Below are 144,179 nucleotides of genomic sequence, written 5' to 3'. Positions count from 1 at the left end.
GACTCGATTGCTGAGTGCTCAGGCAAACTGAGTATTAGGCGCTCATAACTGTGTGGGAGGTGAGGGAAACTTCCTGTGGCATTACAAATGCATTCATTGGTCTTTGATCATTGGTCTTTTATTTGAAATATTTACTGCATTCCACTTTAAATATGATGCTGTATGAAAAATAATATCTGTGTAATTCGCATTTTTTTGTATCAAATACTAGTTTTCTCTCACCAGTCAATTATATCTGTGCTTACGTGCTTGATTTTTCATGAAAATATTTTTTTTTAAAGTGCCGCAATTATTGTTGAAAACTTACGGGTAAATAAGTTACGAGATAATACAGTAACATACGTAGTCAAAAGTGTTCAGGTTATTTATTCCCCGCAATTTTTTTTGCGTGAAAACCTTTTAGTTATATTTATTAACAATCAGATAAAATCATTATTTTACTTGATAACAAGCTCTATTTGTATCATAAATATCTTCTAAATCCAAATAAACATATCTAATATCACCAAATTTTCTAATGAAGGCAACTATTTTGTTTACTGCATGAATTAGTTTCATAAAAATTGGAAATCTACTCTGTGGTTGATCATTATATTTAGGAAAAGAGCTTAACATGTTTTGGAAATGTATTAGCTCAAATAATAAACTTTGTATTAATGTTTATGAAATATTTTGTAAAAGTTATCAGTTATCAAATTTATTTTGTGTATGATTTCACGACAGTAAAAATTATTTAAATTAAAGCGCTAATTATTTAAATGCATGATTACTTTTTTAAGTTTTCTCTGTTTACTCTACTGTTAGGAACATTTAACAAATTCCCTTAAGATTTGAAACTACAAATTCAGAAGTATTACACAACACTCAGAACTTAACAATTGATAAGCTGCTGTATTGAAAATGAAAATTATGTTTGTGACATCGATACTTTCCAACTGAACAAAACTGAACCATTAAAATATCAAGTCATAGTTACAAAAAGAAAAAAAAATTGTTTGCATGTTTTAACTTTTAATGAAATATATGTTTATTTTAATGATTGGCGTCTTTTTGTGGTAGATGTATGTGTGTTTTTTTTTTTTGGTTGCCTTGTTGAGACATAGACCCCAAAACAATAGCCCAGCTTTTCTCAACCGACTCAAAACCTCTGCTACATGCCGAACGTGTTCTTCCCATGTGGAGCTAAAGACTATTACGTCATCAATATAATTAAACACAAAATTGTATTTAATGTCCCCCAACAAATGATCTAACACTCGTGACAATGCTTGTGACCCAAATGAGCACCCTAACGGAACCCTATTATACTCATAATGACCCCAAGGTGTTGAAAAGGCCAAATATTTTCTACAATCCGGGTGAATCAAAACCTGATGAAAACTAGAACTCAAATCAAAAACGGTAAAAAAATTTGCCCCCCCCCCCCCCCCCCCTAAATGTTCTAACGCACTTTCTATGGTCGGCATAGGAAATGGGTCGAAAATAATCATATCATTAATTTGTTTAAAAGAATGAACGAGTCTAAACTCGCCGGGCTTTTTTTTTTTTGCTACCAAAAATGCAGGCGTACAAAATTCAGATTTTGAAGGAGAGATTACCCCAATACGCAATAACTTATGAACCAAAGAGCGCATGATCTGCAGCTTAGGGGGCGAGAGCTGATGTGGACGAGAACCTACTACCTCCTCGCTATTCACTCGAAAGCGATATGGCATAATATCGCATCTACCTAATCTCGTCACTACGTCAGGATAAGAGTTTACTAAATCATCCAGCGCATTCTTTGGCTTATCCTGATAACAGATAAGTTTTCCAAGAACTGCTCGATTACTTTCACGAATAAACGGAATTTTCACATCAGCCGCAAATGCAAACTTCACGCACCTTTTTCCAGCATCCACAATTCCCTGAGCGTGACCCAGAAAATCTAAACCCAAAATTATGTTAAACGACCACCTCGGTATAATCCTAAATTGATATGTCCACGAAAAACGATCAATTTTAAAATGTTAGAGAACAGATTTGTTTGATGATAGGACATCTCCGTTTGCCACGCACAACCGTAAATTTTCATTATCCCTAACTTTTTTACGTAATTGCGGAAAGTTTCTCAACAACGACTCAAAAAATTCTTGACTAACTACGGAGTGCGTGGCACCCGTATCAACCAAAGTAGGTTCTTGCCTGTCATATAAGCAGAGTGAAATTTTACATGACTGAGGCGATTTCTGAAATTTAAATTTCTTTCCTCCGCTCAATACACCTCACGTGAGCGGAACCTGCTCGTTTCCCGGGCATTGATTACGTATGTGTCCGGGTTTACTACACCGGAAACACAACCTATTCTCTGACGTCAGAACCGGAAACGTACAATCTACAGTACTATGACCATAATTACAACAATTAGCGCATCGCATACTAGAAGCACTTGCTACTGCCGCAGCAGGTATACGGGACTTTGAGGTTTCCAGACCCGCACCGTGTAGCTTCGGCCCCGCGAACCCAGAGAACGTGCGCAACCTATTTGACAAGCGCGTAGTTGGCCCACCCACTGCCGATATTAGCTACAGGGAGCAAACTTCGACTGGTACTCTTTCGTGGCTATCAGTCTGTTTTCTATTTTACTCGCTAAGGCCCGCAACTGCACATATGAAGAAGGGGCTTTAACAAAACTGCAGTGTTGCAATGTTAAAGGCGACAAGTTCCCCACAATGATGTCCACTAAAGTTTTCTCTGAAAAGCCGGTGGCTAAAACTGCAGAATAATCAATAACAGAGTGGACAAAAGTTAGCATGGGTTCGTCCGGCCTCTGAAAACATAAAACCAAATCATTCTTACATTTCTCTCTAATACGTGGCGGACACGCATAATCTATCACAGCGTTCATGAAATCCTCAAATTTTCCCCGCTGTTTGATTACTTCACATATGAGATGTAGGAACTGATCCGTACATTTTGTTAGTAATGAGTGAACAAATTCTGCTTCGCTCACCAGCTGCAATTCATGCAATTTACCGGCAGCTATAAAAAAATCTAACACCACCTGAGGGTCTACCGATTCCAGTGTGGGAAGAAATTGCAATTATTTCATAAAAAGCTTCATACTTAAGGAAGGTTGGACGGCGTGACTCACGGATGATGCTTCCGAATGAGTAACCGAGGCCAGCTCTGTGCGCAGAAACTGCACAGCTCGCCGCCTTACAACCTGGACAGTCTCGCCTTCCTCAGCTGATAAACCCGCGTCCACCAGAAACTCCATAAGCTCAGCCTTGCTCATAGCGTACACCCAGGAGACAGACATCTTGTATACATCTGTATATACTAGCCGCCTTTACAAATTCAAGATTACGGTTATGGAGCGTGTCGTAGCCCGAAACGTATACTACACATAATTAGTTACATTCTTAAGCAACAACATTACAATTGCTTTCACATATATGTCATTCATGTAACGTGCTCGAGCTTCTTGTATACTAAATAGCTTTCATAAAAAAAAAGTAACCAGAAGGTAACTCAACATTAAACAAGCATCAGGAGTTTGCCGAATATAAACAGTACCCTAGAGTGCTAATTTATTACGCGACCGAATTGATTGCAAGTAAACTCCATTTAAATTATGATAGAAAAGACTCTATGTATATTAGTCTAAAATGACATAGCAGACTAAATCAATGCATCATAAAAAGCCTGATCGAAATGTCGCTCGGGCAACATGTTCATTAACTAGTATATAAAAGATACAGGTTACATTCAAATCAATTTCTAAGGGCGTGCCGAAACGTATTGACTAGATAAACGTTCCTACGATCCGTACTCACGCTAAGTGCTGCCCAGACACCCAACTGCCATCACGACCTAACCAGACTATGTCATGTCAGTTACAAAGTTACGCCGGAGAAGGAGGAGCCAACCAAATTTACGAGCTTATATAAACTTGATGTGACGTCGGCGCATGCGCAGAGTGGAAAGATCCAATTCAGGAGGGGTAAGGGAGACCTATCGGAGGGGATATCAATCTCTCATCCCGCGGCGGGCACTTCAAAATATCCGCCACGGTCTGCCGGCTCATAATCATACCAAATACACATTTTTCAGGCATTACATTACTCAACACACCAGCTATGCCTCTGCCATGACTGGCAGCAAGGATAACTAGTAAGGTAGGTTACCCTAAGTTCGCCACCTTAAGAAACTTTTAATTTTAAAATGTGGAAATATTTTTTTGTCAAACTATGTAGGTATTTTATTGTAAAAGAAATATATCAAGGCACCATAAAATGGATGTGAAGCCAAAGAATACTGTATGCGCACTTGTATACACATAAAAAATTGTGTGTATACAAATGGCGAACTTAGGGTACATATGTACCATAAGTTCGCCACATGATAATCAAATATAAAACATACAAACTGAACAACTACTTCCAGTACCTATGTAAACATTCTACATGCGGTTACTTAAACATCCCACTATACTTCACATGTAGGACACACAAATACTTGTTTGTCATGTTTGGTAAGTCCAACACACTCTTCATGCACAAACCGTTTACACAAACTGCAACCCCTCATGTCTATCACTCTATCTTCTTTGCACAAAAAGCAGTACCAACTCTCTTGATGCAGTGATTTCTTAGTTACAGAAGATCTTCGAGGTGAAGTGTAAAGTTTTGTTGGATTTTCTTTGGAACCAACAGCTTTGGACTTCTTGGGAGGATTCTTCTGGTTGTGTGCTGATGGTGATGCGGAGAGATGGACATTTTTGGAGCTGCAGGGAATGGATTGATTGTTTGAGTTCACAAACAACGATTTTTGCACTTCTACTGCTCGACTGTTAATTGCTGGATGGTTTCTTTTGGCTGGTTGGGCATTTCTGGCAGGTGTACTAAGGATTTCTGAGAATAAGACATTCGATTGCTGGTTCCGAGTACCATTGTCTCCATGCGAGTTATCACTGTCCCATGCACTGCTATTATCTGTTTCTTCAGAGTCATTGTGTGGTTCATCCTCGTGGTGGTTCCGTATGGCTTCTTGATGTTGAGCTGGCTCAGGAAAAGGTGGCAAGGTTACTCTTGGTACTGTGGTGGTTTCACTTGGCGCGAAAGCTTGTTCCGGAATTCTGTTTGGATTAAATGGGAAAATTCCACAAGCTTCAAATCCAGCTTTAATATTTTTTGGAATTGTAGACTTCTCCCATACGGGTGAAAACACATAACCAAAGCGCTGCTTGTTGAATACTCGATCCTCATATGTTGTCCAGAATTTCATAAGTTCCTCATCCCAGTAAGCTTCAAATGGGCCAAAAACTGATTTGTCCATCGGCTGGAGCTCGTGGGTGGTGTTACTGGGTAAACATAACAGTGAAACACCCACATTGTCAGCTGCCTCGACTATGGAATAATCTAAGTGACACTTGGCTCCATCCATGATTAGAAGGCATGGTCCTGCAGACTTGTAACGGCTGAAGTGATGCAGCCACTTCACAAATGTTTCAGATGTCATTGAACCCTTCGCTGTCATCTCTACTACACTTCCAGCTGGCAAGTTGTCAGCCCACTCTGGCTTCAAGCGTTGTCCCTTGAAAAGGATCATAGGCGGTATAACATTGCCCAGTGCATTGCCACATGACACAATAGTTACATTTTCACCATGTTCTTTACCACGGAAATGTACTCTCCGAGAGCCTGTCTTGGCAAGTACGAAAGGCTGTCGATGTAAACTGAGACGACAACCTTTCTCATCTACATTGTAAATTCGTTCAGGCATGTGTGCAATATCAAGCTTTGTCATTACATCCTTCAGTGTTCGGAAGTAATCATTCACTATAAACTTATTTAATTTTTGTGCCCGAGCCTCATTAAGATGTTGTGCCTTCCTTCTAGCGATTTCAGGATGTCTCTGGAGAAAACCTTTAAGCCATTTCCTGCCAGCATACCCTTTCATAACTCTGAATTGCTGCTTTATCCTATTTTTTTCGCAAAAGGTGTAAACACATTTCCTTAAGACTTTAACAGTCAAGGGAAAGCCTACATCTGCTAATCGCGTTATTCTAGCAACCAACTGTACTTCTTGCTCACCTGTCAGGACTGTAGGGCGTCCATTTTTCTTTTTGTTCCAAACTTGAGATTTGACATAACCTCCTAATGTTCGGCGCGGTATGTTATATCGCTTACTTGCTCCCAATATACTGATCTTCTTGCTTCTGATCATGGCCAAAGCCTTGTCCAAATCCTCCTTGGACCATTTGCAATATTTTCCACGCAGAGTACTTTTATCCATGGCCTGAAACAATGTTTTAAATACCAGCAGTGAATAATGGAGTTTATAATTATAAAAAGAAACAAGTAAAATATAAGTTCATGAATGTTTTATTAAATAAATACACACTCCAAATATTTATCCAAAATTATGAGTTATTTATATTTTAATAATTTTAAAATACATAAATTAATATCATGTAATTATATTTACCAATGCAAAATGATTTTCAAACCTCTTGACACTTTTTTAGGTATTGAGTAACTGACAGAGGTAAGTTTGTCATACTGTTCCTAAGTTCGCCACATAACATGCTATGGTGGCGAAATTAAGAACACATACACGATTTTCTAAAATAATGAACCATTAAACATTTTTTCATAAATCCACACAACTATTTATTTCATCATAAAGTACACAGAAAACTCTTTTAAAATATATATGGAACTTTAAATTAATTAAAACGATTAATATATCACAAATGGATACTTACAGAACAATTTTTATATCGTGATGGGCATTTTCTACAATATGGCGACTATCGCGACACTGGCAACGGAACTGCCATAGATGTTGTAAAGGTTAAAGCTTTAGAGGTGTAAATATATATGCTTGCTGCCACCTGTTGGCCCACATCAGTACTTTTTTTTTTAGGGCAGGTGGCGAATTTTGGCACACTGGCGAACTTAGGGCAACCTACCTTATGTTACCTGACTTTTTGTGTCTGACTGAATCGCGTTTTATTGTATGGTCTTGTTTGGTAGCCTCTTCTGCCCTGTTGTTCAGAGCATCAAACTTATTTGATACACGAATGGAAAAATCACACGGTAAAGTTGTCTTGCTGAAATTCCGCTTACGCACCACTTGCGACTACAAGCACGGAGAAGGAAGACTCACTGCAGTTTCTTTACCTTTGTCAGACAGATTTAAGCTCAATTTGCAGTACATTTATGACTTCTCGTAGTGAACTCACCTCTTCCAGAAGTTGGATGACAAGGACCACCTGCGTTTTCGTAGCACTATCGTCTGAGACAGTTGCACAAATTTGATGCGTTGTGTTGTACTCCCGCGACAGTGATGCCATGTAGTTTTCTTCATCATCCATTTGTATTACACAAGTGGCACACGTGGCACACGTGGCACAGACCCACTCATTTTCTGGAATATTTATTTCCTCTATATTGCTACACTTATTGAAGTGATACCATTTGTCACAGTTTTCACATAGAATACCATTTCTTGCTACTTTAGTACATTTCCCGCATTTGTTATCTCTTAAAACACAGTTTTTTGGCGGTATTAACGAACAAAACTCCCGAGTCGGATGCAGTGACATCATAAATGTTTGGATTGACCCCTAAGAAAGTGAGACAACTTGCGTACCTTTGTGCTAAAATATATGGACTAAAAATGACCCCATCTTGGGCAGAAAAAGAAACAGCAGGAGTGGACTGCTTGTGTGGATTTTTGAAAAGACACCCAGAGCTATCAATAAGACAACCGGAAGCAACTAGCTAAGCCAGGATGACAAGTTTTAACAAGCATAATATGAATGAATTTCACAAGAAACTCTCTGATGTTTACTCACGTCACCCAGCAGGGCTACTTCCTTCAAAAATATGGAACTGTTATGAAACTGGAGCAACTACTGTGCTGAAACCAAATAAAATTGTCGTAGGAAAAGGAGTCAAACAAGTGGGAACAGTCACATCAGCAGAACGTGGTGAACTCGTAACTGTCGCTGCAGCGGCGTTTGCACAGGGAACCTTTATTCCTCCTATGATTATCTTCCCAAGAAATAAATTCAAAGACCACTTCATACGAGATAGACCAGCTGGTTGCATTGGTGCTGCTACAGGATCTGGATGGATGACAGAGGACAGTTTTGTGCAATTTATGAAACATTTTATTGCCTAAACCAAACCGAACAAAGACGATCCACTTCTATTGTTGTTACTATACAACCATTCCTCTCACCTTAGTTTTGCAGTTTTGGATTTGTGTAAAGACAATGGTGTAGTACTCTTGTCATTTCCACCACACTATTCACACCGGCTCCAGCACCTTGACATTAGTGTTTACGGACCATTCATGAAACTCTGTAGCAGGGGAGTCGATTCCCGGCTAAAAATAAATCCAGGAAAAACTCTTCATATCTACGACTTGCCAAGTGTGATTGAAGAAGCATTCATGACATCATTCACACCTTGTAATATTACTTCAGGAATTTTCAGCTGCAGGCATTTCCCCACTGAATGTTGATAAGTTTCAAGACAGTGATTTTGTAGCTTCTTTTGTAACAGATCGTACTCTGCCCGAGGAAGGCATACAAAAAAATATAAGTCAAATAAAGGAAGTGAATGAAGTGTTTTCGGGCAGTGATCACCAACTAGATATCGTCCCTGGGCCCAGCGGTGTCCAAATATCAGACCCTGGAGATTTAACGCAAACATTTTCACCTCAAGCTGTTCGCCCGTATCCTAAAGCAGGGCCACGGCAAGAATGCAGTTGAAATAGGAAAAAAAAGGAAATATGCAATTCTCACAGATACACCAGAGAAAACATTGCTGGAAATGGAAAAAGCCGCAAGAGAGAGTAAGAAGAAAAACAAACAAACAAGTAAAACCTGCCCATCAAAATATCCAAGAAAAAAAGGAAACTTGAATTCAGTGATGATTCTTCGGATAATCATCACATCACACTCACTGTCTGAACTGTGGAGAAATATATAAGAATAATGAAGAATGAGTACAATGTTTAAGGTGCAAAATGTGGTCACATTGGTCCTGTGCTAAAAACAATCCTTTTTATGTGTGTATTGACTGTGCAGATAATGACACAGACGATTTAGAATCTGGAAATTCCGAATTAGATAATGTTTCAATGTGGCCCTTCCAATAGTGCAATATGCCCCGCATGTGGGGCAAATTGCAACATGTGCAAGTGCTTTTTAAATAGATTATGTCAATGATAAATATTTTTTTGCAATCATCATATTATATTGAATACCGTGGGTAAAAAATCATAGTATTCATAGGATGTTAAATTTTTTAAATGTTCATAATACAAAACCAGAAAAAAAATTATAACTAATTTCCTCTATGTATTCAGCAATATTTTTTGTTCTGAACTCTTTCCAAATGAAAAAATATTCATGATGGAAATTTTTTTTTTATTATATAGTTATAGTAATTTGGTTTCTAGTACAATTATTACTTGGTACCTAAAACCGCAGTTTCACTCCGCAACGTCCCACCGACACTTTATTTTCAGTGTTGCGCAAGTCTTCCGCTGCTGTTCTTTCTTAGGATAATACTTTATGGTTATTGCTGAACATTAAACTAAAACGTAGCTTTAAAAACGCACGATCGCAACAGATTTTATTTTGTACAAATACGTTAATTTCTTTCAAACATTAGACTCTTAGCCAGCGTAGCAAAATGCAGTACTGGCAACACCGGCTGGTGTATGTACACTAGCATGTTCGAATTAAATGTGTAGCTTGGCTTAGATTCAGTGCAAAATTATTAATGAGATCCACAAAGAACTGTTATGTATTAAGATTGTGTACCATGTAAACGTACAAAGCATGTCATTGAATTATACGGCATGACTACAATGTTTACACTTATAGAAAATACCTCTAAATTACTGTAGATTACTGTCGTTATAAAAAAACGATATTCGTGATAACCGTAGGATATTAAAAAAAATTAGATAATTTTTGTAAAAATGCTTTCTCGACATTTTCACTATCCAAAATAAATACTAGTTTGTTTATTATTTTCACATAAAATTGTAAATTTAAGTAACAAATTAGTTAATAGTTTTTATTTGGGAAGATTACGATTAATTGTATATTGAGGTCATCCAGCACACAAAAACGATGGTGAGTTAGCTTTTTAAAATAACTTTTCTCTCTCCATTATATTAAACGCAATATGTTGCAATAGAAGCTGCATGTTATATTAAAAATGTTTTTTCTATTAAAATAAATATTAGGCCTATTTCGATGTTTCTCTGGTGCTCAGCCACACTTAAATTGTTGTGTTTTTAAATATTTTGGAAGAGATATGCGTGAGCTACCCTATAGCCGTGTTTGTAATTAGTGTTCATTTCCGTATACAATTAAAAATAATAATAAATGATATAGGTTTAATTAAAACCACTTTATATTGCGATTTTACCACGAAAAGCGAATACCATACCATATCACAACTTAAAACATATAAAGTCCCGTTTTTCTCTTACAAAATATTATAGTATTTAGTCATTTAATGTGCTTTGTAATCGCCTTCAACCCTCTTAGAAGATTTTGGGCGACGTTATAAAAGCGACTAGGCTATAAGGTTATACTTTACTATAAAATTACAACTATGAGAAGGAACCGTTCACTTCAACTTTTGGCATACAGTACTATTTTTTGTGGGCGTTTTGCATCGATATGTATATGCGTTATCAAAATATTGGCTACATACAAACTAGAAAAACATCAATCCAAGCCCAAATTCATGTTGAATTATTGTTATATTGTTCGTCTGTTGTTATATGAACACTTTTAAAATTTACAAGAAATTCATTTATTTTATGAAAAATGTTTTTAGTACTCATAGTGATCTCTGCAGATATTCAGTTAAAATTGGTCATTATAAAAAGTAGGTAATTTTATTTTCAGCCAGTTCCATGTCTTAATAGGAGAAAAATAAGAATAAATTGATCATATTTATAGTTCTTACAGTTCTACGTGACTTTATTCAATCGTTTATACTAGAAAGTATTATTTACATACGCCAGTGAAAGAAAGCACTGTAATATGGCCATGTATGTAAATTGATATCGCGATTACGAGCTAATATAGTTTTATACCACCAACGAACGCCACCTCCCGTCTCTAAAATAATCTTTAAAAAATACTTCATGTTTATCAAGATACGTAAATACAAAGTAGATGATATTTTATTAAAAATTATGAAATTTACTAACGAGCCATAAAAACTGGACCCGAATAATTCTAAATACTCTAGATCCTGATATTGTTCCAGACAAAACTACATTTTTTTGTTTTTACGCTGTGTGGTTGGTAGTGTGAGGATAATTGGTGACCGATTTCAGGAAAAGAGAAGAAATTATATTTAGCCTGGTAGTGAAATCTCTGATAACTTCTATACTCCAGACAGCATTGTTGTAGCTTCCAGTCAGACAGGATTATTTGCTGCCACTATGTCTTGTGTGTAAGAAGTTGAGCCGGAAGCAGCTTGTCGCAGAAGACAAATACCTCAGCCAGATGCAGGTGCGCCTTCAATCCGTTATCGTTGCTAAGTACCCTGCCGGGACAAGACGATGCCTTTCACTCCATCCCCATTCCTTACATATTTTGACCAGCTTTGTTGGGAATGGGAAAGATACCTGGTTGTTCCAACATTACTGAGAATGCAAAGCTCCTCCAACCCCAAATCCCGACTAATTGCACGTGTCTGTTAAACCTATCTTACGTTCCTAAACAACCAAATGTATGTGGCTGGCCACTGATTGTACGTTGCTTCTTAATCGACTGTCATGTAGAACTGCCTTGTAAATACATGTCAGTGCATGCAAAGCATTCGACCCGCCTTCTAAGAAGACTGAAGAGTTCGAGAAATGCTAGTAATCCTTGTTTTTACTTGTGGAAATAATGTAATAAATTTTCTTATTTGTAATTTTGTTGCATTTTCCCTTGAATATTGTAATTCAATATTAAGTTTAAATAGAGAAATATATTTTAACCTAAAATTATCTGCGCCTTACTGGTGGTTAGTGTAGGAATTTTTTTTTGTATTTTATTAGATCTTTTTTTTCCTGATATGACCATTTGCGAATAAGGCAAGGATCGAATACGTGCAGGAATCACTCGAATTAATCAGTAAAATAACAAGCGAATTTTTTGATGATATTTGGTCAAAATTAAAGAATTTCGATCTTACAGTTCATGTCGAGGCAGCTCATAGTGGCTTGCTTTCAGGAGTCTTGAGCCATGTTTAGGACATATGGTTCTTTCAAATAGAAAAACCTTTTTGGTTTTTAGATTTTAGAATTTTTAGTTTTTTTTTAATAAACAGGAAATTTTCTCTTGAAACGGAAATTTTTCCCTCGAAATATGGAAATTGTAAGGAATTTTGAGTCATTTATAAATAATTCCGATAGCGCACACGCCCAAACATAGCTGAACTCGTACTATCGCTGAATTGGTTTTACTTGTGATGAAAGTTTATTCAAGCAATGATATGGGTAAAATTGTAATTTATATGGTGGCTGCAACCTCTTGCAGACGAAAACAAGTTGGTAGATTCAATATGGCTGCCATGAAATCATACTGGCTGACCAATCTGTTCTGCCATTAGAAGTGGAATGTCTATCTGCTGGATAAAAATGATTCTAACTTAAAACTTAATCAAGCATAATAAATAAAATTGCGAACGAATAATAATCATACAAAAACCACCAAACTCAACATTACCATCTTGCGCAATTCAAACCCTAAGTTTGATAAAAGGATAGGGTTGTTTTTAAATAAAAAACAAAAGCTTCCAATTGAATAAGAAATAGACGTAAGATACTAAAAAAAATTGCATCTGAAGTTACGTATTACTTTTTGTCTTGTAATGACGTGGAAAATGAGGTAGTATGTTTTTAAACATCAAATTTCGGTAACTAAGTAAGATGTAAATAAAATGGTAAGATAATAAATTAAAAATTATAGTTTTACTTATTTGTATGATTCCGTCCTTACGTGGAAGGGGCGACGTTTCATGTAAAGACAAAAATTAATACTTCCGAAATTAATAAATATAAGTATTAGAAATTAAGAATCAACAACAAGCACATAAAGTTAAGCACTAAGCATATGATTTTTTCTTTAGTTTCTTTGCCTTCATTTTTAATGGTGCGAATAGGGAGTAAGTTATGTTTATAATATAGAAAAATTCATATCTCCATAGCAAATACAGCTGGCTGTAAGCAACTTCACATGAATTACTTTATTAAATTATTATCTGGAATACTTTAAACATTTTTCGATATTCTAACTCAAGGGGAGTGCGTGAAACGGGGCACGTTAGTTTTAAAAATAGTCTACTAAATCATATATCAAAGAAAATTAAGATGTTAAAGACGGAGCAAGAATAACTTTCAAATAAGCTATTATGATTTAATATCGGTTTTAACGTTTATCATGTTCCCACATTCTACCACAAAAGGGGTGAAAAACCATTTGAATTTGTTTTTATTATAAAAGTCGTATCCCTAAAGCTAATGAAGCGGAATGTAAGTTATGTGGTATAATTTACAAGCATGCAAAAACTATCAACTCTTTTCTACAAATTACAGAAGTTAACATTTTAAGAGGTTAAATATTTCAATTACTGTTTTAACATAAAAAAATATATTATGATCAAATCCCACAAATTTGTGCTTACGAAAATGAAAAATGACCATACCTTAAGCTACCTAAGTTATTCAACATTCTCCGAATTATCACTTGTCAATCTCAACAGAGGTTAAATATTATTTTAAAAAAGTAATAAATTTATTTAATCTAATAAATAAGCTGGGTTTGGTTTTTTTTCTGGCTAACCAATATTATACATTTACTTAATTCTTAATATTTACATCAGTATCCTAATGGGAAAAGAAGAGATTGGTAAAAATTTGGATATACTGCTTAGTTAATAACAAAAAAACTAAGATTCAACTAATAAGTTCGATAATAAACTTTATACATGTACTCTACATTTAAAAGAAAGATGCGATTGCATCAAATATTCTTAAAAACGGGATGTATTTGTCTAAATGTCAGATCCCTTGATTATTCTAAGCTTAGGTCCAACCATAGAAAAAGAATGTGACATTGTAAAAGATTCGTAAACTTAATTGAAATAGTATAGATGTAAGTTTAATATATATATATATATAATTTTTAATTGACTACCTCATGAAATGACAGGAAGTGTAATTTCATCAAGGTAAAATATATTCTTGATTAGTCTAAAAAATAAGTTTTAAAATACGATAAGGTTAACCGGGGGAAGATGCCACATTTAAGGGGTTTTCCCTTCACAAATTTCGAATTACACTTGACAAAAAATGTAGCAATATGATACCATTTTCGTTTGACATTTGTGTACATCAGAAATGGACGAAAAGTTTCGTAAAAAAATTAATGGAAATAAAAGTTAACGAAATGTTAAAGCCCGTATGAATGGCATGTTTCCCAAATAGTGCGGGTAAGATGCCACTTGATATGGGGGAAAATGCCACCATATTTCAACTAAATAGTGATTAGTAAAATATGATGAGTGCGTTAAAAAAAAATTGTTATATTAGTTTGTAGAGTAAATATAACATACAGAATTACACAAAATAACGCTTGGGTTACAAAACTCCGTTAAAGAACATCATGGCATACCTAACACTTATCACATTGTAAATTGTCTGAACTAAAATCTCCATGCAACCATTTTCCACATGCAACACATTGGATCCAGTCGCACTTCGGACCTTTTTTTTTATAGCATAGAAGTACCCATTACATACTGCACAAAAATCATCACTACCATTGATATAATCTAGTTCACTGTCACTCATACTATCTTGGTAAGTTGCGTTGGGGAGCACGCTTGGTCGCTTTTTCTTTGGTTTGTTGTTTCATCTTGTTTTTTATCTTGATTTCCTTTTGAAGTTGTGATTTCCGCATGTCCCATAGTCTTGCTGGTAAATTCAGCACCACTGCTCTTTGCTTCTTACTACCAGTTGGCTTAGACATACTAAGAACAGGGACAGGCGATATTTCTTCGAAGGGACTCATGCTGCTATCTGTATTTATGGAATGTTTTGACACAACATTGACTGTTTTTGAGCCAATCATCTAATTGTTTTTGAGTTCCAGTCCTAGTGACACTAACTGCTAATTTTCACACCCAAAGACATTTATGACACTTAGGGTGGTATTCTTACACGTCCACATACTCGGCACGCCAACTCGACGCGAGTAAATAACTCGCTATACAGAGAATGTATTCAAGAACAACATCTGAGAGTTCCTTTACTTCGCGGCGTTTGCGAGGTGGAATTTATTTCACGAGTTCTGCGATAGACTATTATACAATCAGTAACAATTTCCTACTGCTAACATCTGTACTCGCTGAAATAAATTTATTTACATATTATTGGTCTGATGTGCTCACACAATATTTGGGAGAAGCATTTTATACGTTGTTCTTATATTTGACTGTTACGAATGTGTATATTTTCAGAAATTCTTTTGCAGACATTGGTGATATCTATCGGCATATTTTGTAACTGTATAAGTAGTAGGAAAATGGCGAAGCTGGCCTAATGCTATTCTTATGGAACTAGGGGCCCAATGCACAGATTCCACTAGAAATCGAGTGGTAACTTCTACTTCATTTAGTGGAGAATTCGAAGTTCACTAAATCTCGTATGTTTGAAATATTTTAGTGGTAGCTGCGCTAGGCTGAACGAAGTAGAGTGTGGAACCTTACTAAATAACGAAGGTAGCCGAGTTTACCCGAACAAGGCCCAAATTTAATGACGTCAAGACATTACGTCACAACCTTGGCCAACAGGAAACAAGTAAGGTTGCGTGGTATTAAAAAATAATAACAAACACTTAATTTTACAAATTTAAACAACAAATTTCATGTATCATGTATTTCAATCTTGAATGGCTGTATGTTTAATTAAAATTATAGAATAACGTGTATAAATGTACATGACATGTGCTGTTTGTGCTTGTTTATATTTTAATAAAGTTCATCTGTGTGATAATTACATAATTTCTTAGTTGGATTTGATTACGATGCCAAACGATTAGTTCTTACTTCTTAGCATTGCAGTGCATCGTAATGTCAATATTTACTTACTATTGCAAACAGTGGTGGTCGAGAAGCTAGAAATATTAATATGGATTAGAAATTGAAGGGGTCGGGACTCGTGTTCAGATATTTTCTCGATAAACGTCATTTTATTCGTAGTTTGGATCAGAAGGGGTATTGGCACCTCTTTCCACTAACCTCTTACATTAGATTCACCCCTGACTACAAATACGTACAGCAAATGGTTTTAAAAATATGGTTCCTTATCGATTCAAATTGATTACTTTATCCTGATGTCATGAACCTGTACTACATATTTATTCTGTGGCATATGATGCTTGCTATTTAATGTTGTATGTCGAAAGATCCTGAACATAATCAAAAATTGTGGTACAACAATGAATTATGATCGTTAATCGAATACGATATATATTTTCCCTTTTATTTAACATTGTTGTATTACAAGTTTGGTAATTATTTTACAAAGGGGCTTTTCCATAAAATAAAAAAAATTAAAATACTTTTTCTTTGCACACTAGTAATGTTCCTATATTTACCCTGCGATTGGTGTTAATGTACTTGTAATAGTTTATGAGATATTGCTATTTAAAGATTACATCATATTAATTATACCTTATGCGCTTGTGCTGGCGGCACCATTATTGTAAAAACCATCATGACTCATTTATATACTACAACCATATGCTACGCAATTTGATTTAAGAGGTTTAGTGACTGGGTAACATGAGGAATTTCAGTATGCTGTTGAAAAATTTCATGCATGTACCGGTGGCTTAAATTATTTATCACGACATCAATGTATGTAACTGAATTTATTACAACAAAATTAATTACACGAATAGTTACGATGCATAATAAATTGTAAAACTAGCTTTAAGAGACTGCATTTAATTTTAGTAAGAACAAAGTTTCTTTTGAAAATGCGACAATAGTACTGATGTTTCAGGTTTTTGAGGTGTGCACAGTTTCGAGCAGGATGCCGAGCTCGTGCCACTATGACGCTAGCAGATGGAGCACCTATTATACCTACACAAAATAGTGTTCCTCATAACCATTCCTCTAGCTCCAAATGTATGAACATACTGATGTTTAAACAAACGCTTAGTCGGAGATCCCGGGTAGAAACTAATTTACCCTTGGTAGCCATTTATCAAGACGAAGTCGAAAGGTATATGTTACTTGTACAACAATTTCACTTTACATACCTACACATGTAAAAACACTTTTATAAAATTGCACAATTTTTTGTTTTCTAACGGTTTAATTTTGTTATGATAGGATACATGCATATTTGTTAACATTTCCAAAGAATTGGATCCATAAACCACAACAAATTTTCTTCATTAAGAGTTATGCATAACTTATAAAGATATGGAATTTGATAATTTAAAATAACTTTACAACTTTACATTTTGTGTGAACAGAAATACGGAGGGTGCAGAACGAACGCCTTTCTCGTCAGTGAGACGAACAATGGTTCGCCGAAGAAGGGAAGCTGTGCCAACAATTCCACCTACAATTCAAGAACTTGTCACATCGTTCAATAACCCGTTAATTATGCAGCACTATGGAAGAACCGTAAATGGACAGTTCTTTCACGGCAGCGTTACCAACGATACAGGAACACTAGTAGCCGTGGTCTTCTTGAATGATGAGATTATAGCAGCTTTAACGGGACACCACGGAGAAATTTGCGAATTGGGAATGGATGGGACTTTCAAAGTAGTTCCTACACTACCACGTGGATTTGTGCAGCTTTTTTCTGTACATGTCATATTCATGAATGCGGTAAGTAATATATTGTGAGGGTGAAATTATTTTATGACCTTTTTTTTTGTTTTGTTCAGAGATGGGGCACGCCCTTATTAAAACTAAACGGGGTTCTCATTTTTTGGTGCGAACATTATTAAAAAAAATTAAAAGTAAACTTTTTGTACATTGGTGTGTTTGCTTAGATTTTAAGAAAGGCCTGTTTCGTTAAAAATTAATATGAATGTTTGTTTTTGTAAAATGTTTGGGGTTCTTCTGTTGTACTGGCATATTTTCCTTGGCATTTTCTTTGGCATGGCACACAGATATAACGCAAAAGGGAAAAATTTCGACTTATAACTTTTATTTCTTAAAAGGTGCAATGTGTGTGATAGACTAGTGAACTTTTCTCATGTCTGTGCATCAAGGCGGACTGGTTCTGAAACAAGGACCAGACGTTGAGAGGGTCGTCAGCCTGCAGAGGAGTGCAGGTGTTCCTAGCTATGTAATTTAGGGGGGCTGGAAGGGATAAAGTAAATGTAACTGAGATACGTCAATGTGAAGGCATAAGTAAATGTACGCCACGCCACCCATAGTCTGCGAGTGTAAGACTTGTGGGTCCGGCGCAACCTGTGTGAAAACTGCAGTTCTTGAGCTGTACATAAGAGAAGGCATTGCAGGAGGTTATGCTACTAGGAGAAGAGAGACTAGACTTATTCGTGTAAAGGTGTTGATAAAATGTTGACGTTTGGCACCTTGGTTAGCTTTCTGGATCTAGATTATGGATAGGCCTAGTGGATAAGCGACGGTTGTGTTGTGACGTGTGGGCTATTGTTAGGTAGTGTAATAAGGGCATGTTAATATCCGTGCCTGAAATTAAAGACCGAAAATCTAAATTACATTATCTTTCTAGGTATGCCAGTTAGTGAACTTCACCTCCTATACCCTACATGCTAGCATAAGGTGTTAGTTTTAAGGTTCATGCGTTCTGCGGAGGTAATCCTGGTGTGTGGTGTTGACCGAGTGACATCGTTCACCTAACTCCATTCCGACCTTGCCAACGTAAGAGCCAGACAAATATACGAAAAATACTCATAGAAAAAACCGAGTATTAGTTTAAACAAATGGAGGTGAGGTTCGAATTTCACTTATATGTCTGAGCCTTATACTATATCCCCAAAACTATTATTGCATTCTTACTTATGATAACCTGCCTGTTACGTGGTTAGGGGCCAATTGCACGGGAAAGTAGACTCACTAAATTAGTCAGTGCTAGGTCAACAGGACCTACTTTTTAGTCATACCCAGCTGGGTCCTCCTGCCTCTAAGAAGAGCTGTCGCTTAACAATGTAGGATACCACACAAAATTGTATTCTATTTAATACATATCTTACACTTACACATTAAGTGAACACACAATTCATTGACTGAAGATAGTTTCCGACCGAGAAAATTTTCAAGAAAAGCATACCTGAATAGTTTTGTATCAACTCAGAAATTGAGCAGAAGTTAGAAGTTTTTAATTTTAATTTAACAAACATTCAACTTAATAATTTCTCTAATTTCATTTTACAGGCTTTCCCTATCATGTTAGCACTAATGTGCTTTCGAACCGAGTCAGCATACGTTGCCGTGCTCCAGCACTTGAAGGAAGCAATTTCACAGTGGAATGTTCGGCGTATTATCATGGACTTTGAAATTGCACTTCGAAGAGCTGTACGAGTAGTCTATGCAGAATCGAGAATAGGTGGATGTTGGTTTCACTATTGCCAGGTAAATACAATTTGAAATACATGGTTTGAAGTTATCAGTGTTTTCAACCAGACTGTCACCAGAGTAACATCTATCCATTTTTCAGTAGACCAATGGAAAAATATGATGCACGCAGAAAAATTATAACCGTGGACTTTGCAAATTAACATTGAAAGAAAGTGACATAACCTCAACTCTGATGAACAGAGTTTTATTATAAGTTGAACTTCTTGTTTTGTTGCACATGATAAACCACATAACCAAAAACATCTAATTAAGTGACTGAATTGGACATTGAAACCAGTTAAATTTATTTACAGCCAAACATTAACCATTTACTTTATAACATTACATGATTCCCGAGGGTGAACGTAAATGAATATGAATGGCATCTTAACCAACTTACCGATTGTCACAACTCTTGTTTGTTCCGCCATTTTATAGATTTTTTTGCGCAAAAGTATCGACACAACTGATGTGTGCAATCATTGAAGTAAGTATGGCTCGTTTATTTTGACGAATAAACATGGGGTTAAAATACGCATACGAATTATTTATGCGCACAAGTTTAACATTTTATAAATAAATGATGCACACAGAAAAACTAAAAAATTAGTGTGATGAATCAAGAAACCAGTGATGTAGGTAAATTCATTTTATTGTTTACAGTTCTACGCCGTAATTACGCATTTGCCATGTGTGTTTTTTTAGTTACCTATTTTAGGTAAATATAGTTTATGGCTATAATTTGTCAATTTTTCGTCATTTACTAAATTTGAAAATTTGATGTAAAAATTCTCGAGTTACTCCAATGTAAAATAATCTGTGGTATCGAGCAATACGATTTGACATCCTTAATTCAAAATTATGCAATATCTGTTAGCAAATGTTTAACATTAACCCCTTACCTTTTTGTTTGGCTGTTTCACTTTACTGTTAGCTGGAGGCATCAACTCTGCCAGCATTATTATGGCCTTCAGATTGTCTGAAATAATAAATTAACAAAATAACAGTTCAGTATGACACTGTAAGTTGTATAATAATGTTCAATACTAAATCCCATCAATTGGAAATTTAATGATAATAATGACAATCTTACCATCAGTGATACCAGCATCGGCAAGCTTTCTGATAATATCAGGTCTTTCTGCCTTGACCATCCCCTGAATACGGGGGGCATAAAACGCTCCAAATCTAGCTAGAAATTTTGATGCATTTTCTTGGCGTAGAGTGCTGAACTCTAGTTCAATCTACAACAATTGAATAAGCAGACAGAGTGCTGTCAATATGGGTCAACAACATATGGAAGTCATGTACATCATTGCTATTAGACTTAGGAACATACTGTGTGTGTCCACTTTGGGAACGAAACAACAAACTAATTAAGTACTAAGTAAATACATATATAGAATTCAAGCTCAGTGAAAAATGTAACTATTAGACTTTCTATACTGTTGCCCTAAATATTAGTATTACCATGAAATATTTGTAAATTAACAACTTAAAGAAAGGTTACTCCATTTTGTAATTATGTAGCGTGGTGAAAAATAGGAGGAATAAAAATTTAATTTTTTTTTGCCTATGTTACCAATAAACTTAAAATTATTTTTTTCCTTTTGATAATTTAATTGTCTTAGTCGTTTGAATTTTGATTTCGGCCACGAGCGGTTTGTGTCACTTGTGTGCGGCGAAGTGGGCTTCAGCTGGGCTGGAAGGAATGTATATCTTGCGTAGTTTGGCCTAAGCGGCGGGACGTGACCGCGTTTCGTCAGTGTGCGCAGCTGACGGCGCGGTTGTGTCTGGGGCCAGGCGCGAAACTCGCGCAGGATTTGTTTTGGTTTCCTTGTGGCGAGCAGCTGATGGCGCGCTTCTCTGTGCGCCAGTGGTAGCAGCACCGTCCGGCGCGCACGGTGTCGCAATCTTGCGGCCAGTTTTCTGACTACGTTGCATCCCGGGGCGGCCCGCGCGCGCGCTGGGAGTTGTTTAGTAAATTTACATTGGTTCTGTAAACTTTACGGGAATTTTCCCGTAAGGGATTTTCCCAGTGGAGGTTTTTAGGCCACCAAATGGTTTACAACAGCGGAGAAATTACTCTTCGAGGTAGTCATGCTGCCCGATCACCCAGTGAATTCTGGTGAGTAAGATGGAAGTCTAACTTCTCAACCAGTCTTGGGTGGCGCAAGCAAGTATGTTTTGGAAACTTATAAATTTTTGAGTAGCTAATTTTTTTTTTGCTAACGTCTCTTAAGAAATTTCTTTTTTTCTTTTTTTTTTTGGTCTTTTCGCCGCTTTTTATCTCATCAGAAATATTTTTTTTTTGTTTGTTTTGCTTAACTTATTATCTCTATTAGGAGTATCCATCGTAGGTGAACAACATTATGTTTTCTCGGCTTTGTTTGGTTGATTTCATTTTAAGACATTACTGTTTGATGAATTCCTTTTCTCGGGACAGTTGAAAGAATACTTGCGGACCTACCCCTGACTGGAATGTACTTGTTAACATGGCGATAACATGGCGCGGTAAAGATGACCTTGATCGTTTGTAAAGTTTGTTTAATTTTTATACTCTGTTGGAATAAGACTTTTAAATCTAACCTCTCGTGTAACTCCGGCTGTGTTTGGTTTAATCCCTTGCCAGGGAATCATTATGTATTTGCTATTTATGAGAAAAAAGGAGAGTTGAAGTTGTTAGCGATCAAATCTGTGTTAGGTTCATAAATTGTAAGATTTTGTCTTGGGTCCGAACCCTCTGGTATTATCTCAAATAAAATACGAGGAATCTAATAAGGTTTAATTAATTTTTTCAATTATCCCGCTCATCGGCCCCTGTATAGGGGTTCGACTTACCTCGTCGGTACCTGTGTGCTCTACCTAACCGAGCTTTGGCTATGTTGTAGTAGGAGCTACGAGACAGGAAGGCATCGGACACACCTCCGGTCCAACCCCGTTCCCCCAGGACGTGACAATATGCGAGACACTAGAATAAGAATTTGGCTAATCATGTGCGCAATTAAAAGTGACCAACTTACCATTTCTCCTTCATAATCAGCCAACCTGGGATATTCGTTCAAAATTTCTGTCACACTTGGATGCTTACTTAAAATCCACTGTCTCCGATTTGGGAAAGTGCTTTTCAGACAATTCACTATCTCTCGCTTGTGAATGTCCTTCGGCACAGTGTGCTTCATCTACATTTTCTGGCACACAAAATAAATACAATTAAAAATAATACTTCACTATCACTCAAAAAATTGTTAAGGAGTGCAAAAGCACCTAACATGTCTCTAAAAGAAATAAAATACATCAAAATGTAGTCATCTGTCATAAATAAAAAATGTAAAAAGCTATAGGATTTCCGCTGAAACATGTTTTTAGCATACCCAGTGCTGCTTGAGACTTCAGAATTAGTCACGGATAGGCCTACAGATAAAAAATTGATGGCGCAACATTAATTTTGTAAGAATCGTTCATCAAATAAATTATGTGGTTTGCTTATATTACATTTATGTGCGACATTTGTTTCAAGAAGGTATGTAAATTATACCTATTTTAGAGACCTTTTAAAACTTTTCCTCGTTAAGAACATTAACAAAGAATAGTTGAAGTTGAATATCTTTTCTTCCAAGTCTTTTGAACCAAGCAGCTCTTCACCACTGCAATGGGCAGATTCTTGACCCCTCCCAAACTTTGCAGAACTTGTGTTTTTGTATTTTATTTTACTAGGTGACAAAAATCTTCTCATTGTCCAGAGTCTGTATTCGATGAATCCAGTATGACACTCAGAGCTGTAAAAATGGTTCTGAAAAAGAATATCTAAACTGTAAATAACTTACAGCATATATTATTACATGTACAAAAGAAGTAAAAAACTATTTCCATTCTCTTACATGGCACTCTTCTGTGCTTACTGTGATATCTCTCAAGCTGGGAAACTCCTTGACTATTGCTTTAGCGAGTTGTTCCTTGGCCTCATCTGGCGGATAACTTAAAAAAAATACATAAATACATATATTAGCACCGAGAAAATATATCATCTGGCATAATTTTAATATGTATGCTGTAAACAACGATACTTACTGTGAATAGTAATGTTTCACAAGCTCCGATACAAGTATGCGGACTAATGTACGCCTCTGTGCTAACTTGAAAAGATCACCTTGCTCCGCAGATGATATCAAACTTTTCCCTTGTGGATGGTGAATGAGTATTTCTGGGGGGGAAAATATGAAATTTAACTAAACATATCGCTAATAATAAAAAGTATACTTCAAGGACAAGTTCAATGCATAGAACTGTTTACAATCTTTACCATATTTAATGGCAAATCTTTATTAAATGAAGAACATAACTTACCAAACATTCAAGCAGAATTTTATAATTAAGAATCTGTAATGTGATAGGTAAGCTGAAACTTACTGAAAATGTCACTGAGCTCCTAGCAACTGGAGATGATTGTTCACATGATGGAAGTGAGTCAAATTTAGCTGTTTTTTTTTTCTTACAGGTGAGGTAACAACACTACAACTTTGTTCAACAAATGAAGGTTTAACAGCAGCAGAACTTCTCTGAAGTTCAATTTCAGCCTAAAACAAAAACAAAAAAATTAGTACTATATAGAAAAAGATGTTTACATAAAAAAAATCTATTTTATCAAAAAGAATATTACATACCTCCATTCTATTTTGCCGTACCACTTTTGAAAGCAGTTTTTGTGGCCCTATTTTCAAGTGCATTTCCTTAATGTCGCTCTCGGTAAGTTCCACAAATGCAGCACCACAGACTTCTTGTTCTGGAAAAAATAAAGTAGCTGCATGTATCACAGCTTGCTGTATCTTTTAAAGTATTAGTTTAATAAAAATAATAGCAATATTTTTGCTAGTTAAACTGTCATTTATGGAAATGATTTTGAAAATGCAGTTGCAACAAGAATATTTTTTTAGAGGATAATATGTCTCAAACTAAGGTATTTTTCATTCACACCCTTTGTCATATCTTTCCAATAAGAAAGTGGTTTAACATCAGCCAGATATTGTAATGAAATAAGACAAGTATCATTTGCCTCATCCTTGATGAGAAATGCATGAACTTTCACATCGAACAAGCAAGTGGTAATCATCCTGACACACAGAAATACTTCCTCAGTTTCTGTGACCACAATTTCTATGATTCTGCCAAAAAGTGGAAGACTATTCTTCTGTTTGGTTCCAGATTTCAGAACAACATAGAGTCCCAGTCTATACAGTATTCCATTAAAGTAAACAGTTTTGGACTGAAATATCTTATCACTGATAACGTAACCCAATGTTTGTAAATGTTTACATCCTTCAGCTTTCTCTACAGGTAATAACGAGCCACTTGACCTACGAACTTTATCAATTTTGAAGTCACCTTTCCCCCACGTACAACTCTGGCTACTCTGACAGACATGGACGAGTGTTTTCGGTGGGTTTTTAAAATTGCACATTACTTGGGCATGTCTTTTAAGAATACTATGTTTTGCTTCAAATCTCATGCACCAATAATTGATGAGTGGTCCAAACATTTTGATGCAGTCTGGGTAATGAACCATGTGGTGGTGTTTGTTTATCATGTTAAAGTCAGGGAAGAGTTCTCTGAAGGTTTCATGGTGTTCTTCAATAAGTGACCTTAAGTAAGGCAAAATATTAAGACTAAGTCTTGGCGCAAATACTATTTCCATAATCCGAAGCAGCAACACAATCAAGTTCATAAATTCATCATCAGAACCTACCTTATCAGATACTATATATGGAAAAATTCAAATCAAACACCAGGTCTGCATTGCCTTCTGCTTCAATGAATGGTCTTTCAGATTTCTTAATGAATTAGCAGAAAAGTTTGCGGAAGGTTTATTCTTTGCCTCTGGAATTCCATACTTAAATGAGGTAATTCTTCCATTAAATTGCTCAACAGAGAAAAGTCCTTGAACATATATGTACTGATGAATTACTAACTTCAATTCAAATGGACAAACACCTTCAAGCATGTCATGCATGATGTCAAATATGTAGTTAGATGTCATGTGAAAGTATTTTGAAGCATGAAGTGCACTATCTGCTGCCACTCCAACCATGGAAGGTGACTGAGGCGAGATCTGTGAAAGGTGCTGATTGTGAAGGTCTTTTTTTTCATGCTTGCCCAGAAGTTGCCAAGCCATTGTGCAAATCTTCCTTTGAAATCAGACACATTCTGCAAAAATAATTGCTACCAGGCCCAGTAAGTCCAAATACTTGATGAACAGCTAAACTGTCTCCACAAAAACCTGCAATTGTTGCCCGTAGAACAAATTCTTCTTTGTTTATGCTCAATACAACACCAGAATCTGATTAAAGTTTTTTCAAGTCTTCAAGAAAAGGAGATAAAATTATATTGGAACCATACTTTTTTCTGTCCACATCATGTAAAATCAGGGCAACATGTATACTTGCTAAGCTGGAGTTTACATGCTGGGGTAAATTCTGTATGGTATAGTAGAATACACCAAGTTTATGTATTGCAGTTTTTGATCCCAGCGGATTTACTATTTCAATCTCATCGTAATACAACTGCAGTCGCAATGCATTGCTATACTTCTGGAAAAAGATGTGCTGCTTGAAATGACACCCATCAACAAAAGAAGCAAGAACACCATCTTCAGAACAACCCTCACTTTCAACTGCTTCTTTATCAGCTCTATTTGACAAAACCATGTGAAGCACATCAATGACGGGCACATATTGTAAGGTTTCGTACACTTTTTTGATGTTTTGATTGCCTGTTCGGGGGTCAAGTATACTATCAATATGATGACCTAAAGGAATTTCCACTGGTTCGTTGTAACTAAAATGTTCCTTTAGTACTTTTATTTGCTGGTTTGTTGTTGACAGACCCTCAAATGGATTTTCCAAGTCGAAAGAAGACATAAGTTGTTGTACATCTTCATCACCAAGCATGTCTCTATCTGTAAACCATTTTTTTCAAATTTTCTTTTAAATGTGCAAAAGTTTCACATAACCAAGACTCTGTTTCACTGATTATATCTTTTAGTACCTTACCAGTTACCGAACTATTTGATCGTAGATTGCAAATCATTCGTTCTACTGAAGAACATAAACTAAATGCTCTTTGATTTGTATTATACAAGCTACTATGATTTTCACTAGTCTCACTATGACTGGAATTGTCTACTAAATATGTTGTATCATAAAAAAAACCCTCACTATCTTTGTCAGTACTGTCGTCATGTTAATCTAAATCAGCTTTATTTGAACTCTCCTTACAATGATCTTGACGTATGTGCTTCCATAAATTTTTTGTGTATGCAAAATATCTCATACACCCTTCATCACTATGGTGCTGTGTCACTGAGAATGCATGTATATGTCTAAAATGTTTCAATAATCCGTTCAGACCTCAAGGCACCCTCCTTTGACACTTAAAACAAATTAATGTATCCATTTCTTTACGGCAAAATGTTTAATCTGTAATCGAAAGAAAGAACAAAATATTTTAACACCCCAACTTGCATGCACCCCTAATGCATGTATATGTATAAAATGTTTCAATAATCCGTTCAGACCTCCAGGCACCCTCCTTTGACACTTAAAATAAATTAATGTCCCCATTTCTTTACGGCAAAATGTTTAATCTGTAATCGAAAGAAAGAACAAAATATTTTAACACCCCAACTTGCATGCACCCCCAATGCATGTATATGTATAAAATGTTTCAATAATCCGTTCAGACCTCCAGGCACCCTCCTTTGACACTTAAAACAAATTAATGTCTCCATTTCTTTATGGCAAAATGTTTAATCTGTAATCGAAAGAAAGAACAAAATATTTTAACACCCTAACTTTACCAACATTTCGCTGCCTGGTTTAAGTATTGAAACACAACTCTCACTATGTTCTCACATTACACATTAAAATTCAACCATTTCTACAAGAGGGATGAGTCTCAACTGCCACCAGTGAATGCATTGAAGTTGTACAGTCGCAATTTACATTAACTTAATGAATGTATGGAGAAATGGAATGATGTGATTTTGCTGTATGTCCAACTGTGTAACTGATCACTGCACTATACATGTCAGTAATATTTTCACGAGGTTGAACGTCACTAGATTTACTTATGCTGTCACCAGGAGGCTAAAACTAAGGTAAACAAAAATGTATAGTGACTTAGGCCCCATAATATACATACCTCTAAGATATGCTATTGTGTTATCATCAATGTTTTTTGACTTCAGCCATGTAGCCAAATCTTCTACACTCAGATTATCAACCATTATTTAACCTGAAAAAAAGGTAACAATTCTCTTTATTAATATTTATACAATAAAACAGAAATTTAAAATAGGACTAGTAAAGCCTATGCGAAGCCTACAACCAATAACAAAAATTATTCTGACAGTGTTTCTCAAACTTCAATTTTGGTGTTTCACATAGGGTAAATGCGGGATAGACGCCACAGTGGGAGTGATGCCACACTCAGCATAGTTTTCAGTTCACTTACTATATGGTGCGGTCATTGCTTCCATAGTATCCCGACAGATGGCACAGTAATCCTCTCGCAGTCAGAGGCGCTTCTGTGAACGAGTAAGAACTGCGCTGGCGTTTATTCACTCGTAAGTATTGTTTGTAGCTTTGAAATATTGTATTCTCTGTTCGTTATTTTGCATTTATTAAACAAAAATTAAAATATATCTCAATATTATAGTTCTATGTGTTTGTTCCGTTGTTGGAACATACTATGGTAGTATATTTTGATATATCATCACTGTTAACACACTTTGGTGTAGTATGGCGTCTTTCCTTAGATTTTGGGAGAGATGCCACAGCTAGTTATGGGGAGAGATGCCACATCGGCTATATAAAATCACGCCTAGGGAGGGATGCCACATTTTTTATATGACTTAATATTCTGCGGAAAAAATTAATAATTTCTCTACATAGTAAATTAATTTACCAGATGACCTAAGCAGAAATTCTCCCATGTCACAAAAATGGCAGGTTATGCCTGGCTATCTTCATTCTAGGAGAGTAATTCTGAAATATCTGTGCGTCAAGCTGAGGGACTGTCGGTAGACAGAGCCCAAGGCATGTCTCTTCCAGAAGCAGATGGGTTTAATAAGGTGCTGAAATAAGTTATGGTTAGTCAAAATTTGATGGATAAGCCTTAAAATATTTTCGACATGGATGAAAGTGGTATCCAGTTGACAAACAAACCAGGGAAGGTTTTGACAATGAAAGGTGCCAAGAATGTCCACATTTTGACTCCTCGTGAGAGAGGCGAAAACATAACTGTAATTGCATGTTGCAATGCAGAATGAGTATTTATACCACCAGTTCTTTTGATGAAAGGAGTGAATAAGAAAAAATAATTCGTAGATGGACTCCCTCATGGATCAGATGTTTACATGAACCCAAAGTCGTCGTTCATAACCACAGAATTGTTTTTCAAATGGTTTGAAGAGCATTTCCTACCCCGGAAACCTACTGGTAAGACTGTATTGACAACTATCAACACGCCACTTACTTATAGCAGCCCTGTTTCATCAGCTTCCACAACTCATTCTACAGCACTTTCAGCTGCCATTCCATCAACATTTCGAGCCTCAAATCCAACCCCATCAGGATCTTCCACATTTGTTTCGACAACTTCAACTCCTGAAAGTAAATCTCTCCATACACCAACGAAATATCTTCATGAGGTTAGTCCCGTGCCAACTGCTCCAGTTTCTCTCAGCAAGAAAAGAAAACAATCTGCAGCAGTTTTGACATCGCTAGAACACATTCAGAAATGCAAAGATTCCAAAGAGAAGAATCAAAAGAAACTAGAAAGACAGCTCAACACCAATAAATGTAAGAAGAAGGTACCAAAGAAGAAAAGTAAACAGGCGAAAGTCGAAGAACAAGTGATGTTTACAAATTTGGTATCAACGAGACACTTGCTACAAGTGAAGATGATGTGAGTACCAACAATTGTGTAGAATGCGGGAAAAATTACTACACTACCAAAGAGAAGGCAGACTGGATTCGGTGCGAGGTGTGCCACAAGTAGCTCCACGAGTCATGTACGATGTATGGGCCCATGTGCAACACTTGCGGAAGAGAAGTGAAGAGACAGGACGTGAATAAAGTAAAAAACATCAAGTGAGGCATCTCTCCCGATTTCCGTGGCATCTCTCCCTTAGCCTGTGGGAGAGATGCCCAAAATTAACTTTCATTGTTATTTTTTTATTGGGTTTTGTAATTAAGTTATTATCTTTAAATATTTTATCACATTGAGAACACTTCTCTGACATTATTTGAGAATTTTTTTTATTGTATTAAAAATAATTTTATAGAATTTGAGATTTTTTTTCAAAATGTGTGGCATCTCTCCCGCAATTACCCTATTGGTCAGCTGTTGTATACAAACAAGTGCATAGACACTCATCAACAATGACAAAGTTAAAATTAAGCTTCATGACTTAAGGCCACTGGTTCCCATTTATACTGTTTTTTTACAGTATTTATTTTTAAGTACAAGTTGTATGTTATTTTTAAAGAACAAACGTATATAAAATGATTTGTTATGTTTTAAGCTATATGCCTCTTATTAATTTTATTACAGCCTAATTAATATTTATGCTAAGTAGTTGTACCTCTGGACACTGTTTATAATTAAACATTGTTTATAATTTTTTTTAAATTTTTTGCACTTAAGCTCATTTTGGTATGGAATGGCTGTTGCCTAAAAAATAAAGGTCATTTTTACTTCCCGATACCACAAAATAAACAAGCAAGTTATGACAACAAATATGACAACTATGATATCACTTCATTTCTAATATCCCTCCCCCATACACACTCATGGACCAGCCTCCGGAAGAGGGGAGGTTCGGGTGGGAAATCGCAAAACCATTATATTACATATCTGTATCGTAAAGTAAAATAGAGCGGAAGGGTTCTAGTCAGTAACAGCTGGTGAAGTCTCGTGTGTGTGTGTGTGTGTGTGTATGTATATATATTATATATGCATGTGTGTGTCTATATATATATAAATTTGTTTTACTACACTTGATTTTTTTTAAAACCACTAGCCTGTAAGTGGCTGTACGTCAAATTTACTCACTGAATGCACTCGTTTCACAGAATGTACATTTGGTGAAAACCGTTTCCTTTGAACTAAAGAAAGTATAACAAAATTTTTCCCGTTAGTGGATGCCACCGCCAAGAGGCGATTTAATGAACCACATCCGTGTCGCAATAAAGGCTTGAGCATATGAGCATATTCCAAACTGTTTATTTTATTCTTTAATTTTGATTAGGCTAATATGTTCATGTCATATGAAGTGCATACAATGTAGTCATGCCAAATGGTGAAGGGCTTCAATTTTTTCTTTGACAGGTCATTTAATAGTCTTAATAGCATGTGTCTATTTAAACGTAAAAAAATAAGTAGTGTAATATGTATAAAGTGGTACAAAACTTACAAAAAGCAATTTTGTTTTTAAAATAATGGTTGATAGCTAAACTAAGTACTTTTTGTCTTATAGCATTACTTCAACAATATAAACGTCAACTGAAATTTATGAGTGCACATTTATAAAACAATGATCCAACTAATTGTTGGTATGTTAGTTATCTACTTATTTAAAATTCTCAATATGTTAACCCCAAACAAGGTCTTAAATTTTACATCTAAATACACAATCTAAACTGTTCTCCAATATTCAAAGTCACCATACATAAATGTATTTTGAACCATGAAGAGTAACTTTTATACCTCCATTTCTTACCAGTTGGGCTAGGGCCTATCTATAGCCATCTAGGCCTAGGCCTATGTACACTAAGCATAACAACATCAAGTGCCAATCTAACAAGTTAAACTTAATTTGTAAAATTGCATGCTAAACAATGGAAATACTCTTCAAAAATAGGTGATTTGTGGTAAAGTTTAAGTCCTCTTGTGTTAAATATGATTCTAAAAATTTAAAAATAAAATACACCAGATTCCCAGACCATCCAACGTCCAAAGAGTCCTATTGGTAAGATTTTTTAAGTATTTAACATTTTGTAGCCTATGTAAATCAGTTGCAGCATTTCAAGTGCTGTTTTTTTACTCTTATAAAAAACTTTATTTTATTTTAGACCTATGTAGCTATATTAAAATTGAATGCACAAATTTTGCCAAATTTATAAGCCCCTAAAAATTTTACATTATGGTTATATATGTGTGGAGAACAGAGAAGGGTGGACAGTCTATGCTCGAGGACTGTGAGGGAATGGAATGTTCTGAGGGAGGAGTTGGTAAATGTGAGGGGAGTTGGGAGATTTAGGAAGGATTTGAAGGATTGGTACTGTAGGTATAGTGAAGAGACCACTCGCCACCAGGCGGTCGCCCAATTGCAAGTGTAACCTATTACCTATATTATCATCACAGCTTATATTATTAAGTATAAAAACTTAACAGGGAAATAACTTAACTTTGCCCTGTTGTATTAACCTAAAATACTGCCCTAAATATTCATTAAACAAAACTACACAAACCTATGTGCATAGGTATTGATGATTAACTTTCATTTCTGCGTTTTTCACACTAAAGTCGATTTTAATACTTCCAGGATGCTATACGATTTCTAGAAACGCAGAGTTTCGCGTGTTGAGATCGTGTAACAATAACATACTAATAAATACAGCACTGCACAGTAAATTTCGGCCTACGAGGTTATATTTTCACATTTTGAAGATTATTATGCCTGGCGATTTACGAACTAAAAGATATCTTTCAAGTTGCATTTATTTAAAATAAAGTTATAAGGGCTAAATTTCGGACATGGCTTATCAGGTGGTTAGTTGCCTTTGTTGTTTATCAGTCATTCCAAGATAGTCAACCCATTACTAGGATCATTTTCATGAAGGCTCTAGCAAAACAGCTGATTAAACCTGCTTTGCAAGAAAGGCTAGTGAATACTCGATTGCCAAGAGAGCTCCGAATGTCTATAGCACGAGCCCTAGGAACAAACATGAAATCAGATGAAGACGCACAAGAAATCAAAGAAAAACCTGTTATCCATGCCCACCTAAAAAGAAGAGGAAGACAGCCTATTTATGCAGCTGTTGCAAGGCACCCATTTGCTTGGAATGCTCCAAGAAAATATGCCGTGAGTGTGTGAATAAGTCGATGAAATGACGCGGGACAGAGGACCTCAAATATTTCTTTAAAAATTTGCAGATGTGGATATGTGTCCTATTCTTAGCAGTACAGATATGGAAAAAAATAAAGTTTTAAAAACTTTTTACCTATTTTAAAATTTTTGAAACTGTGAAGTTCTTGTTGTAAATACATCAAATGTAAAATTTAAACATTTTAATAGGTAATCTGAATCACAGTCTGATATTTTTCATATTTCTGGTGTCATTTTTGGAGAGTAAACTTATTATTCAAGCAATTTTGAGGTGTTTGTTTGCTTGCTATGTTCCAACAATATGTAGTGAAATGTGTGAACCACTAGCGCAAAAAAAGCAAAAAAAAAAAAAAAAAAAAAAAAAGACAGTCAGAATTTTTTCTTTCAGTACTTCTACAAAATATGATATTTATCATTGAAGGAGTCATCTTGAACAATACAATAATGAAAACAAAAAAGAAATATTCAGAGGATTTATATTTATTTCATATTTTTAAAAATTACAGTGTCAAAAAATGTGGTAAAAACTTGAGTAAATATTTTACTTTTTATAGAAAATTCTAGATGATATATTTCTGAATTTAATGTTAGAATGTCTTTAGAGACCAGTAAACGTAATACTAAAAAAAAATTAAATTACATTTTGAGACGTTTTTAAATTATTTTACTAATTTATTTTGAGAGGTCCGTGGGACCTCACAACTGTATAAATGAACAAAAATTTCACGTCTGTGGTTAAGGGTTAAGGGGTGGATTGTTGAATGACCTTTCCTGAAACCAAACTGAATGTCTGGAATCACATTGTGTTTCTCGGCGTGTGTTTGAAGGCGCGAGAGTAAGGCTTTTCAAAAATTTGAATCATGCTGTTTAGTAAGCTTATAGGTCGCCTGTTTTCGGGAATGGCTGGGTTTTTCCCTGGTTTAGGTATTGTGATTATTTTTGCTAGTTTCCAGGAGTCGGAGTAAGTTTTATGTGTTAGTATAGGGTTGAATATCGCCAGTAAATATTCAAGTGCCTCTAGAGGGAGTTTTTTAAGTGTTTCGTAATTTATTGCGTCCGTGCCGCCTGATTTGTTGTTCGGACTGGCTTTAATTAACTTTAAAAGTTCCATGAATGTTATGGGTTCAGGGACAGCCTACGTGCCTGTTTGAAGAAAGTTATTTACCGCCTATGTTGTTGTTAGGGTGAAATGCCTGTCATTTACGTCCGTGTTCGGGGAGAATTGTTTTTCTAGTAGGTCTGCGACTGTGTTGGCCTTGTCCTCTGCGATGTATTTAGCCCCGGTGGCTGTTATAATAGCTGGAGTTGAAATGAAATTTTTGTTACCGCGGAGGTTGAGAGATAGTTTCCACATTTCCTGCGGTTTTGTGACTACTTCGTTTATTAAGTTTTCGAATTGATTTATTTTTTCCTGTTTTTAATTTTCGCTATACGAGATTATTTAGTCTCTTGTATTCGTTTCTGGCTTCTGGTGTTCGGAGTCTTTGTGCTCTGTTTCTGGCTTGCCGCCTAAGAGAAATGTGATAATCCAGATCGGCGTAGTGTGTTCTAGTGAACTGCCTTTTTGTTTCAAAACGGGAGTGTTTTTTTATGGAATTTTTTACTGTGTATGTGAATAGTTTTACGTGTAGATTTATTTCCTCAGGTAAATTTATTTCGGGGGGCTGATTTAGGGTGTTTATAAGTTCTTCCTTAAACTTGTCCCAATCTGTGATTTTTAGGTTATTATTAAAAAGCTGTATGGTGGAAGTAGCATTGAATTTTATTTGTGCTAGCACCGGTAAGTATTCGGAGTTTAGTTCATCCAGAGTTTGTATATGTATCTGAGCATTTGGAATGTTTGTTAGGGCTATGTTTAAAATTTCTGGAGTGCCGCCATTTGTCGGATAAATTTTCGGGGAGTCAGGCGCAAGAATGATGTAGTTTCTTGCTACTGCATGGCCGTGTAAAATGTTCCCGTTTGCGTTTATTTGTGTGCAGCCCCAGTCAGTGTGTTTGCTGTTTAAGTCTCCTGCAATAAAAAATTGATCCTCAACTTCCATTAATTTATTGAGGTCCTGTGGTGTAAGTGGGTCTTGTGGTGTCTTGTAGGTTTACCGCAGACATGCAAACATGTGAATTATTATTACGGACGTTTATGCTGGTAGCCTCAATATGCTCCAGTCCATTTATAGTTACCGGGTGGTGATGTATTCCGTGCTTAATTAGTATGGCTGTGCCGCCGCGGAGTGCGGGGCGGTCTGTTCTGTATATTGTGTAACCGCATATGTACGCTCGCATGTGTGGTTTTAGAAAAATTTCAGATTTGAAAGCGACATCGATTCCGTATACAATAAGTAACTTTTATAGTTCATAGATTTTATTTTGGAGGCCATGTGCATTAAATATTAAAACCTAAAGACTTCCCCGGGTTCTGTGCCGTTTAAAGGTGTAGCAAAATTCAGGATTGCGGATAGTAAAATCATCTGTCGCTTCGATACGTCTGTTTCAGCTCGGATGGCGGCGTAGTGTGGAGAGTATGTAGCAATGAGCTGTGAGAAATTGCAGAGTTTCAGAATCTCTGCCAGTTCAAACAGATCACCGACGATGTTACCCTCTATTCTGTTCTGCGCTGGAGTGTGTGTGGTGGGTTGTTCTTTTACGGCCTGCGAGTATTTGCGCTCCGGACTCGTCAGCTCGGTTGTTGTTGTTGTTTGTGGCTTGTTGACCTGTCGCGCGGCTGTGCGTGAGCGGTGCGGGTGGGGGGCAACTCCACCTGGCTGTGCGTGGCTGGCGCTTGTTGTTGTGGCTGTGCCTGCACGCCACCATCTTCAAGAAAATTGGACACTGCTTCCAGGCTGCAGTGTGTCCCCGCACTTTGCAGTTAAAACAGAATTTTACAGAGTCGTCAGACTTTAGACAGTCATTTCGGGCGTGGTTTTCGCCACACCTTACGCATCGCGGTGGTTTGCTGCAGCGAGTGTGGGTGTGGTCAAATTCTCCGCAGCGCTTGCACTGGGCGATGTCCTGTGGGCAGGATTGGTATTTCTGTACTGTTACCGAAGTGTAGTGCAGAGTACGTACTGGGAGGATGTTTAAATCTGAGGCAGCGACGGTCGCGCAGAAAGTTCCTGACCTGAAATGGTTTGGCTGTCCTGTCGCGTTTGTGCGTGTAATTTCGAAGTTTCGCACGTCGTGAACTACGAAACCTTTTTCCGCCAGTTCCGCGGAGATGTCTTCTCCGGCGACCTCAGGGTACAGGCCCTTTATCACCACTTTGGTGTTACGCTCGTCTGGGTGCGCGAACGTGTGGTGGAAAATTTCATGTGTTTTTAGGTAGGAGAGGGCTCGTGTGTAGCCCTCTCTGTCATTGAAAGTGAGACGCAGTTCTCTCCTGCGTGTGATGGTGTTGCGGAAGGCGATGTTGTTTGTGTTAAGGAAAGTTGGAATTTCCTTCAGTTTTGCAACTTCTCTAACCATGATCAGTACCCCCTGTACCTATTTCCGGCCGCGGTTGTGGACTGTGGTTGAGACGGTGATTGTGTGTCGGTGGGCAGGTTTTCACTGCGTCGTAGCTGTTACGTACAGGGATTGCGGAAATCCCTGCCACCTGTGGTTGTGTGGAGTCGCGCCTGCTTGGCCGCGCATCCTCGCTGTTCCCCAGCACCGTTACCCGTCGTCTCCCGAGCGACTGGCTGCGTTCACGTGTTTGTTTAGGTCGCGAGGCTTTCTTCCCCCCAACCTGCTGAAAGTCGCTGTCGTCGTCAGCTCGCTCGCGTTTGGCGTTTGTGTGCTTTGTCTCCATCATGTCGGCTGTTGTTTGGCTCGTGCTCGTCATCCTGCCCCTGTCGTGGTTCGCGGGCTATCCGACCCGCCGGTCGCCTAAAACCTAAGAGCAGTGGTGGCTGACAAACACTGATATGAACAGCGGAGCTATGCTTTAGAGACACAGTCCTCTCTGCACCACTGCCTGGTGCGAAGTGTGCTTCCACTTTTTTTTTTTTTTTTTTTACTTGTTTGCTTGAATCCCTGAGCCTTCACTCGTGATGAGTGCCGCCCAGAGATCCTTTGCAGTTTTGCTATGGAGTACCTAGTCCACTGGACTTTTACCTCCTGCCTATGGGTTGAATTTAATTACTTATACTTTATTAATCTATTAATCTAACAATGGCATTTGCCAGCTTGCATTTGTTGGTTTACTCCTCGTGACAGAACTCCACTTCTTGAATGGAGGCTGCCACGAGTCGCTATACATATACACTTATTTATTTAACCCAGCCTCTTTATTAAAGTTTTGCTTTATTTAACTTTTTTGTGATTTTATTTATTTATTTTTATTTTTTTATTTTTTATTTTTTATTTTTTACCCTATATGCTTTACACCAATTTGGTGTGAGTTGCCCTGTCCTATGCTAACTTATTTCTTGTTTGGTTTAAAGTACATGCTTAATAGTTTGAATAACTTGTCCTATGCCTACCCCCATCTAGGTAATCATTCGCCTAGATGGGGCTTCCCTACTGGAATTTAATGGCAGCATCATGACATACATTTTGAATTTTCTGGGTTCACACTATATATTGAGGGGCAGCTGCTTCATTATGTAATTTCCCTACTAGGATTTTCTTGGCTTACTGGGGTGTTGTTTGTTCAATCTCCTTGATTTGGTTTGTGTTTTGATTTCCCATTCTAATATTTCCTGTTTGACCTGGAGGTTGTCACCTTTTTTCTGGGTTCCTGGCAGGCCCCTCCGGCTAGCATGGCGCTCGAGGGTGAAACTCACCACCGGCACTGGCTCTGCCAGGCAGTCCCTTACTTGGGTTATTTCCCCCAGGTCGTCCTTGATCTGCGTTGTGTGTCTAGTTTAGTGTGTTCTTGTCTCTATTGCTGTAAACCCCCAATCTATGGACAGCAGGGTTTGGATGACCTTGTGTTTTCATGTAGAAGTTTTTTCTTCCTGCTTCTATCATTTCATTTATTGTTTGTATTTTAGCTTTTTGATTGAGTTCCTGATTTGTTGTTCCTCTCTTGCTTTGAAGTATGACTCTGAGGTATTTGTTTTGGGTTACTTGTAGAGGCTGAATGTGGCACTTTGCTGCCTTTCCCCATACCTCTGACCCATACATCATAGCAGTTCTTATGATGGCTGTATATAATAGTAGTTTACTCTTCAGTTTGATGTTGCTTGACTTTATCAGTGGATATACATTCCTCATTTTTCCTCTGGCTGCTAGTGCTGCTGTCTTTAGGTGGTGTTGCCATCTTAATTTTGAATCTAGGTATACTCCTAGGTATTTTATTTCCTTTACTATTAGAACTGTTTTCTTGTACATTTTAATTTGTTTGGTGTCAAGGGCTTTTCGCCTTGTGCATTCTATGATAGCACTTTTTGTGGGGTTCACTTTGATAGCCCACTTTTCCCAGTACTCTTCTAATTTCTTTATGTCTCTTTGTACCAGCATTCTTGCAAATAAGGTGCTTTTATCTTTTGCATATATGACCGTGTCATCAGCATATATGGTGATGTTGGTGCCCTCTTCTTTCGGGATGTCTCTAGTGAAGAATGCATATAGGAAAGGTGAAAGAGCTCCTCCTTGTGGGACCCCTGCCTGGATGTTTCTACTTGCTGATTTCTGCCCTTCTAGCACTACTTGAATGGTTCTATCATTTAAATAGTTTTTTATTAGCTTCCAATATGGTTCAGGTATGTCTGCTTCTATTAGCTTTTGTATTAGAAAGGTATGATGCACTTTATCAAATGCTTTTTCGATATCTACGAAGAGAGCCACTGTTGTCTTCCTTCGGTTTAGTCCTAGCCTCATGTATTTTGACACCTTGGTGATTGCTTGTATGGTGGAGTGATTTTTTCGAAAGCCAAATTGTTGGTTTAGTAGCAGTTTTTTTTCTTTGCTATTTTTGTTAATCTCTGTACCAGAATTTTTTCCATTATTTTTGCTGTTGTGTTCAGGAGGCTTATTGGTCTTCTGTTTTGTGGGAACTTGGGGTCCTTGTTTGGTTTGGGCAGTGTTATGATTCTAGCTTGCTTCCAACTTATTGGGAATTCTGATATCTCCAGTATTTTGTTGTAGATCGCCAGTAGGTGTTCCAGTGCTGCTAATGGTAGTCTTTTGATGGCCTCATTGGGTATTTTATCTGGACCAGCTGATTTCTTGCTTGGGAGTTTTTTGATGATGGTGAGTAGTTCCTTTAATGTTATTTCCTTTGCTTTTTTATTTGTTGTTCTGGTTTCTGATGTTCTTATTATTTGTCTTGCTTTTTCTAGTTTTTCTTCATCCACCAGTTGGTAGTTTGGCTCGAACTGTTTTTCAAGGGTGTATGCTATTGCTTCTGCTTTTTTCTTTGGTTCGTAGCATAGGCTATTTTCTCCATGAATTACCGGGGTGTGTGTTTTGATTTTTCTTCCTGCTAATTTGCAGTTTATTTTCCATATGTTGTTGCGATCTTTCATTTGTTCCTTTATCATGTTTTCCCAACATTTGTTTTTGTGGTCTGCTGCTTTTAGTTTTATTTCACTGTTTAGTTCTCTTATTTTTGTTCTTAGTTCTGGGTTGTTATATGCTTGGTGTTGTCTTCTTATTTTGTTTCTTTGTTTTATTAACTGGTCCAGTTCTTCATTATTTTCATATGTTATTCTCCTTGGTGCTATCATTGATGTAGCTTTTTTGATGTGTTCTTTGATGGTATTTGTTAGTATTTTCACTTCTATTTCCAGGTCTTCTATTGGTTGGTGGTTTGATTGTGGGTATTCTTGAATATTTTCCTTGAATTTGTCCCAGTTAGTCTTGGCTATTCTTCTCTCTATTTTGACCCTATTTGTTGGTATACCTATGTATGCTACCATAGGTAGGTGGTCAGAGCTTAATTCGTTCATTACTTCTATTTCTGATATGAGTTCTGTATTTGTAATAAATAAGTCCAGTATATTTGGGGCACTTCTGTGGTTGTGTGGATAGAATGTTGGTTGCTCTGGTGCTAGGATTTTAAATTGGAATGCTTCTGCCAGGATTTCCATTTCTTTGCCCTTTCTATTGTATACTTGATTTCCCCAGCTTGGGGATCTGCTGTTGAAGTCTCCCCCCATGATGAAGTGTGGGGCTAGTTTGATGATTTCTTCTAAGTTTTCACTCATGTTTTTGGCCTTTGGTGGGCTGTAAACAGCTGATATGCTTAGGTCTCCGTTTTTGTTAGGTATTATAATGGTGGTGTTTTCATCTTTTCCACCAATGGGCATGTGGTTTATTCCCTTTTTAATTAGCACTGCTGTACCTCCTCCTGCTGTTTGCCTGCATGTTTTGTATATGTGGTAGTCTGGTATGTGTAGTCTGTCTGTTTCCTTCATTTTTGTTTCAGTGATTAATGCTATATCGATGTTATTTTTGAATACAAAACTGGCAAATTCGTAAACTTTTGATTTTATACCATTTGCATTCCATACCATGGTTTTTAATTTACTTATGTTTGGGTTTTGTGGGATCATTGTGTCATCCATGTTGTTTTTGTTGTTTTTCCTTTAGTCTGCTGCTTCTTAGTTTCTTGTTTGTAGCTGGGAGTTGGTATTGTAACAACATCTATGTCGTCTTGCTCCTCTTCCTCCTGTTGTGCTTGTTCCATTTCTTCCCATTCTATGAGGTCTACTTGTTGTGTGGTTTTTTCTTGTTCAGTAGCTTCTTGTGCAGTGTGTTTATCTTGTTTGCTGGTTTCTTCCTCTTGTGGGGTTTGCAACATCATGATAAGTTCAAATGTTATTGCATTTTATTTCTCCTTCTTTGTTTTGCATTTGCTGACTTTTTCTTTTATTTTGAGTATATTTTTTATGGAGTTTTGGAATTCCTGTGTTTGGATGAAACTAAAAGCTTCTTGCATGTCCTTCATTGAATTTGTTTGAGCCTGCATATCTATTTTGTTTTCTTCGGGTTGAGATTTTGCTTCTCTAGCTGTGGTTATTTGAGTGGGTTGATTGGCCCAGGTTAGCTTGAGTGTTGGTAAGTTTTCCAGTGTTTTTGAAGTAGCTGCCATAACTTCTTTTCCTCCTGATTTTGGTAGCATTTGTCCGTTTTTTTCTTTGATTTTTTGTTCTTCCACTTTCCTTATTGGGCATTCCTTGCTGCTGGCAATGTGATTTCCCTTGCAGTTTATGCATTTTACTTCAGCTTTATCTGCCCTACAATCCTTAGATATGTGCTGTCCTGCACATTTTAGACATTTGTCTTGTTCATTGCAGCAGCTACTGTGGTGCCCGAACTTTTGGCATTTATAGCATTGGAGAATTTTCCTCTGCTTAATGAACCGTTCTGTGCTGACTTTGAATCCCCCTAGTCTGGTTAGTGCAATGAATTTGTCTCTTTCTGTGGGTGGGAGCTCCACCTTATATAAAGGCATTGGTACTCGGACCATTTCTCCTTCTCTTTCTTGCCACTTTGTCATTTGTTCTATGTTTGTGATTTCAAACCCTTCCTCTTCTAGCATTTCCCTAGCTTCCTGGTTGTTGAATGAGGCATGGAGTCCTCGCAGTACTCCTGTGACTGTGTTTTCCTTGATTTTGAAGGTGTGGCTGGGAATGTTATTTAATTGGAGTATTTCCATGCATTTCCTGTGGTTTGTTGTGGTGTCGCATGTGATTTTTCCCCCTTCCTTTGTAAAACTAAGTTTAGTTTCGTCATTTGTTTGTGCTATAATAGTTTTTGCAATTTTTCTAAATCCTTGGTGTGAGGTTACTATAATGGGTGGTGGTCTCTTGTACTGCTGCTCTGTTTCAGTCCCTACTGTGTCTTCCTCTTCCGATTTGTTTGGTGTGGGCTGGCTGTTTGTTCGCTTGTTTGTCGCATCAATATGTGGGCTCGCCTTTCTTTTGAGTGCTTCACAGTGAATGGGTGTACCCTGCTGTCCTGTGATTGTGGGTTCGTAGCTAGCTGAGTGTATTTCTCCCTGCTTATTTATTTGAGATGCCTTGTGTGTGATAGGTTTTAAGGTAGCTTGAGATTTAACTGTTTGCTTGTTCTGTTTGCCTGAGTCACTCTGGGGGCCCATCTGGTTCACAGGGGCTATTCCCTCATAGGGCGTATCACCCAGAGTGAGGCCCTCGACAGTCTGATCGACGACTGTCGGGGCACGACCTGTTTCGTGTTCCTGACTGGATACTGTCACTGACCTCTGGGAGGCTAGGCCGAGGGGGACTGTCCCCGGCAGTGATCCAGCAGGGATGCTTACATTATCTCCAGCCCCCTTTGTTAACACCGCAAGGTTTCCTGGGGGCTGGGTTGATGCTGTTCTCTTCTGATGACTGCTCATGTTACTGCTGCTGCTGCTACTGCTGGAGCTGCTGAAGTTCTGTCTCTTCTTGAAGGCGCTGGTACTGCTGCTACTGTTGCTGCTGCTGTGGTTTTGCTGCTGTTGTTTCTGTTGCTGATGCTTCTCCTGCTGTTGGTTCTGCGCGACTGCACCCTCGAATTTCTTTTTTTTTTCCTAACCTAACTAAAAACTAAGTGTGTTTGGGAGGGGTCCGGGTTAGGAGGGACTTAAGTGCGTCTCAGGCCGAAGCCTATACGCTCTACTCATGCAGGGAGTACCATGCAGACAAGGGAGCATGCATATTGTGCTAAGGAGGGGATTGGCCAGCCATGGCTGCGATTGGCGCCATGACTAACTCCCCTCACTTGACTATTCTAGACTAATACTAGAGATAAGTTGGGCCCAGGTAAAACCTCCATAGACAGAGGGAAAACCCTGGGCACTCACATGCGGGATGCAAATTTCATGCATTAATAGCAAGCAGGTTGGCTACGGGAACAGGGGGATGGTTCAGGAAGAAGAGTTGGACAGAGTAGAAAGTCACTACTAAGCAAGTTTGGGAGGGAACTTGGACTTTTTGTCCGCATTATGCTTTATTTGGTTGGGTACTGGTCTTTAGGGGGCGACTTCGTCGTTTCCCACCTGGCTGCCAGCTAGCTTGGTGTTTGAGAAGGGGAAAAAATTAGTGTTATGTATATATATATATATGCACAGGCATATATATATATACGCATACATATGGTTGGTATGTATGTTGTGTGTGTGCGATGTCACACTGGTTGCAAGGGTAGCTGGTATTCAAAATCTCATGCCATCAGAAACACGACCGGCACTGGAGGTGAGGCCTGCCAGGCGAGCCATGCCCATCAGGCATAAAGAGTCAGCCCTAACAACACAGGCAGTGAACCCAGAGGTCGGTTAGTACATACACCTGCGTGCTTCGGACCATTTTGAATAAGCATCATGTTTGGTTATCACATGTATTACAGCCATCTGTGTGTTTATTTAGGTGTAATTCAAAATCTCATGCCATCAGAAACACGACCGGCACTGGAGGTGAGGCCTGCCAGGCGAGCCATGCCCATCAGGCATAAAGAGTCAGCCCTAACAACACAGGCAGTGAACCCAGAGGTCGGTTAGTACATACACCTGCGTGCTTCGGACCATTTTGAATAAGCATCATGTTTGGTTATCACATGTATTACAGCCATCTGTGTGTTTATTTAGGTGTAATTCAAAATCTCATGCCATCAGAAACACGACCGGCACTGGAGGTGAGGCCTGCCAGGCGAGCCATGCCCATCAGGCATAAAGAGTCAGCCCTAACAACACAGGCAGTGAACCCAGAGGTCGGTTAGTACATACACCTGCGTGCTTCGGACCATTTTGAATAAGCATCATGTTTGGTTATCACATGTATTACAGCCATCTGTGTGTTTATTTAGGTGTAATTCAAAATCTCATGCCATCAGAAACACGACCAGCACTGGAGGTGAGGCCTGCCAGGCGAGCCATGCCCATCAGGCATAAAGAGTCAGCCCTAACAACACAGGCAGTGAACCCAGAGGTCGGTTAGTACATACACCTTCGTGCTTCGGACCATTTTGAATAAGCATCATGTTTGGTTATCACATGTATTACAGCCATCTGTGTGTTTATTTAGGTGTAATTCAAAATCTCATGCCATCAGAAACACGACCGGCGCTGGAGGTGAGGCCTGCCAGGCGAGCCATGCCCATCAGGCATAAAGAGTCAGCCCTAACAACACAGGCAGTGAACCCAGAGGTCGGTTAGTACATACACCTGCGTGCTTCGGACCATTTTGAATTATTATAATCATGTTTGGTTATTACATAATCACATAATTAATTGTCATGTATGATAATTAGGGCGCTTATGTTCTTAATTTACTTAACTTATAACTAAGGGGGTGAAACCTTAAATTTATATTAAATTAACGTTTACTTATTATTTAAGAGCTGCCAGCACACATGTGTATTGTGCGCGAGCTTTGTTTCATTTGTCATGCACACACTGCCCTTAATTATGCGGAAGCATAGGCAGATTTGTTTTGCCAGCCTGCCACGAGTCCGTGGAAGGCCGGCGCGGGAGGTACTGAGCTGCTCCGAGCGCCGGGCAACTAGTTTTGTTTGGAGGGGGTCGCGCGCTGATTGGCTGGCCAATCAGAGGGCGCCTCGCCGTTGCGGACTGTACAGAGGCCCATAGCTACGGCGGGCGGTGCGCGAGGATTGATTTTGGGCGTTTGTATTTCTGTCTAATGTCAGGATCATAATTTCCAAGGGAGGAAACATGTGGATTTAAACTATTTACGCAATTTTCGTAAAAAGTTCGTGTTGTTCGAATGTAGAAGTCATGCAAAGTTTCAGTGCCAGTTTCACGATGCAATGCCGCTACGGGGCAGTAACTAGGGGCGTCGGTAACGATTCGAATGCATTTATTCCGAATGCGTTGCAGTTTTAGTAAGTGAGTTTTAGCTGCAGTAGCCCAGACAGGGGCTGCATAGGTTATTAGTGGGCGTATAAGGGCTTTGTAGAGCAGTAGGCCAGTCTTTACTGTACCTCCGCACCTCCTACTCATTACAGGATATAATGTGTTCATTCTACCCTGTGCTTGGCCTCGCTTGGCATCAATATGGTGACGCCAGAGTAATTTTCTGTCCATATGGACGCCTAGATATTTGACTACATCCTTGTGAGGGATGTTGTCATCAAACAGTCTCAGCTGTGGCCTATTATGGGCGGGCTGGAGGTTTTTGCGCGTAAACACAATAGCTTCTGACTTAGTTGTGTTTACCTTTATTCGCCAGGTCGTGCACCACTGTTCAAATTCAGTGAGTGTTGCCTGTAGCCTGTTGGTAGCTAGCTGGAGGTTGTGCGATCTGCTATACAGTACAGTATCGTCTGCATAGCAGCCTAATTTAACTAAGCGATGCGCAGGGCGTGGCATATCACTTACATATATGTTAAATAACACAGGGCCTAGGATGCTGCCTTGTGGCACGCCAGCTCTTATGTGCTTTAGGTCTGACGTGGCTCCTTCAGTGAACACTCTAAAGGACCTATCGGCTAGGTAGGATGCTATTAGTTTAATATAGCAGTCCGGGAAATTTGCCTGATATAGCTTGTGGATTAGCCCTGCATGAAAGACTCTGTCGAAGGCTTTCTCCACATCTAGAAATGTTGCAACGACATAGTCCTGGACATTAAATGCGCCAGTGATTTCTTCAGTTAAGCGGACTAGTTGGTGTACTGTCGAATGCGAACTGCGAAAGCCGAACTGTTCATTTGGCAGTAGGTTATTGTCCTGAATATGTTGATTTAGTCGGTGCAGTATTATACATTCTGCAACTTTAGATACTGTACTGAGCAAGCTTATAGGCCTATAGCTTTGCGGCAGTGACTTATCTTTGCCTGGCTTGTGGAATACTATAACTTTCGCCTCTTTCCATTGGGAGGGAAAAATATTAAGTGACAGCATGGCGTTTATGCATGCTGCTAGATACTCTAGCGCCTCGTCTGGGAGCTGTTTTAGGACGACTGCCTGAATGCTGTCATTCCCGGGGGCTTTGCGTGGCTTCATTTTTTTGATAGCTCGTCTTACCTCGTGTGCTTGTGTCAGCAGAGGTTCTGAGGTTGTGGGGAGGCGCAGTTTTACCCGCAATTCACGATAGATTTGCGCTGTAAAAGGAATGTCACAGGGCTGCATGTTGGGCTATAAGGCGGTTTCTAAGGTCTCAGCGAAAGCTTGTGCCTTGTCTCGGGACTGGAATACTACCCCTTGATTTGTTTGTAGGGGGGGGGGGGATTTTTTCTGACTTGTTTAGGAATCGCTTTGTCATTGTCCAGGCACTTCCGTCCTGTACATTGAGTCGGCCTATTTTTTCATCCCATTGGCTGCTTCGCCAGAGTAGGATTTCATCAGAGATTACTGTTTTTAATTCATTAATGCGCTGTTTAGTGGCTCTGGTGCGGCGCCGCGTATATTCGCGGCGCAGTCTGTTTTTCTGCGATATAAGATCGCAGATATATGCTGGCAGCTCGTCATGACTTAGCCTAATCTCCTTTTCTGGTATGCACAGGTTTATTCCTTCCTGTATTTTTGTGGTAAGCTCGGTAATAGCATCTTCCAGGCTATCTCTGTTTTCTGCATTTATTTCCGCGACATTTTGTAGGTTAGTGGTAAGAAAATTTTTAAAGCCTAGCCAATCGGCATTTTTATAATCCCTGATTTTTCTGGGCGGGTTCGAGTCCACATTAGCATCGTCGAAAATTAAATGGACTGGGAAATGGTCGGATGACATTTCGTGTACAACCTCGAGTTCGAATCCCGTGTTTACACGCTTGTTTAATGCAATATCTAGAATATCGGGCATGGTATTATGCCTATCTGGGTCATGCGTGGGCTCTGAAGGAGCATGAACATGATAATTTTTATTAAGTTGGTGCACATATAGGAGCCTACCATTTGTGGTCATACGCCTACAGTTCCCTGCTAGGTGTTTCGCATTTATGTCTCCGACTGCAAGGAAGCACTGAGACGACCCATATAGGGCGTCTAGGTCCGCCTCGCTGAGTGACCTGCCCGGCGGAGCATACATAGAGATGAGTTTAATTTGCTGCCGATTAATTTTTAAATTTATTCCTACGGCTTCTAGGTGAGGAAAATCAGGGAGCTGGCATACAGTGTGTTGCATGCTATTGTGGACTGCAATGGCTACCCCCCCCCGCCGTATGCATTTCGATCGCGCCTATAGATAGAGTAATTTAATATTGTGAATCGGTCAGTCGGCTTCAAATGCGTTTCATTTAAAGCTGCTATTTTAATTTTATGTTTTTCTAAGTGGTTTATGAATTCCGTGGTTTTGTGTCTTATACCTTGTGCATTCCAGAAAAGGAGGGAATGGATTTTAAAACTAGTGGCCGGGGTTTGACTGCAGTGCGGTGCCGGATTAGTGGGCACCATGGAACTGGTCAGCGAGCGCCACACAGCAGTTCATTGTTGCTGTGAGCTTTTCAGCCATGGTTTTGGTGGGGTCCAGCCATATGATAATGAGCTGGCACAAGGGGCCCATGGCGTCGCGCAGCTGGCTGTTTGAGCTGACAGCCTCGTTGTCTTGAAGGACTTTTTGTATGTCCTCAAGGCGCGGAGCTTGGTTGCTGCTGATTGGCGTGAGTGGCTCTGTCGGGTCCACTGTTACCACGTCGATCAGCATATTGTCCTCGGCCGGGGTTTCAGCCGGCGGCGGGACAGGCTTGGGCGTCGCTCTGGGCTTAGCAACTGGAGCTGGCTTTGCTGCAGGCTGCTGAGCCTGGGCTTGCTGCTGGGGTTGACCCTCAGTAGTGGTGCGGGGTTTTCCCTTGCCATTTTTGTGGCCTGTGGGGTGCTTTTTAGAGCCACGCTGCTGCCATTGGCCACGCGGACGCGGGTTATTGGCAATCGCTGGGTAGGCCATCTCGTCATAGCCGGGCTCACAGTGCTGCTGCAGCGGCTCAAACATGTTCGCTCCAGCCTGGGCCATGTACTGGCCGAAGGTGGGGGGCGGGGGGAACTTCGGGCCCCAGGGGTTCTGCCTGGGCGGGCCAGTGTTGCCAGAGGGGCCTGGTTGCTGCTGCTGCTGCGGAGGGGGGCCTGCTGCAGCCTGTCTGTTGGCTTTCATGTCCCTTCGGGACTGTTGTTCGCGAGCCTTGCGAACTTGAGGGGGCAGATGTCTGCGCGATTCCTTTTTAAATTCAGCACAGCCTCTGTAGTTGGCGCAATGCTACAGCTTGCAGCTTGCGCATTTCTTGTGCTCCGGATTGCCGCCATTCGGGCAGTCCGGGGCACGATGGGGGCCGCTGCACCACCTGCAGACGGGATTGGCCTTGCAGCCCTTGCCAGAGTGAGTGAATCTCTGGCAGTTGCTGCATTGGCTGGGTCCTGACGGGCGTCGGTAGTCGTCTACCCGTATCCGCATGCCAGCGAACTCTGTGAGGCCGTAGATGCGCTCAGAGTTGCAAGTCTGCGGCACCTCAAATTCTAGTGCATCGCACTTTTCACGACGCTGCCTGCTTTCTAGGAACCAGCAGTTTTGTACTGGCAGGCTCAGGGCAGTGAATTCCTGCTGCAGGAAGTCCAGGGGGGTGTGGCGGTGGATGCCACGCAGCACGAACTTTTTTGGAATTTCGTCGTGCTGCAGCAAGACGGAATGTTGCGCGCCAATAGCCTCGAGGGCCTTGATCGCCCGGTGGTACTCCGGGACTGATGCAGTATGCACCATTATTTCGTCGCAGCCTCTGTTCTGGCAAGTAAACTTGTCAGTCAGGGCATTTTTTAGGGCCGTGTAGACCCTCGGGTACTGGTGGCCTTGATCGAGGAACACGAACAAAGGCTTCACCTTGGGCGTCTTGGCTGGGGCCGCGGGTGGCTGCGTGGGTAGGGGGGAGGGGGACGGGCCTGCCTCGTCCTCGCTGCTGGCACCGGACACGTCCAGGTGCGCACGCTTCACCCTCTTATTCGTGTGGACGGACCATGTGCCGCCCACATCGTCTTGCCTTGAAGAGGCTTGGTCGGTCGTCGTCATGTTAATTGACGGGCCCTGAGGGGGCGTCGCTCATTGCCATTGGTTGGCTGTGAGTAGGCATCCTAGGCTCACACAGGAGACCCACTAAACCAATCAGCCCGGACAAGCCGGGCTGCCGGCTATGCTGTAGGGGCAGCTACGCCCCGGGCTTCTCCGTGTGCTACACTTATACTACACCTAGGCAGACACTGTTACTGGCTTGCGCGCGCAGGGCGCACAAGTTACTGTGGCAGTATTAGCACTTAAAAGTGCTAATACACCTTGTAGCCCCGCTTGCTATCGCCGCAGGTTGCCTCTCAGAGAGGCTGGTCGACCTCACTCGTCGGCTGCCGAAGGCGAACTCTCGCACAATTTTTTTATTTTTTTTTCCTAACCTAACTAAAAACTAAGTGTATTTTGTTTGGGAGGGGTCTGGGTTAGGGAAGACTCTAGGTGCGTCCCAGGCCGAAGCCCTTACGCCTAATCATGCTGGGTTTTACCTCTTAATGCCCAAAAACATTTTTAAAGCTGAAAAAAAGTTTATATTCGGATTTATGTTCTTTTTAACATATTTACAAACATTTCAGTATATTACATATTTTTTATATTGACAAATAATTACAGATTTAGGTATGTGCCAGATGTGGCACAATGGGATGCAATAGTAACAATTAAAAAGTCAATTTGAGTGAAACATAAGTCCATGCAACCCACTACTTTCCACATTTACATGTGAAAATCAACATAACAGTTTTTTTTTTCAAACATAAATGTAAATTACACTTTTTACACTTTATGAAAGACTTGTCTTTACACATTGGGTGGCGGCATCGTTGGCGATCATCAGTAAATAGTGGCCAATGCCCTACTGCATCTCGCCGAACCAATGGAGAAGGAATTGATTTTGTGGGACCTCGATGCATTTTAGCTTCGTGCTCTCTTTCAATGCTGGTGCTCGAAGTAGAAGGCCTTCCTTTCTTGACCACATCCTTTCCTTGTCTGCAAAGAGATTCTGCAACTTCAGTCTTGAATCTGAGAAGATCCATGATGATATTCCCACTTAAACCTTCTTTCTCGCAGTCCCTCTTATACATAAGCCAAGATGAAACCATGGCCATGTCCACAAAATGGAAAAAGAATCGAAGATAATATTTCTTTCACCTTATCTTTATCCGATAATAGCTGATCAACCCATCAATCAAATCAACACCACCCATAAATTTGTTATAAGTGGTTATAGCTCGAGGGCACTTTACATCAACTGTGGTCTTGTCCTTTTTTTGCAGCCTCTGTACTGTTTGAAGGGGATGACAACTGTCAAATGTTGTGGCAAAAGTAACACCTTTATTGTCATACCACTTGATGGCCCTGATTGGGACACCATCAATCTGTGCTTCCTTTTCTTCTACAGCTCCCCTTCCCCTTTTTTTCATCTCTTTGTCTGAAGAAAACTCCAGGCCTGGAAAACGATTTGTACGTATTGTGCCTAAAGCTGCAAATCCCAAATTGGCAAGGGAAACAAATAGTGCAGGCGAGGAATACCAATTATCAAAGTAGAATAAATAGTTCTCATCACAAACAATGTGCTGAATCAAGCGCAAAACAACGTTTGAGCTTTTTCCTACATCTGGCATATCTTCAGCAGGTGTGATACAACCTGTGTAGACTTCGAAGTTATGTACAAGACCCTTGCTATTGCACAACACAAATATCTTATACCCCCATTTATGTGGTTTATTAGGGTTGTATTGTTTCAAATACGATTTTCCTTTGAATGGGACAATTTGCTCGTCTATGCAGAGCATTTGCTCTTCAATGGGTATTTGCTTGAATCTGTCTTGAAGGGAATCAATTAGTGGCCTTATTTTGAACAAACGATCTCGGTTAGGATCAGTAACTGAAGGACACTGGCTGTTGTCGTTGAAATGCAAGTTGGACTTCAACTCTTCCCACCTGTTCCTAGACATTACATCTGCTACTTTCTCAACACGAGTGCTTCTTCCCCAGAAAAGCCTTCTTCGAGGTAAACTGTAAATACTCATGTATGCACAAGTGCCGATGAATTGTTCTATTTCTTGTGCCACTGTATTTAGGGATTTGTTTACATCATTTTGGACACAGTACAAGTTGCTTTGAGTTACTATGTTATCAATAACCTCCACATCGAAAAAATACCTGAAGTAATCTACTGGCGATGAAATCAAATATTCTTCTGGTTTCTTATTCCAAAGAGGAATTGGTGTTTTACTCATATTTTCTGGAACATCATGCCATACTGATGGTACTCTGTAACATTTATTATCCTTGGCTGGCGTTGGGTTGTCTTCATCTTCAGAAGTTTCTGTCTCACTAGTAGAAGAGAATCCTGAAACAATTATACATAATTATTCAATTATAATTTCTTGATCAAATACAAATTTACTTTGACGACAAGAAACAAATAAATACAGTCCATACATGGTAACTTCATACGTCTTTGATCAAACTGATCTTTCACAAGTGTAAAGTTACAGTGAATGGACTACAAAAGTAAGTGTTTACCATTATTAGACGAATATATACGACGCCTATTCTCATTTGGACTGTAGTCGGGGTCTTCGTCAGTGTCATCTGCAACACTATCGTCGCTGCATTCAGGAGGCACAATAACAGTGTCTTTGTTTATTTTTCTTATCCTCTCCATCTGAAATAATAAAATAAACAACAATCAAACACTTTGTTTTCTGTAGGATTTTTTCCCATACATATCCTACATAAACTGCCCAATCCAATTTATATAACCAACTGTAATTTATAGAAACATCAGACCACTTTTACGAACTCAATGTTTTGTAGGAAAAGTTTCCTTCAAAACTAACCTAAAAGCAAATAGTTATATACAACTACCCAGAGGCCCACATATGGCACAAACCTAATATTGTCAGAATTTATGTAAAGAAATGTAATTTTTATAGCTGCTAATATATAAGCACCTTATTTATGAACCAAAAAACAAGTTGTGATTTTATAGATAGTTTTACTCACCAATATAATTATGTACAAGCTTTGAAACTTGAGAATCACAGCTGTGTAGCAAAAATGGCAGACCTATAAACAAAACAAACTACATGGTTCCAGTTTTCACCAGCAGAGTGTGTTTTCTACTTGTATTCCAAAGAGCAACATTCCACAGATAGGCCAACAACCCAAAGACAGCAAAATTTAAAAAAAAAAGCATTATTGAAAAATATTTTATAGTTAGTGCCACATATGGCACCCTGGGCATTAAGAGGTTAAGCCATGCAGAAAGGGAGGCATGCATCGTGTGCTTTGCTCGGGGATTGGCCAGCCATGGCAGCAATTGGCGCCATGACTAACTCCCCTATCTTAATTCTAGACTAATTACTAGATAAGTTGGGCCCAGGTAAAACCTCTATAGACAGAGGGAAAACCCTGGGCACTTTCATGCGGGATGCAAAAATATCATGCATTATTAGCAGGCAGGTTGAGTACAGGAAAAGAAGGATGGTCCTGGAAGAAGAGTTGGGCAGATAGAAAAATTCTACTAAGCAATTTGGGAGCTTGGACCTTTTGTCCGCATTTGTTTTGGTGGGCACTGGTCTTTAGGGGCAACATGTTGTTGTTCCCACCAAGCTGCCATTCAGCTCGCGTACCTAAAATAAGGAAGAAGTGTAATATGTTGTGTACGCACGATATTGTTCATTGCATTAATTAACCGCGAGTATTGGCACTGGGTCGTTCTCCGGAACAGACATAGCTTCAGGTCGCCTGTCGCCAAGATGGCAGTCGGCAGTTAGAGAAATTGCCTGATCCATCATTGCAAGACCCTAGCCGCAACATCTACGCTATGAAGCTACGAATAATTAATTTGTATTGTGTTACCCGCAAGTTGATGTGTCGGGACACACTCTGGAGAGGACATAGCTTCAGATCGCCTGTCGCCAGCAAAAGGCAGTCGGTCGGTTAGAGAAATTGCCCACTCCTTCATCGCGGATCCCTAACAACAACTCCTACGCTTTATTTCTAACGGTGTTGTACGGGCTGTGTGAGAGCTTGATGTATGTGTTTGAGCTGCCAGCAGGCTCGTGTATTGTGCCCAGCGGCATGGCCACCCATTACAGCTGTTCTGTATTCGCTGTAGTTTTGCAAGGTGTGATTTAGCTGCTATAGCCCACACAGGGGCTGCATATGTAATTATTGGGCGTATGAGGGCGTTATAGAGCAGCAGTCCGTTTTTAACTGTGCCTCCGAGGCGCCTACTCATTACTGGGTACAATGCACACATTCTGCCATGTGCCTGTCCCTTCTTTGAATCTATGTGAATCCTGTATAGTAGTTTGCGGTCCATTTGAACACCTAAGTATTTAGCAACGTCTATATGGGGAATTTGGTCACCGAACAGGTTTAATTCAGGCCTGCGATCGTGTGGTGGTAGATTTTTACGCGTGAAAATTACAGTTTCTGACTTTGTAGTGTTTATTTTTATGCGCCATTTTGTGCACCAATCTTGCATGGAGCTCAGTGCGGTTTGTAGCCTATTTGTGGCTAATTGTAGGTTATGCGATCGGCTGAATAGGACTGTGTCGTCCGCATAACAGCCTAATTTTACAATGCGGTGTGCAGGTTTTGGCATGTCGCTCACGTATATATTAAATAAAACAGGGCCTAAAATGCTGCCTTGTGGCACGCCTGCATTAATAGGTTTTATGTCTGATTTAGAGACTTCTGTTGTGACTCTAAATGTCCTATTGGCTAAGTAAGATGTTATTAATTTAATGTAACAGTCAGGGAAGCCTGTTTCATACATTTTATAGATTAGACCTGCGTGAAAGACTCGATCAAAGGCTTTTTCTACGTCCAGGAATGTAGCTACTACATAATCCCGCACATTAAATGCGCTAGTTAATTCTTCCGTTAGGCGGACTAGCTGTTGTACAGTCGAGTGTGCACTACGAAAACCGAATTGCTCGTCAGGCAATATGTTATTTTCTCGTATGTGTGTTTTAAGTCTGTTCAATAATATACATTCTGCTACTTTAGAGAGTGTATTTAGTAGGCTAATTGGCCTATAGTTTTGCGGCAAGGATTTATCTTTTCCTGGCTTATGAAATACTATAACATTAGCTTCTTTCCATTGTGTCGGAAAGTAGTGTAATGTTAGCATAGCATTTATGCATGCTGCTAAGTATTCGAGTGTTTCATCTGGTAGTTGTTTTAGGATGATAGCCTGTATACTATCATTCCCCGGGGCTTTTCTAGGTCGCATGCGTTTAATAACACGTTTGACTTCTTGCGCTAGTGTAGGGACTGGTTCTGCAACTACAGGTTGTTGTAGTTTCAGGCGCAATTCCCTGTATATTTGGGCAGTGAATTGTCTGTCGCACGGCTGATTGTGAGGCCGGAACGCAGCTTCAAGTGTATTCGCGAAGGCTTCTGCCTTATCACGAGGTTGGAAGGCAATACCAGTGTCTGTTTGTAGTGGTGGTATTTTATCTGTTTTATTTAGGATGCGTCTGGTCATGGTCCAGGCGCTGTTGTCCTGGATTTTGAGCCGAGATATTTTTTTGTCCCAATTGCTCGCTCGCCAGAGGGCAATTTCGTCCGAGATTACTATTCGTAATTCATTTATTCTACGCTTGGTTTGGGCCGTTCTACGTCGTGTGTATTCGCGGCGCAGTCGACTTTTTTGTGAAATTAATTGGCCTATGTATGCTGGCAGCTCGTCATGCATTAACCTAATCTCCTTTTCTGGAATGCACCTGGTTACTCCGGTTTGAATTTTTGTTGTTAATTCAGTGATTGCTGCCTCTAGATTTTCACTGTCTGTTATGTTTATTTCGGCCGCGTCCGGTAGATTATTTCGGAGATAATTTTGAAAACCCCCCCAGTCGGCTTTTTTATAATCTTTGATTTTACGAGGCGTGTTTGACTCTGTTTTTGCATCATCAAATACAATGTGTACCGGAAAGTGATCGGAAGACATTTCATGTACAACTTCAAGTTCAAATCCGGAATTTACTCTTTTATTAAGTGCAATATCTAAAATGTCTGGTCGTGTGTTTTGTCTACCAAAATCATGCGTGGGCTCTGAGGGAGCATAGACATGATAGTTTCTATTTAATTGGTGCATGTAGAGTAGTCTACCATTCGCTGTTTGGTACCTACAGTTCCACTCTATATGTTTCGCATTTATATCGCCGATAGCTAAAAACGAAGGGCCTACATCAAATAATAAATCTAGGTCTGCTATTGCTAGTGATCTGCCGGGTCGCGCGTAAATAGAAATTAATTTAATTTGCTGCCTATTTATTACAAGATTAATTCCTACGGCTTCTAAATTTGGAAAGGGAGGGAGCTGGCATCCTGAGTGTTTTATACTCTTATGCACAGCTAAGGCCACGCCCCCTCCTCTATTATTTGGTCTATCGCATCTGTATATGACGTAATTTAATACAGTAAATCGATCGGATTGTCGCAGATGTGTTTCATTAATTGCAGCAATATTTATCTTATGTGTGTCGAGGTGGTGAACAAATTCATTAATTTTACTTTTAATTCCATTTGCATTCCAGAAAAGGATTTTGTGGAAGTTTGTGTAGTTGGTCGATTGTGTTATGTCGGGTCCCTGATTATTTGCTGCCATTATGGCGAGCAGTGATGACCTGGACAAAGCCCATTGTGGCTCTGATTTTTTCCTTAAGCTCCGTTGCGGGATTGCACCATATGGCCATGAGTTGGCACATAGGGAGGATGGTCGCGGCCAGAACTGGGTCAGCCTTAAAGGTCTCGGACTGTTCCAAGACCTGGAGGAACTGCGACATGTCTGGCGCAGGTGCGGGCTCACTGTGTGGCACGGCCTGTGGTTCGGTCGAAGGGCCTGGGGCCGCGTCTACTGCCATTGTTTCGGCAGGTGGTGGGGCGGGGGCAGCTTGTGGCTTGGCCCGCGGAGTTGGTTGCGGAGAGGGGGCAGGGGCCGCCGGTGCTGCCTGCTGCTCCTTTCTCTCGGTGTTCTTTTTTGTTTGAGAAGCACCACCACCATTTTTGTGGCCGCTGTGGTGCTTCTTGAAGTGCGGCTTTGGTTGCCCTTGATAGGGTCGTCGCGGCCGGTAGTCGTTGGCGATGACTGGGAACCCCAGCTCATTGTAGGTAGGCTCCTGCGCGAGTGGAGCGTACCGATTGTGCGCGGCTTGGGCCAGGTATTGCCCGAAGTAGTGTGGCTCCGGGTGCCTGGGAGGGCCCCATGGGTTGGGCCTCGGTGGTCCCTGGTGGCCTGAAGGGCATGGATGCTGGCCAGAGGGGCCTGGATATTGTGGCTGTGAGGCAGCCGCAGCTCGCCTGTTGTCACGCATCGCCCGCTTAGACTGGCGCTCTCGTTCCTTCCGGATTTGCGCGGGAAGATGTTGGCGGGATGCTGCCTTGTACTCGGAGCAGCCGCGGTAGTTTGCTGCGTGTGGTCCGCCGCAGTTTGCACATTTTACATGGTCGCTGTTGCCACCGTGGGGGCAGTCGGAAGCGCGATGTTGTCCGCTGCACCATCGGCACACTGGTTAGGCCGCGCAGCCCCTGCCGACGTGCGTGAAGCGCTGGCAATGGCTACATTGATTGGGACCCGCAGGGTGGCGGTAGTCCTTAACACGAATGAGCATCCCCGCGAATTCGCGAATCGCGAGGATTTTTTCCGTGTCGCAGGTCTGAGGGACCTCGACTACGAGCTTGTCACATTTTTGTCTGGTTTGGCGGTTGTCCAGAAACCAGAACGACTGGACTGGCAGCTGCATGGATGCGAACACTTCGGTAAGAAATTCGCTCGGGGTTTCCCTGTGGATTTCCCGGAAAACGAATTTTTTCGGAATTTCGTCCTTCTGGAGAAGGACGGAGTACTGCGCGTCAATTGCCTTAAGGGCCCTGATTGCTGTGTGGTACTCGGGCACACTCGCGGTCTGGATTTGCAGTTGGTCGCGTCCACGATTATATACTGTGAACTTCTCCTGAAGGGAGTTCTTCAGGGTGCTGTAGATCATTGGGTAATTGTGCCCTTTGTCTATGAATACGAACAGCGGCTTGATTTGGCTCTTGGTCGGTTTGGTCGCTGCCTGTTGCGGCTGTGCTGGCGCTGCGCGCACGGTGGGCACTATGGACGGGGGGGGGGGGGGGGGCGCGGGGGGTGAGGGGCACCCGGCCTGGCCTGTAATGACCTCGTGGTGTCTTTTCACGCGCTTGCCCTGGCTCGTCTGCCATGGGCCGTCACTGTCGCACTCGCCTGCTGGCATGGGAGCCTGTTCGGAAGTGTCCATTTCGAGTTTGAAGTGGTCTTTGTCAGTCGCAGCCTAACTGTACTGCCACACCCACTGACCGCTTCCCTGGGGCTAGTTAGCCAGGGTCGCGGCTAGGCCAAAGGGTGCTGCACCCTGGGTGTTAGCAGTACTGATGATCACTGATTTGTCCGTGTCAGTCAGTCTCTCAGGGCGCGATGCTGGAGCTCGTTCTTCCCGCGATGGAGGGGAAATTGCTCCCGAAAGAGCCCCCTCCTTCGCCTTCTCCTTCGCCCTCTTCATTTCGAAGATCTCCTGCTTTTCTTTTCTGTAAATCCTTCTCTCGATGTCGAAAATTTCAGGAGCTTTCTCTTCGAGTTGTTGCTTCCTCTGCCTCAACTGAGTCGTGTGCTTCCACAGACCGACGTTCCCTCATATGCTCGGCCGGGAGCGTGTGACAGCGATACCGGGAACTCTTACGTTCCCATAACTCGCTATGTGGGTGCCAATATAAATAGTGCGACCCCGTCACTTTGTTCGAATCATTGGAAACGACGGCGGGGCGCGAAGTGTGCGATTTTAAGATTAAGGGTGGCTCACGGTCCAGAAAGAAGTAAAATAGCTGTCGCATGTTGCTTGGCTCTATTTTTAATAGTGTAGATGTCAGGCGGGGGGAGGTCACCCTTTCCCCTCAGTTAGTTGGCTAACTGATGCATGAGAGTGTCGTGATGTCTGTATTTAGAGGCGTGTGGAGTGTGCGCAAAAATGGCCTAATTAATTTCGTTGTGTGAGTGTAGTGTATAGCTCCAAGGCCGCACATACCCGGCTGACCAAGCAGGCATATCATCGTGTGAGTTTACCGATGTGTAGGAGAAATTAAATAGAATAGTAAACACCTGGCTGCCTTAAGGACCGAACTATTGCGTTCCAATATAGTTCGGTCAAAGTTAGGCTAAACCAGTATTGCTGTAGCTAGCCCCCAGGCTGTTGTCGTCTAAACCTGAAAAATAGAGAGTGAAATTAGTAAATGAATGTCATCCTATTCTATTATTGTTCGAGCAGAGAGATGCCCTCGTCCAGTGTTTTTTTTTTGTTTTTGTTTGTTTGTTGCAATTCAAAATCCCATGCCTTCCGAAAACGCGGCCGGCACTGGAGGTGAAGCCTGCCAGGCGGGTCTCGCCCTTCAGGCATAGGGAGTCAGCCCTAACACACAGGCAGTGAGTGATCCCCTACGTGGGTCAAAACCTACACCTGCATGCTTCGGACCATTTCAAATTAGCAAGAAAATGAAAGTTACATTAATGAATTAATTAATAATGGCTGGGGAAAACAACTAGCAAGGACTAGTGGAGGAGGTGGGGGAAGGAAAGATTTGGTAATTATAAGGAATTTGGGCCTGCGGTCGAGTTGTCGCTGGTTTATAATTAGAGCCCCGCTGGGTCAAAGGTAGTGTTGACGCAATAAAATAGAGCCCCGCTGGGCCAAAAGTAGTGTTGACGCAATATTTACGAGTCCTGGGCATGTCAATCATTGGCTAGTCCAATGTTGATTATTTGCACCGCAGGACGTAGACAGGCACATCGGGGCCAGAGAGAAACGTCTGCTATGTTCGCTAAGTTGCCCTGCGTACATGGGATGTGTGGATTCTAGTATAACCTGGCTTAGGCAAGTCGCGGTTTTTTAAACTGTCGTTGTGCAGCTGGGTCGTAGTCCGGAAGTGAATTCATATAAGTATTGGCATGTTCAGGGAGCTGGCCATAAAAAGACCTGTTTTGCCGTTTTATATAATCCTCTACATACTCTACTTTGAGTAGCTGTTGTACTTCTAGTGTGCTGGTGTACCAGCCGCAATCTGCAATGGCTCTAAGAAATTTATTTTGAGTGACCTGGGCCCCGATTAAATATCAGCCCCAAACGATTGCACCGGCGCAGCGCAGAGCAACGAAAATTGATCTGCACTTGCGCCAGCCAGCGCGGATGGAATTAAAAACGCAAGACGCAAGTGGGCGGGACTCTATCAGCGGAGCAACTTTGCACCCCCTCCCAAAAGCATTATAGCCAATCACATAATTTGTAACATGGCATTCACGGCCACTTGGATGACCGTGGTATCCATACGGTGCACTAATTCTGATACGCAGTTTGTGTAACGACAAGGCCGTGAAATATATTTGGGCGCGAGAAGTAGCATTTCTATTGATGTTATTCTGTGATATTTTTCTACCACGTGTGTTAACGTGTTAAGAAGTTTTGTAAGTTGTTTGCAATTGTAAGGTAAAATGGAAGAAGGGGGAAGAAGAAAGAGAAATTTCAGTAGAAATGAAACAGAAATCCTTGTCAGCCAAGTATCAAAATTTTATGATATTTTATTTGGGAAGCTATCGGCGAGTGTTTGTAGTGGAACGAAAGAAGAAACGTGGCAAAATGTATTGAAAAATGTGAATTCGGTCAGCGACTGTGTAAGAAGTGTTAGTGAGGCAAGTACCATTTTTTTTATATACCTAATGGTATGCAAAAGTCGCTAAAATCAATAGAACATATTAGGTTATGTTTTGATTTTGATGTTTCGTTTTACATATGTAATTATTTGCTGAAATCGTTATACAATTTAATTTACAGTATATTTACCTCAATTATCATCTGCAGCTACATTAAGTTTCCATAATTGGCTGTGTTGTTGATTTTAGATATATTTACCAATTACATTATACCAAGTGTTATTACTTTTTGTTTATAAACGCAGCCTACAGTGTTCTGTAAAAATTTTTATTGATTCTTAATTTTCAAAAGCACTGCAATATAAATTTACTGACATTGAGAGTTGTAACGTATACTTACACGTTAGTGGTACATCACTGAAACAAGATTCAAATTCAGTGTATTAGTGTGTGCATTCAGACAATGAATGTGTTGTGGAAAGTTTTACGGTCCACAGAATATAGAAACAAGAACCCTACATTTGTTTATTTTTGTTGTTGTTGAGAAAGTTCAATAATTATCACTAGAAGTTAGGCATGTCAAAGTAAATGTTTTCTTTTGCTTGCAGATAAAGAACAAATGGAAGGACATGAAACAAAGGACAAGAGAGAAAGAAAGGAAAATTAAGAAGGAGATCAATGTAACAGGTGGTGGAAAACCCATTTTCAAACCCTTAAGTGATATTGAGGAGATGATTATTTCTGTTATTGGAACAGAAACCATTCATGGAATTAAGGGTGGAATTGATACAATGAGTTGTAAGTTAACTATTTATAATAACTTGTAACACTGTTTCTTTACATTCTCAACATATCTAATTTGTTTAAACTTTACAAACCACATGCTTCAGCATCAGTAAACTATCAAAAGTTTTCATGTGTGGTAATATTGTTTAAGGGAATTTGTGACACATTGAGCATACAACTGAAGGCCTCACACTAATAGTTCAAGTGTAAGTTATGGTACAGTAATAAATACCAAACAAAGCCATTAAAAAGATATTTATTTGTATCAGTGTTACATATTTCTATGTTCGTTATTGGAAATTAGGAATATATAAAAGCAGTATATTTTATAATGTAACTGATGTATTATTTGCTATGCATAGTCTGGTTTTCAAATAACTATTTGTATTTCTTCAAAAATTAATCTCTAACAAAATGGTGTATAAAAGTATTTTGCACAATTTGTCACACAAATAAAACATAAAAATAAAACATGGAACCTAAAGTGATGTACAGAAGGTGGTTCAGTGGTTACAATAGTTTCATAACAAAATTATGATTAGAATATTCACAACATTGTGCAGAATGTTTTTGTGTTGTGAATTTTTGTGTGTTACCTCATTTTAAACTATTATTTGATGGTAGACTTTTCATGTTGTTATTTCTATAATTGCCTTTTTCATATGACATTAAAAATGTTTGTTGGAATGTCATCCTTTTGGTTTTTTAAAGACTGACGCTGAACATAATTACCATGGTATTAAAATCCTTACAGTAAATGCATTCTGAATACATCATGTTCTGAAGCAAACATTGTCACTATTGCATATGTGTAAAGGCCATAGGCCTAATGTAGAATTAATATTTCTAAACTGCAAGACAGTATCAGTAGGTAGCCCTACTTATTGAAATTAATTTTAAGTAATTATTGTAGCAGTGCTTGAAATATCAATTACCATTACAATCACAAATTCAAAACTATTGGTAATGTTTCACTTGGTAATTAGAAATTTGTGACATGATATAGCGTACAATTGGTGCTAATTGCAAAAAGGCATGAAAAGTTAGAAATGAAACTAAAACCTAGAGAGCAACTTTAGACATAACATGCTTGTTAATATTCCATACCAAAAGCAGTTATCTTGTAAGATATTAAATTGAAGTAAGTGCATGAACTTCATTTACATACCCCTTCTAACCTTTGTAGAAAAAACACATTTCATTGTACTTCTAATTAATAAATGTGTATTATTTGTACTTTTGTATTACATCATTATACACGATAAACCATTCAGGAAAGAACTGAATTTTTCCCAGAATTAGTGTTAATTTACAATGTTTAATGATATAGATGTGTTTATAAACATTTGGGCTTATTGCTTGATTATCCTCAACACATTGTAAATAGTGAACACTAATGCAGGAGAAAATGCAGTGGTTCTCTCCTGAATGGTTTTTCGTATATAATGATGTAATGCAGAACAAAAGTACAAGTAATACACATTTATGTAATTAAAAGTGCTCTGAAATGTGTTTCTGAAAATGTGTTAATATGTTCTCATATTTTGAAAAATTTACTGTTTAAGCAATAAAGTCAATATTACACTTAATTGTTTGTTTCAGTGACTGGGACCTCCTCATATGCACACTTGAGTGTTGTGGCTGAGAGGTGCCAACCAACTAGTCCACCAGAAGCTACTACAGTGGCTACGATGGGAAGTACATCACCTAATAATATGGAAGCCACTGTGAATAGTCTGCCACATTGTTCCTATGCTTTCACAGCACAAAATCCAATACCATGTGTAGAGGAGAGTCCTCTGCAATTGGATGTAGAGGCGGAACCATCAACAAGTAAAAGACCTGCGTCAGTTGCAGAAACACCGAAATCACAGAGTAAAAACAGAAGACGCATTTCAAATCGTACAAGAAATGACTCTCTTCACGAACTAATTACTCAGCAAAATGACATTTTAAAAGAAATCAGCAATTCGTTGCTGGAACTTGTAAATATTTTTAAAAATAAATAAACTTAACTTCATTGTCAATGTATGTGTAGAGTTATAAGTGTCCCATGTACTTTTTAAATAAAATTAAGTATCTTAATGTGGTAATGTTGCCATTAAAAACATTCATAACATTAAATAGGCACTGTAACTATGGACGCTTATCAAGGTCAAGCTTTCAAATGCATGTCATGGGTGAAGCTGTATTGCATAAACTTGAAAGCCAATAATTTTGTTTGTGAGAAGCTGTTAATTTCCAATTAATTTGCAACGTTGTCAATACTTCAGACAACATAGTTACCTGAGATTGTGTAAATTTAAATGTGAAATTCAAAAGTATCGATCATTATTAAGAGGAAATTTCCCACATATTAAGCAATCTAAAAGATTTATTCCATCTAGAAATGGCTCGTGAGCAACAAAAATAATGCAAGCAAAACGTTTAAGTAACATCTGTTCTGTTCCAAGTTTTCCCAACAGATGTATCCACAAATTTAATTTAAAATTCTGAAGAACATCCGTATTTTACTTTGCAAGTTTTGCACCCTGCAAACTGCAAAACAATGATTTAATTCACTAAACTTTTGTGAAGTTACATTACGAGCATTTGTGATGCACTGTGATGTTTGGTTCCAAATTACCACATATTAAAAAATGCAAAGCTTCTAGTTGTGAACTGTTACACTAATCGTCATCCCGACATATGGCATTATTTTTTTTAATAGCAGCTCTTAAGCTTGTACAATTTACCCTTGTCACAATGTTAGGCTCCAAAAAACTCTCATAGGGCGAGTGCACAGGTGTGCGCTAACACAGTTTATTTTTGTTCGACAGGTTAGCAGTTTGAATAACCATGGCCAATAATAACTGGGCAAGTGATAGGTATTGCTAAATTTTTAAATAACTTCTGGTATTGTTTAATCAAACACATTAAAAAATTTCACTAACATTATACATCCTTATGCACTGAGCATGTGCGTACAAACTGAAACACCACAGTACACATCACATCCAACCTTACATCACCTTAAACACAGTACAAGTCTCTCGTAATCCTTTCGTGCTATCCATTTCTGAAATTTTTATTACGAAGTATATAGTCGAACTTCTGTCATAATGCTAACCAACAAAAATGCAAGGCTTTGTAAAACAATAGTATACTGAATTTAAGTATATGATAAACATTCAATTTACCTGGGAAAAAAATTTGGCTGACTTGTTAGTGTAATTTAAGAAATTAAATTGTAACATTTATATTTATTAAGCAAGTGATGCTACAAACAATATTGCTCAGTACTTTCATGGACTTATTTCCGCATACCTTACCATCAAATGTACTATAGTATTGTGTGCTGTAATTAATTTATGTTCACACAGAATTTTACTTATGACCAATTTGAAAGGTTCTTGTAGAACCTGGATTGTGATGTCATGCTTTGTATACAAACTGTTATGAAAGCTAAACAGTTAACATTCATATTCACTGGACTTTACCATCAATCATTATACTTTTTTTGGGTAACAAGTGAGGCAGTCTCAAATTTGGTATATTTGTTATCCATCTCATTGACAAGTTTTACAAGTTTTAATACACCATCATTTAATTTTTTTGCATAGGTAACTTTTCATTCATAAATAAGTTTCATTTCTTTCAATGAATTTAACACCAAATGTAAAAAATTTTATTCCATGTGGGTTTCGTATAGGGATTCAAAGGTGAAAAGTGTTGGGGTGAGGAGGAACAAAACCTCTTTTGGCATCACTAAAAACAAAACACAAACTCTACTATGGAAGGTGAACTGTATTGCGATCTTGCTGCATGCATACTACAACGAATACAGAACAAAATTCTTTTCACAATATGTAAACAATTTTGAATTGTACAATTCATGAGAACATTCGTAATGGCGAAAAACAGGTTGTAATTAACACACTTAACTGCAGTATGTTGAGTTCAAAAGACTTTATGAAGGGTCTAAAACTTTTTTACAGCAGTAAGTACACCGATAAAAGGCGTGATTGTTATGAAAAAAATATTCTTGACTTACATAACAAAGGGCCATGACAACTGGAACTTTTTTCTGTGTAGTATATACAAAAATTTATTAACAGTTTGTAACGTTATTTTCATGTAATTGTGCATTAATCTTGGCAATTCAGTAAAGTAGCATCGAATCATATGCTTGTTCCACACAAATAACAATATACTAGGAGACATTGAAAATAAGGCTTTCTGAATAGCTCAACGGAGTGGCCTGAAAGGTATTTCACTTTTGACTGATCCTGCTATAAACAACTTTGGTTTACCTCTGCAAGAAATATTAAGTTCACCTTGAATACATTTCAACCAATTATAAAATAAAATAATTCTTATAAGTCCTTTGAATTTTCTTTGTGTCAAACACAATGTTCAAGTAACAGGAGGAAAAAGTTAAAATTACTTACCTTTTACAAAATTTCATAATACACAATATAAACTAAATCACTTCTTAAATTGCAATAAGGTAAAGAACATCATTTAGTGCTGTGTTAGAAAAATATCTTAATCAAGCAATTGTAAGTGCTTGATATTTTAAATCTTGCTAAGAAACATTTTATGTAGCACAATGCTGACATTAAAAAAACCTATGCCTGCAATAATTTTACTTATAACACAAGCTGGAACAAGGTTATTCAATAAACTAACCCAAACATCGCAGGATATAGATGAACACACTCAACATTCAAGTCAAAATTATTTGAATTTCTCCTTGAGGAATCACTTCATGACGTTGATGAGTTCTGAACATAAATAACACCACCATGGAACATTTGTATTTCGTACGTACTTTATATTAAATACATATGTATTAAGGCCTTTATTTTTAATATTTAGCATGATCTCTCTTTTATATTATGACAATTGCAAAAAATGATTTTGTGTACAACTCTAAGATAATACTTTTAAGCCTGTGTGCACATAATCATCTCATTCATCTCCATTCATGAAAAACTGTTTTGATAAGTACTGCTCATTATCCAATTTTTAGTTAGGCCAATCATTCATTTGTTTTACCAGTAAAATATTCCTGCATGTATGATTTTGTGCATACCTAGAATGTTATAGCATGTAAATGCTTAGGTGGATGTTAAGTAACTCAAAATCCAAACAAACATGCAGTAATCCCATTAACTTAATGTGAATAACCTTGCCAGTGAAAATAAAACTGTTCATGTACTTTACACTACATTCTGAAAACGAGCTTCTATTAAATTATGTCGCATAAGACGTCCATCTTCAAGATCAGGATGTTCAGGATCTTGCACACCTAACAGTCCATTTATTTCTTCTAATAAATCCTCATGATGCACTCCACGTTCAATCAACATGTTATGCAAGATACAGCATGCTACAAAAATCTTGCACACTTTATCAGGAGTATATTGCAAAGTACCACCTGATTCATGCAGACAACGAAACCGTGACTTCAATAGCCCGAAACACCGTTCAACTATGGCTCGGGTCTGTTTATGTGCCCTGTTGTAGTTTTCCTCTGCCTCGTTAACAGGATTCCTGACTGGAGTCATCAGCCATGGCTCCAGAGGGTACCCACTATCACCTGCCAACAGAAATTGATTCTATTAACTTATATACCAATTCATAATTTTTGTATAATGTATATAATGAATGCAGTCCTGTTGTAGTTATGTTCTCAATATTTAAATAACACTGTCTCCCATACTTAATACTCCCAACCACTCACATAGAAAGTTTCTTTATATTTGATTTAACTATTGAGAAAAAAGTTCCTAAAGTGCATAACTGCTACATGCTATTCACTTTCGTAGTAGACATATTCTTAATTCATTCTTGTGCCTGTGTACATCAATACTTCAACAGAGCATTAAACCAGAGATTTGAGGTAGGTTTGCAGAAGTGAGAAAACTAACTGACCGAGCTTGATAAACGATGGTCTACCTATCTCTCAAATGAAGTTACCTGCTGCTGTTGGTAGACATTTCATGCAAGTTAAAGCCAAATACATAACCAAAATAGCGTGATGAAAATGTTTATGTAAGATTGGGTGTACTAAAGCTTTTGAGAATGACATTTAATATTTTGGTGAAAAATTAATTATTGCTTTGAAATACTATTGAATAAAGAAATATTCTTAGTGTAGAACATATTTAACATTCGTATTTGAAATAACCTATCACTTTATGACATTTGCTGTCATCACATTTGGTACAAAAATTTGGCAATCAATACTTTGAGCAATCTGAGGTGATGCTAATTTGTAATGAAATGGTTACCACAGGGGTTTTCCTAGGAAATAGATGCAAAAATTATAAAGGTATGGGCTTAACATTTCTCCCTAATTGGTCGCTAGATTGCATTGCAGCAAGTAAAATAACTATTCATTTTGAAAATTGTGTACTTAACATTTGGGGGATCAACAGAGTGAATAAAATGAAATTAAAATAACATATACAGAACTCAAGTTCGCATTGAAAGAAAGTTTGGATAAAAATGTTAGTGCCAGCAAATTTAATTCAGAATACTGCAGAGGCATAATAACAACCCAAACATACCAAATAATTAAAATTTATAACTTTCAAACACTATGAACGAGTGCAAATTTTAACATTTAAAAAAATAAAAAGCTAATCATACCTATGTGAAAATTTACTTGACCCAATTATAAAACACGACAGCATAGTTCTAAGTATGTATTATTGAAACGAATATTATTACAGATATGCTGACAATATTTGTTGTAACACTACCTAACTTTTAGGATCCATATACAAGTTACAACAAATGTGGTATGTTTTATGCAAAAATTACTTACCCAGAAGGAAACCACCATGAAGCAATCCATTGCTACATTCTTCTCTGAGGACACTATCCCTCCAGATAAAACTGTCATGCACTGACCCCGGAAATTTTGCTGAAACATCCAAGATCTGCATGCTTGCATCGCACACTACTTGCATATTCATAGTGTGCCTTTGTTTTCTATTTACATAGTGTTCTTCGTGCTCTTTAGGTGCCATTATGGAAATGTGGGTACAATCAATAAGACCTGTAAACATTAAGTTAAATATGAAAAAAAATATTGTTGGCAGTGTATGATAACACAACTCTCAACCTAATCCTAAAGTGCAATCCAGTAAATTAGTCATTATTAGAAATATAATTTTGTTTATATTTTAATACATTATATTAAAATATGTCAACTTCGGCATCAACGAACACTAATTAAACTTAATTAGCACAACACAACTATAGACATATTATGTTAGTCGTTTAATTAACTTACCTAAACATTTGGGCATGCCAGCAACTTCGTACAAATCGTGCGTCGTGGCCATCCTTTCTTGCGGCAATCTAGGGAATCTTATGAAGTTCGGCACTACATTAATCAACTCATTAGTCACTTCGTCGACAATCAACGAAACTGACGCCTGAGAAACATTTGCACTGTTTCCACATATCCACTGAAAACCACCACTGGCATAAAAGTTTAGGGCAACTAACAGCCTCGTGTCTGGCTTTATGGCGTGATTTTTCCTTGTATGCCGAGATATGTTATCTTCCAACAAGTTCAATAAAAAGTTAAATGATGCTCGGTCAAATCTTGTCTGTTGCTTTAGTTGGAAATCACTTATGTCTTGCACGCGTACTCTTTCTCTTCTCCTATTTAGAAAAAGCGCAGCACCAACTAACGCAGCCATTGTGAATGTGTTTACTATTTATTTACATTCGACGTCCACCCTCACAATTTTCTTCTTCTGCGCATGCGCCAACGGCGCAAATCCATTTGCGACGAGGTTCTAGCTCGGCGCAGATTTCTTTGCGTATTGCACTAGTCACGTGAGCATTTGCACCTCTCACGAAGCGTATTTAGTGCCAAAGCGGCGCAGCGCAGAGTACATTTTGCGTTGCGCCGCCTAAAGTAGGTATTTAATCGGGCCCCTGTACTTTATCGATATGGCATTTTGCTGCATAGCCCCAGATTTCGCAAGCATATAATAATTGTGGGCGAACTATTTGTAAATACAGCTGTAATTTTTTCTTTCTAGGAAATTGGGGGCCTTAAACATTGAGTATAGGCTGCGCAAAGTGCCTCGCGCAACCTGTGTCACCTTAGTGGTGTGAACTTTCCAGGTGAGCCTGGTATCTAGAATTAAACCTAAATATCTAGCCGATTTAACAAATGGAATGGCTTGATTAAAGATTTTTAATTCGCGGTCGGGGGCGGTGTATTTTTTAGTTAAAATTATAGTTGTGGACTTGGCTCCATTTATTTTAATGCGCCAGCGAGTGTACCATTGTTCGAGTGAGGTAAGCTGCCTCTGAACTTTGGTTAAAGCAAACTTCAAATTCGGGGATTGATATATTATTGCAGTGTCGTCTGCATATAATTGCACGTGGGCATGTTCCCGCGGGATGTCGGCTGTATAAACATTATAGAAAAAGGGCGAGAGTGGGGACCCCTGCGGCACACCTGCTGTCAGCTCCCGAGTGTATGATTTCGCCCCCTCTATTGACACAAAAAATTTTCGTCGCCATAAATCGTGGGCTACCAGATGAATATACGTATCCGGAAAGTTAAATGTAATTAATTTTTGAATTAAGCCAGAGTAGTATATAATAGGGGCTCCGAAAACAGGCTTCAGGCTGTGGAGCGTGTGGAGCTGCACGCTCGAAAAAATGTCACGTTCCGGAGGCCATATTTGATGAGCGTAACGGGACACAACGTAACGGGACATAATGTAACGGGACAAGTAGATCACGGCAGCCATCTTAGATCCGCCATCTTGGATCCGCCATTTTGGATGTCGTCATTTTGTTTTCTCGAACTTTCCGGCATTGTGTTGTCCGCCATATTGGATGATGACGTCACCGTTGCAATTTCCGTTACGGCCGCCATCTTTAACTTTTTTATTTATTATCCGATTTTAATGAAATTTTTTTTTAAATTTATAAAAAAAATTAAATTAATAAAATTTTAATAAAATATTTATAAAAATTGAACTTTTTAGACACGGAGTTCGGAGTCCTCGGTTCGAACCCGACGAGGTCAAAAAATTAAAAATGGCGACCGATCCTTCCCCCTGTGGTGGCTGCTGACAGACTGCCCCCCACCACTTTTTTCAAAGCATATATAACATCATCTAGTATGACGTCATGTCCGCCATCTTGTCTTCGATGTTGGAAACCATCATCATTGTATCGGCGGCGAGAGTGCACCGACGCCATGTTAGTTTAATTCTTTTTTTTAATGGGGACCCCCCCCCCCCCCCCCAGGGGGTCCGCCCCGCCAAAAAATTAGCTCTTTATTTGAAAAAGAGAGAATACAAATATAAAACATGGAAGAGAACATCTGATAAATTTACATTAATGAATTTACAATTAAAGATACATACATTTTTTTTGTCCCTTCCAACATTCAAGTCCTTGGGGGCAGGTGATTTGTGTGTGGTGAATGTTTTGTTTACATGTGATGGTGAAGGTGGTGATGAAGTGACGGCGTGGCCAGGTCCGTTGGCTCGGGCTTGGTATGTCCTGACGGCGGTGGGTTCGTTGGTTCGGAGGGGTGGTCAGGTAGAGATGATGCGGCACCGTGGTGCTGTTCGTTCCGCAGTGCTTTCTCGTAGCTGTGCTGGTCCCCTGGGTCAGCCGCCGGCCCCTCCCGCTGGGTCCATGTCATCCTCGTCGGAGGAGTCATCAGCATGGAGATGGTCGGTCGTGAAGAGTGCTCTTCTGGGGTGAGGTGAGTTCAAGGGAGGATCGGCGATGTTTCTGACGAGGGGGTTTTGGCTGTGGGAGCATTTTTGGATGAATTTTGTGGTGATTTTGGTGATGATGTTATGGATGTGGGGAAGTTGGTTTTGTTGTAGGAGTTCTTGTCGGGAGGTACGCGGGGAAGTCCAAAGATTAGTCTGGTGCCAAGAAAGAATGTTCTAGTGATGGGTCTGAGGTTGTACAGGGATGAATGAGACCAGGTGGGGCAAGCATACGTGAGGTTGGATATGATGTGGGTGCGGTAGATGGTGATCCCTTTCCAAGGCAAAACAACCACTGGAAACATTTCCGTCGAATTTATCACACTATACGCTACCTGACCCCTCACCCCCGAGGCCAAATCACGATGTTTTGGGTGTACACAGACACGTTGAGAAAACTTAAAAAAAAAGTTTAACTTTAAAATTTATAAGAATATTCAAAATGTATCTGGGTAAAAAATAACGTTCAAGTAACAGTAAATGCATTTAAGCTAGTGATTGGTTTAAATATTTCCTCATTTTCCATCTCACGTGCAAGTCTGGTTCGTCTAGCAAGTAAATATTTTTCACGAACAGACTGTATAGCTCGATGAAGGTCACTGGCCAGGTCCGACATTGTACTGGCTGAAAACTTATTGCAAGACCTCCTTATATACTTTTTTATTCCTTCGTAGAAACTTCTTTCTTGTGTGTGGCAAAATCTGAATTTGTTGACAAGTGAGATAGTGATGCTTTCAGACTACTTTGAAAAGTCCTCAAATCGTCACGTCTTTGTGCATTCGATACTTCGATCATGTCGCGAATGCGAGAATCCGAGGCTTCCACACGCTGGTCGATGGCAACGAGATACTCTATTATTTCGTTTTTCACACTTTCTACTTTTTGAGACAGTAGCGAAATATATTTGCGGATATCAGAGTCGGGGCATACAGTATGTCTGCTGCTACGACCGAATTTCGAAATGCTATGACTCATGTTTGACGATAAACTGATCGAAACCTCGTCTGTACCTGCCCTTATATAGAGGCCAGTCCTTTACGATGACTATGAATCCGTGCTCGTCTTTCCAACACAAGGAACACATGTCTTTGAATTCCTGAAACGACATGTCGGTGTTTACGTGGTCGTCGTAGGCGTGACGTAAATTAAGTTCGTCCATGCGAAAAAGCACTATAACATTCGCATTATCTCGTAGGAGATGTTTGGGTATTCTACTGTACGTCTGGCACAGGTATACGCAGTCTACCTTGGCGTGCCTGCCCATGGAAAAGTACTCTTGTATAATGCCCTGCTTCTCGCACATTACATCGTCGAACACAAACACGGAATTAGGCTTTGCTTCGTCGGTAGACACCACATCGGTATTATCGCTAAACGGAAAATACTCCAGTCCTTCCACCTAGCATAGAACAGTTGCTAGGCGCTGGTACTTTGGCTGTTGCAACGACTTGGAATACAAGTAAACGTTCTCGAACCGAAGACCGTTTGGCTCCTCCAGTAAACTCAGTAGAACGCACGTCTTGCCACAGTTTGACGGTCCCGCCATTATGCATCGTACAGCAGAAGGCAACAGTAAGCCATGTCGCGATTCGCGACCGATAGTTTCATCGTTTTGCGTAATGCGCACGGGCAAACAAACATCTTGCTTGACGACCTGCATTGTACTAAATAAATTGTATAAAATCAAACACATTTATACTTTCTGGTCTGTTGCGCGTAATGACTCGAAGAGGTAAGAACAAAAAACACAGTGGTGCAGGACTCGTGAACTCGCTGATAAACAATCTGCCATTCGAGCTACACATTCCCGGATACAGATTTTGCGGCCCCGGCACTAAACTAGCGAAAAGGTTAGCTCGCGGTGACGTGGGCATTAATTCTCTCGACGATCAGTGCAAGCAGCACGATATTGCCTACTCGCTCAGCAAGGATCTGGAATCCAGGCACCGGGCCGACGAGATATTGGCACAGAAGCTGAAGAAATAAGTAAATCGACGCACGCGGGTCTAGGAGAAAAAATCACGGCCTGGGGCGTATCTAAAATCATGAAGGCAAAGACGAAATTAGGACTGGGTGCTCGTCAAGCCAGCTCCATCAAGTCAAAGACTAACTCACGCAAGACCAAACGCAAGACTGGAGCAGGCATACAAAAAGTCAAGCAAAAATTACAGACTCTCGACAAGAAGATTATAGGAGGATTTCTTCCTTTGCTTTTGCCTGCATTGGGTGCTCTCGGCGGTCTCATCGGTGCAACGAGCGGTATAGTGCGGGCAGTCAACACTTCGAAGAATGAGCGAAAGCAGTTAAAAGAAGCACAGCGACATAATGCAAGCATGGAAGCCATTGCCATGGGTAAAAAAAACGGCGCAGGCCTGTACTTACGTCCTCACAAATCAGGCCGAGGCATGAAAAAGAAACGAAAATCCTAAGTTCTCTGCCGAAACGACCGCTCACCAACGTAGATTTAATAAAGTACGCACGCAAATTGAAAATACCAAATTTCTGCGGCGTGTTTATGCGAGACACTTTACCCAGCAAACCAAAAACCAACGAACGCGCCATAATTAATTTAGACACGACTGCAGGTCGCGGCACGCACTGGGTAGCGTATATAAAGTCTGGAAAAAAAGCTACTTACTACGACAGTTTCGGTAATTTGAGACCTCCGCCTGAACTTAGGCGGTACCTGGGCCGGACCACTACACTGTTCTACAATTACGAAACGGAACAGAGGCCTAATAAAACAAACTGCGGACACTTGTGTCTTCGCTTTTTAACTAAAAAAATAATTTAGCTGACAAATAAAAATTACTACTTAAAGGCTGTGCAGTGATGATAATTTATTAGTCATGTCGATAACACTTACCTTGACAGGTCACGCATCTGAGCTGCGGGCGGTTCATTTCCCGCCTCTGGATTTAGACGGAGAATGGTGTATCGGACTCGTAGATTTTCAAACGTATAATGCCATACCGAATATCGACGAAGAAAACTGCAAGATCTGCTTCCTGAAAAGCGATGGGACCGCTCATGAAATACAGTTACCTGTTGGATCTTACGAAATTGACGACATTGCAAATTACATCAGGGATATTTTACCGCAGGATGTAGACTTTCAACTGCGTGGAAATCCAAACACTCAAAAAAGCATTCTAACATGCAGTGAAATTGTCGACTTTACGAAACCTGGGACCATAGGTTCGATGTTAAGATTCGAATCAAAGGTGTATGATGCAGGAAGAACGTACGAATCTACGCGTGCAGTAAACATTTTGCCTGTGAATGTCATAAGAATAAACTGTAATTTGGCAAGTGGAACGTATCTAAACGGAAGACTAAGCAACATGCTGCACGAATTTTCGCCGATGGTCCCGCCAGGATATAAACTGGTCGAAGTACCGCAAAGTATCATTTACGTTCCAGTCGTCGTGAAGTGCGCACACGAAGTCGTCGTCAGAATCGTTGACCAGCGAGGACGATTGGTGAATTTTCAAGACGAAGAAATTACATTACGGCTGCACTTGAAGCGATGGGCATAAAGTTCGTAACACCGAACAGTTATAAAAGAAGTCGTATTGACGTGAATAAGAACAGTTCTCTACCAGACATCGGTGCATTAACACCTGACAACATCAAGTATCTTCTTAGTATTGGACAAGTGCCGAATAAATATGGAAGACGAAATCCTCAACGTGGAAGATCCGGTCATTTTTGATGACAGCATTACGAAAATGGAATTGCACGAGTACCAGCCTTTCCTGCTCGGACCGTACGCACTTCCATCGGAAGTACGCATTGCTGTACAGCACCAAGATATTTGTACTTTACCTTCACAGTCATTTCTACGTATAAGAGGCATGCTTACAAAAGCGGATGGTACGCATCCGACAACGACGTCAATATCCTGCAATGGTATTCTTCACCTCATCGAGCGCGTTACATATGTACTCAATGGTGTCGAGGTAGACCAGACGAGAGATGTAGGCATAACATCTGCTATGAAAAATTACCTTTCGCTCACGCCAAATGAACTGACTGCTGCAAAGATGGCCGGTTGGGCTCTCGAGGATGAATATAAGCTTCCGGTTTATGCCGAAGGGAAGTTCGAAGTTTGTGTTCCTCTGTCCATGCTTCTTGGATTCGCTGAGGACTACAGGAATATAATCATTAATTCTAAACAAGAGCTCGTACTGCTTCTAGCCAACACGCACATTAATGCAATTGTCGTCGCTGCAGAAAACCCTCAAGATGTCTCGCTAACACTACAGTCTATCGAGTGGATGCTGCCCCACATCCAAGTGAGCACCGTTGAACGAGTCAAGATGTTGAAGAACATAGAAAATGGCAAGAACTTCGATGTGCCATTCCGATCCTGGAGCCTGGAAACTTATCCTGGCTTGCCTCATAGTCAGCGTATCAATTGGATAGTAAAGTCCAGCTTCGCTACGGAAAAACCAAGATACATCATCGTCGGGCTTCAGACCGGAAGACAGCTCAATGCAGGAGTAAGTCGCTCCGTATTCGATAACTGTCAAATACGTAATGTAAAAATATTTTTAAACAGCGAAAGTTATCCGTACGTTGACATGAACATGGACTTTGAAAGTGGAAGATTTCTTCTAGCATATCAAATGTATGCCAAGTTTCAGCAAGCTTACTATGGACGGAGACAGTCACCGATACTGAGTCCCGACAGTTTCAAGAACAAGGCTCCGTTAATGGTGTTTGACGTTTCCAAACAGGATGATCGATTAAATTCAAACATCATCGACTGTAGGATCGAGATTTCGACTAGCGGAAATATTCCGCCAAACACTTATGCTTTTTGTCTGATACTTCACGATCGGCTTGCATCATACAATTGTCGAGACAAACTTGTGAAAATTCTGACTTAAATTCTGTTTCGTTTGCGATAATAATTCAGTTACAATCGAGCATTGCTAGCGACAAGATGTACTGCAACCTGCAAGGTTTCCAGAGTCAAAACGGCTTTGTTCTCAAGGAAATTGCCGTCACTCACGACGGCCGGACTCGAACCCGCAGCTTCCGACCTCCGTATCCTTGGAAACTACTAGACGAAAAAAGTAAACGTTCGAACGAATGGCTATGCAAATATTATCACGGACTAGAGTGGGACGAAGGAAAAATCCCATACCACCAAGTGAAAAACACACTTCAAGATTTACTAGTTCAAAACGAAACAATATACGTTGCCGGACCTTAACAGAAAAAATGGCTACGAGAACTGTGCGACGTTGGAGCAGCTGAAATTGAAGACCTACAGACCGACTACGGCTGTCCTTCCCTGCGCAAGCTTAGTGCAATATACGATGTGCAGCCATGTGACAAGTTTGAACGTGTCTGTGCCTGTACAAACTCGCAGTTAATGCAGAAATGGCACACACAGTGTTAGTAGGAGCCTGCATATATAAATGGCGTACATACGTACGTGCCTTCAGTTGACGTTCGACCTGCAAGAAGATGTTTACGTTTCATCCTGCTAACGTGTACGTGAGCGCAAGACCTAGCTTCAGCAGTGTCGAGTACAGCTACTGGGATTCCGGGTATCTACGTACATATACAGAAACCTGTGATGGAGGCGCTCAGCATTGGCGGTTTGCGCACTTTCCTGTGTCCTACGAACCGACCCAGCAGCTGGTAGACTGTTGCGAACCTGGAAACTGTGTCGTCTATCACATGAGACCACACACAATCCTTCCTGCTAGCATCGATGAGGTAGTCGCCTCGTCTGCACGTGTAACACCAAACATGAGCGTGTTGCAACCTGTTGCTACCTGTGATGCTTCTACGCAGACGTCCAAACGGTGTGCGTCTCGTCGTCGCAGTTCAGGCAGTGAATCTGTCCCAACTAGCACTGCAGTAGAGCCAAGGCGCAGACGTGGTCACAGACGTCACCGACCATGTCTTGTCGGAGTTGACGACGTCGCAGAAGATGACCAGCTGGAAACCTGTGTTCCTGATCCTGTGGCCTGCGAACCAGTTGGAACCGGAGTCGACGTGTCAGTTCGTGCGGCATTAAAGACTGTGCTTGTGAAAATGCTTGATTCCTTAACCTAATGTGTATTTGTGTAATTTTTATAAATAAATGTGTAAAACCTGAACTTGTGTTTGTTTTTTATTTCTACAATTTTTAGGTACCCAATAAAAATTAATTTTAAATACAGACAATATTTTGACTCATGAGGTATACCAGTAGACTGCGGGTATATAAGCGAGGTTCGGACGACTGGACCCGCAGTTCACCTCTGGTCGCGGTGCAGTACGGACCTGCTCTCTTCAGTAAATTTCGTAGTTACTGCTCCAATGTCGACCGGGATAGACTGTTTACCGTCAGCAGCGGTGACCTCGATGACAGCAATGATGATGGAGTCGGAGATTCCGATACCGACTGCAGAGGAGACCACGGCAGCGGAGAGCTCAATGCCTGCGTTGTCGACAGCTGCGGAGATCTCGATACCGACTGCAGAGGAGACTTCAATTAATGAAGAGCGTACTTCGAATCAGTGCAAATACTGTGTCGCATCATTTACTAGAACTTCAAGCGCTCGCAGACATGAAAGAAGCAGTTGTCCGAATAATTTACTGAAACGAATACAATTTCAGTGCAATAAGTGTAATAAACTAATTTCACGCCTCGACAGCTTACATCGTCATTATATAAAATGCTCCGAGACAGTTAAGTGCAAGTATAATGAACATGGTTATTGTTTTGACTCATGTGTTGTACCAGCTGATGAGAATATATATAAGTGAGACCCTGGTGATATGAACATTTAGTCCGTCTCTGGCTGCGGTGATGAACGCATCGGGTAGTCAGCCTTGAATAATAGACCAGTATCTAGCTGTTCTTGAGACCTCGATGGCGTCTTTACCAGTATCAACACCGACCTGGATCGAAGGTCTACCATCATCAGTGCAGACCACGATGACTACGTCGTCTACAGCTACACCTGCTCTCTCCGCACAGCAGGAGATTTCGACGCGTGCAACATCTTCTGCAGAGCAGACCTCAACGGCTTCAGAAGTTAACATGACAGCAGTGTTACAATGGTTGTCAACAGTTCCAGTGTCATTGATAAAGGAAGGAGCATCCAACAGTGTTCCATCGCCCAACTGTACGTACTGTGACAAGATCAAAAACTTGAAATTACGTGATTATGTAATACACAATTGTAATAATAATTCTGAACGCATTAAATATCAGTGCAACAGGTGTTTAAGCAAGTTTAAACGTTATGGAAGATTAAAACGTCACCTCAGGAATTGTGATAGACTGTCTGTACATTCATCAGAATCAAGCTGTATATTTTGTAACAAAACATTAGCAAATATTCAAATTGCAAAACGACACGAAATATATCACTGTCCTTTTAATGAAGTCGATAATTCGGTTTTGTGTGAAAATTGTGGTGTACCATTATGTCGACCTGATAGACTGAATAGACATTTACGAACATGTAAAGGACTTAGTCCATACAATAAGAAGACTGTTTGAATCGAGAAATCCACAAGACTTTAGTTCTATGTCTGTGTATTATTTTTTGTACTTGTAGTAGTGTATTGAATTTATGTAATAAAAGTTTTTAAAAGTACTTGCGGTGTTTTTTATTTTCTCAATCCTGTCACTTTTGTGGTATTTTTTAAATTAAAGTTGTTTTGTATCGGCCAGGGATCGAACCAATGACCTTAGTCGATCTATTCAATCAGAATTCTATTAAGTTAATTTTTTGATGAATTTTGAACTTTTCCCCGAATCTCTAGCATTAAAATTACGGATTTTCAAGATGGCGGCCAAATTTCAAGATGGCGGGTGTCACAGCAATAATAAATGATTACTGCACTCTAGCGGGTAAGAATTAAACTAACATGGCGTCGGTGCACTCTCGCCGCCGATACAATGATGATGGTTTCCAACATCGAAGACAAGATGGCGGACATGACGTCATACTAGATGATGTTATATATGCTTTGAAAAAAGTGGTGGGGGGCAGTCTGTCAGCAGCTACCACAGGGGGAAGGATCGGTCGCCATTTTTAATTTTTTGACCTCGGGTTCGAACCGAGGACTCCGAACTCCGTGTCTAAAAAGTTCAATTTTTATAAATATTTTATTAAAATTTTATTAATTTAATTTTTTTTATAAATTTAAAAAAAATTTCATTAAAATCGGATAATAAATAAAAAAGTTAAAGATGGCGGCCGTAACGGAAATTGCAACGGTGACGTCATAATCCAAGATGGCGGAAAACAAATGGTGGAAAGTTCGAGAAAACAAAATGACGTCATCCAAAATGGCGGATCCAAGATGGCCGCCGGGGTCAAGGTCAAGGTCAGAGGTCAAGGTCAAGGTCATCCAAGATGGCCGCCGTGACGTCACAATCCAAGATGGTGGACCGACAATCACAATCCGCACAATCCACAGCCTGAAGCCTGTTTTCGGACCGGCTATCCTATACTACTAGCCAGGTATCCAAACTTTGTCGAAGGCTTTTTCCGCGTCGAGCATCGTTGCGACAGTGAATTTCGCTCGTGAATTAAAACCGTCAGTGGCCTCTTCAATGAGCTTAATTAGGGGGTGAGAGGTAGAGTGGCCACTTCTAAAACCAAATTGGTTATCTGGAATGACTTCGTGTTCGTCCGAATGGTGTTGAAGTCGTTTGAGTAAAATTTTTTCGAAAATTTTACTCATGCTATTTAGGAGGCTAATAGGTCGCCTGTTTTGTGGTAGTGACGCATTTTTTCCCGGTTTCGGAATGGTGATAACTATAGCTAGTTTCCATGACGATGGGTAGGATTTAAGAATAAAAATAGAATTTATTATTTTAAGAAAGTATTGTATAGCCTGAAATGATAATTTCTTTAAAGTATCAAAATTTATTCCGTCAGGTCCGCCTGCTTTATTTTTTGGTCGCGAGTGAATAGCTTCTAAGAGCTCTTTAATTGTTACAAGTTCCGGCTCGGCTTGTGGAACGATTTGTAAATAGTTATTAACAGCTACTGTCGTGGTCCTAGTAAACTGAGGCTCGTTTATGTCCTCGTTTGGTGAAAATTGTTTTTCAAAAATGTCTGCTATAGCATTTGCTTTATCTGTCGCGTCATATTTAATGCCCGCATTTGTAACAATGGCAGGTGTAGAGATAAATTTATTTTTCCCTCGTAAATTGCGTGTGAGCCGCCACATTTGCCGAGGTTGAGTTGCGCACTCTGTTATTAGGTTTCCGTATTTTTCTATTTTTAAATCTTTAAGTTTTCGCGAGACTTGGGCTTTAAGGCGATTGTATTCAGTCCTAGCTTGCGGTGTTCTCGTTCGTTGATAAATGTTGCGCGCCTGACGTTTTAAAACGATTAGCATGTCTACATCTGGGTAATTTATTCGCGTAAATTCTCTTTTATTCACGATTTTCGTGTGTTTTTTGCGCACGTCTGTAATTGTGTCGGTGAAAAGTTTTACGTGAGTTTCGAGCTCATCTGCTGTATCTATCGCTGGAGTTTCTGTAAAAGTAAATTCCAGGTCTTCGCGAAATTTGTCCCAGTCGGGAATGCCAAAAGTTCGGCTAAATATCGCTGCGCAAAATTGAGCATTGATAGTTAATTGAATTAGTACTGGAAAGTGGTCTGAGTCAAGCTCGTCTAATTTTTCTGAGGTAACCTGCGCACCTGGTATGTTTGTAAGAGCTATATCTAATATGTCAGGCATGCCACCATTCGTTGGATAGCAAGTTGGCGAGCCTGGAGCAAAAATTTCATAATTATTTGCTACCGAATGATCTAATAATTTCCTGCCTGCTGGGTTAGTATTTTTGCATCCCCAGTCTTCGTTTTTGCTGTTTAAATCGCCTGCGATGAAAAATTGTTGCTGTGGATTAATTAATTAATTTAAATCCCTAGAAAGTAGTGGCTTATCTGGGGATTTGTAAACTGCCGACATGCAGACATGCGCATTTTTATTACGAATATTTATGCTGGTGGCCTCTAGATGCTCTAAGCCAGTTATTTCTATCGGATGGTGATGAATCCCGTGTTTAATTAATATGGCTGTGCCGCCCCCACGAGTGGCGCGGTCAGTGCGGTAACTGGTGTAACCACAAATATTAAATCGATGGTGCGGTGATAGGCGAGTCTCGGTAATGAATGCCACATCAATCCCATATATTAAAAGGCACTGTTCCAACTCGTAAGACCGAAAGCGGAGACCACATGCATTAAAGTTTAGGATTTGTAGTGTCTTCCCCATATTTACTGCCATTTACTGGAGCACTGTCGCGAGTGCTTCCAATAGAATGGTTTGGCGGTATTTTATGCTCTCGGTGGAGCGGATGCGCGCGTAAAACGGCTCGAGTGCCTTCACTAAATTCCAATAATCGCACATGCGCAAGATCTCTGCGAGTTCCGCGAGGCTAGTGATATTATTTGTTGGCTGTGCTTCTGGCGCGGTTTCTGTTCTATGCTGCTGGCTCTTCTCGACGCGAGCCTGCACAATTTCCGTTGCCGTGCGCCGCGGTGCGCTTACGCCTGACGTAGCTGCCGCGTAGGACGTGGAAGCTACTGCCTGTGATTGAGTTTTGCCCGGTTGGCTGACCTGCTCGCTGGGCCGTGCGTTTCCCGGAATCGGCGCGCTTCGCGGGCTGCGCTCTGTTGTTGTACGGTGCACGTGTTCCCTGTTGGGCGCGGGGGGAGGGGGGAAACTGTCCCGCGTCGGTGCGGCCGGTTGCGCTCGCGAGGCTGTGCGCGCAGCTTTCTGTGCTGCCTGTTCCGCGGCGGCCTGTCTCCGAGATTCTACAATTTTCAATAACGCGGGGCACTGTCGCCAGGCCGCGCTGTGGCCTGTCTCCTTACAGTTTGAGCACACTTTTGGTGCCTCCTCTGGGACGGGGCATTCGCTGCGGGGATGCGAACCCGCGCACCTGATGCACTTTGGTACTTCCGCGCAGTTTCCTGTGGTGTGCCCAAAGGAACTACACCTCTTACAAAGCGGGACGTCCTCCGCGCGAGTCGTATAGCGCTCAATCTTTATTCCACTTGTATAGTACAAGTGTTTGACGGCGTAGATGTCGTGCGCGCTAGGTGCCACGCACACCACGAATGACGGTGTTGGCTCGAAAGCCTCCTGTCCTGAGTTGCGGTCTGTAAGCCGCCGACTAAGTTGCTTAATAAAATTTACTTTAAAGCCGAGCGCGGTGAGCTCCTCGGTGATCGCGTCTACCGGCGTGAATTTACTCAAGTTTTTAACTGCTACTTTCTCGCCCCGCTCGCTGGGCTGGGAGAAAGTGTGGAATGGCACATCGTTTGCCTTAAACCAAGCGGTCGCTTTGTCTTGGTCCAATTTGCCATCAAAAGTAATGCGCACTTCTTGGCGCTTCGTCAGCGTCATTCGGTTTTTGATGCCGAGTCGCGCGAAGGCAGGGCCCAAGCTGCCGATTGCCTGGCTGTTTCTTATTACGAACGGGACGCGTTTGTAGCGCGGAGCCTCGTCAGTTTGTGCCGGTTGTTGCGGAGTCGGTATCGTTTGCGACGCATTACTGTTTTGCCTGCGTTGTCTACGCTCAACAGTGGTGAAGCCACTGTTGTCGTCTTCAGTTGTGGTGGGCTGGAGCCCTGACGGTTTTTTTGTTTGAATAACGTGTTCGGTGTCTGAGTCGCTGCCCTCGTGCGTGCGCTTTGTCGCGGTGCCGACCTCCATCTCCTCGTCGCTGTTCGCCATCGCAAGCAGGTGCCCCGCCTTGAAAAAAGCAGGGCACACAACAGGCGTGTCGATCAAACTATCGAGCGTGGTTGAATGTACGATTCGCCGCGTCCTAACTAGCTATCGAACCTAGCACCTTACGCACTGGCCACTGACCTGAGCTTCCTTTTTAGGAACGCCAGGCTAGGCAAAGAGAGAGGCTGACCCTTCTCCGACCAGCACGCGGTAAAGAATGCTTCCACAGAACTTCCTTTCACTGATAAATACCCTCATTTTTTTTTTCAGAGAAAGAACTACATCTTGCTCAGCTAATGGCAGACAAGCTGTCTCCCCATTAGCTGTGCAACATGGATTTAAAGCGGATTTTGAGTATTGGCTATTGGGGCGATGTTGGTCAGCCACCGCTGTTTTAGGGATTAGGCGACCGACAGGTCGGATAAAGGCCGGAACACACATATCCGCACCGTGTCCGCGCCAACACACTGCCGAGTGTTGGACGTGCTACGGCGAGAAAGAAAAACAAGGCATTCAAACGTGTAAGGACACACACCACCGCACCGCGTCAGCACCGTCGTGGTGCTCGGAGACCGCGCCGAGGCCGTGCCGTCGCAGACTAGTTCAGTTTATTTTTTGACGGTGACGGTGCTGGCTCGTGCAACATGGAGAGCGAAAAACTTATTGAAGAAGTGCGGAAATTCCCTGTCCTGTACGATCAAAGTGATGAAAAATATCGGAATGCCGAATACAAGGAAAGGGTGTGGAAAATCATTACCGAGACACTGAAAGCACCAGGTATGTTAAATGTTTATATTCCTTCATTTTGTTTTACAGCTTAAAGCCGAGGTCGCAGGTCGAGGTAAATAATGGCTTAAACACTAAACTGCGAGCGTAGCGAAAACCATAAAATATATCTTAAATTTCAATTTCTAACAGTTGGCAATACAAATTTGAAATGTTTTTTAGTGTTTACGATGACAATGAAAATTAATATGCTATGAAAATACTGCGATATATTGTATTGTGTTTCATTTTTCTTGTAGGTAATTAAAAGTACTCAATTTCCATCCATTTTCATATTGCTATAATATTTTCAAATTTCTTTCATAAATATTATAGTTTTTAAAACAACATTTGCAATGTGAATTTATTTAAATTACGTTAGAAAAATCGAAAAGTGACTAGGTATTAATAATGCATAGGATGTAGCATTATGTTACCTAGGTATGTGGTTATATTTCAGTTAGATATCTTAAGTTGGTTTTGAGATATCTGACATTTCCTGTGCAAAAAAAAGGGTAAATACATATTTTCGGGTATTCGAAAAAAACGAAAGTGAGCTTTATTTTATTTTTAACTACAACTTGCGCAAAAATCAACATGAAAATATATTACACTATGTATTGATATATTATGCAGAAACCCCTTAAATCTTGGGTGCATTATACTGCCAGTGCAGCCCTTGCTTGCCACTCTGCACTTCCAGCTGGAGAGTTGAAGAAATCCTTGAATGTGTCTCGCACAGCAAACGCTTCTCTTGCTGACCCTCCTCGTACACGTGGTAGGTCTTCAAGAAAGCAGTTGCCCTCAATACCCTCGTTGCTTTCATTTAATTCTGCCATGTTACTTCCTTCATTTTCTCTTATGAAATTGTGGAGGACGCAAGCAGCTAGTATTAAAGTAGTTGTGTTTTCAGGTTTTCCTTGCAACCGTCGGAAGAATATGCGAAACTTCTGTGCTAAAATTCCAAACACATTTTCAGAAATCCTCCTGGCTCGGCTTAGACGGTAATTTAATATCCTCCTGTCATCTGTCAAACCTTTTCCTGGATAAGGTCTCATCATGTAACTTTTGAGAGGAAAGGCTTCATCGGCTACAATTACCATTGGCAGTTCGACATTTGTTCCAGGTAGTGCTCTACTCGTGGGAACATTGAGCTGGCGATTCTCCAGAGCTCTTCCAAAATTAGAGTTTACAAAAATACCTCCATCCGAATTTTTTCCGTAAGCTCCGACGTCTACGGCAATGAACTTGTAGCATGGGTCAACTAAGGCAAGAAGTACAATGGAGTATGAGTGTTTGTAATTCCATTACAAACTGCCTGATAACTTCGGAGCTTGAATTGTAACATGCTTCCCATCCAAAGCACCGATGCAGTTAGGGAACTGCCACTTTACCCAAAACTCAGATGACACAATGTTCCATTTTGCTTCATCTGGCACAGGCATGACCTCGTTTTGAATGACGTCCACAATTGCTTTACATGTACTGTGAATAATAGCAGCTACAGTTGATCTGCCCAGCCTGTAGCTATAGGAAATTGTCTTGAAAGTATCCCCAGTTGCAAGAAACCTGAAAACAACGATATGATAGTTTGTAACATACAATTATTATATTATTCTAAAACCATATTTTTTTGTTTTTAGGAGGGTCGGAAGAGTGCAGGAAAAGGTGGGCTTCAATTCGTGACCAGTTTCGTCGAACTCTACATAAGAGGAAAACAAAATCAGGACAAGCTGCAGCTAAAAAACAAAGGTACAAGTACGAAGATGTTTTAGAATTTTTGCTCCCTCATATTGTGGAAAGAGAAACCCTCTCAAATGTGCCATCAATGGAAGACCAAAGTGACAATTCTGAATTGGACACAAGTGTGGCGCAACCTAAACATGATCCCGAAAGTGAGCTTGTAAGCCAAAACGATGTTTTACAATATCCTGGTACCAGTTCTCAGACTACAGTTGAGCCTACCTCTCCAGTTCCTCTAGCTGAGTCCATGCAAGCCATTCCTGGGAAAAACAAAAACTTTGCTATGCCATTCAACGTTAAACGCAGGGGACCCAATAATGAAAAACCTGCTCAGCAGTCTCCGTCGAGCCAACTAATGGCGTTCATATTAGCCGAAAAAGAGGCAGAAAAAAGCAAAGTCAGTGCAACCAATTCTCAACACCCTGTTGAACTTTTTCTTGCTGGCTTAGCTCCTATTCTAAAGTCTTTGGATCCCGTATTGTTGAACCAGGCAAAAACTGTAATTTTCACCACTGTGCAAGAGTTTGAGTTGAAGCAGTTATTAAAAAACGAAAGCCACGAACAAATGACAAACCCGCTTAGTTTGTTTACGATGAACCACGCTTCATTTTCAAGAGGCACAGGCAGCAATGACTCTTCTTCACATTCGGAATTTACCAATGAATCACCTCAACGCCATTCCCCTAACGAAAGCCACCAACAAATGACAAACCCGCTTAGTTTGCCTACGATGAACCACGCTTCATTTTCAAGAGGCACAGGCACCAATGACTCTTCTTCACATTCGGAATTCACCAATGAATCACCTCAACACAATTATCCGAACGTGGGTTTTCCTACAACGTTTTTCAAAATGTAAATACTATGATATTAACATGTTTACTACCAAATATTGTTTAATATAAGTAAAATGTTTTGAAATTATGTGTTTTTTATTACCATCGGTAACTCTCTCATACAATTCAAGGGGTCAGTTGATGAATAGCGTATGTAACAAATATTATTTTCTGAGATATTTGAGCTTAATGTTTTTGAGCAGGACATTTTATGTTTTATTTAATTAATTACCATAACAATATTGTTACCAGAACTATACGTCACAGTTTACTGTCTCAAATTTAATTTGTTTTATTTCAAACTGTTATATGATTTATTAACCAAATACTGTACATAGCCCTTGTTTCCACTTTTCAAAACTACATTTAACGTGGTAGTGAATGAAAGGGGTAAGTAACACTACTGCTGTTATGAAGCACAAAAATGTAAACTATCTTTATTTAAAATAAAATTACAATGACTTCCCTAAAGATGGGGCTGACATAAACAAAGTAATATAACAATGCAGAACGTAATAACATCAATTTAGACTATGGAAAGACTGAACTCTATTTAATTGTATTATAAGAGTCTATTTCATGTTTTGAATACAGTTAAATCAATTTTTGTTAATTTTGTCCACTAAACAAATTTACTGGAACACGTGTTCAGTCACTTTCCTGCTATACAAGTGTTGTATTAATTTCTGTACTTTGGAAATAAACTCATTTATTCGTATATGATAGGAGAATATTTGGTTAAAAACGAGACGTTTCACCGTAAAGCATGGGGCTTGAGAATGAGAAGCCTGGGTAATAGTTTTGATTATCTCATTTTGAAAATCTGTATTTAGTGAGCTCTTTAAAAATACTTAACAAAATATGGGCACGTACCTTAAGCACACCGCCAAACGTTCTCTTGGTGGAATACATTTCCTCCAGAAAGTATCCTTCTTCTTCAGGTTTTCTTCCAACTTGTTGAGGAGAAGATGGAAGGTATTTCGTGTCATTCGAAAATATCCGTAGAACTTGATGTCATCATCCATGAGACGAGGAAACAGGGTGATAAATTCTCCCTCTATGGGTCTTGATTTCCATACACTGTCCACCCATTTTCTCATTCTTTGTCTCCTCTTTTTCAGCGCATCCTCGTTTTCTTCTTCTTCTAGAGCTAAGGCAATCATCGCTAGATCACTGTTCCGAAATTTTGAAAACATGATCGAAAACAGAAAAACACAACACGCAGAGAACAGAACTGAGACAATACTGATGGCTGTGTTGAGCCGTACGCACGGCCAACACTCGGAACAGTGTGGCCTCCCGTCTCCGTCACCGACAGTCGGCCGTGTTGCGGACACGGCTCGGAGAGAGTGCGGCACGGACACGGTGCGGATATGTGTGTCCCGGCCTTAACCCGCGTACCGCGACAAGGGTAGGAACATGGTGACAACAACTCTCGAACAGGCCGTGGCCATGGAAACACAGCACACATGCGCAAAGAGGGAGCGAGCCAGCGACGACAGCGAATTTCAGCAGGTTGGGGGGAAAAAGGCCTCGCGGAAAAACAATGCGCATGACCGGAGCCAGTCGCTCGGGAGACGACGGGTAACGGTGCTGGGGAACAGCGAGGATGCGCGGCCAAGCAGGCGCGACTCCGCACAACCGCAGGTGGCAGGGATTTCCGCGATCCCTGTACGTAACAGCTACGACGCAGTGAAAACCTGCCCACCGACACAAAATCACCGTCTCAACCACAGTCCACAACCGCGGCCGGAAGTAGGTACAAGGGGGTACCGATCATGGTCAGGGAAGTTTCAAAACTGAAGGAAATTCCAACTTTCCTCAACACAAACAACATTGCCTTCCGCAACACCATCACACGCAGGATAGAACTGTGTCTCATTTTCAATGACAGAGAGGGCTACACACGAGCCCTCTCCTACCTAAAAACTCATGAAATTTTCCACCACACGTTCGCGCACCCAGACGAGCGTAACACCAAAGTGGTGATAAAGGGCCTGTACCCTGAGGTCGCCGAAGAAGACGTCTCCGCGAAACTAACAGAAAAAGGTTTCGTAGTTCACGACGTGCGGAACTTCGAAATTACACGCACAAACGCGACAGGACAGCCGAACCGTTTCAGGTCAGGGACTTTCTGCGCGACCGTCGCTGCTTCAGATTTAAGCATCCTCGCAGTATGTACTCTGCACTACACTTCGAAAAACCACGCCCGAAAGGACTGTCAAAAGTCTGACGACTCGGAAAAATTCTGTTTTAACTGCAAAGTGCGGGGACACACTGCAGCCTGGAAGCAGTGTCGCAGACCTTCTAGAAACCCAATTCAACCCGAACACGGACATAAAAGACAGGCATTTCACCCTTACAACAACACAGGCGGTAAATAACTTTCTACAAACAAGCACGCAATCTGTCCCTGAACCCATAACATTAAGGGAACTTTTAAAGTTAATTAAAGCCAGTCCGAACAACAAATCAGGCGGCACGGACGAAATAAATTACGATACACTTAAAAAAAACTCCCTCTAGAGGCACTTGAATATTTACTGGCGTTATTCAACCCTATACTAACACATAAAACTTACTCCGACTCCTGGAAACTAGCAAAAATAATCACAATACCTAAACCAGGGAAAAACCCAGCCATTCCAGAAAACAGGCTACCCATAAGCCTTTTAAAAAGCATGAGTAAAATTTTGAAAAAGCATTACTCTCGCGCCTTCAAGCACATGCAGAGGAACACAACGTGATTCCAGACATTCAGTTTGGTTACAGGAAAGGTCATTCAATAATCCACCCCTTAACTAAATTCGTTGAAGATGCTACCGACGGATTCAATAACCCATCTAAAGCCTACACAGTTATGACAATGCTCGACGCAGAAAAAGCATTCGACAAAGTCTGGATTCCAGGCCTAATTCAAAAAATTTATAAACTTCAATTTCCCCGACACATATATATACCTGGTGGCCCAATTTTTATGGCGTCGTAATTTTTATGTTGCTCTGATGGACGGCGCTAAATTGACTACTCGCGAACTTACAGCTGGGGTGACACAGGGCTCCCCACTCTCTCCTTTCTTCTATAATATTTACACAGCCGACATACCGCACGCAAACGCCTACGTACAGATGTATGCGGACGATACAGCCATAATTAAACAATCTAGAAATTTAAAATATGCCATGGTATGCTTCCAACGACAGCTGACAGCACTTGAGCAATTTTACACTCGGTGGGGAATAAAAATAAATTCAGCAAAATTAACCACTCTTGTAATTTCAAAACGTACAGGCAGACCAGACAGGGAACTAGAAATTTTTCATCAACCCAACCCTAATGTTACATAGGCAAAATATCTAGGACTCGCGCTAGACAGAACACTACTATGGGGAAAACACATCGCTCGAGCAACAAACATTGCAACAGAATCCTGAAGAAGCCTGTACCCAATGTTAAAAGCACCTAATTTACCACGCAGGAAAAAACTCCAACTTTACACTCAAATTGTACGCCCGCAGTTGCTATATGGATGCGAGGTCTGGGGCTATGCTGCAAATCACCATATAAATCGGTTACAAGTTAAACAAAATAAATTCCTAAGCTCCATATTAGATTGCAATAGATTTACGAATAACGAAACTATCCATAACGCACTTAAAATTCAGTACATCCGCGAAATAATATAAAAAAATAACAAATAAAATGTACCTAGTTTTACCACATTTCGAAAACGCATTGATAAATTCAATAGCGATTTACGACCCGTCCGAGAAACGTAAACATAAAAAACCTCGATTAAATTTATAACAATAAATATTAAATACGATAGCGACGTGGATTCAGTTATTAAAAAGTCTACAATAACTTTAAAATTTCATAAAATAGCATTAGGAACACCTCGTGCGATTGCCTGAGGGGGACCGACCAATCACGGGCGTAGGAGCGCGCTGATTGGCCGGGCCACCGAGGGTCGCCAAACAAAACTATTTTTCCGTCTGTACACACGTCGTAGCACCTTGTCAAGGCAGAATCATGCAGTTGAACTGGTAGAGGGAGCTGCCCCAGCCCTCGCTGGGGATCCGGGCCGAGAGGCATGCATGCCTGTCAGGGTAGGGCTCTTAGAGCATGTACAGTAGCTTTTAAGTATATTTATAGGATATAAATGATACTAAATTAAAAAAGTAAAAAAAAAAACTAATATCAACAAAAATTAAAAAAAAAAATACAAAAAAAATTGTGACGAATTCTTAGATATGCCTGAACAGCACGACCACTCCACCTTCCTAGGTAAAAATTAGTTTCTTTACTAACTTTACTTCCTATGTTTCAGGTTTACACGACAACATCCTGGGGGCTGGGGTCCGGCCAATCACAGCGCTCTACTGTAGTCGGTGCGCAAGTACCATTTTCGGACGTTTCAATTTAATTTTTTCATCTGGGTCATATTGTCCTAGTGATGAAACAAGTGGATTTTCATGTGCTGCACATTTGTCATAAAATGACTGTGTGGTTCGGACGTAAAAATCATTTAATGTTTCTGTGTTCGTTTCCCGATGGAGAGCCTCGACTGGGCAGTATCGGGGATCGTCTGTAGCGATGCGAATGGATCTATTCTGTAGTCGCTGTAGTTTTACAAGGTGTGATTTGGCTGCTATAGCCCACACAGGGGCTGCATATGTAATTATTGGGCGGATGAGTGCGTTATACACCCAATAGTCCGTTTTTTACTGTGCCTCCGAGGCGCCTACTCACTACAGGGTACAATGCACACATTCTGCCATGTGCTTGTCCCTTCTTCGAGTCTTATGTGGATCCTATATAGTAGTTTGCGGTCCATTTGGACACCTAAGTATTTTGCAACATCTTTGTGGGGAATTTGATCGCCGAACAGCATTAATTCAGGCCTGCGATCATGTGGTGGTAGATTTTAACGTGTGAAAATTACAGTTTCAGACTTTGTAGTGTTTATTTTTATGCGTCATTTTGTGCACCAGTTTTGCATGGAGCAGAGTGCAGTTTGCAGTCTGTTTATGGCTAATTGTAGGTTATGTGATCGGCTGTATATGACTGTGTCGTCCGCATAGCAGCCTAGCTTTACGAGGCGGTGTGCGGGTTTTGGCATATCGCTCATGTATATATTGAATAGCACAGGGCCTAAAATTCTGCCTTGTGGTACGCCTGCATTAATAGGTTTTATGTCTGATTTAGAGCCTTCTGTGGTGACTCTAAATGTCATGTTGGCCAAGTATGATGTAATTAAATTGATGTAACAGTCAGGGAAGCCTGTATCATACATTTTATTGATGAGGCCTGCGTGGAATACTCGATCGAAGGCTTTTTCTACGTCCAGGAATGTAGCTACTACATAATCCCGCACATTAAATGCGCTAGTTATTTCTTCCGTTAGGGGACTAGCTGTTGTACAGTTAAGTGTGAACTACGGAAACCAAATTGCTCATTGGGCAGAATGTTGTTTTCTCATATGTGTAGTAGTGTAGTGTTAGCATAGGATTTATGCATGCAGCTAAGTATTCGAGTGTTTCGTCTGGAAAATGTTTTGGACGATAGCCTGTATCCCTATCATTCCCCGGGGCTTTCCTAGGTCACATGCGTTTAATTACTCGCTTGACCTCTTGCTCTAGAGTAGGGACTGGTTCTGCCACTACAGGATGTTGTAGTTTTAGGCGCAGTTCCCTGTATATGTGCGCTGTAAATTGCCTGTCGCACGGCTGATTGTGTGGCTGAAACGCAGAGTCAAGTGTGTTCGCAAAGGCCTCTGCCTTATCACGAGGTTGGAAGGCAATAGCAGTGTCTGTTTGTAGTGGTAGTATTTTATCTGTTTTGTTTAGGAGACGTCTGGTCATGGTCCAGGCGCTATTGTCCTGTATTTTGAGCGTAGATATATTCGCGTTCCATGTGCTCGCTCGCCAAGGGGCAATTTCGTCTGATATTGTGACGTGACTCCGTCAGACGTCCCATGTACACCTATACACATAACAATAAATAACCTATAACATTGGGGGGGGGGGGGGTTGGTACTGTAGCTCGTTGGTAGGCATGGTACTCGAGACCAAGTCTTCTCCCTATACAGGAAGTGTAGGGTATAATTTATGTACTGAAAAGAGACATGAATAGTTCATTTAAGCACAGATTTTATTTACTAGGATAACAAGTAATTACAAAAAAAAAATGAAAAAAAAAAATGTGTAACAAATTAATTAATAATTAAAATTTAACAAACAAAGAGCTTAATGAATTAATTACGCTATACTACACAACATGGCTGCCCTCTAGCCATTAGCACCCACTCAGATTTATGGTGCTACAACCCAGCACATTCCTGCTCGCATCAACCTGGTACCGCGCCTGTTTACATTTAAATCATAAATAAAAAAAAATACAAGATAAGACCAAAAACTAAGTTACATTGAATTTAGAAATGGGACGAAGACCGCCCGAGAAATGACCGTGGCGAACAAGCCATGGCTAACCACTTACTCTCTGACTTGAGGCGAAGAAAAGTTGTTTCAAACCGACGTGGACCCGGCTTCCAGAGAGGTCCCCAGGCAAAAAGCCTCGGCCCCTCCCTGGAAGGAGGTTTTAACTACAAAATTAGGCCACACCGGAAAAAAAAAACACGAACACCGGGAAAACTTAGCCGCAGGGAAAATGGCTGTCCCTCCCTCCCGCAAAGAAAAACAAAACAAGCGGAGTCGACAAATCCTTCTGCGCAGGCGCGAGCGAGCTCTCCCTCCCCCTCTTGCGCTGTTCGTTTGTTTCAGTCTACGTTTCCAAATTCGGACGCCAGATGGCAACACTAATCAGGACAGAGTCCTCGAAACGAGTACACGAAGCTGAAAATGACAGAGACAAACAAAATCGACGTTACACAGCGGGTTTTTCTGGAACGGCGGGCCCTGGCCAGCGACCCGCGAGAATTAGCAAACCACGCAGCCTCGCAAAAGCCCGCGGTGCCTGCAAACTAACGTCGCAGCAACCTATATTTCACTACCCGTGTGTCGAAATGAACCGGCCGAGCCTGGAAACGCGCACGTACACCAACACGTTAACCTAACGAGAAACAAAAGTAAAATAAATTTAAGAAAAAAAAGTAATGAAATTTTCAGACCGTGACATTACTCCGGTCTACAAGGGCTTGTGCCCCACAAGCCATACAAAAAAAATTCCTGACAATGAATAAAACCAATGGGCAAAAAAAAAAAAATTACAAGTTAAATGTCTATTCGAGCAAGACAGCGCACGAAGGTTGGGTTTTACCACAACTATTAAATTCACACTCTAAACTGAATAAGTTAAACCAATACATAATACAATTTTAGTAAATATCCCAGGAAACAATTCTTTCCTGTAAGAATCGCTGGTGGCTGGCACATCGTAAAACTACTCATACGACATACAACTAGGAGAGGCATGAACCGTGGACAGATCAGCCCTAGATGAAGCTGGAGAGAAGAGTCCTTGAAGTGTGATCTGCAGCTCACACCCAGGATCCAGCCTTCAGAGCAGTTCTGCCCTCAGCCCGCCTTCCTCGCAGCATGTCATTGGGGATGTCTCCCCAGTGAAACTGAACAAACATTTCAACACCAGTATCAAAATCTCACCAAAGAACATACACTACACTGTCAAGCCTATTTCAACAAGTTAATTAGGGGGGGAGGGTTTATTTTTAACGTCATATCCAAACATTATGTTAGTACAAGGTTGATAACAAAAAAAGTTAATTATTCCATTAAGTAAAACTGTGAAGTGACCCTAATGAATAATTAGCAAACAATGTTGTCAAATATTTTACATCTGAATAAAGTGACTGATTAACACAAAAAAGATCCACCCTACATTTAATATTTATCAGTTCCATAAACAGAATAACTAACCAAGGATGAGTCCAGGGGCATGTTATTCTCCAACAACAACAACAAAGATGATCACAAATACGTCAATAAAATGAAAACAAACACAGCTAAATTAAAATGGGAGCTTGGCCACCAAGAGAAAAGGAATGGATTATACAAGTCAGGAAAACAAAGGATAAACATCAGGAAAGGAACCTGAAATGTCCATAGGATTAGGTGAAGTCCAAGATCTTCAAAACACGCCTCTGCAGCTACTAGCTACAGAACAGAAAAAAAAAAATAGCATTGTCACTAGTTGGCCGAGAGTAACTGATTTCTTCGTTCGGCACAAGTCGACGAAAGCGAGCCCCATGCTAATCATCAGTTTCTTCATTCTTTTAAGACAGAGAGTTCACATACACACGGAAACCAATTTGAAAGGGGCTTCCACAGTATAACTCCTCATGAGTTATAAGCAGCCCACCACACAACAGGGGAGGAAACAGTAGTCCATCTCCCACACAAGTTCAATGGCTGCACAACACATGGTCCTCAGTCAGGAGGACATACATGGCGAAGGAAAGTTCTTCACATCGTTTACGTAATTGTTGGAGTCTCTGGATGTGGTACATCGATGCACTATCTCTTCTTCATGAAAGAAAAAGAAAACGTAAACACTTGTTGCTAACAACTCTGCCTCACTTGAGTCTGTGGAAAATGAATTACACTGTCTTTAGAGGCACAAGAGCACACAGGTTTGGACAGGGGAGGGTATAGACCAGGAACAAGGTATCCCTACCCAGGTTAAATCAAAGTCGAGCGTAAACAAATAATTAAAAAAAAAAAATTAACCCTAGGTTAATAATTGCTTGGACCCCTAGATTCATCCTCGATTGATGTTTTTTTTTATTCTTTAAACAAAAGGTAAAACCTCTGAACTGAACAGTTAATTACAAAAACATTATAAATCCTAAACCACAAAAGTGTTTAACAACTATGTGCCCTTAATGGGGGTGAACAAATCAAACATAAACAACAGTTCTGTTAATTAATCACACAGGGTGAGGTAAACATGAAATTCCTCACCTGACTCACTAACCAACTTAGATTTTAATCGACAATTCTCAGAAAATTTCTCATGTAAGTTAAAGGTTTCACTTGTAGTTGCAACATCAGTCTGTACAGTAGGTGAAATTTCCTCAGTTTTCCGTAATTTCCACTTGAGTGACAACCATTTCCATAGCAGAAAAAGAATCATACACATTAGGACACCAAGTATAAATACAGTTATGCTTATCTCCATTGTTAACATGGCATTTTCACTAAAAGCTGATACGCGGGGTAAGGTACCAATCCCCACTAGATAAGGGTTTCTTACAACAATTAGTAATAAAGTACCACCAATCACAAATAAAGAAATACTTTGTAAATACTTTAACAAAAAGCTTACTACTTCCACCGGGTCTCGCAGCTGTAATTCTTCGGGCCTCGCAAAGGAACGTGAAATGACCAAATTCAAGTGAGGAATAACAGAAGGCCAATCCTCGTCTAAACAATCTTCTAATGAAGGAAAAACTGTGTGTGAAGATGCTGTTAAAGGTAAAATCTTTAATTTTTTTAATTTTGACCAAGCAGCTGGAATCACATGAATCATTTGGAATTTAGCTTTAGAAAGAAAATCACACGGATAAAGTTCATTAATTTTAAGCTCATCATTCATGTACAAGCGACAATCGCAAGGGACCTCAATGTCCACAGCGCCAGGTCGATCCGCAGCAGCTAAAAACAAGGTTTGGTTCTTATTCACTAAACACTGTACTTCTAGTTTACCAACAGGGTTAGTTAGAAAATACCGTTCAGGACCAGCCTGCGTAATCATAAGGTGGGTTCCCGAATGGCATCTGTAAGCACACAGTTCACCAAGTTTCTCTGCAGTCACTCCCTGAAATAAAGCTTTAGGACATAGAGAACTTCCCATGGCATCACCTGAAAATCTGGGAACAAAACATAAACTGTCTTCGAAGGGACGACAATCCAACAAATTTCTACCCTGAATGGTCACCAGTTGCTCATTATTTACTGCTAAAAAGTTTGGCTCGTGCTCCAAGTGGCAAGTGTTATTTTTCCAGCGGAAAGGTACCGCAACAAACTGAAATAGTTTCCAATTGGAATTATCATGAACAATAGGTATCTTAAGTTTGACATACAAGGTCTCCTGATAAATGTGACAGCGACAAATAGGCAAATGAAAATACTTTTGTACTTGGGCAACACTAATAGTTAAACGATTCTAAACAAAGATGGGTACAGGTTAATTATTTGAAAAGTCCTAAAAAAAATGATTAAACATACCCACAGGTACAAACCTCAATACCAAAACTAAATAATTTTACCAATAATCTCATCAATCAAAATTTAAATTATTCTGTCGGTCTGACCTCTGGCACCTGGTTCAAGAATGACTCCGATCTGAAATCGATGACTATACACGCTTGAGCAACATGCTTCCAACATTTTCAAAACAACAAAAGCCAATAGATGCCTAACATCCACCTCCTGTGGACACACGTTGTGGGACTCTAACCCAACAACAACAACAAAGAAAAAGTTCCCAGCGGCAGGATTGGCTCGACCAATCATCCCTGTGGTGCCAATTCCCTGGCCCACCACTTCTACACCTCCGTGCCTCTTACATTGGTAGCCACCACTACTTCAAAAGGACACAACATTCCCCAGGCTCATTTCTCATTTACTAAGGGTCGCCTACCCTGCGAACCCAGTCACAACCAGGGCCTCCATGCCCTCACGCTACAGCCCATTCCTCCAGGGTCTGTATTACATTACTCCATAACTTCCTACACTGGCATCATCATCAAATAAATTTTGTTAACACAGTAACTACTCAATCGAACCAGGGCCATAGCCAAAATCAACAAAAATTATGTAAGTTACTTTTAACCATTATTTACTATTTAACTTGCTCTTTTAGGAAAAAAATAAACGTCTGAATCAACAATCATAAAATTAGCCTGCCCCAAAAAAAAAAAAAATAATTTTCTTTATTCACTTAAAATCTGCCTGTTATTAACAGTCCATGGAAGCTGAAATAAAAATTGTATTAAACATCCTAAACAAAAATTAAAAAAAAATTAAGGAACATGATAAGAAAAATAAAAATACTTTCACCTTAACATCTGCTATGCTGTAGGCAGCAATCAGTTGGTTGGTCTCGTCTGGTGAAAACAGCAACACCTCGAAACAACAGCTACTGGTGGTGCCATCAGGTTCACTCTGATGTGCCGCCAGCAACACCATGCTCAGTCTTCTTAGTCATGAATCCAGTCACAGGTCACCACTGAACTGAGTACTGTAACACTACTTTCACAAAACCGATAAGAATCAAACACAAACAAAACAACTCATTAAAAAAAATTTTCTCTGTATCACAAGCTAAATACAAATTTCCGTGTAGTTAAAATAAAATTGTAAATAAATAAAAATGCTTTATTACTTGTGTCAATAAATGTATAAGGGGCACCGTATATAAAAAAAAACTTATTTAAATTTTAATTATGTTGAGAGAACAAATTAAAACATTACATTCCAAGTAGGATAAACGAAATAAATTCAAAAATACTCAATCATAACTGTCCCCACTCACTCTATTATTTAACTTTATTACTTAAAATACTTTACTCAAAAACCAATTTTAAAAAAATTAACTCACTTCCATTATCCTTAACACAATAAACTTTCTCATAAATTAATTCAATAAAATTTAATTTAATACGTAGGCAGGTACACTAACTCACTTATGTTTCTCATTACCCCTCCTTCCTAAATTTAACACAATTCCATTAACTTAACCCAGGGAATTTACCTCCAGGACAACCAAAAATTTCGCTGTAGTGCCTATCTCCTATAGGCCCACTACACAACAGGGGACTCTAACCCCACCAACAAAATTAATTGAAGTGGTACCCTTATCCCATACGGGATAGCCACTTCGGTACTACCATGGGGAACTCCTGCCCCAAACTACTTACAACACAGGGTTCTCCCGACCCTTAACCAGTAGCCAGCCCATCTCCTATGGGTCTGCACTACAGTCCCTACTCTCCCAGGGACACCTCAAATTGTCCCAGCTCAGCTCCACTGGCTGGACAATCACAACAACTCTCTCATCTCAAAGACAACACAAATTATACCTTACTGTTCCCCTGGAGTTCATTCCCTTAACATACACAAATAAACAAACCTCACACTTTTCTCAGCGCTAATCCATTCTACTGTGTACCTCCTACAATTTAAAATGCAAAGTTAAAAAAAAATTAATTATTATTAAAACAAAAATAATTATAATGACAAATAAATAAATACTTTAAAATTATTACTCTCAACATTACTAATAACGCACATAAACCAAATCATTAAAAAAAATAATAATAACTATGAAACTCTTATCTGTGTCCTTGGAAGACCAGCCGGCCGGTAAACACCGGGCCGGAACGATTCTTGCCGCGCCGTGCCAAGCCGGGCCGTGCCAGGCCGGCAACCGCTCAAGGTCAGCGCACAGCTGAGCGTCGCGCTCAGCTGAGCGTCGCGCTCGTCACATAGCACGCGATGTCTTGACTACGCAACGCTCCCGTCGTTGGTAGCAAGCCAGCTCCACGACACATGACTTTCCTCGTCCGCAACAAGCACTGTCTACAACATTACTTAACACAAGTTTTAACATCGTTCCTAAACCAAAATTTAATTATGATAATTTTCAGAATTAATTAAATAATCATTAAACCGGCATTAGAATTTACGTAATTAAAATTAATAAACCTTGATAGATGACCTGATCAAAAAAAGAAACTCATGACTGACTGACTGACTGACTGAGTGACTAACTTAACTAAACCAAAAACTTTTTATTTATAAAATTTAAACAAAACAACAGTAACAGTACTAATAAAAATACGTGAAGCACAACGCAACGCGTCCGCCGCGCGCTCCCACACGACACTGCTTCCACTGCTCTATAATAAAACATGATTAAATTCGAATGAAAAAGAGAAGAGAAAAAAATAAATAAATAAAGCACAAACAACCCTACAAGAGACTACCCGAAGCCTCACACCACTTGTGACGTGACTCCGTCAGACGTCCCGTGTACACCTATACACATAACAATAAATAACCTATAACATTGGGGGGGGGGGGGGGGTGGTACTGTAGCTCGTTGGTAGGCATGGTACTCGAGACCAAGTCTTCTCCCTATACAGGAAGTGTAGGGTATAATTTATGTACTGAAAAGAGACATGATTAGTTCATTTAAGCACAGATTTTATTTACTAGGATAACAAGTAATTACAAAAAAAATGGAAGAAAATGTGTAACAAATTAATTAATAATTAAAATTTAACAAACTAAGAGCTTAATGAATTAATTACGCTATACTACACAACATGGCTGCCCTCTAGCCATTAGCACCCACTCAGATTTATGGTGCTACAACCCAGCACATTCCTGCTCGCATCAACCTGGTACCGCGCCTGTTTACATTTAAATCATAAATAAAAAAAAATACAAGATAAGACCAAAAACTAAGTTACATTGAATTTAGAATCGGGACGAAGACCGCCCGAGAAATGACCGTGGCGAACAAGCCATGGCTAACCACTTACTCTCTGACTTGAGGCGAAGAAAAGTTGTTTCAAACCGACGTGGACCCGGCTTCCAGAGAGGTCCCCAGGCAAAAAGCCTCGGCCCCTCCCTGGAAGGAGGTTTTAACTACAAAATTAGGCCACACCGGAAAAAAAAAACACGAACACCGGGAAAACTTAGCCGCAGGGAAAATGGCTGTACCTCCCTCCCGCAAAGAAAAACAAAACAAGCGGAGTCGACAAATCCTTCTGCGCAGGCGCGAGCGAGCTCTCCCTCCCCCTCTTGCGCTGTTCGATTGTTTCAGTCTACGTTTCCAAATTCGGACGCCAGATGGCAACACTAATCAGGACAGAGTCCTCGAAACGAGTACACGAAGCTAAAAATGACAGAGACAAACAAAATCGACGTTACACAGCGGGTTTTTCTGGAACGGCGTGTTGCAACCTCTCAGCGGGCCCTGGCCAGCGACCCGCGAGAATTAGCTAACCACGCAGCCTCGCAAAAGCCCGCGGTGCCTGCAAACTAACGTCGCAGCAACATATATTTCACTACCCGTGTGTCGAAATGAACCGGCCGAGCCTGGAAACGCGCACGTACACCAACACGTTAACCTAACGAGAAACAAAAGTAAAATAAATTTAAGAAAAAAAAGTAATGAAATTTTCAGACCGTGACATTATTACTATTCGTAATTTATTTATTCGGCGCTTTGTTTGAGCCGTTCTACGTCGTGTGTATTCGCGGCGCAGTCGACTTTTTTGTATAATTAATTGGCCTGTGTATGCGGGCAGCTCGTCATGCATTAACCTAATCTCCTTTTCTGGAATGCACCTGGTTATTCCGGTCTGAATTTTTGTTGTTAGTTCAGTGATTGCTGCCTCTAAATTTTCACTGTCTGCTATATTTATTTCGTCCGCATCCGGCAGATTATTTCGGAGATAATTTTGAAATCCCCCCCAGTCGGCTTTTTTATAATCTTTGATTTTACGAGGCGTGTTTGACTCAGTTTTTGCGTCATCAAATACAATGTGTACCGGGAAGTGATTGGAAGACATTTAATGTACAACTTCAAGTTCAAATCCGGTATTTACTCTTTTATTAAGTGCAATATCTAAAATGTCAGGTCGTGTGTTTTGTCTACCAGAATCATGCGTGGGCTCTGAACGAGCATAGACATGATAGTTTCTATTTAATTGGTGCATGTAGAGTAGCCTACCATTCGCTGTTTGGTACCTACAGTTCCACTCTATATGTATTGCATTTATATCGCCGATAGCTAAAAACGAAGGGCCTACATCAAATAATAAATCATGGTCTGCTACTTCTAGTGATCTGCCTGGTCGCGCGTAAATAGAAATTAATTTTATTTACTGCCTGTTTATTACCAGATTTATTCCTACTGCTTCTAAATTTGGAAAGGGAGGAAGCTGGCATTCTGAGTGTTTTATACTCTTATGCACCGCTAAGGCCACGCCCCCTCTATTATTTTGCCTATCGCATCTGTATGTGACGTAATTTAAAATTGTGAACCGATCGGATTGTTGCAAGTGTGTTTCATTTATTGCCGCAATATTTATTTTATGTTTGTCGAGGTGATGAATATATTCGTTCATTTTATTTTTAATTCTATTTGCATTCCAGAAAAATATTTTGTGTAAATTAGTTTTATTGGCCGATTGTGTTGTGTCGTGTACCTGATTATTTGCTGCCATTATGGCCAGCAATGATAACTTGGACGAAGCCCATGGTGGCTCTGATTTTTTCCTTGAGCTCTGTGACTGGGTTGCACCATATGGCCATGAGTTGGCACATGGGCACGATGGTCGCGGCCAAAACGGGATCGGCCATAAAGGTCTCTGACTGTTCCAGGACCTGGAGGAACTGGGACATGTCTGACGCAGGTGCAGGTTCGCTGTGTGGCGCTGCCTGGGGCTCGGTCGCTGGGCCAGAGGCCGTGTCTACCGCCATTGTTTTGGCAGGTGTTGGGGCGGGGAGACCTTGTGTTTTGACCCGCGGAGTCGGTTTTGGTGAGGGGGCAGGTGCCGCGGATGTGGCCGGCTGCCTGTCTCTCTCTGGTGCTTCGCGTGGGAAGCACCACCGCCATTTTTGTGGCCACTGGGGTGCTTTTTGAAGTGCGGCTTCGGTTGTCCCTGGTATTGTTTGCGCGGTCGGTAGGCATTCAAGATGGCCGGGTACTCGACTTCATTGTAGGTAGGCTCCTGTGTAAGTGGAGCATACCGGTTGTGGACTGCCGGAGCCAGGTATTGGCCGAAGTAGTGCGTCTCCGGGTACCTGGGCGGGCCCCATGGGTTGGTCCTGGGTGTTGAGGCTGCGCCTGTGAGGCAGCCGCAGCTCGCCGATTTTCTCGCATGGCCAGCTTGGACTGGCGCTCGCGTTCCTTCCTCTGCTGAAGGGGGAGGTGTCGGCGAGTCTCGGCCTTATACGCCAGGCAGCCGCAGTAGTTGGCTGTGTGTGGCCCTCCGCAGTTCGCGCACCTCACGTGGTCGCGGTGTCCTCCGTGGGGGCAGTCGGGAGCGCGGTGGGGCCCGCTGCACCAGCGGCACACTGGTTTGGCGCTGCAGCCTCTGCCGACATGCGAGAACCGCTGGCAGGTGCTGCACTGTGAGGGACCCGCGGGGTGACGGTAGTCCTCAACGCGGATGATCATGCCCGCGAATTCGTTAATCGCGTGTATCGTGTCTGTGTCGCAGGACTAAGGGACCTCGACAACCAGTTTGTCGCATTTCTGTCTCGTTTGGCGGTTTTCCAGGAACCAGAAGGACTGGACTGGAAGCTGCATGTCAGTGAAGACTTCTGTCAGGAACTCGGCCGGGGTTTCTCGGTGTACGCCGCGGAACACGAATTTTTACGGTATTTCGTCCTTCTGGAGAAGGACGGAGTACTGGGCGCCGATCGCCTTGAGGGCCCTGATCGCTGTGTGGTACTCAGCAATTGATGCCGTTTGAACCTGGAATTGGTCGCGGCCTCGGTTGTACACCTACCATTTCTCCTGAAGGGAGTTCTTCAGGGCGCTGTGAATGGTCGGGTAGTTGTGCCCTTTGTCCAGGAAGACAAAGAGCGGCTTGATCTGTTGCTTGTGTTTTGGTGCTGCCTGCTGTGGCTGTGCGGGCGCTGCGTGCGCGCCGGGCGCTGAGGGCGTTGTGGGGGGCATGGGGGGTGAGGGGCCCCCGGCCGTGCCTATCATGGCATCGTGGTTGCGTTTTGATCGCTTGCCCTGGATTGTTTGCCACGGGTCGTCGCTCGTGCCGTTGTCGGAGGGCGTGTGAGTCATCTCCGAAGTGTCCATCGCGGTGTTCTACTGTCACAGTTAGTCACTGCTTTTCGCACCGAATCACCCACTGACCGCAAGCGGCTAGGCCAAGGGGGACTTAACCCCGGGTGTAATCAGTGTTGCTGGGCGCTGTTGAGTCTCAGTCAGTCGTTAAACAGCAGCTTTAACCTTTCCCCTGTGCGCACAGGGTGCACAGGAACTATTTCGGGGGCTGTGTAGCACTAATAAGTGCTGGCACAACTTGTCGAATCTCATCGTTCTTCACTCCAGGGCAGCTCCTTGATGATCTAGATGGTCTGGCAGAGCAGATCCGTCAGACGACCTCTCTCCTCGGCAGCGCAGCTCGGAATCGAGGTTTTTTTTTCCCCCGCCTGGCAGGCTTTACCTCCAGTGCCGGCCGCGTTTCAGAAGGCATGGGATTTTGAATTAACAAAGCTAGTTCCGTAAACTTATCATCACGTAATAAATATATTTCCCTTCCCCGGGGTACGTTAAATTTACAGTCGCACCACTACAACACGCGCGACAATCCACACACACGTCGTAGCACCTTGTCAAGGCAGAATCATGCTGGGGATCAGGGCCGAGAGGCCTGCAGGGCTCTGGGGGCATGTACAGTAGTTTTAAGTATAGTATTAATTTAATTTAAAAAATAATAATAAATAAAAATATATAAAATAAATCAAAAAAATTTGTTCGAAGGCATTTCTCCGCCCAAATAACAAAATAAGACGACCTTCATTGGGAATACAATTCACTAACTCCACTTTCTATTCTACAGGTTCTAGCAGACAACAGCCAGGGGGCTAGCTACAGCAATACTGGCTTAGCCTAACTTTGACCGAGCTATGTTGGAACGCAATAGTTCGGACCCTAAGGCGGCCAGAAGTTTACTAATCCATGTAATTTTTTTACAGCTTCACAACGCGACCACACGATTATATATCTGCGCGAGTGTCGGCCAGAACTACCCATGCATGTTCTGTGTTCCCAGGGGTTCGTAGGAGCGGCTCGCACAGCTTTACACTACACGCCACACCTGAGTTTAACTAGGTCACTTGAAATTACAGCACACAGAGAAGCCTCTAATACACACCAACACGACACTACATCATGCCAGTTAGCAGATCTAACTGGTGGGGAGCTGCACTCCCCCTCCGAATTAGGTACACGTAACTTTTCTAGCATTACACAACCTACCAGCGCACACAGAGGCCCGTGTGCCAAACCTATCCAAAAAGACACGTACCCCCGCCGTCGATTCAAATGATTCTTCACCAGTGTGGAGTGGACCTGATTTACTATGCACTTAGCGAGTTATAGAAACTTGGGTTTCTGGCCTCGCCCACGCTTACTGTCCCGGATGACAATATGATGAATCAGCGGCGGCGATGTCTGACATTTCACACCAGGCAGTGGTGCAGAGAGGACAGCCTCTCTAAGGCCTAGCTTCTCTGATTTATATTCAGTTTTTGTCATCCACCACTGCTTCATGTTTCAGGCGACCGGCAGGTCGGATAGCCCGCGAACCGCGACAAGGGACAGGGATGGCGACAACAACAACTAGCGAACAGGCCGTGGCCATGGAGACACAGCACACATGCGCAAAGAGGGATCGAGCCGACGACAACGAATTCCCGCAGAAGACCTGGTAATCCCAGCAATATTTTTAGCCTCATTTGCAAGGGATCGTGTTCTAACAATTTTTTTTTTGTTTGGGCCAAATTTTTAGTTTATCTTTTTTAAAAAAATTTTCCCTGCAAAAGTTTAACTTAAGTAATTATGGTATGCCAATTCAAACACTGGCAGTTCATTATAATAGGAGCAACCATACCCTGACCTTCAATTAGTAGAAGAGCTGTGCGATAATTTCATTTCAGATAGTTAGTAAATCATAGTGATTGAAATATTAACTTGTAATTTAATTACGAAGTACTCTAAAGAATGATCAGTATACCAACGTGATGATAAATTTAAAACAGTCCAGTCACTTGTCTGCATATGGTGTATGTATAACTAAACATAATTGAAAATTAATTCCATACAATTATTGCAGACTAGGGTTTAGAATTTTTCCACCATTTAATTTAAACACGAAAAACATTTATTTTGAACTGCATCATTATATTGTTGTTGAAAAAGAGCTGTTTCCTTCCTGCAATTATATTGCTTTTTTGTGGTTCCAGTCACTAATTTTATAGTTCATTTTTTTTTGTTTTTTCCCTTTTTTACACTTGTCTTAGATAAGATGGAAAAGTCATTCATAGGTGCTATGTAGTCATTTTCAGTGCTCATTGTTGGTTACTATGGAATGAAACTGTTCAAAGTGGTATAATAATACACTGTCTGTGCATTGTACAGAGTTTAAAAATGGCCTGATTTGAATATGTGAATTGGTTTATAAAATTATGATATTAAGTTGTTAAAGATTTTTAATGAAATTCTGACTTTGTGACATTTTGTTGTTAATCTTTACAGTGAAATTCTTTCTTGCAGGAAACGGAATGCAAATGAAGATGATGAAACATTGGAGTAAGACATGTGCAGTGCTTCCTTTGCTCATTTCACACTACAAATTTCAGTGGGAAATATGATTTTGTTTTCGTCCTTTTTTCCTTGGTTTATTTTTTCATGTTCAGCAAATAGTTGGATAATGAACTTCTTTTTTAATTACCATATTGCTCTGAAAAAAAGCAGCATATTTTTTTTTCAAATTTTTGGAGCTATAAAACTTGTAAGCAGCGTATTATTAGAAAAATATTTTTTTTTTTTCAAACAAAATTGCAAAACGTACAAAAGTTTTGTACCCGCACGCTGCTACAAGTAGAAGCCATCTTGCCCAGCAATAAAATTATAGCTGTATATCTAGAGAAAAAAATTTAATACACACTACATTCAATTACTAATGTATGCGAAATAACATGTGCATCGTAACTCTTTTGTTTTCGTTGTGATGAAAACAACTGAACTTCCAATCATATCACGCTGGCAATGTAAACACGGGCACATACCAATGAACAGCGTAATTTCTGTCATCGCATGGGGGCACAATGTTCTTTTGGAACAGCAGCTGCTAGCGCAAGTAGTTCATTGGTTAAAAGAGGTGGAAGCAGGGGCACAGCATTTCAGTTGGAACAGCAGATGCTAGCGCGAATTCGTTGGTTACAAGTATAGCGAGAAGTGGGGGCATGGTATTCAGCATAGAGTAAATAAAGTACTAGTACAGAGTGGACACTCAATGCTATTGCAGTTCTACGTTTTTTTTATTCCGAAATGCCCTAGTTGCTATACAAAAACGCAAACTTGACAAACATTAAAACGAAGTTGCAATGGCTTAAAACCGAGATAATGTACCTTCTGGAGTAAGACTTACGTTTCAAATTATAAGTAAATTTTAATTTAAATACAACATTGATCGTAGAAAGTACAATTTGCAGTTAATATGCTTAAAACACTAATTTGAATAGTAGGGAAATTTGCAGCTTCAACTGAATGTTGGTGAGCTTGTGACTTTTTTCGTGCATGCAATAATATTTATAAAAATATTGATTTTATTTTATTTTCCTTATAAGCAAATCATTTAACTAAATATCGGTAAACGTAACATATAATGATTTAGGAGAGCAATATATTTAAAACAATAAGTAAATTTCTTACCTTCGGGACAGTGTTTGCCTTAACCTCATTTCGGTTAAAAAAAAGTTTTGTTTACGTATCATAACATTTGTTAAAATGCATAACAAGTAACATATTTTCGGATTATATTAAATTGCTGCCTTTTTTTATGTCCAAGAAACAATTTCTGTTCTAGTAGAATCACGTTGATTGAAGTTAAGGTTAGGATTTTCGTAGGTACCTACCGAATTGCATTACAAATCGCAAACAAAACTAATGCATAAAAAAACGTGCAGAAGTATTTAATCATTAACACAGGCAATGTGTATTTCTGGCAAATATAACTGCCTAAGATGTACAATTTTCCCACAAAAACTGAAATGAAGCTGTTACCAATGGCATGTAATTCTTTATGGATTAGGTGAAAGTACAAATCTTTCTCGTATCTTCACTTCTTGAAGACAGGTGTATAGCAATTGTTAAGGGAAAAAAAACCTTAATTTCAACATAAAAATTTAAAAGACACTTCATTTTATCGCAACCCTCACCTCGGTAATTGTTCCGTATCACGTATCCAAGTTTATCCCTTGATACTGTTGGCATGATAATGTACGATTTATCCGGTGGCACATGATGCTTGCTGTTTTAATTAATGTTAAAACAGCAAGCATCATGACCACAGGATCATGCCATTCGTATCAAGGGATAGACTTGGATCCGCAATACAAAATTTTTACCCACACCTCCCTCTCGACCTAAAAATAAAATTCATACAAAACATTTAGACTACATAATTAAAGTACATAAGCAGCAAGTTTTAGCAGAATTTGAGACTCATTGACATTTAGAACAGTACCTAGGTATTAATGTATTGTGTGCTTGTCCTCAATTTGCGACTACACACTACATACCTAAAAAGAGGAAATTCTGTAGGGCATGAAAACATTTGCACATCACTATTTTAATTACACAAAACTTTTATTTTGTTTCGTTTTAATAATTTACACATACCTAGTTTCGTCAAGCGGAAACTTAAAGTAAAGTTAATTATTATTATCATATCTTCTCTTGTTGTACCAGTAGTTAACACAACACGTAGTCGAATCAGGCATGTTTCATAACAGTGATTTATAAATTAGTTCATGAAATCATTGATATTATTTAACGAGATTACTATTTCAACATGATTGAAACAAAATTTCCTTAGAAATTTTTTATTAAACCTAATATTGCTTAATTCAACACCGACACCATTAATCATAGTTTGTTGGATAAACAAGTGATTCAACATGCCAACGAAAACTTGTTTATTTTATTTTAAGTAAATATATTATTTTCATTTCAACAATACTAATTTATGCCATAAATTTGATAAAATGTTAAAACAAATGTAATAATTATTTAATCAACGTGGTATTTTGATTATAATTTTTGTGCTCAGATGTTGGATAAAATTGTATAGCAACTAGAAAAATGTGATTGCTATGCCCTATGAAGTGTCCTCCCCCCTGGTATTCTGTTGGAACAGCAGTTGCTAACGCGAGTAGTTCATTGGTTAAAAGCATAGGGAGAAGCGTACTTGGAACAGCCTGTGCGGCGTGTGGTTTCGGTTTTGTCGTAACCCCGCAGGGTATTGTGGTTTTTTGTATTTTGTTTTAGATGGGTATAACACACTTTAAATAGAAAATTTGTCTTCAAAATATGTTTTTTTTACGGTTTTAATTTAAATAAAAGTAGTTTTGCTTTCACCTGCCACGTGGTGTTTTTCACAGTTTTTAGCACTACAACTACTTCCGTAAAGTTGATCTATCTATGGAAAGCATGGTCGTAAACTTATATTCAAGGGCGGCTTATTTTGGAAGCAATACGGTAATAGTTTCAATTGTAATCATTCATTTAAGTAAGAATACATTGTGAATTTTTTGAAGTTTCCTGAAAGAATTTGTATTAATTTGCATTTTTTATATACAGAATTCAATTTAAATATTACTTTTTTTATTGCTGAATTTAGGAGATTACCTATGGTTAAATAAGTATCATGTTAAAGTTACATCTTAAAGGGCGTTAATTGTTTACTTTTTTTTTTACGTACATTTAAAACACATGGTTTAATTCTGGAATGTTAAAATAACTGTCATTGTTAAATATTAAAACATCTAAGTTTTGTAATCCATGACGAGATGTTCACAAAAACATGGCAGCGCAGCAGCGGCATATTAAATAGATATAAATAACAGTATGACCAAGATGGAAATTTCGGAAAATTTTTATATTATCTGTATTGTGCTACATTTATATACATAATAAAGTGATCCAGACACTAAATATAATATAGAACATAGTTATGGCTGTGGATGCATCCAGTTTCTTAAGCGCATCGAGTCAGGCCGGAGGTATTTATATGCGGTAACGTCTGCCTGTTTTAGATTTGCGGAATGTTTTATTAACCTATTTTTATAAATATAATTCATACGGTTTATAATACAAAACGCCATTAAATAATACATTGTGTGCTAAATCATGTCTTAACAATAATTATGCCGAATGGTTGTGCTTTAATTTTGAAGTGTAAAGAAAATGAACCTTAGGGAGCGTCCTAGTATTACGTAACGCAATTTTTTGATATTTTTGACCCCCCTCCCCCCTATGTAACGAGTCGTAACGTTTTTCTTTACCCCCTCCCCCCTAGTAAAACGCTACGTAACCCCAAGTGACCATTTTTACCTAAAAGTCACAATTATGTGGCGTAACGTACCGGAATAAGTCACTAAAATACCTTTGTTATTGTTTTAATCGCTTTAATGTTCTTTATTAACATTTTAAATGTCTTGTTTTTAAAAGCAAGAGCTTTCTAATGTCCTTTTTGTCCTGATAAGTTTTTACTACTCAATCATACATTTAGCAATCATACATTTAATTACGTCGTTTTCCTGACTTGGCCCTGTCCTTATATTCTTTTTGCTTTATCCGCCATTGTTCTTCTCATGCATTCTCCTATTTTAGCGTTTTACTAATAAAGCTATTAAAATCAAATAAATTTTATTTCTAATAATTTATTATTACCTTTGGCAATGCAATTACAAACATAAACCTAACTGAAATAAAATAAATTTGTCAAAATATAATCGTATTTAAGAATACAATCGAACGAAAACATTTAAAATAAATTCAGCCATAATTAAAATAAGTAGATTGTAAAAAAACAATTCAATTTGAGTTTTACTGCTCCTCTGTCCATGGGTTTGCCAGCCACTCAGATTCTTTCATTACTGGCATCCGGAGAGCAGACGAAGAGGGTTCCGGAATTGTTAACCCGCTTGCATCAACCTCGTCTTCGTCGAGCCAATCGGCATCCTCAGACAATGTTTCACAGCGACGCACAATACAGAGAAGCTCATTTGCCCTTCTTGCAGCAAGTCGCTGTGGCCGTACTCAACTTTTACGAAGGTTTTGGGCAGTCTTGCCGTGCATGTAACGATTATGCATTTGCACTCTCTTGTGGGATGTAACATAAATCCCACAGGTTGAACATACTCGGTTCTTTAGGTCGGATTGTACTGATGGGCAAAATAAATTGTAAGGCATCTGCTTAAACCCTTCTAGAGAAGGCGACAGATCAACAGACAACCTCACAAGAAGTGGCGAAAACTTGCATGATCCTTTGTCTATCTGACTAGGTACCACGAGCTTGTTTGTTTTAACTACCTACTTTACTGGAGTGACGACAAAAACTATCACAGCTGTTGATAAATATTTTTTTTTGTTTTACGTTTAGAGTTAAAAAAACATTATTCACTAATCCTGTAAAGTAAGCAGAAGCAATTTTGTGAAGGTAAAAAAACATTAAGTTATCATTCCATTTGAAATTTTGAGAAAAAAAAGTTTAAAAAAATGCGTGAAAGAATCTGTCTCTACGTGGCCGTTCTGAAGGGTTAAAAAAAAAACAATGTGACGTAACGCGTAGGTCAACACCACCCCCCCCCCCCCCTGTAACGCATCGTAACGTTTTACAAGACACCCCCCCCCCCCCACCCCTCAAATTCATTACGTAATACTTGAACGCTCCCTTAACCCCTTTACTTTATAAATTGATCTTTTCAGTACCCAGAAACGGTTCCGGTCCGGGGGCGTGGAACCGAGGAACAAACCCGACCCATCCCTATTGAAAACTAATTTATTCCTTTTTGGTACATTACATGATAAAGAAAGGTCAAGAGTGGTTTCATTACAGTGTGTGATCTTCATTAAATGATTTAAGTTTTTTTATTAATATAATGCAATGAAATTTTCCTCCCTTATATCAGGTAAGATTTCTTTTTTAATAGGCTGTGGTCCTTTAAGAAAAGTTTTAAAAAAATTTACAATATAATTTTTTTTTAATGGCCGTACATCTGATGAAGTTAATAGAAAGTATGCTGGTATAGCAAACTCATCCTCTTGATTGCCCTGTTATGATCTGAACATGATAAAACTTAATATATGGTGGTTTGCACGTGATTGATTTAATATTATGACTTAATTGGTTTAGAATTCAATATATTTCTCACGCACAATAAAAATGATTTCTCAATTGTTATGTGCATTTCCTCATTTATCGACTGGTTATAAATATATATTTACATATTTAATATACTGTATCAACCTGTTTTATATATATATATATATATCCATATCCCCCCTTCATAACAATTTCATACTGTGTTATTTTTGCAGACTTTTTTTTCACACTACTTTGGCCTCTTTGACACTAAAACTGCAAGTTTAATTTACTTTTTTACTGGATAAAGGGAGTTGTACAATCATATTCAAATGAAATTGTATTATGTATGTCATTAATGTTCCAAAATAATACGCACAAATGTGTTATTGAATGTAATATTTTTTAAAACAAAAAAATAATCATGTGTATAATTTTTAATATGTATGTACTATATAGTCTAAAATATTGTGATATTGTTTTGTGTGTATGGTTTTAACAGTGTGTGCATAAATTATAAAATATATGAAGATATGTGTTTTTATTTATAAAACTGTGTTCCTCTTCATTTGCAACATAGAAAAAAGGCATTACATTACAAACTTTTGTTTAACTTTAAAAGACATTGAAAACCTTTTTCACTCAATCTGTTACGTTAGTGCAGAATTTATTACATGTGGTCATTCTCTGTTTGTTGGTATTGTGAAATATTTCAGTTCAATAGATAATTGAATAACATCCCAAAAAGTAAGTTTTTTGTCTAGTATGTAATTTCTTAGAGTATGAGAAACCTAACTGGCATAACTTTTTCATTGAGATTCTGGACATGTGCCAGACATGTTGGTGATGACAGGTGCTAGAGAGGTACAGGAAAAGTGCCCATTGCATATACACTGGGCAGGTGCATATCATGTGCTGCATAGATGTAGGAAAGGTACCTGTAATGTGCCCTTTATGTGCTGGGCAGGTGCAGATCATGTGCTGCATTGGTGCAGAAAGCATGCCTATCATGTCTCATAAAGGTGCAGGAATCGTGCCCTTCATGTGCTGGTTAAGTGCTGGGCAGGTGCAGATCATGTGTTGCATGGGTGCAGGAAACGTGCCCTTCATGTGCTGGGCAGGTGCGGAACATGTTGCATGGGTGCAGGAAACGTGCCCTTCATGTGCTGCATAGGTGCCATAAAGGTGCAGGAATTGTGCCCTTCATGTGCTGGTTAAGTGCTGGGCAGGTGCAGATCATGTGCTGCATTGGTGCAGAAAGCATGCCTGTCATGTCTCATAAAGGTGCAGGAAACGTGCCCTTCATGTGCTGCATAAGTGTCATAAAGGTGCAGTAATCGTGCCCTTCATGTGCTGGTTAAGTGCTGGGCAGGTGCAGATCATGTGTTGCATGGGTGCAGGAAATTTGCCCTTCATGTGCTGGTTAAGTGCTGGGCAGGTGCGGAACATGTGTTGCATGGGTGCAGGAAACGTGCCCTTCATGTGCTGCATAGGTGCCATAAAGGTGCAGGAATTGTGCCCTTCATGTGCTGGTTAAGTGCTGGGCAGGTGCAGATCATGTGCTGCATTGGTGCAGAAAGCATGCCTGTCATGTCTCATAAAGGTGCAGGAAACGTGCCCTTCATGTGCTGCATAAGTGTCATAAAGGTGCAGTAATCGTGCCCTTCATGTGCTGGTTAAGTGCTGGGCAGGTGCAGATCATGTGTTGCATGGGTGCAGGAAACGTGCCCTTCATGTGCTGGTTAAGTGCTGGGCAGGTGCGGAACATGTGTTGCATGGGTGCAGGAAACGTGCCCTTCATGTGCTGCATAGGTGCCATAAAGGTGCAGGAATTGTGCCCTTCATGTGCTGGTTAAGTGCTGGGCAGGTGCAGATCATGTGCTGCATTGGTGCAGAAAGCATGCCTGTCATGTCTCATAAAGGTGCAGGAAACGTGCCCTTCATGTGCTGCATAAGTGTCATAAAGGTGCAGTAATCGTGCCCTTCATGTGCTGGTTAAGTGCTGGGCAGGTGCAGATCATGTGCTGCATGGGTGCTGGTAACGTGCCAGTTGTGATGTACAGGCAACGTGCCAACTAGCACGTTGCCTGCACGAGACATTGAAACGTTACTGGAACCTATTCCGCCTATTAGTGGCACATCTAGGGCACGTTGCAGCAACGTTGCAAATGTGCCCTTTGTCGTGCAGGCAACGTGCAGGCAACGTTGCCGTGCTGTTAGGGTAACGATAAGTAAATTTATAAAATATATTACAAAGCGGGAACACACGTCTGTACTCCGTGTAGCCACTCGTGAAACTGTTGACAAAATTTCTCGTGCGACGGAAGTGAAAGCTGTTTTTCGACCCTGGCCCGCTGTGTGCTATAGTAGCTTGCAGGAGAGCCGAAGCGTGGAACACGATTAAAAACATACAGCCCAGTAATACATGAAACCGCCGAACTATAACTGTGACAAAAACCTTAAATCAAGTGTAAATACAAAAAACCTATTAAAACATAATAAAACAAAACAAAATTATATAGCAGACACTCACAAACGCAATACTGCGCAATGCATATAAAATCACAGAAAATAAAACCTCAGCAGCGAAAACTCCCATGAAATAATACTCGCTTAATGAGACACCATAATGCAAAGAGTAAAAAGACATCCCTATACGTAAATAGGGAAAAACATAACAATCAAAACAATCGACAGCAAAAGCAAGAAAGGTAATAAAAATACTAATTCAGTTACACATTGAGGAAATAAATAAGGACGGACCCCCAAATACCACTAGGCAAAACACAACCCATAATAAAATCACAATAAACCAAAACCAGAATTTAAAAATAAAAAAAGTATCTACGAGAACAATATCATAAAAAAATACCACACTCTCCAACACACCAAATGGCATGGTCCGATAAATGACAACACAAATAAATATCAATAACCATAAGTACCTACATCCTCAAAATATGTTATTAAGCAACCGAAACATAAGAAACATACACTACAGCCCACATAAGGCCTTGCCAACGAACGGCACAACACCAGAGACAAAACATGCTATTCCCATTTGTTAAAAAGACGCACATACGAGTCTTTAGTGCTAGCCCAGCTAGTATACATTCATTAATAAATAAAATCGGTTATAGTATTTGTGTAGGCAATAAATAGGAAGTACAAAGCGATATAGCAACAAGACGTTATTAAATATGGTAATAAAGTGTATGTATAGCCATTAAATAATATATATGTAAGTAAAACGTGTTATACCCTAAACTAAATATGTTAATGTTTAAACTCTTATAGTCATACTTTGTAGGAATATAAACATAAGTCGTTTGAACGGTCTGTGTAATACAAATGCTTATCAGCTCTGAGTAATTTGTCCTTCATATAAGTAAACATAGCATGTTTTTATAATAAACTATGTATCATTATAGTATAAAGACCGCAATATACTGGTAACTCATTTTCAAAATAGTTATACCATCGTTACTAAATAATGATACAAAAAAATATTAAGTGTTATCCATCCTTCCCTTTCGCTCATGACATAGTGTGTGGTGTTCTAAATAAGGAGTGTTGACACCCTGAATATTATATGAGTCATGTTGTACAGTAATAATGCTTATAAGATTATTGTTAACTTTCCATCAAGGCTAGATAAAACAATATCTTTATAGTGGTAGATGAATAATCAGAGACCAACTATAGACTTCATACTAGTAAATAATAATAATTAAGGATATATCGGGGTAAATAAAATAACCTATATAACTACACCCCAATAAGCATAGGAAGCTCTGGCATTAATAACAAGATGTAAAATAAAAGGTTACTGGTTCAGTTAAGAATCTATATTCTACTACTATGCATTCCATTAAGCATAGAAAGCACTATAATCCCATTCCAACGAAACCTGAATAGAACACACCAGTAATGTTTGTGAAAGAACACACGAGGATATTCATATTAATAACCACTTAGCCAAAATCGCTTACAGACATAGCAAACACCGCTTCGCTTTGACGATGGTCCAGAACACGACAGACGCCTCGGCGGACCACTAGTAACTTTCACTTGCCTGGAGGGCAGACGGAAATAAGTATTGTTTAGTACAAACACGCAGCGTCCTCCGAACACAAGGCCCCCCATCTGTAATGCTGGATAAAATAATATATTAAAATACGTAAAACAACAAGGATGCCCTGCAAACTTAATTACACCACCCATGCCTTTAAACCATGTATCGTGAACGACGACTATGTACTACCTACTAGTGCTAATCCATTTACTGCCAGACATAAAATAACCAATTTTTTTCTATATAAAATATATTTACATTAAAATAAATATAGTGTCAAGATAATACTAATAATAAGTATTGAAGTAACCGAAGCGTTTACACAAACAAAACTGTATATTCCTCATCATAAACCTTCCTTGAATTTGTACCCCCACATAGACAATTCGTTAATATTACCATAATATAGTTATCAGAAATAACAAGTCAACTCGGAAAAAAACCAAACAACGCCTACAGGCATATTGCAACCTACATCGAAACGAGCACAAGACGCAACCCCAGACACTTCATAAACCCACAGAGATGGCCAGGAGAAATTACATTCCATATGGTACTACAGATGCTGTACTAAAAAGACACATGTATGCCAATGAGAACAGGTGTAACCGCCATAACTGAAAGTACTATATAAAAGAAACAAAACAGGAGAATGAACTAAAAGAGCAATTTCAAAAGTCTAAACTGAACAGAAAATTAGGTAAATATTGACGTATACACATGAGAGTACAATTAAGTAGAAATATATACTTTAAAAAATTACATTACCTAGCGTAAGAAAAACGCATTCAGAAAGACCAGACATCGCTTCCCCAACACAAAATGTTCGATGGTAATAGTCACAATCCCTAATAACATACATGTGAAATAGAAAGAGTTAGACACCGACTTTAAAAAGACAACCACTCGTTAAAGACGCGTAAAAGTTAAAGGACTAAGCTAAATGAATATAATGAAACCACATATACGTTTGCGACAAAACACGTTTCCTATACTAAATGTCACATCCCAAATAAATTAAATTCATCATCTAAAAGAAAATACTCTTTGTTCACCTAAACGAAACCTAAGTTCAAAAACACATATGGAAGAGTGATTCCGCATTATAATTAAGTATATTGAAAGGAATTGCGAACTCTAGAGACCCATGGTCTTCGCACAAATCATTTTAATTATGTATGTTCGCACACAAGTCGAGAAAAAATGGATTAGTGTAAGAAATTTGATGTTTGCTCAAGTGCTATGTAGTGAAAAGAAACGATAAATACGGAATTATGTATATATAGATACCAACCATACAATTATAACAATTTAAATACGAAACATATAAAAAAATCCTCCGGTATGTCGTATATCTATAACCATACTGTCACCAGTAGTTGCCTTAAGTGAAAACAGGCCGGAACACAACATGGTAACATAATATTAGCTATTCCTAAACCTTAAATACATACAATGTAAGAAATCACACTAGCCAACTTAACACTCATATTCCACAAAACATAAGTTCACCGATATACAATGACACACGAATATATGCATGAATGATAGATAAATACTATACAAGACACAAAAATTCAAAACATATTTATCAAAGAACCCTTTCAATATTAACCCCAATGAAGCAGAAAATTATATTAAACCCCAAGCATTGTATATGAAAGTAAGCACAATTGAACTAGAAAAAAATTAATATAAAAAAAAAAGCTAGCGAACACAGACAAATATTCATCATAGCACCATTGGGTGGAAAGAAGATAGTACCATCAATTTCATCTCTACAGCCACATACATTAAGATATATATATATATATATATATATACTTTTATTAACCTCACAGGAATCTTTTAGTGTATAATCGTTGTGTAGCAAAATTAGGAAGACAAAATTACAATGTATTTAAAAAATAAATCTAATTACAACTATTAAAAAGTATCTGCGCTAACTCACAAGTGTAAAACCATTAATGAAAAACCTACAAAACCACTCTCTTCATCTGTAACCCTTCTCTACCTATTACCCTTATAGCAGGCAGAACCTGGCCTCACAATTGGCCCAAGGGTACTAAATCAAAGGGAAAGAAAAGGTTACGTTAAAAAAAACAAAGAGCAGAGCTCAGTGGTATAAATATATTTTAATTATTTTGCAAAACAACTTGGTATATGCGCATATCAACAGCGCTCAAATGCAAGAAATTGCTTTACTACAACAATCAGAATAACCTTAAAAATCTCAAAATTCAGGTACAAGACAAAAACTTTAATAGAGGTGGGTATATTTTTCTTTTTTGTTGCGTGGGTTCACAGGCTTCACCACAAATTCACCACAAGTTCATGAACTCTTAGTCTATTTTCATACACCAAATACAAAAAACAATTTACCTAACAAAAATTTTAAAATACTATAATATTTCGTTTATCCCACCCCGAGAGCTCTCCTATAGCAAGTCCCGACACTCTAAACAATTTAATTACGGTACTCTACCAACATTATGACTATATAGTTTTATAAAATTTTATATAAAAGACAATTATGATAATAAAGATTTCCTAATTTCATCAATCACAGATGGCAGCCTCAAATGAGCATGAATAGAATATTTTAACTATCATACATTTAACATCTAATAAAACATATATAATAATAATTTGTATTTGACCCTAATTTATCGGATCTCTACTGTTTTAATTTCTTATAGCTCATAAAACCTCATACCACTCAAGATATCAACAATATAAATATATAATTCTATAAAAAAATTTATATAATAAAAAAAATATAATAAAAACAATATAACAAAATTATAATCTCACTAATCACGCATGGCAGGCTTTTTTAACTGCCAACTTCATTAAATCCATTATTTTTCCAGGAGATCATAACTTCACGATTGAATTAAGCATAAAACCACAGGTCTATATTAATTGGACTTCAACCTACGGTGGCGGGCAGCATGCCAACAATAAAATGCCTAAAGTATTTCCAGCATAACTTAAATCAGAAAAAAAAAATTAGAACATATTAAAGGAATGTAGTACGATTTACTTCAAAAAGATCACGCGATTTAGTCTTTCACACAACCCCTTACTAATATTTATTTAAAAGCTCATAACTTCTTGCTATTTCTTCACCCTCCGCAGCGACTCAAAATATATATATATATATATATTTTTTTTTTGCAAGACTCACCCTTTCAGTTGTCATCGGGAACAGGACGACGCACAATATAAATAATTTAAAAAGGCCATTTAAAAGAAAAGATCACTACACCACCATTAACTGGACAGCTGGGACGCCGACTGCAACCACCGACTCTAGAACCAGCTGCATTCCATACGACGAACCATTTAAACTTCGTGGAATTTCCTTCGCTCGGCTACTGACGAAACTTCATTTCTTCCCAAATTTCAATTCCAAAAAAATTAATCCGTCGAGACGACCTATTCTCTTCCTCTGCAATAAACAGGAAAAATCAAATAGTAGACCAAATTTAAGTTTATAAAATGTTGTCCTCCTCCTGTGCCAGCTGCTCAAGTTGACTCGGTAGACTAGTCTCACACCTTCTCGCTCATTCCACAACCCGCCATGTCGTGTCGAACTTCAAAAAAAAATTTATTACATAAAAATTTTTTTATAACTTTTTACAATAATTTTCACACATGCGCCGAAGCTTACTCGTATTAAGAAAAGAAAATACCACTATTATCTTGTTACAAAAATTTGTTACCACAACTCAATCTTAGCTTTTCTTCTCCTCAGAACTAGCCCGGGTCTATGCTGATAAATTCCTCGGCGATCGAGGCCTCGACTGGGGGTTAACTGCACTGCATTTCCCCGCACGAGCCTCGCGTTGCGTTGTCCAGCATAAACGCGCCGAACTCTCTCTTCTCCTCTCGTCCACGAATTACACGTAAATAAAGTAAAGTGAAAATCATTTCTTGAAGTCGTGATATGCATTATTCGCCGGAGGTACCTATCATAGACCCACACTGACTGTCTGCTTCCACTGCTAACTCACGAGTCACTCCCTTTTCCTCTGTCCAGCGCTGAGTTTGACTGGTCGCTTACCGCGCATGCGCGGTAGCTAATTCAAACAGTCACCGCCCGCAGCGCTACACGGAATAGCCCGTCTCTAGTGTACAACTCTCGACCCAAAACACTAATAGATGGTGCGATAAGTCACACCTTCCGACAACGCGCGGACACGAACAAAAAAAAAAATTATTTGTGACGCCGTCACAGGTGTCACAGCCACCCCTCCTAAACCGTCCCCTGCCGGTGGGACAAATAGAGGAGGAAAACACAACATACAAACACCTTCAACAACCAGAAGAAAACTCACTCACTAGGAGAGAACAACGACTGCTGAGAAACTCCTGAAGAAAAGCCCTAACCTAACAACAAACAATAGGATACAAAAGCAAGAATCCTAAACATAGACAATCAATTTAGTTACTGAGAAGAGACAAACTTTTTCACCGCAGAAACATGTGCCTTCTTTATAATGAACCCCTTATCAGGATCTCCCAAGCTCACAGTGACCGGTGTAAGGAACGAAAGCACGCGATAAGGACCATCATATGCAAGGCTCAACTTACTGCTAATAAAATCAACCTTTTTACTTAACACGACCTTCCTGCATACCACTAAATCGCCTTTCTTGATTTCTGACTCTATCCTTTCTTTGCTATACTTCTTCGCCATCACAGTGCGCGCCTTCTCTAGAGCCTGATCCGTTTCCATCCAGATCTCTTCCAACTCCTTTCCCGAACTTTCCAAACACTCTGGGGGAATTCCCCAGATACTCAACAAGGGGTGTGGCAACTGCCGCCCAAACATCACCAAACTGGGCGATTTACTCGTAGCACCATGTATTACAGAGTTCAGGGCAACGTTAAAAGAAGACAACTCTGAATCCCAGGCTCTTTGATTTCTATGGTGGAAAATGGTCAGCGCCACTTTCACCGTCTTGTTCACCCTCTCTACCAGATTTGGACAAGGATAGTAGGGGCTTGTGTACACCTGCCTTATCCCCCATCGGAAACACATATTTCTCATAGTTGAAGAGGTGAAGTATGTAGCATTATCTGAAACGAGGATCTCCGGACTCCCAAAAATTTTCCATATCTCATTTTCCAACTTAGTACTGACCGAAATGGCCTTCATGTCTCTTAATGCTAACAGAATCACGAACCGGGAAAAAGCATCCACCAGAATAAGTATGCAGTTCATCCCTTTGCTAGACCTAGGAAGGGGACCAAATATGTCGATAAACACCCGTTCCCAAACTCTTCGAGGGGTTTGCACGGAGTACTGCCCTACCTTGCTATTTAGCGGTTGTTTAGCTAACTGGCAGTGTTTACATTCCTTCACATACTTCCTCACCTCCTCGTGCATATCGTCCCAGAAAAACTCTTGCCTAATCTTGCTCTCAGTCTTTTTAATTCCCATGTGCGCTCCCACCACGGAATCATGAAAATAACGAAGAAGCATTTCCCTAATAGCCCTAGGCGCCCATACACTCGTCTTCCCCTTCCTATTCACATGGTGGATGATGTCTCTCTGTAAAATGTAATCATTTGTTTCTCCCTTCTCTATTTTTGATCTCAACTCTCGGCCTTCATCATCCTCCTGTTGCCATCTAGCTATATCCACAAAGGACTGGGGAATAGTATGAATTGCCAAGCACCTACCCTCTTCTTGCTTCTGCTGTTCCTTTTCCCAGACTGCACAGGCTTTCTCTACTTCTCCTTCCTGTTCCCCCTTCTCAACTTTGAACTCCCCTGGATCATACATCCGTGAAATTGCATCGGCTACCCCGTTGTTACTACCCTTGACGTGTGCGATCTTAAACCGGAACCTGGATAACCGCATAATCCAGCGCCCAACTTTACCCAGCTGTCTGGGGTGCGAGAATAACCAGGTTAGCACTTGATTATCTGTAAGCAAGTGAAACTCTGTATGTTCGAGATAGTTTGAAAAACGTTCCATTCCGAAAATGCACGCGAGAGCTTCTTTTTCATAGCTACTATACATCTGTTCGCACCTGTTCAACGCTCTTCCAGCATAGGCAACTGGTCTTAAATTTCCATTCTCTCCTTGCAACAATACCGCCCCTAATGCTAAGCTACTAGCGTCTACTTGAAGCGTGAACGTCTGGTCGAAATCAGGCAGTCTGAGAACTGGAGGATGCGAAATAGCGTACTTCAAATCCTCAAAAGCCTTTTGCTGTTCACTACCCCACACGAAATCAACATCTTTTTTCTTTAATGAGTTTAAGAGAGCACATCGTTCCGCATAGTTTGAAATAAATTTCGAAAAATATCCTAGCATTCCCACAAAACGCATCACCCCTTTCACATTCTTGGGAACAGGAAAATTTATGATCGGCCCCAGTGGCGTAGCGTGCCATCTCGGCGCCTGGGGCGGGAGACCCATTTTGCCGCCCCCATTCTATAGGTACTTGATTAAAATAAAATTTCACATGCAATGAGGTACCTTTTATTGAAGTTAAAATAGGATGAGCGGTTTTACAAGCGGATTCTACGGGCCTTATGAGCAGCGAAGTCAGAAATAACTTTGTCAAAATCAATATTAGCAGCCAATTCTTGTTCAATCGACAATATAGCCAAGTTTGATAGTTTAGCGGAGCTCATAGTAGATCTGACGGTAATTTTTTATTAGCTTCAACTTCGAAAAACTTCTCTCACAACTTGCAACACTAATCGCCAAAGTCAAATATATACGAATCAAGATGACTATATTTGGAACCGAAATTCCGAGATTCAGTTTTTGAATGAACTGGAGGAGCTCCAGTGGTCCTTTACCACTTATATCTTCCTCTGATTCAGAACAGGCAACAACAACAAACTGCTGAAGACGCTTCCGCTCCATCTGAAACTCGTCCTTGTCGATATCTTCTAATACATGGGAAAGATCACACTCGAACTTGCTGCCCAAAAGTTTCGCTGGCATCAAAAATCCGAACTTGTCCGATATTTCTTGAATTTGCTGTAATCGAGTCGTCATTTCTTGAATGATCTTGTCGAATGATGCGATAATCTCTCGACGGATTTCCTGTTCGTGAGACAAAGCTGCATCTTCAGAAGATTCATCGCCATGCATGCGTTTTTTCCTGCGAATTCTTCTCGTTTTGAGTTCGATTCCGAGTTTTTCGCAGAGAGTCTTAGCAAAGTCAATTGCTTCTTGCACGAAACGGTCTCTACTTTCCACTAAGAGGGTTTTCAAAGCGCAGAGTTTCTGAGCACACTTATCCACACTTAGTCCTCGTTGCTGCAGGTAAATCTATGCGTCATCTACTTCAGGTAGCACTGCAGCCCAAAGCCAAGAAAAGTTAGGAAGTTAAATGACTGCATGGCTGTCAGGAGAAGACTGGCTCCCGATCTTGTTTCGGAAGTTTGAGATGAATCTGTTAATTGTTCCAGTACCTCAAGAACTACCTCAAACTTATTTTTAAGCATCTTGACAGCTCCATGTCTAGCGCTCCAGCGCGTTTCAGTGGCTCGTTTTACTGCTTGACCTGTGACGGCAACCAAAGCGTTCCATCGAACAGTTGATGCGGAAAAGAAGGCAAACAGCTTCTCTAGAGTTCCAAAAAACGTCACGGAATCCACTGATTCAGAAGCAGCGTTACCCCAGCCAAGTTTAGTGAGTGGTTTGTGCATGCAACGAATATAGCTTTCGGATTCAGTGCTTTAATCCGGGCTTGAACTCCATTGTGGATCCCTGACATTGTGGCAGCATTGTCATAAGCCTGTCCTCTCAGATTCTGTATGTCCAGTCCGTCTGATGTTATCTTCGCGATTATATCGTTGCTGAGATCTTCTGCATTTTTTCCTTTTGATTAGAAGAAGTCAATCAAAGATTCTACCACGGCGACTTTTTCTCCTTCGATATGTACGTATCGCAGAACTTGGCTCATTTGGTCATTGTGGGAGATGTCTGGTGTACTGTCGAAGATTACGCAATAATATTTAGCTTCTTGAATACGATGGATGATGGTGGATCGAACTTGCTGTCCCAGTAAGTTTATAAATTCATTCTGGGTTTCTGGAGATAGATACGAAACTGAGACTCTTGCTCCCAACTTTATCTTTGTCAGGTGTTCCATTAGAAGAGGGTCGTATTTAGCTAGGAGGTGCACTAACTCCAAAAAGTTCCCGCGATTGCCACTATCATCTCCTCGAACGTCTTCTCGATGTCCTCTGAAGGCCAGATTATGTTTGGCTAAGAACTGGATAATATTCAGCATCCTGTGGAGTACATCCCTCCACTTCTTCTCCTCACTTTCGAAAACTTCTTGTTGTTTCTGATCGATGGTTGCTTTACAGTTCAGGCGAACTTCCAACTCCTTCCATTTCAAGAAGCTCTGTTCATGGCCCAGGCTATTTTCATGGTCTCCTATTCTTGGATTTAGCTTCCACCATTTGTTGAATCCTTCTTCAGATGCGAAGTTAGAGCAGGAATTGCCAAACAGCTTGCAAGAAAAACAATACAAGGATTGCTTCAAAGGCGAGTACACCATCCATGTTCGGAGAACCTTTTCGCCGTTAGATAATGGTTTTTAGAACCACTCTTTGGTTAGTTTTCGGGTACCGCCTTTCGTTGAAGTCTCTGAGCGAACAACATCAGCAAATTTGGAATCGATGTGCTGTACTGAGTCAGATCGGCGACGTACTAGAAGCGTTCTTACTTCGTCGGTCATAGAAGGCCAGCAACCTACATCGTCGAGATTCACATCTCTGATTTCGGCAGGAGCAGAAGGCACGATTTCAATTATGTCTTCTTTGGCAACATTCACTTTTTCTGCAGGCTTATGACTAGATGCTTGAGGTACTTTTGATGAGTCGACTTTGTCTTGACCCTGCTCTGTGGTGGGACCAGAACTACTTCCAACTGCGACGGCAGGTACGTCTTCTTCTTGTACCTGTAAAATAAGTTATGTATTCCCATGAATATTGGCCGGAGGACACATTCGAATTTCAAATAAGTATTTTATCTATCACAAAACAAAAGTGGTTTTGGTGACGGCGCGGTTTGCCGGGCTTATAGGAAAAATTTACAAACAAAATTGATTTTGTATGGCAGCTACCTTTTTTAGAGTTTCCCGGTAAAAACTGACTGAGTAAGACATGTTATAGATGTTATTAAAAGATAAAATGACGAGAAATTTGAGAAAAATCGTTGGCGCCATTTTTGAGCTAAATGAAAAATTATGTTTTCTTTGTATGACAGTTACCATAAATAATCAAGTTATCCAAAAACAAAACAAAAATATTCCTAGACTACTACTAGATTTACAAAACATCCCCTATTGAAGTTTTAAATTCAAGTAGCAGGACAAAATTCAGTCGTAAACTTAAAAAGATGTACCTTAACTCAATGTAATTTATGTTAATATACTCCATACTTTTTAAACAATAATCAATGTTCAAACAGCTATTAGAGCAATTTTAAGTGTATTATAAAATAAGATTGAATGAACGAGTGTGACTCCGTACTCGCAGACAAACCTAGGTGAATAGGTTTTGCGAGACTAATGTAAGAAATATTGTAACTTTTGTAAACAATAAATAAATAAATAATAATTAATAACTGGAGTAATTCTAGGCCATGCATGATTCTAGATGGAGGAATCTTATACCTACTTACACAGGAATCACTTCCGCTGCTGCAGGATGCCACCGAAGTCGTTAACGTGGCTTTCGAACCAGAACTGGAACTAAAATTTTTCAGTAATGCACCTTGAGACTTCTTCGCATCTGCTTCTTTCTTAGCCTATTTTTTGCGGAATTCCGCACCGCATTATTTGACTCTCTTCATTTTCAAAAACTAGTTCAAAGATTGGGTAAAGTTCTAAATGTTTAGTTTTAGAAGATTCAACAGTATTTAAAAGATCGAAACACAATCAAAATGACTTTCGTTTCGTATCCAAAACTCTCGCGAAACAAACATACGAGTAAAGCGTGATTGCATAACGGTACTTCACGATGCACTAAAACAAACAAAGATCAGTACTGTAGCATGTGTGCTACAGCTGCTACCTTTGATAATGTTTATGTTGGCAGAAATGGTTAACGTATTTTATTAATCTTTCGGATGCCCTGGTAATACGAGTTATTTTGGATTTAAGTTTGTTATATGTTGTTTTAAAAAATAAATTTGTAATTCTTGTTTAGTCTTATTATTTTTAAGTTTAAGATTTTAAGTTATTAAATTGGTCTGGAAAGTTCGAGGACACTACCGAATATGTTGGTAATCGCTGCGCTAGACGGCGCGCGAGCAGAACAGCTGATTGTGTGACGTCAGGTGAGACGGGCGAGCGGAGTCGCCTGGTAGGCCCAGGCGGGCGCGCACGTGAAGTAAAACGCGGGTTGGCCATGGTGATGGTTCCACATCGAAGTAACTGTATACGAGTGTTCCTTTTTGAATATGAACGGGGTTCATTTATATAATTTTGAACACTTTGGTACGATGAACGCGTTGTTTGGTGAGGCGTGTCTGAATATCGCGAGGATTTTCCAAGGATGAATTATGTGCGCCGAAATAAACTCCAAGACGGTATGGCGAAGGATTCGTCATATCCGTACAATTACCTGCAGCTACGGTAACGTATAATGGCAAGGGTTTGCCATTAAAAACACTCGTGAGCAAACGAGTGTATTTGGTGACCGGACATCACGACGGCAAAAAGCAAGTAAGTGCCAGCCGTGCCCCTGCCCCGTTGACCCCTTTGACCCCTGGTGCGAAACTACAATTTGTGGATTTTTGGGATTTAAATTAACGGACTAATAAAACTGAAACTGGGATTTTACGTTCAGCGTGTTTCACCCAATCCCTGCCAGACCTAGAAAAAAAAAGGCGTCGACCGTTATAAAATGACTTAACTGAGAAGGGCTTGTAAACCCATAATTTGTAATTTGCTAAATTTTTGGTATATTTATTTGCATGTTAAGGTGTGTCAATTTTTTGCTAGATTTCGCCTATGTTAATAAGTATTTACAGCGGTGATACGCCCGGTGCGTATCTATATTTGTATTTGTATTTGTATTAATATTTTCTTATATATTTTTAATGCCTTTTTGGTAATTATATTTAATTTTCGGAGCTCCGAAGTATTTGATCAAATTATAATTTTTTGGGGGAATTGTTAAAGTATTTTTTTTTAGTATTATTATATAGATATTTTTTTATAAGTAGTAATAGGGTATGTATTTTATGATGGATGCGCCGATTTGTGATGAAACGATTTAATGATATATATATATTTATTAAATGTTGTCATATAAATTTTGCATCTTTTTAACTTGCTGCCTCCTCTCACTGTTCGCAACCTTATTAGTATTTTTTAAGCCTGCTATTAGTTTTGGTTTTAATATTTTTTTGGGTTTACCTGCGCTCGCGGTACGGGGCAATATAGGAGTTTTACTGTGTCCCGGTTTGCGGAAGTTGTTTGGTTTGCCCTGGGTTAAGGTCAAACTTTACAGTACAATGCGTAGTACTGAATTCAATGAGTGCGAAAGAGAGGCATCGACACGGGCCGACGCGTGAAACAAAATATTTTGTATGAGTAATTAACATAATAAGGAGTGCCGCTCAACTCGGCTCGCGCGCGCCGGGCGGCGCGGCGTGATGCGATGTTGCTGTTCGTATGTAAACAAACAAACGTTATAAAGAGCTCTGTCAGTGATTTCGCAGTTTTTCTTTTAAATAAATATTAAAAAATAGTTGGTGCGCAAAATTTTAGATAAAAATGGAACATTATAGTGTGTCTGACACATGTAATGAATGAATCATAGATCAGATATCAACCCGCTTCACCGGCGACCCGCCCCCGCGGGCTGCCGCCCGGGGCGGGCCGCCCCCTCCGCCCCACCCACACTACGCCACTGATCGGCCCTATCTTTTCCGGATCCATCACCAGGTTACCACCTGTCACGAGAAAGCCCAGGAACCTCACCTGTTGTTTGGCCCAAACCACCTTCTCGGGGTTGACTGTAAATCCGGCAAACCTTAACTTTTTCAATACTTTTCTACATGGACCAAATGCTGTTCAAAGGTCTCCGAAAATACCAAAATATCGTCTAGAAAAGATACAAGGAAGTCAAACTGGTACTCCTCTAGCAAGGAGTGCAGAATTCTCGAGAGGCACTGTCCCCCGAAATTTACGCCAAAAGGCACACTTTCCTATTCATAGTGTCCCCATGGAGTGACGAATCCTGTATACTTACAGCTTGCTTTATCCAAAACACATTGATGGAAGGCAGAGTTTAAATCGAAAACCGTAAAGTATCTCCCTTTACTGAGATACTGGAATAGAACTTCGATGTTGGGCAATGGGAACGGATCCACCTTAATCTTTCGATTCAGGAGCCGGTAGTCGAGGACGAGTCTGTACTTTCCAGGCTCTTTCTTCTTGACCAAGAAGGCAGGCGATGCATACGGAGATTAAGTTCGTTTGATGATTTTCTGTTCTTATAAATCACGGATTATTTCTTTAAAAGCCAACAACTTTGGAGGATAACACTGGTATGGTTTGCATTTCACGGGTTCTTCGTCGCTGACTTTAATTTGGTATGGTAGCAATTCACACTTTCCTAGCCTTGAAGTTAGAACATCAGGAAAAGCCTCAATAACTCTCTGGATTTGCTGTTCTTGTTTCTGGCTCAACCTTCCCTTTTCTACCTGTATTCGAGAACAATTTTCTTTCTTGGACCTCTTCTCCACGACCTCTATAACGAAATCTTTATCAAAACCAAATGTGAGCTGGTGGTTGCTGCAGTTGAGAATCGCTCGAGTCTCTTCAAGAAAATCTAGTCCCAAGATCACATCACTAACCAGTTCAGGGAGAATCCAAAACCTCCGTGTCCAAGAGAATTTCGCGATTTTAAAATGCATTAAAAAGAAAACCTTGACTTGATAACTTTCCCCATTTGCAACCTGTAACACGAACCCCTTTCCTACTTGCACCCAGGTCTTCAATTCCGGCATCATCCCCACAAGTTTGCTGACAAAATGTTGGCTGACAAAGCTGGCACTAGCCCCTGTGTCTACCATAGCTTGGAACTTATTCTCACCCACTTGAATATCTACCCAAAAACTTCTATACCTTTTCCCCCCAGACTTGGCTTTAATTACGGCGACTTGTCCTCCATCCTCCTTCTCCGAAGTTTTCTCTGCTTTACTTGGCTCCCTTACATTTCGATTTTGCCACCCCTTTACTACTTGCCCCTCTTGTCTACCCCGAAAGTCTCTCTTCACTTCTCCCTCCCTTCTCATCCTCTCATCAGCAGACTTAATCCGACAATCCTTGACCAGATGCCCCATTTTTCCACAATGAAAACATCTCTTAGTTTCACGTTTACGATTCCAACAGTCCCTCGAAGAATGCCCCGGTTTATAGCAATTACTACAAACTTCCCTTTTTGGATACCCAGCAACACTTTCCTGAGCACTCCTAACATCTCTTGTGGATGGAACCTTTCCCTCGTTCATTCCACCAGTTTGCTCATCGTAGACCCTACACGTATACACCAGGTTGTCGACTTGTATGGCCCAGGATCCCAATTCCTCGTCGTTTCTTAGGCGATTGAGGAAAGCACACTGTGGCCGCACTCCTGGATCCATATTATCTATAACCCACGCGATGAGATCCTCAGTACTCCTACTCACCCCCAAAGCTGTAGCATTTTCTTTAAGAGATTGGATGTACTCAACCATGCGCTCCCCCTTGCGTTGAAAGCGACGGATGCAACGGTTGATGAAATCTTCTTTTTCTCTTACAGGACACATCACCCTCCATAACCTATTCTTCACCTCATTCCAAGACTCTTTCTTCTCGACCTCTTCTAGCATCAACTCCAGTACTAAACCGGAACATTTGGATAATAGACCTTGAAGCAGATCTACGTCCGACTCCCATAATAGACTGCGCTTCACCTTATCGACCTCTATGATGAACTGCAAAATGGTGGTTAGCTCGTAACTATGCAAGGAAGGAATATTTTTCATGGATGATAATGCTAACGCCAAATTTACGTCCCCCCTCATGGATCTGCCACCCCTGTCGCCTTCATCCTGCTCCCCCTTATTTCCCTTTAAATAATTAACAAACTTTTTTCTGAGTGAATACATATCTTCTGACTCATCAACATCAAAACCCGCAGCTGTCAAATTTACCTTAAGCTCAGCCTTGCTTAACTTCTGAATCCACGCAGTGGGCATAGCGAGTGCTATGAATACCCACAACCGTAGGTCACAGAAATACCCAAAACGATCACCACTAAGACTACTGCTCTACAAGCAGAGTGGCGCAGCCTGTAACCCTTCTCTACCTATTACCCTTATAGCAGGCAGAACCTGGCCTCACAATTGGCCCAAGGGTACTAAATCAAAGGGAAAGAAAAGGTTACGTTAAAAAAAAACAAAGAGCAGAGCTCAGTGGTATAAATATATTTTAATTATTTTGCAAAACAACTTGGTATATGCGCATATCAACAGCGCTCAAATGCAAGAAATTGCTTTACTACAACAATCAGAATAACCTTAAAAATCTCAAAATTCAGGTACAAGACAAAAATATTTTTCTTTTTTGTTGCGTGGGTTCACAGGCTTCACCACAAATTCACCACAAGTTCATGAACTCTTAGTCAATTTTCATACACCAAATACAAAAAAACAATTTACTTAACAAAAATTTTAAAATACTATAATATTTCGTTTATCCCACCCCGAGAGCTCTCCTATAGCAAGTCCCGACACTCTAAACAATTTAATTACGGTACTCTACCAACATTATGACTATATAGTTTTATAAAATTTTATATAAAAGACAATTATGATAATAAAGATTTCCTAATTTCATCAATCACAGATGGCAGCCTCAAATGAGCATGAATAGAATATTTTAACTATCATACATTTAACATCTAATAAAACATATATGATAATAATTTGTATTTGACCCTAATTTATCGGATCTCTACTGTTTTAATTTCTTACAGCTCATAAAACCTCATACCACTCAAGATATCAACAATATAAATATATAATTCTATAAAAAAATTTATATAATTAAAAAAAATATAATAAAAACAATATAACAAAATTATAATCTCACTAATCACGCATGGCAGGCTTTTTTAACTGCCAACTTCATTAATACCATTATTTTTCCAGGAGATCATAACTTCACGATTGAATTAAGCATAAAACCACAGGTGGCGGGCAGCATGCCAACAATAAAATGCCTAAAGTATTTCCAGCATAACTTAAATCAGAAAAAAAAAAATTAGAACATATTAAAGGAATGTAGTACGATTTACTTCAAAAAGATCACGCGATTTAGTCTTTCACACAACCCCTTACTAATATTTATTTAAAAGCTCATAACTTCTTGCTATTTCTTCACCCTCCGCAGCGACTCAAAAAAAATATATATATATATTTTTTGCAAGACTCACCCCTTCAGTTGCCATCGGGAACAGGACGACGCACAATATAAATAATTTAAAAAGGCAATTTAAAAGAAAAGATCACTACACCACCATTAACTGGACAGCTGGGACGCCGACTGCAACCACCGACTCTCGAACCAGCTGCATTCCATACGACGAACCATTTAAACTTCGTGGAATTTCCTTCGCTCAGCTACTGACGAAACTTCATTTCTTCCCAAATTTCAATTCCAAAAAAAATTAATCCGTCGAGACGACCTATTCTCTTCCTCCGCAATAAACAGGAAAAATCAAATAGTAGACCAAATTTAAGTTTATAAAATGTTGTCCTCCTCCTGTGCCAGCTGCTCAAGTTGACTCGGTAGACTAGTCTCACACCTTCTCGCTCATGCCACAACCCGCCATGTCGTGTCGAACTACAAAAAAAAATTTATTACATAAAATTTTTTTTATAACTTTTTACAATAATTTTCACACACGCGCCGAAGCTTACTCGTATTAAGAAAATAAAATACAAAAATTTGTTGCCACAACTCAATCTTAGCTTTTCTTCTCCTCAGAACTATGCTGATAAATTCCTCGGCGATCGAGGCCTCGACTGGGGGTTAACTGCACTGCATTTCCCCGCACGAGCCTCGCGTTGCGTTGTCCAGCATAAACGCGCCGAACTCTCTCTTCTCCTCTCGTCCACGAATTACACGTAAATAAAGTAAAGTGAAAATCATTTCTTGAAGTCGTGATATGCATTATTCGCCGGAGGTACCTATCATAGACCCACACTGACTGTCTGCTTCCACTGCTAACTCACGAGTCACTCCCTTTTCCTCTGTCCAGCGCTGAGTTTGACTGGTCGCTTACCGCGCATGCGCGGTAGCTAATTCAAACAGTCACCGCCCGCAGCGCTACACGGAATAGCCCGTCTCTAGCGTACAACTCTCGACCCAAAACAGTAATAGATGGCGCGATAAGTCACACCTTCCGACAACGCGCGGACACGAACAAAAAAAAATTTATTTGTGACGCCGTCACAGGCGTCACACATCTCTCTCTTTGTCTCTCTTATTCGCTCTATATACTGGTTGCGAAATTCCACGATTGATACAATTAACTTAGAGATAACCCCCCACACCGATGCATTGTAACGTCAACTACATTCCGCTTTTGAAAGGGAAACGAGAGCAACTCGAGAACACTCGCAGGCTCACAGCAACGTCCGCCACATTTACACACAGAACTAATCACTCGTACCCACCGGATGGGATACGAACCCCGAGCAAAAGGCAAATACCTCCGCTTAAACACAATAACAAGTGATCTAAATATAGAACGATAGTGCTAACGCGAGCAAACACATTGGTTAAAAACTTTTTAGAGTAATGGAAGCATTACGCTCTTCAATTATGTGTGTCAACTCTGGAAAATCATTACGTAGCGGCGGCAATTTTTACAACATCTTTTATAAAGAACCCTACAAGAAAAAAAAGGAAAAATGTCAAAGTAAATGATGAAAACAAAAAAAAAACCGTAGTATTTGTCGGTCGATGGTAGTGAAATAATGTGAGATAAAACATTAAAATAATGTTAAATAAATATATTATTTTTTTAAAATATAAAATGAATCCACGTATAACCATAGGTTTTTGATAATAAATCAACAAATCAACATATATTTAAATTAATTAAAAAGTTGTAATAATAAAATTATTTCCTTTAACAAATTAACATATAGGTTTCAGTTAATTAAAAAAAAATAGTTTAATAATAAATTTTAAAATCTATTCATTTTTTTTATTATAAAAGGACTCTGCTTTTAACCACTAGTTTTGATAATTTTCAACAAATAAACATAAATTTACAAATAAACATAAATTTACAAATAAACATAAATTTAATTATTTAAAAAAATTAATTCATAACAATATTATTAAAAAAAAATTGCAGCCCATCAAAATCCTACACCGTAATGACAATGCTCGATGCAGAAAAAACCTTCGATAAAGTCTGGATTCCAGGCCTAATACAAAAATTAATTAATTTCAATTTTCCAGACACATATATCTATCTGATGGCCCACTATCTATGGCGACGTCACTTCTATGTTGCTCTGGACGGGGCTAAATCGTCCATTCGGGAACTCACAGCAGGAGTGCCACAGGGCTCCCCGCTCTCACCTTTCTTTTATAATATTTACACTGCCGATATTCCGCACGAAAACGCTTATGTGCAAATGTATGCGGATGATACAGCTATTATAAAGCAATCGGGAAACCTGAAATATGCCATGGTATGTGTTCAACGGCAATTAACAGCACTAGAACAGTACTACATCCGCTGGCGAATTAAAATTAATGCAGCCAAATCAACCACACTCGTAATAACGAAACGTCGCGGTAGACCAGACAGGGAACTTGTAATTTTCCAACAACCTATACCTAATGTTACGGAAGCCAAATACCTAGGTCTCACACTAAACAGATCTTTGTTGTGGAATAAACAAATCAGTAGAGTAACAAACATAGCAACGGGGAGCCTGAGAAACTTATACCCAATGCTAAAAGCACCTAATCTGCCACGCCGAAAAAAACTACAAATTTACACTCAAATCGTGCGCCTGTAGCTTCTGTATGGAAATGAGGTTTGGGGCTATGCTGCAAATCGCCATTTAAATCGTTTACAAGTAATGCAAAACGAATTTTTCCGAGCCATTTTAAATTGCACCATGCATACTTCCAATGAAGCCATACATAATGCACTTAAAATCCCGTACGTGCACGAAATAATAGCAAAAGATAATAATAATATGTACAAAGATTTACCACAACATGAAAACCCGATCATCAACTCAATACCGATTTATGACCCGTCCGAGCAACGGAAGCACAAAAAACCTAGGTTTAATTAAGAAAGTAACAAAATTAAAACGAAAGCGACATCGATTTATGTATTAAATTTCAATAAATGAAATTTAAACAAGAAATAGCAAGCAGAAAACTCCGTGCGAGGTCCTTGGGGCCCCAGCCAATCGTGGTCTTAGACGCTCTCTGATTGGTCGGGGCGCCGAGGGCCTCCAACCAAACTGTTTTTTCCGCCCGACCCCAGCGCAGTCACACTCCAGCTCCGGGCGCGCTCACATCGCGCGGAGCCCACAGCTTAGAAGTTAAAAATGTTACAATCCAATTTATAATTCAAAATGGTCCGAAGCATGCAGGTGTAGGTTTTGACCCACGTAGGGTTCACTGCTTGTTTTGTTAGGGCTGACTCCCGATGCCTGAAGGGCGCGGCCCGCCTGGCAGGCTTAACCTCCAGTGCCGGTTGCTTTTCGGAAAGGCATGGGATTTTGAATTATCAATAGACAGCACATCTAAACCATTTAAAGCTTCATAACTAAATAAAGTTTTCCCCTTCCCGGGGCCACGTTGAGTTTACATACACATCCTTGGGAAATTCACACAACACACGTTTTTTGCATCGTGTCAAGGCAGGGCCATGCAGGAGAACTGGGAATCCAGGCCGGGAGGCATGCATGCCTCTCAGGGCATGGGGAGGGGGCTTTGTACAGTAACTTTTAAGTATATTTATAGGATAAAAAAATAATAAAAAAAATAAATAGGTAATAATAATAATTTTATAAAAATTTAAAAAAATTTACAAAAAAAATGGTGACGAGGGCTTAAACCTGAACAGCACGACCAATCCACCTTCCTAGGTAAAAATTAGTTTCTTTACTAACTTTACATCGTATGTTTCAGGTTTAGACGATAACAGCCTGGGGGCTAGCCACCGCAACATCTGGCTTAGCCTGTCTTTGACTGAACTATATTAGAACGCAATAGTTCGGTCCCTAAGGCGGCCAGTAGGGTACTAACCTATGAATTTTCTTTTTTCGTTCACCAACAGACCACACGATGATATGCCTGTGCGAGTGTCGGCCAGGACTACCTATTACATGCACATATGGGCTAACTACCCATGCATGTTATGTGTTTCTAGGGGTTCGGAGGAGCGGCTCACACAGGGGTGTTGTACTGAATAAATCTTTATTTGAAGATAACAAGGATGTAAAGTTAGATAGCAGCAAGAACAGTGGAAACAGCAAAAAAAATAATACAAAGTCTGTTCGCCAGATGACTGCTTCAAAGAAGTCTGAGAGTTGGTACTGTGCAATTTGTTGCAATGACGAAGTGAAGGATATGAGACTGTGCGGAGTTTGTGAAATATATGTCCATGAAGAATGTGTTGGCCTTACCAAAGAAGACAAAGAGTTTTTTATTTGCCCGAAATGTTTATTATAGTGTGAATATTTTGAAAGAGACCAATATGTTCCTTGTTAATTTCATATTTTATCTACAATCTGACTTTCATTATCAAAAAATAATAAAACTGTATTTTTTATGTTTAAAAAAAATATTTACTGTTTATTCTTATGTATGTATAAGTAAATATTAGTTAATATTCATCAAAATTCAATTTCTTTATGATTTGTGCTAATAAACCTTAATTCTCAGCTTCCTATAAAACATTGGCCATATTAACATCACATGCTTTTAATATGGCCTAAATACATGTATTTATTATTTTGCAGTTATTTTATAATGACATGTATTAAAAATGTTATGTTAATGGTTTTTGACAAGAAAAACCCATATATTATGTCCATCAAACACTTTTGGGGATTTCCCGAAAACGAGATAAAATAAAATTAAACAAAGCTTAACATGGCCATATTACCATCAGTGACCTTACAAACAAGCAGCAAAATTCTACAAGAGTATCCAGGGCCATGAAAATCCACTCATCCACGCCCTAGGACAATACGACGAAACAATTCGAAGAAAATACAAGAGACCAAAATACATGCTTGTGCTTAAGCCACCATAGAAGCACAACTAAGACACAACAACACTCGCTCCTCCAGACCACACAACTGAGCCGCGCCAATGTACTACATCTACTCCAACACCGCACGAATTAATTAATTAATTAATCAACCAACCGCTCGCAGCAACACATCTACTCGCCGAGGAACTTCCAGAACCGCGTACACAGAGTCACCACTACACATATCAGCACATCACGAGACCCGCAGCCCACGCAGGAAGGAAGGAAGCAGTGCAGCGAGCAGCGAGGACACCAACCACAGTGCGCGCCAGCCCTCACAGCTGCCCCTCCCCCCTCATCAAGCACCAAACCTAGCCCGCGAGTGCATCGAGTGATTTCAGTGCTAAACTCGCAAATAAGTACCTATTAGTGTTAAAGTTAAATCGTTCGCAACATAACATAATTACTCCCCTTGAATTTCTTTACACCCACAATCTAGTTACTCCCGCCAACGCAGCCCAGAGACGCCGCCCACAGTGCCTGGTTCACTCGTGGCTACCTATCATAACACTAAAAATAAGAATTTAAAAATATTTTAAAAAGTAACAAATAAAAATACAGTGTTTTTGTTTTTCTCTATTGTAGCAGGAAGTGGTGGCTTGCCCCGCACATCACTACATCAGGCGCGCCTGCCTCCCCTACTGGCCACAACTCATGCCTCTGCGACATAATTCCGCATCGTAGGGGCACCACTACCCATCTAACTCCCCGCTCCTATCAACCCACGGACTGATCGGGCGCGGTAACATCGCTGCATTCGGGCTACAGGTTTCCTCCAGTGCGTCGCTGGTTTACTGTAGCCAACCCACTTTGCTACACCTCCTAGACTGCCGGGGCGCTAATTGCCGCGCCCCTGCAGTCTTATAGGTCTCGCACTAGATACTCGCGGGTCGCTGTGGCCTCTCCCACGCGAGTGGGGGAGGTCACTGACATTTTACGATATTACGAAAAGCGTATAGGCCTTCCGCTTGGCACATATTAAGAACATCCCTTAAAATCACTCCCATTTTTGTAGGAGGGCTCGCAATCACTACAGTTGTGCGAGACTGACTTCAGCGTGGAGGGGCTGTAGTATAAAAAAGAAAAAAATTTTGAGAGTTCCAGCTGCGCTTCGGTGAAATACGGACGTGTCCCGGAGCTACTCGTCGAGAACATCGAGAACGATGCTTCAGCTGTGGCTAGCAATTCTTAGTGCTACCCAGCACTCGACACTAAGCTGTGGTTAGCACTTCTTAGTGCTACCCAGCAGTCGTGAAAGGTGCCTGTGAGCTAAATGCGCACAGGCGGTAATGGTTAGCGGAGTAAGTGTAAGTTTGAGGACCGACAAGTTTGATGCTTTTAAGAACCTTATTTTGCCGCTCTACCATTATGCCCTGCGGAAAATAGGCTGAACTATAAATAGGTTTAACAACCCATTCAAAAAGAAAATTCTTTAAGATAGTAGACTGAAAATACGGGGCATTTCAGAAACAATCATACATGGGGGACCAAACAACTTGAAAACCTGTTCCTTAAGCGCCTTAACAATAATAGCAGCTTTCATGTTTCTAAGAGGTAATAAAATAACAAATTTTGTGAAAATATCCAAAACAACAAGCAAACATACATTACCCTTCTTAGAACATGTCAGAGGACCAAAAATATCTATATGTAAGACATGCCAGGGCACTACATGAGGATCAGCAGCATACAAACCCACCTTAGAATTATGCGGCGACTTAGAAATATGGCAGTCGAGACAAGATCGAACAAAGCTCCGAACATCAGCATGAAGCTCGGGCCAAAACAGGTGCGCTGAAATTCTGCGAAAAGTTTTATCTATTCCTAGATGACCACCTAGGAGAGATGCATGAAAATAGGTTAAAACCATAGGCCTCAAGACAGCTGGAACAACAGCCTTTCGGGCTCTGCCAGAAGTTCCTGTAAAATACAACATACCACTCCACTCAACATAGGGAACAGCCTTCTTATCATGAAGATCTCTAAGTACCTGCTGGCAGAGGGGGTCCTGAGTCTGACATTCCTTGATATTAAAATAGGATTCAGGAAAAAAATTAAAAGCAGTGATAAATTTAGTAGCGTCAGAAGAGCGGGATTCCAAAGGCTCGAATTCATCGGTGAAAAACATGCGAGAGAGAGAGAGTCAGCTATAACATTATCTTTACCTGTAATGTGATGGATGACAAACTGAAATCGTGATAACCTCGAAATCCAGCGACCCAGCTTACCCAGCTGATGAGGATGACTAAACAGCCAACTAAGGACTTGGTTGTCGGTAAATAAATCAAACTCCCGAGCATCAAGATAACTTTCAAATTGTTCTAGGCTGAACAGGCAAGCCAAGGCCTCCTTCTCATAGACACCTAATCGCTGCTCAGACTCTGATAGCGAGCGACTAGCATAGGCAATGGGCCTAATCTGGCCTTCCTCGAGGTTTCTAGGATGGCTCCAAGCGCACTTTGCGAGGCATCAACCTGAACAGCAAACCATTTGCTAAAATCGGGTAGAATTAGCACTGGGGGTGAAACAATTCAAGACTTCAGCGCCTGAAAAGATTTTCTTGTTTGGGGCCCCACTCAAAAACTGAATCCTTCTTACGTAAGATATTTAAGGCAGCAGATAAGGAAGCAAAATTATTAATGAATCTGGAGAAATAAACTAACATACCTAAGAAACGCTGAACTCCCTTTAAATTTACAGGCCTAGGAAACTGGATGATAGGGGCGATCTTGTCAGGATCCATCAGTAGGGTAAATTGTGAATTAACATAACCTTAAAAATTTAACAGATGTTTTTCCTAATGTAACCTTCTTCGGGTTAACAGTGAGATTGGCCCCTCGCAAACGAGAAAGGACTTCTGTCAGGTGAGTAATGTGATCCTCAAAGCTGTTACTGTAAACAACGATGTCATCGACATAATTAAACACATAATTATACTTAAGATCAGATAGAACATGATCAAGGATCCGGCTCATAGCCTGACTGCCAAAACTAACGCCCATAGGCACATGATTAAATTCAAAATGGCCAAAAGGAGTTGAAAATGTGGTATACTTGCGGCAAATAGGATCTAGCAGGCACTGGTGAAAACTTTGATTCAAGTCAATAACCGAAAAATATCTAGCCTTACCTAGACGCTGAAGGGCAGACTTGACAGTAGGAATTGGATAAACATCGTCTTTAGCAATTTTATGGTTCAGAGGAATGTAATTGTGCACCACGCGCCAGCTCGCACCGTCTTTTTTACGCACTAAAAATGTAGGAGTGCAAAAATCAGATGTAGAAGGTGAAATTACACCAGCAGCTAAGAGCTTATCCACAATGTCGCGCATGGCCTGAAGTTTGGGGGAGAAACCTTGAGATATTTAGCATGGACAGAAACTTCATCCTTTAAATAGAATTTATAGGGCAAAATGTCACAACGTCCTAATTTAGAGGTGATAACATCGGAAAAGGCGTGAACTAGGTCAGCAATAGCCTGCCCTTGAGCAATGCTATCAGCATCGTGGCACTCAAAGATAACAGAATTACTAGGCTGCGATCGCAAGGGAACTTTCACAGAAGGGGCAAAGTCAAAACGGAGCTCACGCTGGCCCACATCCAGGACACAGCGAGTCTTGCTCAAAAAATCTAAACACAAAATAAAGTTAGATGAAAGACCAGGAACAACAAAAAACTTCCAATTCCAGGAAAAATGTTTAATCTTAAAGTGAATAACCACGAATCTTTTTTTCGCGAAGGCACTCGCCATTCGCCACGCAAATATTAAGCTGGTTTTCAGAAAATAGAAAAAAAGAAAATTTAGGAAATGTTTCAATTAAGGTCTGGAGAAATGTCTCACTAATAGCCGAGCATGTAGCACCCGTATCAACAAGAGCCGAAAAGAAACGCTCGTGAATACACACGGGCAAGAAATTCAGAGAAACAGAGTTAGAGGCTTTCCTATAAAGCGACAGAAACGACCTCTTTTCCGTCCTGTCAATGGACATTTTCCGGACAATTACTCCGGTAATGACCCAATCCCCTACCAGAAAATCATCTATTTGCGTTAACATCAATGTGTGCCTGATCACAGTCCTGAGTCACGTGTCCAAACACGCAACAATTTTCGCAGCGAGCGCAAGTGAATGTTGGAGCACCCTGTACCGGCTGCGTAGAAGTGGCAACAACGCCGCCAGTCAAACGCGGGTGCAGCTGGGTAGTGGCAAGAGGCGGGGCAGAGGGGTGGCCAGGGGGAGGAATTACATCAGCCGCACCGCGGGCGGGAGAGCACGCACGCGACCGGCTGTCAAATCTACGTGGCGGCGAACGCCGCGCACATGAGCTGTCATGATGGCGAGGCACGAAGGGGGAATGCTGACGACTATTATCTTCGTGCGTGCGTAAAACACGAGCGTCAGCATCGTGTACGTCACTGCCACGAAAATCTGATGTAACCTGTAGGCTGTGAAATACCCTGTCACGAACACGTGACACGGACGTAGACCTAAGGGGAGGCGAGAACTCGGCCTCGTATTTAGACACCGCTAATAACCGCGCCTCTACCTCACTACCCCAAGCACGCAAAGCATCAAAGGTGGTAGGTGGAGCTAACATACCACAGTGGGTGAGCACATAGGGTGCAAAGTTGCCTAAAATAAGCTGTACTAATTCAGGCTCAGCGATGCCAATTTCCAAAAAATCGGCATAGGAAACAACCTCATCAATGTAATGAGTGACTGACTCATTAGGACGCTGAAACCTGAAAATCAAATCGCGCTTACACACGTCCATGACGCGCGGCGGACACACAGCACGAAGTACCGACATCTTAAAAGTATGAAAATATACCTTCTGTACGATAGCCTCTGTTAGTCTAGACACATACATGTCAGTACACTTACTAAGCAGAGCTTTCATAAAGGCTGACACCAAATTCAATTTAGCGAGGCACTCAGCCTGTAGAAAAAAATCCAGAATAGGCCTAGGCTCACTACCACTCAACACAGAAGGGATTTAAAAACAGAGAAAAATAATTTTTGAGAAAAGGAATTATCGGGAGCCGGACTTACTTCCAGTGTGGGCTGGGCCGTCGGAACACCAGACGAGACGTCACTGACCTCGCATATGAATTGAACGAGCCGGGCGCACATGTCAGCCACGGTGTAGCTCGCTGCGGCAGGCAGCTGGTTCTCCTCGAGATACAGTATCAGCTCGTCGCGGTGAAGCCGGTAGATCCAACTGACTCCGAAGTCGCTCATGGTCATGAAAGAAAACAAGCAAAACAGCAAAACCACTGATGAAAGAAATGCATAGAAGTTGTAGCCGCGACAACTGGGATACAACTGAAAATGAAGAAATAACAAGGGGTCTTTCCCATAAGACCGACAACAGTGGTACGCTAGTGCTGCAAGAAATAAAGTCAATATGCAAAATAACAAGGCAATTTATTTATCAAAAATGTAGACAAAACATGCATGCAATGCATATAATATAAGGCGTTTCTGAGCAATAGCAATACATCCCGCGGGAATCATTCATACAAATACAAGTTAAAATAATGTTGAGATAAATGGGGTCAATTAACATGGCGCCAACACATAGACATTAAGCGAGCACAGGCTCAGACTAGACTTTGCTCCTTGTATCCAGTTATGAGTAGATGATGCGGTAGCAGAGTTAAAACTGGCCTACTGCTCTACAAAGCCCTCATACGACCAATGATTATGTATGCAGCCCCTGTCTGGGCCACTGCAGCAAACACACTTAATATAACTACAGCGAATTCAGAATAGATGCATTCGTGTCGCTACAGAAGCCCCAGTGTACTGCCCTGTCGAAGCATTGCATCGCGAAACCAGGTCGGAAAATTTGCATGACTTATATATCCACACAACTCAGACTTTTTATGATAAATGCGTAAATAGTCTAAATCCACATATTACTTATCTAGAGAACAATGATCCGGACGTAGAACAGAAGTATAAACGCCCGAAGTCACTCCTGGCGCACCGACTGCCCTAGTGCCGCGTGATTGGCCGAGAGGTCTGTCGGCCAATCACAGCGCGCGGCCCGCGACCCCACTCCAACAAAACTAGTTCGCCTCCCGCTCGGAGCTAGCACACTTTGGACCAGACAGCGGTGCAGGGAGGACAGCCTCTCTAAGGCCTAGCCACGCTCATCAGCGAGTGTTGGACAGCCATCGCTGTTTTTGGGTACCAGGCGTCCTGCGGGTCAGATAGCCCGCGAATCGCGACGGGGAAATTGTGGAAGCACAGGGTAAGGGACACGCGACACACACACCTATGGAGACACAGAGTGCAAAACTCAAACGCGACCGAGCGGACGTCGACGAACACGAATTCAAGCAGGCCGGAGGGAAGCGAGCCCTGCGATGCAGCTCACTCGACATGGGGAGGGGGAGCAGGAAAGTCGCTCAATAACAATGACAGCGTGCACTACGACAAAAGCGCAGACAGCACAGTCACAGCCACGGTCAGTATGACAAACAGGTACGCCCCCCTGACAAACCCACAGCTGGAACACACAATGTCACAAACAACTTCACAACACTGCGCAACTCCGAATAAGTATAAAGGCGTGCCTATCATGGTAAGAGAGACACACAAATTAAAAGAAATCGCGACATTTCTGAACCTGCACAGAGTCCCGTTCAAAAACACCATCACGCGCAGGTGGGAGCTCCCGCTCAGTTTTGAAAACAGGGAAGGGTATGCAAAAGCCCTAAATTTTCTGACCGACAGCAACATCCAACATCACACTTTCGCACATACAGAGGAGCGAAACACCAAAGTGGTAATTAAGGGTTTGTACCTCGCAGTAGAGGAAGCCGAAATCAAACAAAAACTAGCAGATAAGGGGTTCACAGTAATAGATGTGCGAAATTTTGAAATTAGCTGGCCCGATGCCACAGGAACACCGAAACGAATTCGATCCGGGACTTTCTACGTGACACTCGCGGCCCCCACGTAGAACATGTTTTCACTCGAAACACTGTACTATACCTCTGTAGTGGTACGGAAATATAAATCCCGCCCTCAAGACATCGCACAATGCAAACGCTGTGGTGAATTCGACCACACACAGGCCCGCTGCAATAACCCACCAAAATGCGTTAGATGCGGGGACAAATACATGAGGGGGGACTGCAAGAGGGACGACCATGCAGACAAGTTCTGCTTTAACTGCAACATTCAAGGCCACACCGCAGCATGGAAGCAGTGCCCCGTCTTCCTGAAACACGTGGCAAGCAGGGAACAGAGACAAGCCAGCGCACCGCAGCCACCCAGACAGGCGGCGCCCACTCTCAGTCAGGCGGATTTCCCCCCTTTCGCCAAGCGCACGTGCAAAAACATGCACAAACAACAATCAAGCCACAGCAGTGCCAGCAGACAACAACCGAGCTCGCGCACACCAGGAAGACTTTCTCGGAAACACTGGCTGGGCCAGCATCACACACACCCCAGCACAAAACAGGATTGAAGGTAACACCTTTAGTGACATGTTCGACCTGGCGGAAATTATTAAACTCTGCAACTTTACACAGCTCCTCGCCCAACTCAAAACACACTTCGAAAAAATCAGAGCAGCGACATCCCTACAAGAAAAACAGTTTATATTATTGTCTGCACTCATGAATCTAGCTACACCTTAAAATGGCACAGAAACCGGGGAAGTCTTTACAGGTTCTAATATTTAATGCAAACGGCCTCCCAAAATAAAATCTATGAACTGGAACAGCTTTTATTTCTGAAACTTTTCTAAAACCACACACGCAAGCTTACATATGCGGTTACACAATATACAGAACAGACCGACCTACACTTCGCGGTGGTACAGCCTTCTAATTAAGCACGGAATTCACCACCAACCGGTAACTATAAATGGACTGGAACATATTGAGGACACCAGCATAACGTTCGTAAAAATAATTCGCACGTATGCATGTCTGCGGTAAACAAGACAGTACAAGCTCCCACTCACACCATAAGAACTCAATAAATTAATGGAAGTTGAAAATCAATTCTTTATAGCAGGGGACTTAAACAGCAAACACACTGACTGGAGCTGCACTCAAACAAATGCAAACGGGAATATTTTACACGTACACGTGGTAGCAGGAAACTATGTTATTTTTTATCCAACAAAAGTATTTATTTATTTATCCAACAAATGGTGGCACATCAGAAAATTTAGACATAGCCCTAACAAACATAACAAACGCTCAGATAAATACAGAAACTCTGGACGAACTAAACTCCTATCACTTATCGGTGCTAGCAGAAATAACATTCAATGCTACCTCCAATATACAGCTCTTTAATAATAACTTAAAGATCACAGATTGGGACAGGTTTAAGTAAGAACTTATAGACACCCTAAATCAGCCCCCCAAAATAAATTCACCTGAGGAAATAAATCCACACGTAAAAATATTTACAGACACAGTAAAAAAACGCTGTAAAAAACTCCAGCTTCGAAAGAAAAAAGGCAGTTCACTAGAACACACTACCCCGATCTGGATTACCACATATCTCTAAGGCGAAAAGCCAGTAACAGGTCACAAAGACTTCGCACACCAGAAGCCAGAAACGAATACAACAGACTAAACAATCTCGTACAGCGCAAACTCAAACAGGAAAAAATAAATTAATTCGGAAACTTAATAAATGAAGTAGCCACCAAACCACAGGAAATGTGGAAATTATCTCGTAGGCTCCACGGTAATAAAAAATTCATCTTAACTCCAGCTATTTTAACATCCACCGGGGCTAAATACATCGCAGAGGACAAGGCAAACTCAGTAGCAGACCTACTGGAGAAAAAATTCTGCCCTAACACAGACATAAATGACAGAACATTCACTATAACAACACAGGCGGTAAATAACTTTCTACAAACCGGCACGCAGACTGTACCTGAACTTATAACCTTGAGAGAAATATTAAAGCTAATTAAAGCCAGTCCGAACAATAAATCAGGTGGCACAGACGTACTAAATTACGAAACACTTAAAAAACTTCCCCTAGAGGCACTGGAATATTTACTGGCGATATTCAAAGCTATACTAACACATAAAACATATCCTGACTCCTGGAAACTAGCAAAAATTAATCACGATACCTAAACCAGGGCAAAACCCAGCCATTCCCGAAAACAGGCGCCCTATAAACTTACTAAACAGCATGAGTAAAATATTTGATAAGCCTTACTCCGCGCCTTCAAACACACACCGAGGAACCCAACGTGATTCCAGACATTCAGTTTGTTTTCAGGAAAGGTCATTCAACAATCCACCCCTTAATAAAAATCGTTGAAGATGCTACCGACGGATTCAATAACCCATCTAAAGCCTACACAGTAATGACAATGCTCGACGCAGAAAAAGCATTCGACAAAGTCTGGATTCCGGGCATAATTAAAAAAAAAATAAACTTCAATTTTCCCGACACACATATATATATACCTGGTGGCCCACTATCTATGGTGTCGTAACTTTTATGTTTCTCTGGACGGGGCTAAATTGACTACTCGCGAACTTACAGCTGGAGTCCTTTCTTCTAAAATATATACACAGCTGACATACCGCATGCAAATGCCTATGTCCAAATGTATTCGGACGATACGGCCATAATTAAGTCTGGAAATCTAAAATATGCCATGGTATGCGTCCAACAACAGCTGACAGCACTTGAGCAATTTTACAATCGGTGGCGAATTAAAATTAATGCAGCTAAATCAACCACGCTTGTAATAGCAAAATGTAGAGGCATACCAGACAGGGAACTAGAAATATTTCAACAACCTATTCCTTATGTGACAGGGGCAAATATCTAGGACTCATGCTAGACAGAACATTACTATGGGGCAAACACATCGCTCGAGCAACAAAC

This window comes from Bacillus rossius, chromosome 10 (assembly GCF_032445375.1).
Source record: "Bacillus rossius redtenbacheri isolate Brsri chromosome 10, Brsri_v3, whole genome shotgun sequence".
In the NCBI taxonomy this organism is placed as follows: domain Eukaryota; kingdom Metazoa; phylum Arthropoda; class Insecta; order Phasmatodea; family Bacillidae; genus Bacillus; species Bacillus rossius.
This window is presented reverse-complemented; position numbering follows the sequence as displayed.